Source organism: Hemitrygon akajei, chromosome 22 (genome assembly GCF_048418815.1).
Source record: "Hemitrygon akajei chromosome 22, sHemAka1.3, whole genome shotgun sequence".
Classification (NCBI taxonomy): Eukaryota; Metazoa; Chordata; class Chondrichthyes; order Myliobatiformes; family Dasyatidae; genus Hemitrygon; species Hemitrygon akajei.
This window is the reverse complement of record NC_133145.1, coordinates 8,797,906-8,919,801: the sequence shown is the minus strand read 5'-3', so window position 1 is coordinate 8,919,801 and position 121,896 is coordinate 8,797,906. Positions and strand designations below refer to the sequence as shown.

The 121,896-nt window shown below is 43.6% G+C and overlaps 2 protein-coding genes across 6 annotated transcripts in view; both read left to right on the top strand.

Moving 5' to 3' along the window:
* The first annotated feature begins 260 nt into the window (after positions 1-260).
* LOC140714957 (E3 ubiquitin-protein ligase TRIM65-like) lies at positions 261-59,633 on the top strand. 3 transcript variants are annotated; one of them, XM_073026656.1, is made up of 6 exons: positions 261-706; positions 3,216-3,311; positions 18,110-18,343; positions 33,205-33,385; positions 50,711-50,800; positions 57,637-59,633. In XM_073026656.1, exons 1-6 carry the CDS (start codon positions 293-295, stop codon positions 58,164-58,166), a joined length of 1,545 nt encoding a protein of 514 aa, XP_072882757.1. In that variant the 5' UTR covers positions 261-292; the 3' UTR covers positions 58,167-59,633. The 3 variants fall into 3 exon arrangements, with proteins under 3 accessions (XP_072882757.1, XP_072882759.1, XP_072882758.1); XM_073026658.1 differs by lacking the exon at positions 3,216-3,311; XM_073026657.1 differs by lacking the exon at positions 50,711-50,800.
* A 27,757-nt stretch (positions 59,634-87,390) lies between these two features.
* LOC140714952 (tripartite motif-containing protein 16-like) overlaps positions 87,391-121,896 on the top strand; it is a 49,410-nt gene continuing 14,904 nt past the window's right edge. Inside the window, exons 1-4 of one of the 3 annotated variants that reach the window (XM_073026644.1) lie at positions 87,391-87,496; positions 87,637-88,331; positions 114,014-114,109; positions 116,863-117,096. In XM_073026644.1, the coding sequence (XP_072882745.1) occupies positions 87,747-88,331; positions 114,014-114,109; positions 116,863-117,096 (915 nt within the window). In that variant the 5' untranslated portion in view covers positions 87,391-87,496; positions 87,637-87,746. Of the gene's footprint in view, positions 88,332-114,013; positions 114,110-116,862; positions 117,097-121,896 lie in introns of all 3 variants that reach the window. The other 2 variants (XM_073026645.1, XM_073026643.1) reach the window with 2 other exon arrangements.

The following is a 121,896-nucleotide window of genomic DNA, read 5'->3' as shown; positions in this document are numbered from 1 at the left end:
TGAGATATTATGATTATTCTGTTAAAGAGATAAGCTGAAAAGGATGAATAAATTTAACAAGGCCTCAGACCAACTCCCTGCACTTAGCTCTATCCCGCCAGTGCATATAATTTCTCCGCACCGTCGCTCCAATATCACCGTCCGGCCCCCACTCCAACTATGCCACAGCCTCACTGATCTCGCCTCCGCGATCTCCCCGGCTCCCGCTTTGTCACCACCCATCTCTCTCTAGACTCCGCCTCTAGTTTCGCCCCCTTCGCTGGCTTGTTGCCGGAACTGCCGTCTCCTAGTCATGGCCGGGCTGGACTTAGAGGAGAAGCTGAGTTGCGCCATTTGTCTGGAACTCTTCACCGAGCCGGTGACCATGCCGTGCGGTCACAGTTTTTGCCGAAGCTGCCTGTCTGATTACCTGGACCGGCAAGAGCTGCGCACCTGCCCGGCCTGCCGGACGACATTCGAGCGGCGGCCCGAGCCCCTCTTCAAGAACCTGGTGCTGGACGACATGGTGAAGATGGTGAAGCTACTGAAGCTAAGTAGCGGGCAGCCGCAGCGTGTATCGGCCGAGCCAGCGAGCTGCCTCCATCACTCCAAGCCGCTCGACCTGTACTGCAGGGGGGATGGCCGACTCATTTGCTCCGCCTGCTCCATTGGGGAGCACCGGGGCCACGAGGTGGTGACGGTGGACGACGAGAGGGCCCAGCGGGAGGTCGGTGCACCCGGATATCTCTGTACGATATCTGTTCATTCTTGTCAGTGAGCTGAGTCCTACTTTCCATCGTTTGGTTTCCGACGTAAAACATTTCGAGGTTGCTTTCCACTGGTAGTGAACCTTAATGAACTTTGTTGCCTCTGCCGTCATCTAGACGAGGTACAACAGGTTAGCCATGGCCATATTGAAATGTTGGGTAGAGTTGAGTTCCCTAAAAGTGACTTCCATGGCACTAAACAGTCTGCATGGACTTCTCCATTCACAAGTCCTACTTTTCACCTTAAACCTTCCAACTTCCCTCCCAATTACTGATCTATCCCTTCCCCTCCACATCCGATTCTCCATGGCCAACAATGTACATTGTCTATACTTGGTTAGTGGGAGCTGTGTATTGTTATGACTGTGGATAATAGCCTCCATAGTATCCAAGACATCTTCAAGGAGCAATGCCTCAGAAAGATGGTGTCCATTATTAAGACCCCCATTACCCAGGACATGCCCTCTTCTCATTGTTACCATCAGGAAGGTGGTACAAAAGCTTGAAGGTACACATCGAATGAATCAGGTACAGCTTCTTCCCCCCGCCATCTGATTTCTATTTGGACATTGAACCCATGAACACTACCTCACTTTTTTTTTCTATTTCTATTTCTATTTTTGCACTATTTTTAATTTAACTATTTAATATATATACAATAATTAATTTATTAACTTTTTCTATATTTATGATATATTGCAACTAAGTTAACAAATTTCAGGATATTCAAAAACACAAAGTACACTGCAGATGCTGGGGTCAAAGCAACACGTACAAACAAGCTGGAGGAACTCAGCAAGTCGGGCAGCATCCGTGGAAACGAGCAGTCAACATTTCGGGCCGAGACCCTTCGTCAGGACTGAAGAGGCAGGGGGCAGGGGCCCTATAAAGAAGGTGGGGGGAGGGTGGGAAGGAGAAGGCTGGTAAGTGTCAGGTGAAAAACCAATAAGAGGAAAGATCAAGGGGTGGGGGACGGGATAGGCAGGAAAGGTGAAGAAGGAATATGAGGGGAAAGCACTATGTGTAGTAGAAGAAGGCAGAATCGTGAGAGAGGTGTCAGGCAGCTGGAGGAGGAGGCAGAGTGAAACTGGATGGGGGAAGGGAGAGGGAGGGAATTACCAAAGTTGGAGAATTCAACATTCACGCCAAGGGGCTGGAGACTACCCAGACGGTAATATGAGGTGTTGCACCTCCAACCTGAGTTTGGCCTCATCATGGCAGTAGAGGAGGCCATGTATAGACGTAGAAGTGGGTGGCAACCGGGAGACCCTGTCTGTTGTCGACGAAGTGGTCCCCCAATCTGCGTCGGGTCTTGCCGATGTGGAGGAGGCCGCACCGGGAGCACCGGATGCAATAGATGACCCCAACAGACTCACAAGTGAAGTGTTGCCTCACCTGGAAGGACTGTTTGGGGCCCTGAATGGTGGTGAGAGAGGAGGTGTAGGGACATGTGTAGCACTTACGCTTGCAGGGATAAGTGCTTTACTTTCACCTTTCCTGCCTATCCCCTCCCCCACCCCTTGATCTTTCCTCTTACTGGTTTTTCACCTGACTCCTACCAGCCTTCTCCTTCACACCCTCCCCCCACCTTCTTTATAGGGCCGCTGACCCCTTCCTCTTTAGTTCTGACGAAGGGTCTCAGCCCGAAACGTTGACTGCTCGTTTCCACGGATGCTGCCCAACCTGCTGAGTTCCTCCAGCTTGTTTGTACGTGTTACCGGTGATATTCAACCTGATTCTGATTCAGTGGAGTGGGAGCTGTGCTCACTGAAAATAAACCTGGGACACTTTTATCCATGTGTAAGGGCAGATGGAGACAATATAAGGCCTTATCCACTGAGATTTTGCAACTTTTCTCCCGAAAGCTGAACTAGGGGAGGAACAACTTTTTTCCCCTTCCCTCCGCTTCCCCTCTTCTGCTATTTCCCACTCTGGCCTTTACCTTTTCTCACCAGCCTATTGTTTCCCACTGGGTCCCCTCCTTTCCTTTCTCCTATGATCCACTCTTCTCTCCTATCAGATTCCTTCCTCTTGAGCACTTTCCCTTTCCACCCACCTTCACCTATCACCTTACAGCTAGCTTCCTTCCCCTCCTCCCCCCCAACTTTTTATTCTGGCCCCTTCACCCCTCTCGGTCCAGAAGGAAGGTCTCGGCCCGAAACACCAACTGTTTAGATAGATAGATAGATACTTTATTCATCCCCATGGGGAAATTCAACATTTTTTCCAATGTCCCATACACTTGTTGTAGCAAAACTAATTACATACAATACTTAACTCAGTAAAAATATGATATTCATTTTTCATTTTCATAGATGCCTCCTAACCTCCCAAGTTCCTGCAGCACTTTGTGTGTGTTGCTGAACTGGGCTGTTGGTGTAGAGAATCTGCTTATTCATATGAAGCATTACTTAAGTCCAGACCAAGGGTACAATTACTTACAAGCATCTCTTGATTAAAATGTTTTAGAAAGAACTTATGGCAAAACATGAGGAGATTGAGCGTCAAGAAAAGAAGACAGAAATGCGGATCAACACTCTGAAACAACAAAGCATTTCTATCAAGGTAATAACAGGTCGGCAGCAGTTATTTAAAATGGGAGCTTCGAGAGTGTCCATTGTACGTTGCCTATTAGTGGCATCAACAGAGCTTTACCCAGAGGGATTTCTTGCAGGTTGGCGGCAGTTATTTAAAAAGGGAGCGTCAGGAGCGTTTGTCCATTGTATAAGCTATCAGTGACGACAACAGAGCTCTACGAACTAAATAAAAGTACAGAAGGGATAAGCGGAGCAGCCATTATTGGGAGTAGGCCAGTGTCGAGAGTAGAAGCAACAGGCTTTAGCTCAAAAGAGGCTTCAGCTCTGTGTAAAACGTCTGTTAAGGTTTCCTTTTTGTTTTTTTTCCCTCTCTCACTGTACCATTTAAATGGTTTTGTTGTGCTCTTTGTGCTGGATGTTGGAGAACTGGGAGACCCAGGCTCTCCTGGGGAACTACATCTGTGTGAAGTGCATCTGGCTGCAGCTCCTTGAAGACCGTGTTAGGGATCTGGAGCAGGAGTGGGATGACCTTCACCTTGTACGAGAGAGCAAGAATATAATTGATCAAAGTTACAGGGAAGTAGTCACCCCGAAGTTGCAGAAGGTGAGTAGCTGGGTGACCATCAGGAGTCATGGAAATAGGCAGTTAGAGCAGAGCACCCCTGTGGCCATTCCCCTCAGAAACAGCCAGATGTCTTGATACTTATTGGTACTAATGACATAGGAAGGAAAAGCAATGAGGTCCTGAAAAGAGAATTTAGAGAGCTAGGTAGAAAGCTGAAAAGCAGGATCTCCTGGGTAGTAATTTCTGGATTGCTGCCTGTGCCACGTGCCAGTGAGGGTAAAAACAGGATGATTTGGCAGATAAATATGTGGCTGAGAAGTTGGTGCAGGGGACAGGGCTTCAGGTGCTTGGATTATTGGGATCACTTCTGGGGGAGGTATGACCTGTCAAAGGTGATGGGTTGCACCTGAACCCAAGGAGGACTAATATTCTTGCAGGCAGGTTTGTTAGAGCTGTTGAGGAGGTTTAAACTAACTTGGCAAAGTGGTGGGAACTAGAGTGAAAGGACAGATGGTAAAAAAGTAAAGAAGGCATACAGTCTGTCAGGAAGGACAGGCAGGTGATCAGACTTAGTTGCAGCCAACAGGCTGAGTATCAAATCATTAAGGATGCAAAATCAGAAAGGACAACAAATGTGGTACTCAAGATGTTGTATCTAAATGCGTGTAGTATAAGAAATAAGTTGGATGATCTTGTTGCAATATTACAGATTACCAGGTATGATGTTGTGGCATCACTGAATTGTGGCTGAAGGATGGTTGTAGTTGGGAACTGAATATGCAAGGTTACACGTTGGATTGGAGGGATAGGAAGGTAGGCAGAGGGGGTGGTATGGCTCTACTGGTAAAGAATGGCATCAAATCAGTAGAAAGATGTGACAGGATTGGAAGATGTTGACTCCTTGTGGGGTGAATTAAGAAACTACAAGGGTAAAAGGACATTGATGCAGTTATATACAGGCCTCTCAACAGTGGCTGGGAGGTGGACCACAGGTTACAACAGGAAATACAAAAGGCAAGTCAAAAGGGTAGTCAGGGAGATTTTAACATGCAGATTGATTGGGAAAATCAGGTTGGTAATAGATCACAAAAGAGTGAGTTTGTTGAATGCCTAAGAGATGGCTTTTTAGAGCAGTTTGTCGTTGAGCCTACTAGGGGATCAGCTATACTGGATCGAGTGTTATGTAATGAACCAGAGGCAATTACGGAGTTTGAGGTAAAAGAACCCTTAGGAACCAGTGATCACAATATGAATTGAGTTCGACTTGTAATTTGATAGGGAGAAAGTGAAGCCTGAGGTAGCAGATTTTCAGTGGAGTAAGGGAAATTACAGTGGTATGAGAGAGGAGTTGGCCAAAGTAAATTGGAAGGAGCTGCTGGCAGGGATTTCAGCAGAGTAGCAATGATGTGTGTTTCTGGCAAAAATGAGGAAGGTGCAGGACGTGTATATTCCAAAAATGAAGAAATACTCAAATGGTAAAATGGTATAACCATGGGTGATGAGGGAAGTCAAAGCTATTATAAAAACAAAATAAAGGGCATACAACAAAGCAAATATTAGTAGGAAGATAAAGGATTGGGAAGTTTTTAAAAACTTACAGAGAGCAACTAAAAAAACCATTAGAAGGGAAAAGATGAAATATGAAAGCAAACTAGCAAATAATATCAAACTGGATAGTAAAAGTTTTTTTCAAGTGTTAAAAATAAAAGAGAAATGAGAGTGGATATAGGACTGTTAGAAAATGAGACAGGAGAAATAATAACGGGAGACAAGGAGATCGCAGCTAAACTAAATGAGTATCTTGCATCAGTCTTTCACTGTGGATGACACTGGTAGTATGCCTGATGTATATGAAGGATGAGAAGTGGGTGCAGTTACTGTTACAAGAGAGAAGGTGCTCAAAAAGCTGAAAAACCTAAAGGTACATAGGTCACCTGGACCAGATGAACTGCAACCTAGAGTTTTGAAAGAGCTAGCGTTAAAGATTGAGGTGGCATTAGAAATTATCTTTCAAAAATCATTGGACTCTGGCATGGTGCGAGGGGACTAAAAAATTGCAAACATTACTCCAGTAAGAAGGCAGCAGAAAGGAAATTATAGACCAGTTAGCTTGACCTCAGTGATGTTAGAGTCAATTGATAAGGATGAGATGTTGGAATACAAGAGATTACAGGTAGGATGGATAAAGGAGATGCAGTAGATGTTGTGTATTTAAACTTTCAGAAGGCCTTTGACAAGATGCCACACATAAGGCTGTTTACCAAGTTAAGAGCCCATGGTATTACAGGAAAGTTACCGGCATGGTTAGAGCATTGGTTGATTGGTAGGAGGCAACGAGTAGAAATAAAAGGATCCTTTTCTGGTTGGCTGCCAGTGACTAGTGGTGTTCTGCAGGGGTCGGTGTTCGGACTGCTTCTTTTTATGCTGATTATAAATGATTTAGATGATGGAATGGATGGCTTTGTTGCCAAGTTTGCAGATGATATAAAGATCGGTGGAGGGGCAGGTAGGGTTGAGGAAACAGGTAGAATGTAGAAAGACTTAGATTAGAAGAATGGGCAAGAGAGTGGCAAATGAAAAATACAGATTTGCAAAATGCAGGGTCATGCACTTTGGTAATAGAAATAAATGTGCAAACTATTTTCTAAACTGGGAGAAAATCCAGGAATCTGAGGTGCAGAGGGACTTGGGAGTCCTTGTGCAGAACACCTAGAAGGTTAACTTGCAGGTTGAGTCAGTGGTAAGGCAGGCAAATGGCATGTTAGCATTCATTTCAAGAGGTCGAGAATACAAGAGCAAGGATGTGATGCTGAGGCTTTATAAGCACTGGTGAGGCATTACCTTGAGTGTCGTCAATAGTTTTGTGCCCCTCATCTTAGAAAAGATGTGCAGGCATTGGAGAGAGTCTAGAGGAGGTTCACAAGGATGATTCCAGGAATGAAAGGGTTATCATACGAGGATGGCTCTGAGTCTGTGCTCACTGGAATTCAGAAGGATGAGGCTGGATCTCATTGAAACCTTTCGAATGTTGAAAGGCTTAGACAGAGTAGATGTGGAAAGGATGTTTCCCATGGTGGGAGAATCTAGGACAAGAGAGTACAGTCTCAGGATAGAGGGGCACCCTTTCAAAAAGAGATGTGAATACATTTCTTTAGCCAAAGGGTGGTGAATTTGTGGATTTTGTTGCCACGTACAGCTGTGGAGGCCAGGTCAATGGGTGTCCACTCTGTCTATTCCTCTTAATATCTTGTACACCTCTATCATGTCTCCTCTCATCCTCCTTCTCTCCAAAGAGTAAAGCCCTAGCTCCCTTAATCTCTGATCATAATCCATACTCTCTAAACCAGGCAGCATTCTGGTAAATCTCCTCTGTACCCTTTCCAATGCTTCCACACCCTTCCTATAGTGAGGCGACCAGAACTAGACACAGTACTCCAAGTGTGGCCTAATTATAGTTTTATAGAGCTGCATCATTACATCGTGTCTCTTAAACTCTATCCCTCAACTTATGAAAGCTAACACCCCATAAGCTTTCTTAACTACCCTATCTACCTGAGAGGCAACTTTCAGGGATCTGTGGACATGTACTCCCAGATCCCTCTGCACTACCAAATATCCTGCCATTTACTTTGTACTCTGCCTTGGAATTTGTCCTTCCAAAGTGTACCACCTCACACTTCTCCGGGTTGAACTCCATCTGCCACTTCACAGCCCACTCCTGCATCCTATCAATGTCTCTCTGCAATCTTCGACAATCCTCTACACTATCTACACCACCACCAACCTTTGTGTCGTCTGCAAACTTGCCAACCCACCCTTCTACCCCCACATCCAGGTTGTTAATAAAAATCACGAAAAGTAGAGGTCCCAGAACAGATCCTTGTGGGACACCACTAGTCACAACCCTCCAATCTGAATGTACTCCCTCCACCAAGACCCTCTGCTTTCTGCAAGCAAGCCAATTCTGAATCCAGCTGGCCAAACTTCCCTGGATCTCATGCCTTCTGACTTCCTGAATAAGCCTACCGTGTAGAACCTTGTCAAATACCTTACTAAAATCCATGTAGATCACATCCACTGCACTACCCTCATCTATATGCCTGGTCACCACCTCAAAGAACTCTATCAGGCTTGTTAGACATGATCTGCCCTTCACAAAGCCATGCTCACTGTCCCTGATCAGACCATGATTCTCTAAATGCCCATAGATCCTATCTCTAAGAAACTTTTTCAACAGCTTTCCCACCACAGACGTAAGGCTCACTGGTCTATAATTACCCGGACTATCCCTACTACCTTTTTTGGATAAGGGGACAACATTCGCCTCCCTCCAGTCCTCCGGTACCATTCCCATGGACAATGAGGACATAAAGATCCTAGCCAGAGGCTCAGCAGTCTCTTCCTTCTTCTCGTGGAGCACCTGAGGAATATTCCGTTAGGCCCCGGGGAATATTCCATCAGGCCCCTGGGACTTATCCATCCTAATGTATTTTAACAACTCCCAACACCTCCTCTCCCTTAATATCAACATGCTTCAGAACATCAACCTCACTCATATTGTCCTCACCATCATCAAGTTCCTTCTCATTGATGAATACCGAAGAGAAGTATTCATTGAGGACCTCGCTCACTTCCACAGCCTCCAGGCACATCTTCCCACTTTTATCTCTAATCGGTCCTACCTTCACTCCTGTCATCCTTTTGTTCTTCACATAATTGAAGAATGCCTTGGAGTTTTCCTTTACCTTATTCACCAAGGCCTTCTCATGCCCCTTTCTTGCTCTTCTCAGCCCCTTCTTAAGCTCCTTTCTTGCTACCCTATATTCCTCAGTAGACCCATCTGATCCTTGCTTCCTAAACCTCATGTATGCTGCCTTCTTCCACCTGACTAGATTTTCCACCTCACTTGTCACCCATGGTTCCTTCAACCTGCCATTCTTTATCTTCCTCACCAGGACAAATTTATCCCTAACATCCTGCAAGAGATCCTTAAATATCGACCACATGTCCATAGTACATTTCCCTGTAAAAATTCATACCCTTTGCCCTTCCCCAATTAAAAATTTTCCTGTCCTCTCTGATTCTATCCTTTTCCATGATAATGCTAAAGGCCAGGGAGCGGTGATCACTGTCCCCCAGATGCTCACCCACTGAGAGATCTGTGACCTGACCCGGTTTGTTACCTAATACTAGATCTAGTATGGCATTCCCCCTAGTCGGCCTGTCAACATACTGTGACAGGGATCCATCCTGGACACACTTAACAAACTCTTAACAAAAAGGAGGAGAAACAAAAAAGGATCAGCCATAATTGAATGGCGAAGCAGGCTTGATGGGCCAGATGGCCTAATTCTGTTCCTATGTCTTGTGGTCTTATGGCCTTATAACTATTTAATAATGAAAGGAGCAAACACGAGGAAATCTGCAGATGCTGGAAATTCAAACAACACACACAAAATGCTGGTGGAACACAGCAGGCCAGGCAGCATCTATAGGAAGAAGCGCTGTCGACGTTTCGGGCCGAGACCCTTAGTCCTGATAAAGGGTCTCAATAGACAATAGACAATAGGTGCAGAAGTAGACCATTCGGCCCTTCGAGCCTGCACCGCCATTTTGAGATCATGGCTGATCATCTACTATCAATACCCGGTTCCTGCCTTGTCCCCATATCCTTTGATTCCCCTATCCATAAGATACCTATCTAGCTCCTTCTTGAAAGCATCCAGAGAATTAGCCTCCACTACCTTCCGAGGCAGTGCATTCCAGACCCCCACAACTCTCTCGGAGAAGATGTTTTTCCTTAACTCTGTCCTAAATGACCTACCCCTTATTCTCAAACCATGCCCTCTGGTACTGGACTCTCCCAGCATCTGGAACATATTTCCTGCCTCTATCTTGTCCAATCCCTTAATAATCTTATATGTTTCAATCAGATCCCCTCTCAATCTCCTTAATTCCAGCGTGTACAAGCCCAGTCTCTCTAACCTCTCTGCGTAAGACAGTCCAGACATCCCAGGAATTAACCTCGTGAATCTACGCTGCACTTCCTCTACAGCCAGGATGTCCTTCCTTAACCCTGGAGACCAAATCTGTACACAATACTCCAGGTGTGGTCTCACCAGGGCTCTGTACAAATGCAAGAGGATTTCCTTGCTCTTGTACTCAATTCCCTTTGTAATAAAGGTCAACATTCCATTAGCCTTCTTCACTGCCTGCTGCACTTGCTCATTCGCCTTCAGTGACTGATGAACAAGGACTCCGAGATCTTTGTATTTCTCCCTTACCTAACTCTACACCATTCAGATAATAATCTGCCTTCCTGATCTTACTCGCAAAGTGGATAACCTCACACTTATTCACATTAAACGTCATCTGCCAAGTATCTGCCCACTCACCCAGCCTATCCAAGTCACCCTGAATTCTCCTAACATCCTCATCACATGTCACACTTCCACCCAGCTTAGTATCATCAGCAAATTTGCTGATGTTATTCTCAATGCCTTCATCTAAATCGTTGATGTAAATCGTAAACAGCTGTGGTCCCAATACCGAGCCCTGTGGCACCCCACTAGTCACCACCTGCCATTCCGAGAAACACCCATTCACCGTTACCCTTTGCTTTCTATCTGCCAACCAGTTTTCTATCCATGTCAATGTCTTCTCCCTGATGCCCTGAGCTTTGATTTTACCCACCAATCTCCTATGTGGGACCTTATCAAATGCCTTCTGAAAATCGAGGTACACTACATCCACTGGATCTCCCCCGTCTAACTTCCTGGTTACATCCTCGAAAAACTCCAACAGATTAGTCAAGCATGATTTACCCTTGGTAAATCCATGCTGGCTCAGCCCAATCCTATCACTGCTATCTAGATATGCCCAAAACATCGACAGCACTTCTTCCTATAAATGCTGCCTGGCCTGCTGTGTTCCACCAGCATTTTGTGTGTGTTGTTTGTAATAATGAAAGGAGTTGTATTTGTGGTGTACAGTAAGTCCCCTGGTTAAGAACGTCTGACTTATGGACAACTCGTACTTAACGAACAGACTGCCATAAAGCCTATTAAAGATCTGAGTTAAATACAATGATTCATAATAACAAACACACACACACTATTTTGTGACGCTCATGAAAACATTTCATGGCTTCAGCTTCTCTTATTTACCCCTGTAACCATGCCTCCGAAGCGTAAATCTGATGCAAGTGCTGGTGATGCATTGAAGAAAAGGAAAACGATCACGATTGAAAATAAAGTGGAAATATTATAGCAATCAGAAAAGGCGAAACACCATCAGTCATTGGAAAAGCGTTATGCTACAGTCGGTCAACAATCGGAACAATTTTAAAGGATAAAGTGAGAATAATGAAGCATGAGAAAGGCCCTGCACCGGTGAAAGCTACAATTATTACTAACCAAAGTAGTGGTTTGATTATTGAAATGGAAGGGCTATTGATAATTTGGTTAGACGATCAAAATCAGCGTAATGTGCCTATTAGCCTTACTTTAGTGTAAGAAAAGGCTCAAAGCCTTTTCAATGATTTAAAAACTGCATGTGCAGCAAGTGAAGGTGATTGTGATGAAGAATTTGTTGCGAGTAGGGGTTGGTTCAATTGTTTCAAAGTGTGGGCAAATTTACATAATATTAAAGTGCAAGGTGAAGTAGCGAGTGCCGATGTAAGTGCTGTGAGTGATTTTCCTGAAATCTTGAAAAATTATTGAGGAGGGAGTTGATTTGCCAGACCAAATATTTAATGTAGACGAGACTGTCTTATTTTAGAAAAAAATGAAAGGACCTACATTTCGAAAGGGGAAAAAGATGCACCAGGGCATAAGGCATTAAAGGATAGGGTAATGTTATTGCTTGGGGGTAACGCATCCAGAGATTTCAAGCTTAAGCCTTTGCTTGTGTATTGCTCCTGAAATCCAAGGGCACTTCGCCATGTCATTAAGGTATCTATTCCGGTTATTTGGAAGGCAAATGCAAAGGCTTGGGTTACAATTCCCATCTTTAAAGATTCGTTCTTGAACCATTTTGTCCCTGCTGTTGAATGTTATTGCATGGCCAAGAAAATTCCTTTCAAGATTCTCCTTGTGCTTGACAACACATCCGGACATCCAAGCACTTTAGATGACCTTCACCCCAATGTAAAGGTTGTATTTTTACCCCCAGCACCTTATCACTACTTCAGCCAATGGATCAGGGAGTCATAACCTACTTTAAGGCCTATTATTTACGGTGAACCTTCTCACAAGCTGTCAGGGCTACCCAAGATGATGTGATGAGCTTAATGGAATTCTGGGGGATTTATAACATCTATGATGCCATCAAAAATATTGCTGATTCTTGGGATGAAGTGAAGCAGTCAAATATGAAAGGAGTGTGGAACAAATTGTGCCCCCAATTCACGCATGCTTTTCAGGTGACAATATCGCCGTAGCCAGGCAAGCTGTGGTTGATACTGGTAATCAACTGCAGTTAGACAACAGTGAAAATAATGTCATAGAGTTACTCAACACCCATGCCGAAGAACTGATCAATGAAGACCTTATGGAACTAGAACAGCATATGATAGCATTTGAGGAAGAAGACTGAGACCTAAAAACTCCAGAACCGGAAAAAATTTTTGAGGAAAGAGTTAGCTCAAGCCTTTCGTCTCATTGAAGCAGGGATGGCAAAATTAGAGGAGCAAGATCCTAAGACAGCGAGGTTCACCAAAGTTTACAGTACAGTTACCAAGGGCCTCAGCTGCTACAAGGCTATTTATGATGAGAGAAAGAAAAGCTCTGTACAAACTTCCCTTGATGCCAACTTCAAGAAATTGACTTCAGTAGTTAAACCTCCCACCCCCAGCATCAGAATCAAACCCTGACTCTCCAGCACCAGGTCCATCCTGTCCAACACCAGGCCAATCATCTTCAACAGTAGCCATATCTCCATCATCTTCTGCATTTTAGAAACATAGAAAACTTACAGCACAAAGTTGTGCCAAACAAGTTGTCCCTACCTCAGAAATTACTAGACTTACCTATAGCCCTCTATTTTACTAAGCTCCATGTACCTATCTAAAAGCCTCTTAAAAGACCCTATCGTATCCGCCTCCATCACCGTTGCCGGCGGCCCATTCCACGTACTCATCATTCACTGAGTAAAATAACTTACCCCTGACATCTCCTCTGTACCTACTCCCTAGCACTTTAAACAATGTCCTCTTGTGGCAACCATTTCAGCCCTGGTAAAAAGCCTCTGGCTATCCATATGATCAATGCCTCTCATCATCTTATACACCTCTATCAGGTCACCTCTCATCCTCCTTCGCTCCAAGTAGAAAAGGCCGAGATCACTCAACCTGTTTTCATAAGGTATGCTCCCCAATTCAAGCAACGTCCTTGTAAATCTCCTCTGAACCCTTTCTATGGCTTCCACATCCTTCCTGTAGTGAGGTGACCAGAACTGAGCACAGAACTCCAAGTGGGGTCTGACCAGGGTCCTATATAGCTGCAACATTACCTCTCGACTCCTAAATTCAATTCCACGATTGATGAAGGCCAATACACCATACGCCTTCTTAACCACAGAGTCAACCTGCGCAGCTGCTTTGATCGTCCTATGGACTCAGACCCCAAGATCCCTCTGATGCTCCACACTGCCAAGAGTCTTACCATTTATACTATATTCTGCCATCATATTTGACCTATCAAAATGAACCACTTCACACTTATCTGGGTTGAACTCCATCTGCCACTTCTCAGTCCAGTTTTGCATCCTATTAATGTCCTGCTGTAACTTCTGACAACATCCACACTATCCACAACACCTCCAACCTCTTTGTCATCAGCAAATTTACTAACCCATCCCTCCACTTCCTCATCCAGGTCATTTATAAAAATCACGAAGAGTAAGGGTCCCAGAACAGATCCCCGAGGCACCCCACTGGTGACTGACCTCCATGCTGAATATGACCCGTCTACAACCACTCTTTGCCTCCTGTGGGCAAGCCAGTTCTGGATTCACAAAGCAATGTTTCCTTGGATCCCATGTCTCCTTACTTTCTCAATAAGCTTGCATGGGGTACCTTATCAAATGCCTTGCTGAAATCCATATACACTACATCTACTGCTCTTCCTTCATCAATGTGTTTATTATCATCCAATTATTAATGTTATCATAACGTTACCTCACGAATGCCCCTTCTGGTATGCAAGACATCGATGGAATGAGAGAAAGTGTTAACCTTTAATCATGATCATTTTTCTTTTTTTCTATCTAAACTGTTTTAAGAACTGTTTCTTTTATGTTTTTTTCAGTACTGTATACCTACACACACACAGATTCTCTTTCTTTGTCTTCAGTACCATATGTAGTTACTTTTATTATTACTGTATTTTAAGATGTTTTAGCACATTTGGAAGTGTTTAAGTGTTCTATATGCATAGAAAGGTAAAATATATACTATATACTAAAACAAACATTTGACTAACTGATGCTAAATAAGAACTGTATGTACCTGTTCCGAATTACTTACAAATTCGACTTAAAGACATACTTAGGAATGGATCTCATTCGTAACCTGGGGACTGCCTGTATATTTAACAATTCAATGTGTCTCAAAGCCATGTGTGGTCAGGAAGGTACATTTAGAGTAATAGAGCAGCCATTGTGCACGTAACGGTTCCATTCGTAACAAACTTTTCCAACTCAATGAATCCGTGCTACCTGATTACACCTATGTGATCAATTAACCTCGTCAAGATCCCCATTACGCTTCTGACGTTTAGGGCAGCAAAGAAGGTCCTCCATCTCTGTCTGTCTTTGGCTGTCCTCTCTATTGTGCCCCAGGTGTGGTTTAGGACTCTCAGTCGACACAGATACAGAAGGATTCTTCATTGCTGTTTCCGTAACAATATTTTTTTGACCAGTCAGGGAGATGAACACCCTGAACCTTGAGGACCAGTAGGCCACTCTTGGTCTGGCCTCTACCCTTTGACCTGTTTGGCATGGTGACCTTACATGAACCAAAGCACAAGGTCCTGACTCCAGCCGACATAGCTCCCCAGGTTATTTAGGCTCATAGCCTCCAAGCCCTACAACAAGGTTATTGTCCTCTTGGAGGATTGATTAACTTACTAGCCTGAATGTCTTTGAAGTATAGGAGGAAACAGGGACACTCAGAGGAAGCCCCATGGTCATGGTGAGAATGGACAAACTCCTTACAGGCAGTAGTGGGAATTGAACCCAGGTTGCTGGCACTGTAGTAGAGTTACACTAAATGCTATGCTACTGTGCTGCCCCTATTCTGTTACCCAAAAGTCATTCTCACAGTTCCTTCCATTTGCAGGATGAGTGGTGTTTGTTTTCTTGATAAGTGGTGATAGCAGGTTGTGTTGTGATGTGGGCACTGTGCACAGCAAGGTATAGCAACTAGCAGCATCCCGTTGACATTGGTTGGTCATCAAATGAAAGATCTCTCCTGCTCTTTGAATAATGGCATGGGGTATTTTCCATCAGAGAGAACAGGGGAGGAGCCGCTGCAGTTACAGGACCGGCATCAGCTGAGTTTTTCTCAAATCAGTCAAAGGGGCTTAAGGTCACAAGCCCCTGAATGGGGATGTGAGAGATTCCAGTTAAGCTCAGCAAGTCTCAGCTGAAGAGCAGAGAGGGAAGGGGTTGGAGGGTAACTTGGTAAAGGCAGTTCTGCATTTCAGTTTTGTATTTGCTTCCTATTGTTCATCCGTCTGTTATTTAAATCTGAGTTCCCTGAAGGTTCTGTGGGTTTATCAGATGAACAGCCAAGCTGTTTGGCTCATGGAAGTGTTGGGCCCAAAGTCCATCGAACTTGAGACTGTTGAGGTGGTGAGGGTATATGAGAATTCCCTAGCCCTTTGTGTGGGAAACTTCCTGCCATCACTTTGTCAGCTTTGTTCGAACAATAATATTGATTCAGGGCCTTGGACAGGGAGAGAAGAGCAGGTTAGGAAAGGAAATGTGAACCAGGTGAGATAAAGTGAAGATTTGTAAAAGTGTGACCTTGAGGAGGTTTCACAGAACAGTTTCACGCATGCGCATGTGGATTTCTTATTAGTGGATTCAGTGATAAGGCAGTGTGGAATGGGTAATGTATGGCAACATTTTAAGTTTAATATATGCATACTGATAATTAATCTAGAGAGAACATGTATTTTGTAAACCAATAAGAGTATTGATTTCTGACTTAAAATTATTTTCCACTTTTATACATCATATAATCTTTTATTTGCCAGTTTGTCTGGTTGTCCTGTGATATATATTGCCTCTTGGTCCTCCTGGCCTGAAGTCTTTTGCCTTCAGTCTCTGTCTCTGTCTATCTGTCTGTCTCTATCTCTGTCTTCCCCTCCGACTCTCTCTGCAGCTTCTCGCTCATTCAAGCCGTCTTACCAGATCATGATGCAACCAGTTAAGGATGTTTTCAACAGTACATCTGTAGAAGTTTGTTAGAGTATTTAGCGACAAGCCAAACCTCCTTGACCTCCGAAGAAAATAAAGACTCTATTCCCCATTAATAAAGGCCCCATTCGGGGTCAAACCTAATTGGAGGGGACAGGGTGGTTCTAAACGCAGCCTGAGGTACTCCCCATTCCTTTAATAATCAATGCTCGTTGCCTTCTGAGGAGGATGTTGAAGCTCCTAGCCTTTACTTGAATAGTAGGGAGTGTTATTGCTGCAACAATATAAGCTCTGTCGTTTGCATGAGGTAGAAAGGCCTCAGGTGCTGGTAAGAATTCTCAGATTTGACCTGAGGAAGAGCAGGCAAGCTTCTGTACTGGTCTTGGCCCGAAATGTTTATTTCCCTCCATAGATACTGCTTAACCTGCTGATTTGCTCCAGAATTTTGTGTGTGTTGCTCAAGATCTCCTGCATCTGCAGAATCATATGTTTGAGGAATGTCTCTGTCTTGTTAGTTGTCCATCCCTCTGATTCAGAAGATGGAAGAAGCTTGAGTATGACTTGTTTTACTTGCAGCAGTGTTGCACCAAGGAGTTGCCAGAGTGGCGTCCTGCTCCAATGGGAAGAAGTTTCAAGATGATTGGAGAATAGGCTGTTCTGCACAGATCTAACAGGATGTGTATGTGGACACAGTTTTAAACACACAGGCAAACTAGCACAAAGAAAACCTCTGGCTACAGTCCTTTCCTTGGCCCCTACCCTTCTACTACACTATCAAAATCAATCCCATACAGCTGAGAATGACAGAGACTTACCTGAACAAGTGATGGCAAATAGATCATGACCAATACCAGCCCAGTGTATGTATGGTTTAGGATATTTCATGTTAAGTACAGTCACCCTCATCAATTAATCTCTGTAACAGAGTCATCTGAAAGGAGAACGTTAATCTCCCTGCTGTCTAGAACATTTCTGGGGACTTTGTGGTCCATGATTTGTGTTATCACTCTTAACACAGGGGTTCCTAAACTTTCTTATGCCATGGACCCCTATCATTAACTGAGGGGTCTATGGACCCCAGGTTGGGAACCCCTGCACCAACAAATTGAAAGAATGGAGAGCAGTGATTGGATGAAACAATGTATAGTGAGTTGCACTCTCTCCTGTGCACTCTAGGATTTTAATTACGTTCTAATGCATTATACAGTAAATAAGAAAAATGTTAAAAATAGAGTGTTGTATGGCATTGTGATAAAGGCCCAAATAATTCACCTGGTGGCACATTAATTAAATAAAACTGCCACCCCCCCCGCTCCAACCACTGTTGGACTTGCTAACACGTGGTGTGGTTAAGTATTAACTGCCCTTTGAAGAGGTCACATGTAGCCCAAAATTGGCCAGCTATTAATGCACATGAAGCACTGACACAGAATCTAACCTTTTGGTTAGAGATAAGTATTGGCAGTGGCACAGGGGAGCTTTTAAATAGTGTTACTGAGTGGTGAAGAATGAGTGAGTGGAAACACTAACTGATTCCACTGCAGTCAGAGCAAACACCGGCAGATGCTGAAAATCTGAAATGAAGGAAAAGGTTGGACGTGCCTATTGGGTCTGGCAGAGGCAAAAGAAACATTCCAGGTCCTTGATTTTCCTGAGAACTGAGAAAACCTGAAAACCAGCAAATTTAAGTATACCTGAATTCTAAATTTTCTCAGGTCTGAACAAGGTTCTTTAAGCTGAAATATCACTGCTGTGTCTTTCCTATGATACTGCCAGACCTGCTAGTGTTTCCATTGTTTTCTGTCCCTTAGCTGATTGCAATGTTGGCTTGTTTCCAGGACTCAGTTTCTCGAGTGCAAACGAGTTACGTCAACAAGTTTAGTACATTGGCAAGGGAGCTGGAAGAGATGAAGGCCAAAGTGATTGAGTACATAGTGACCAAGGAAAATAGCTCTCTGGAGCAGGTCAGCAGCACCTTGGAGAAACTGGAAGAGAGGTACACTGAGCTGAGGAATGCCAGGCTGAAGCTAGAGACCACACTGAAGAGCAATGACCCATGGAAGATTTTGCAGGTACGTCTGGTCCGTGGGGAGCTATCAGAGACAATTTTTTTTCTTTTTTAAAAAATTTATTGAACAAACACATATCTACAAACAAGCAACACACACAAAATGCTGCTGGAACACAACAGGCCAGGCAGCACTTGCTGTGTTCCACTAGCGTTTTGTGTATGTTGTTTGAATTTCCAGCATCTGCAGATTTCCTCGTGTTTGCTCTACAAACAAGCATCGGCTATCAGTCCACAGTTCACTGCACAATGGTAAATACCTATATTAACAATACTGGGGTAGAAGAGAGTAGGAGCAAGAGAAAGAAGAAACAAAGAGCACAAACATACAATTACATACAAACACAAACATACGCATGATTTACATACTTTACATCACCCCTCAATGTAGATTTACATCTATTTTAAATAAAATCGCAATCCTCAGTAAATCAACTCAAGTCCTACATTTTACCAGGCCCCTGTATGGGCCTTTCACTGTGTCAGGTACACTATAACAGAGTTCCATCTTTCCAAGTAAAAGAGTCCATTTTCAGTTGTAAACTTGCAGTGATATTTTCCATGCAGTTCACTTCTTTCAGTCTCTATCCATTGTTCCAAAGTGGGTGGGTGAGATTTAAGCCAGTTAACAGTTATCATTTTATGATCAATCAGAATCAAGACTCTTAACATGTATAGTTTATTCTTCTCTAATGCAGAATGCAGGAGGTTGCCTAAAATTAAATGACTAGGTTCAAAGAGTGTACATATCTAAAATCCTTCTTATTTCCTCAGTGACCTTGTACCAAAATTCCCTTAATATGGGACAGTCCCAGGATATATGTGCAAAATCTCCCACTAGGCCACATCCTCTCCAGCAAAGTCTGCTGTTTTCTTCTGTGTATAATGATATTACTATCGGGGTTTTAAAGTACCTCATCCTTATTTTCCAAGCAAATTCTCTCCAATTGGGACTATTTAAGCATTTATGCCATGACTCCCAAGACCTCTCCCACTCTTCCTCTTCTATTATGGTATTTACCTCCAATTCCCACTTATATTTAACATTTAACGTGTTATCCATTGTATCCAAGTGTTTTTTTTTATATATACAAGATACAATTTTCTGGAATATTCCCCAGGGTGCTCCACGAGGCGAGGGAAGAGATTGCTGAGCTTCTGGCTAGGATCTTTATGTCCTCGTTGTCCACGGGTATGGTACCGGAGGATTGGAGGGAGGCGAACGTTGTCCCCTTGTTCAAAAAAGGTAGTAGGGATAGCCCAGGTAATTATAGACCAGTGAGCCTTACATCTCTGGTGGGAAAGCTGTTGGAAAAGATTCTCAGAGGTAGAATCTATGGGCATTTAGAGAATCATGGTCTGATCAGGGACAGTCAGCATGGCTTTGTGAAGGGCAGATCGTGTCCAACAAGCCTGTTAGAGTTCTTTGAGGAGGTGACCAGGCATATAGATGAGGGTAGTGCAGTGGATGTGATCCACATGGATTTTAGTAAGGCATTTGACAAGGTACCACATGGTAGGCTTATTCAGAAAGTCAGAAGGCATGGGATCCAGGGAAGTTTGGCCAGTTGGATTCAGAATTGGCTTGCCTGCAGAAAGCAGAGGGTCCTGGTGGAAGGAGTACATTTGGATTAGAGGGTTGTGACTCGTGATGTCCCACAAGGATCGGTTCTGGGACCTCTACTCAAACTCCAAGGCAGAGTACAAAGTAAATGGCAGGATACTTGGTAGTGTGGAGGAGCAGAGGGATCTGGGGGTACATGTCCACCGATCCCTGAAAATTGCTTCACAGGTAGATAGGGTAGTTAAGAAAGCTTGTGGAGTGATAGCTTTCATAAGTCGAGGGGTAGAGTTTAAGAGATGCGATGTAATGATGCAGTATAGGAAGGATGTGGAAGCATTGGAAAGGGTACAGAGATTTACCAGGATGATGCCTGGTTTAGAGTGTATGCATTATGATCAGAGATTAAGGGAGCTAGGACTTTACTTTCTGGAGAGAAGGAGGATGAGAGGAGACATGATAGAGGTATACAAGATATTAAGAAGAATAGATAGAGCAGACAGTCAGTGCCTCTTCCCCAGGGCACCACTGCTCAATACAAGAGGACATGGCTTTAAGATAAGGGGAGGAAAGTTCAAGGGGGATAATAGAGGAAGGTTTTTTATTCAGAGTGGTTTGTGCGTGTAATGCAGTGCTTGAGTCAGTGGTGGAGGCAGATACACTAGTGAAATTAAAGAGACTACTAGACAGGTATATGGAGGAACTTAAGGTGGAGGGTTATATAGGAGGCAGGGTTTAAGGGTTGGCACAACATTGTGGGCTGAATGGCCTGTACTGTGCTGTATTGTTCTTTGTTTTATCCCATACTTTAAATGTATAGTTAACCCATTCATTCTGAGACTTAACATTCTTCCACACGTTTGGATTTAAAAAGCTAAAGATAACTCACCAATTGAATTTCGCTCTATGTGAACCCGTCTTGAATCCACGTCTTCTCTGATTCATGACACAATTGCTCTTAATTGGGTAGCCCAATAATAGGTCTTTAAATGAGGTAAAGCTAAACCTCCCTGTTTTTTATTTGAGTATAACACTTTTAGTCTCACCCTAGGCCTCTCTTTCTGCCATACACTGTAAACCTACTGATGAGTCTGTCCAACATTTTAAACATAGGTATAGGAACTATTATGGGTAGAGCACTGAAAAGAAAAAGAAACCTGGGCAAATTATTTATCCTGATCATTTCTACTCTACCTATCAGTGATAAAGGAAGCATCTCCCAATGTTCAAGATCTCTCCTCACTTGATTAATAAGTTTAACATAATTGGCTGCAAAGAGCTAGGAGGAACTATGAGGTAGACTAACCCCCAAATATCTGAAGTCCTGTTTTGGCCAATGAAAAGTCACTTCATCATCCAGCTGGCTTTGCCCTGTAATCATCATAGCTTTAGATTTTGCTTTGTTAACTTTCTATCCATAGACCTCAGCATAGCTTCTCAAACATTGTATAAGCATGGGGACTGATGAAAGAGGGTTCTTTATAAAGAGAAGAAAGTCATTTGCAAATAAAGCTATCTTATGGGTTATATCTCCTTTATCTGTTATACTCAATTTGTTCATTTTGCCTTATTAACTCAGCCAGTGGTTCGCTGCTTAAGGCAAATAATATCAGGGATGGGGGGCTCCTGATTGGTTCCCCTTTTGAGCCTGAAGAAATTGGAACAGTATCCATTTACTCTAACCCTGGAAATTGGATCTTTATTCAGTATCTTCATCCAACTTCAAAATGTTGCATTAAAACCCATTTTTCTAAGGTATAGTCTAAGTCAGGGGTCCCCAACCATTTTTGCACCGCGGACTGGTTTAATGTTGACAATATTCTCGCCGACCGGTGGGGCGGGGGTGGCGGGGTGTTAATCACGACCGGAATATAAGTGATAAGTCAACTAAGTCACTTGTAAGTGGATAATACACTCAATTTCGTTTCTAAAAGGGTATATCTAATGAATTTAATATTAAACACACAGCGCATATTTTCTCCAAATGAAAATATACAATCATTGCAACACACCAATACCACTAAATCAGTGGGATCCCTGGGCTTGTTTCCCTGCAACAAGACTGTCCCATTGAGGGGAGATGGGAGACAGCGATACTCGACGGGGGTTCCTTATGTCCAGTCTATTCCACAATTTAGTTTTCATTGCAGAAAAGCCACTTCGCAGAGATATGATGTTGGAAATGGAAGCAACGTTTTCATGGCTATATCAGGATATTCAGCCTTGACTTTGATCCAGAATGCCGGCAGAGATGTTATGTCAAACATACTTTTTAGGCCACCGTCATCTGCAAGCTCAAGAAGTTGATCTTCTTCCCGTGCTGACATGGATGACGCATGAGTAATGACCTCACGTGCGTTCAAGTTCAACAGTGGGTGTGACAGGGAATGCGGAAAGGTGCTGCTGACTCATATTATTTCATATCACCAAATCATATCGTTTCCTCGTGGCCTGGTACTGGTCTGCGGCCCGGTGGTTGGGGACCACTGGTCTAAGTATATCCAATCCACCCTATCAAATGCCTTCTCGGCAGCTAAGCTAAGAAACATTGAAGGGTGGATGGATCTCTGTGCTAAAGACTGGGTATTTAAAGCTCTTCTAACATTGTTTGCTCCCTGGCAGCCTGGAATAAATCCAGTTTGATCTTACATATTTCTGTAGTCTCTCTGCTAAAATAGAACAAAGAATCTTCACATCAGTACCAAGCAGACTGATTGGTCTATATGAACTACATCATCCTTTCCATCCTTGTGGATTACTGATATGATTGTCTCTGACCAACTCTCCGGGGGTTCATGTTCATTCAGAGCATAATTAAAAACTTTACATAAAATTGGAGTAAGTTACGTTGTAAATATCTCATAGAACTCACCCAGAAATCCATACCTGAGGATTTATTATATTTTAATGTTTTAATAATATCTTTAATTTCTAACTCTGAGATTGGTTGTGTCAGTGAAACAATCTCACTTTCTGAAAGTTTGTTTATACAGATGTCTCTGAAAATTTTGTCCAGCTTGCCTTTATTTTGTGGTGGATCCAAAGAATCATACAGATCTTTATAGGAGGCCCTAAATGCCTCTGCTGCATCGTTTGGGTTCGATACCTTGGAGAAAGTTAAAGGATGTCTAATTTTTGGTACAACTCTGTAAGATTGTGCCTTTCTCAACTGAAATGTTAACAGATGGCTGGCCTGGTTATCTCATAATACTTTTGTATTTTGATTTGTGTATACAAGTGCTCCTTCTGCTTTGTATGTGAGCAACTCATTCAAGGCATCCCTACACTTTTGTAGGTTTTTCCAATCATTCTTGTTTGGTATTTTTTCATTTGAACAGCCAAATCAATACATTTTCCCCTAATCACAGCTTTTGCACCTCCCCACACTATCGAGGGAGAAACCTCCCCATTGTCATTTGTCACAAAATATTCGTCAATGCATTGTTTTAGTTGATTATAGGAAGAGGGGTCCATCAACGTGGAAACATTGAGCCTCCAGTATTTGAAGTGCCGTTTCAGAGCCTACTTTCAGTACAAGTCTAACAGGAACATGATCTGACAATGTCACCTGATGTGGATCCTTCTTTGGGATGCAAATAAGGTCAGTTCTTGAACATGAGCCATGGGCTCTTGATATATGACTAAAATCCCTGGCACCTGGATTCAATGCTCTCCAGCCATCAATTAGCCCAAGCTCATCCAACATAATTTTTACTGCTTTAGACTTCTTGCTCAGGGGTTCTCCATTCCCAGGTAATTTATCCAAACTCCTATTAAGAATACAATTAAAGTCTCCCCCAACTATAACAGTACCTCTAGCCTCCCGAGCAAGTAATAAAGCTACTTCTTTGAAAAAGGTGGGGTTATCATCACTCGGTGAGTAGATTAGATTATAACCATATAACCATATAACCATATAACAATCACAGCACGGAAACAGGCCATTCCGGCCCTCCTAGTCCGTGCCGAACTCTTAATCTCACCTAGTCCCACCTACCCGCACTCAGCCCATAACCCTCCACTCCTTTCCTATCCATATACCTATCCAATTTTACCTTAAATGACACAACTGATCTGGCCTCTACTACTTCTACAGGAAGCTCATTCCACACAGCTATCACTCTCTGAGTAAAGAAATACCCCCTCGTGTTTCCCTTAAACTTTTGCCCCCTAACTCTCAAATCATGTCCTCTCGTTTGAATCTCCCCTACTCTCAATGGAAACAGCCTATTCACGTCAACTCTATCTATCCCTCTCAACATTTTAAATACCTCGATCAAATCCCCCCTCAACCTTCTACGCTCCAATGAATAGAGACCTAACTTGTTCAACCTTTCTCTGTAACTTAAGTGCTGAAACCCTGGTAACATCCTAGTAAATCGTCTCTGCACTCTCTCTAATTTATTGATATCTTTCCTATAATTCGGTGACCAGAACTGTACACAATATTCCAAATTTGGCCTTACCAATGCCTTGTACAATTTTAACATTACATCCCAACTTCTGTACTCAATGCTCTGATTTATAAAGGCCAGCGTTCCAAAAGCCTTCTTCACCACCCTATCTACATGAGACTCCACCTTCAGGGAACTATGCACTGTTATTCCTAGATCTCTCTGTTCCACTGCATTCCTCAATGCCCTACCATTTACCCTGTATGTTCTATTTGGATTATTCCTGCCAAAATGTAGAACCTCACACTTCTCAGCATTAAACTCCATCTGCCAACGTTCAGCCCATTCTTCTAACCGGCATAAATCTCCCTGCAAGCTTTGAAAACCCACCTCATTATCCACAACACCTCCTACCTTAGTATCATCAGCATACTTACTAATCCAATTTACCACCCCATCATCCAGATCATTTATGTATATTACAAACAACATTGGGCCCAAAACAGATCCCTGAGGCACCCCGCTAGTCACCGGCCTCCATCCCGATAAACAATTATCCACCACTACTCTCTGGCATCTCCCATCTAGCCACTGTTGAATCCATTTTATTACTCCAGCATTAATACCTAATGACTGAACCTTCTTAACTAACCTTCCATGTGGAACTTTGTCAAAGGCCTTGCTGAAGTCCATATAGACTACATCCACTGCCTTACCCTCGTCAACATTCCTCGTAACTACTTCAAAAAATTCAATAAGGTTTGTCAAACATGACCTTCCACGCACAAATCCATGCTGGCTACTCCTAATCAGATCCTGTCTATCCAGATAATTATAAATACTATCTCTAAGAATACTTTCCATTAATTTACCCACCACTGATGTCAAACTGACAGGTCTATAATTGCCAGGCTTACTTCTAGAACCCTTTTTAAACAATGGAACCACATGAGCAATACGCCAATCCTCCGGCACAATCCCCGTTTCTAATGACATCTGAAAGATCTCCGTCAGAGCTCCTGCTATCTCTACACAAACTTCCCTCAAGGTCCTGGGGAATATCCGGTCAGGACCCGGAGATTTATCCACTTTTAAATTTCTTAAAAGCGCCAGTACTTCCACCTCTTTAATTGTCATAGGTTCCATAACTTCCTTACTTGTTTCCCACACCTTACACCATTCGATATCCTTCTCCTTAGTGAATACCGAAGAGAAGAAATCGTTCAAAATCTCTCCCATCTCCCTCGGCTCCACACATAGCTGACCACCCTGATTCTCTAAGGGACCAATTTTATCCCTCACTATCCTCTTGCTTTTAATATAACTGTAGAAGCCTTTCGGATTTACTTCCACCTTATTTGCCAAACCAAACTCGTAACTTCTTTTAGCTTTTCTAATCTCTTTCTTAAGTTTCCTTTTACATTCTTTATATTCCTCGAGCAATTCCTTTACTCCATGCTGCCTATATCTATTGTAGACATCCCTCTTTTTTCGAACCAAGTTTCTAATATCCCTTGAAAACCATGGCGCTTTCAAACCTTTAACCTTTCCTTTCAACCGAACAGGAACATAAAGATTCTGTACCCTCATAATTTCACCCTTAAATGACCTCCATTTCTCTATTACATCCTTCCCATAAAACAACTTGACCCATTCCACTCTCTCTAAATCCCTGCGCATCTCCTCAAAGTTAGCCTTTCTCCAATCAAAAATCTCAACTCTAGGTCCAGTCCTGTCCTTCTCCATAATTATATTGAAGCTAATGCTATTGTGATCACTGGACCCGAAGTGCTCCCCAACACATACATCTGTCAGCTGACCTATCGCATTCCCTAACAGGAGATCCAACACTGCCCCATCTCTAGTCGGTACTTCTATGTATTGTTGCAAAAAGCTATCCTGCACACATTTCACAAACTCTAAACCATCCAGCCCTTTTACAGAATGAGCTTCCCAATCTATGTGTGGAAAATTAAAATCTCCCACAATCACCACCTTGTGTTTACTACAAATATCTGCTATCTCCTGACACATTTGCTCTTCCAACTCACGCTCCCCATTAGGTGGCCTATAATACACTCCTATCAGTGTTACTACACCTTTCCCATTCCTCAATTCCACCCAAATAGCCTCCCTAGAGGAGCTCTGTAATCTATCCTTCCAAAGCACCGCCATAAGATTTTCTCGGACAAGCAATGCAACACCTCCTCCTCTGGCCCCTCCTACTCTATCACACCTGAAGCAACTAAATCCAGGAATATTTAGTTGCCAATCACACCCTTCCTGCAACCATGTTTCACTAATAGCTACAACATCATAATTCCAGGTATCAATCCACACTTTAAGCTCATCCACCTTTCTTACAATGCTCCTAGCATTAAAATAGATACATTTAAGATACTCTCCACCTCCTCCTCTCTTTTCATCCCTAGCAATGCATTCAAATTTATTATCCTTTTCTTTCTTCTCCCCTACAACTTCGGGCTGAGCGCATCCCTCCTCCATCACCTGCCTGTCCTCCCTCACACACGGTCTACTTACTTGCTCTACTGGTGAACTAACCTCCTCTCCCATAGTTTCCTCAAATTGATTTCCGCCCCCCCATCTTACTAGTTTAAAGTCTGCCCCGTAGCCCTAGCAAACCTCCCCGCTAGGATATTGGTCCCCCCAGGATTCAAGTGTAACCCGTCCTTCTTGAACAGGTCACGCCTGCCCCAGAAGAGGTCCCAATGATCCAGAAACTTGAATCCCTGCCCCCTGCTCCAATCCCTCAACCACGCATTCATCCTCCACCTAATTCCATTCCTACTCTCACTGTCGCGTGGTACAGGCAGTAATCCCGAGATTACTACCTTTGCGGTCCTTCTTCTTAACTGCCTTCCTAACTCCCTATACTCTCGTTTCAGGACCTCTTCCCCTTTCCTACCTATGTCATTGGTACCTACATGTACCACGACCTCTGGCTCCTCACCCTCCCACTTCAGGATATCTTGGACGCGATCAGAAACGTCCCGGACCCTGGCACCAGGGAGGCAAACTACCATCCGGGACTCCCGATCACCTCCACAGAACCGCCTGTCTGAACCCCTGACTATCGAGTCCCCTATTACTATGGTCCTCTTTCTTCTATCCCTACCCTTCTGAGCTACAGGGCCGTCCTCTGTGCTGGAGGCCCGGCCACTGTCACTTCCTCCAGGTAGGCTGTCCCCCCCAACAGTACTCAAACATGAGTACTTATTGTCAAGGGGTACAGCCACTGGGGTACTCTCTAGTACCTGCCCCTTCCCCTTCCTGATCGTGACCCACCTATCTGCCTCCCGTGGCCCCGGAGTGACCACCTGCCTGTAACTCCTCTCTATCACCTCCTCACTCTCCCTGACCAGGCGAAGGTCATCGAGCTGCAGCTCCAGTTCCCTAATTCGGTCCCTCAGGAGCTGCAGTTCGGCGCACCTGGCGCAGATGTGGACGTCCGGGAGGCTCGGAGACTCCAGGATCTCCCACATCCGACACCGAGAACAACAAGCTGCCCTCACACTCATACCTCCCGAATAACTGAAAATAACAAGAACTAAAAGATAAGCCTACTGTGCCCTCTTCCGCCTAAGCCCTCTGAGCCCAAGCCCTACACTCTGCTCCCGACTCACTCCACTGCCCGCAAATGAAGCTGCCTGCTGCTTAAGGCTGCGTTCTTTTTATATCTTCCCTCCTTCCCAGGCCTCCTTCACGCGCCTGCGCAGTCCCGCCTCTCAGAACTCCGATCTGAGAAGCAATTTGAAAATGGCCGCCGCCGCACTTCTTCTCAGCCTCGCTGTCCTCTTCCAAAAGAGAACTGCCTCACTCCTTCTCTCCTTTTTATATCTTCCCTCCTTCCCAGGCCTCCTTCACGCGCCTGCGCAGTCCCGCCTCTCAGAACTCCGATCTGAGAAGCAATTTGAAAATGGCCGCCGCCGCACTTCTTCTCAGCCTCGCTGTCCTCTTCCAAAAGAGAACTGCCTCACTCCTTCTCTCCTTTTTATATCTTCCCTCCTTCCCAGGCCTCCTTCACGCGCCTGCGCAGTCCCGCCTCTCAGAACTCCGATCTGAGAAGCAATTTGAAAATGGCCGCCGCCGCACTTCTTCTCAGCCTCGCTGTCCTCTTCCAAAAGAGATTAGATTCAACTTTATTGTCATAGTGCCGAGTACAGATACAAAGCCAATGAAATGCAATTAGCATCTAACCAGAAGTGCAAAGGAATAGTGTTATTTACAAAATAACTGCTAATAAAAAGTAAGTGCAACAGCACACAAATATAAAAGTACTAAGGCAGTACAATATGGGTGCAGTACTGCTTAGCGCTGTGATGTGAGGTTCAGCAGGGTCACAGCCTCAGGGAAGAAGCTCTTCCTGAGCCTGTGAGAGCGGAAGCTCCTGAAGCGCCTACTGGATGGCAGGAGAGTAAAAAGTCCATGGTTAGGGTGAGATGTATCCTTGATAATGCTTCTCGCCCTGCCCAGGCAGTGTTTATGGTAAATGTTCTCAGTTGTGGGCAATTGGGTGCCAATAATCCACTGGGCAGTTTTCACCACCCGTTGGAGGTCTTTACAGTCTGATACGGGACAATTGCCATTCCACACTGAGATACTCATGATAGTAAACTCTTCACTTCCCATTGAGCCTAAAGCTAACACATATCTACATGTATTGTCAGGTCTTTAATGTCTTTTTCCACCATGAAATAAACTAATCTGTTAATTAATATCACAACTCCTCTCTTTCTACTATTAGGGCAATGTGAATAATAGACTTGATCTACCCACTCTCTTTTTAATTTTTTGTGTTCCGTGTCTCCTAAATATGTTTCTTGTAATAGAGCTATAGAGCAATTAAGCTTTTTCAACTGAGCCAATGTTTTTTTACTTTTAATGGGGTGATTGATTCCATTAATATTATAACTAATTATGTTCAAAATGGCCATGATACAATACCTCTCTTACTACATCACCACCCCCGCCCCCGCCCCACCTTCAACCAAACCCGGCATTTTTATAGTACACATTTGAATAATAACTGGAAAAACTTGTGATGACCTGTCAATGCCTAGAGAGCTATTTACAAAAGAATATAACTCACAAAACACAATAAAACCAAACAAGACTTCCAAAAACCCAGTTGGTCTTTTAATATTCCTGATAAAACAAATTATTATGACTCCTTTTTCTCTTAACAAGTCCAGCCCCTGATAATAATTAGGCAGAGAGTAATGACACCTACTTCTCTCTGGGGAACATGCACACAGTGCTGTCATAGCTACAAACCAGAGAGAAAACATATCCCCCTGGTTGAGTTGTTGCCCTCCCTTGGCAATTCCTTTTCCTTTTCTGCCTGCTTAACAAAATGTAACTCACCCTCCCCCTCCCCATGAAACTGCATTGTATATCAAGATATATCAGTTACGCTGGTAAATAACTGTACATGTTGGCGAAGACAGTTAAATATTGCTCACACCCAGAAATTATTAATCAGTCCAAAGAAGACACTGTTCATAATACATCCTTCCTTGAAAGAAAAAAAATGTAATCATCCTTTTCTTATGTCAGGAAAGCTCTCATGTCTGCCTCTGACAGCGCAGCGCTCCCTCCTCTCCCCCTCCGCTGCACCTGCCATACCTCGATGCTCCAGCTTCTCCCTCCCACTCACCGGCATGGAGACGCCCAGGTTGTTAAGTGTAGGTAAAATTCAATCAAGGAAAGACATGACTCCAGCATCCAAGTTTATTCTCAGCTGTGCTGGGAAGCGACAACTTGCTTGCACAACTTTCTCCTTTAGCTGTTTGATCACAGTGCGGACTTTTGTTCTTCTTTTCTGGACCTCAGGAGAGTAGTCCTGATCAAAATAGATGACTCTGCCTTGAAACGTAACTTGTTTTTGCGCCCATGCTTGACGCAGTACTGCCTCTTTTGTTGTATAATCCAAGAATTGTACAATGACAGAGCAAGGTGGTGCAGAGGGCACTGGCTCTGTGATCAGGAATCGGTGGACTCTCTCAATGTATATATTTAAGTCCTCTGGCAGCTGAAGCGTCATTTTAATTGACTGTTTGACAGACCGCACCATATCTCCTTTTTCACTACCCTCAGGTATCTGATAGATTCTTAAGTTATTCCTTCATAAGCGGTTCTGGAGATCATCGCAAGCTGTGGTAAGAGTGGCTTCTCACTTCAACAGGTATTTAAGTGCTCTCTCATGCCGGAAACGTGCATCCTAGTTAGCACTAATTCTGGACTCAGACTTGGGAGATTTCTGCCCAAGTAGGTCCAGTCGTTCCTTCAGATCTGTCACCGAGGTCTCCAGTCTTGGTAGGGATGCCTCTTTTCTCAACTCCTTCAACTCATGTAGTATCATGGCCATATCTTTCTCCTCCTCATCTTTGCTAGCTTCGGCTTGTTCTGGCGCTAGCTGTATCTTTTTGTCTTTACTTTCTCTGTATTTCTGGTTTTCCAGTGTGTTTTGAAGTCCGAGACGCCATACTCGTGCTCCTCTACTCTTTACTTAGCAAAAACGTCTTTCATAGATGGCCAAAAGTAACTTAACAGCTATTATTCTTCGAGTTTCATGAGAGGGAATGCGAGGCAGGTCAATACTGAATAATGGTGTCACCAGAAGTCCCTTGGAGACAAAATTTAATGTCCCTCCTCATTGGGTAGACCTATCAGCAGCTTTCTTTTATCTTCATCCTCATAATGTAAATAGGACCTATTTCCACATTGTATAACTTTTCGCACAAACTCATCCAGCCTGACCAGTACACACAACTAAGCTACTCCCATTTACCTATGTTTCACCCATTTCTCTCTAAGTCTTTCCTATCCATGTTCCTTTCCAAATGTGGTAGTTGTATGTGGCTTAATGTGCTTGTGGTGAGTAGATGAGGTGTTGGATGGGACTGCTTTGTCCTAGTTTGCACTGAGTTTCTTGAGCATTGGCAATGGAGTTGTCGGGTTAGACATTGTGAACTGAAGAGCCTGCTCCTGTGCTGTACTATTCAATATTTTATGTTGCATTCACCTCTACCACTTCCTCTGGTAGCTCTTTCTACATACCGATCATCTGCGTGCGAAAAGTTTGCCTCTCAAGCTTCTTTATCGTCCATTAATAATTGGCTCTGTAAACAGTGCTGGGCCCAGTTCTTGACCTTCTTGAAATGTTGGTGATTAACAGTACAGATGGGATGGGAGCTTCACAACTTTCACAAGTCTTGGAAGTTCTTGGAAAACATGAAGGTGCTGATATTCTTCTGGACACTTGACCTCCACTTTAAAGAGTGAGGCTAAGGGTTGCAGGGAGTTACAGAAGAGGCTTTTCAAGAGTGACTGTGCCCATAGTGTTCTTGTGGTTTGTTGAGCCTATTGATCTCTGTCTTAAATATAACCACTGACCTGGCCTCCATGGCAATGAATTCCACACATTCTCCACATTCTGGCTGAGGAACTTCCTCCTCGTCTCAGTTTTAAAAGGGTCTCCCTTTAATCTGAGGTTGTGCCTTTGGCTCATAGAATATCCTACTGATGGAAACATCTTGTCCATGTCCACTCTCTCCATGATGAGTCACTTCATAGGATATGTGCCCTGTGACCTGGGGTATTTTCAGTGTCTGCTCAGTTGAGTTACTGACTGGTAGTGACTCAGAATGTGGCAATGTCATTGAATGTCAATGGGAATGCCATGTCAATCTGCAGCTGATATTCAGAGAGTTGTCAAAGGGTCAGCTCTACCTTCCAGATGTGTCATCTGGTCAGATTGTGAGCTAGTAAATGAAGGATGGCACATGAAGCAGGAAGGTGTGAAATGTCTCTGACTCATGTCTTGAGGTTGTGCAGACAGAAATTGACCTGTAAAGCCATCCTTTTTTGCCCATCTACACTAATCCAATTTGCTTGCTTTAGGACTACCCATTCAATGGCCACGGAGCAACAGCACATTTGCATTTACAGCAATGAGAAGGATTAGCATACTCTGCAGCCCAACCAAAAATAGGCACCTGTTGGAGGAGACTCGCTGTACTAAAGTGATTGTTGAGATGGAGGATCCTCAGCTAAATCCTTTGCCATCGACTGCATGGCATGAATATAAATTCTTCAAGACTCTGAGTGGAAAGGTGGCCATTCACAAAATTCCAAGAGAAAATGGTGTGATCCATCTCTCAGGATTGACCAAGAGAAAAAAAATAGAGTGAACTGGAAAAGAGGGTAGAATAACAACAACTAGATGACAGGAGAGAGAGGGAGGAAATGGATAGCAACAGAAGAGGGAGAAGAAACTCATAACGACAGGAGAGGGAGAGGAAATGGATAGCGACAGGAGAGGGAGAGGAAATGGATAGCGACAGGAGAGGGAGAGGAAATGGATAGCGACAGGAGAGGGAGGAAATGGATAGCGACAGGAGAGGGAGTGGAAATGGATAGCAACATTTAAAACTTTAAGTTTGGTTACAACTCTCTCCCTAAAATAATGTTTGCTAAATCCATCATCAACAAGTATTCATGAGTGAGGGGGAGAGTACAAGGCTCTCTCCCCCACCTCTGTTCCACCCTCTTCTATCCCCCTCTCTCCCACCCCAATTTACAACAGGTCTTTGTGGGAACCAAGCATTTTTGACACTCTTCCCTCGGATGCTGCTCGATCGACTGAGATCCCCCAGCTGATGGTTTGTTGCTCCAGATTCTAGTACCTGTAGTCTCTTGTCTCTCCAGTGTATTGTGTTCTTTTTTTTTCCCCTAGCTTGCTGAAGTTCTGTATAACTTTTCATAATCTTGTTTTGAATTGAGTTCCATCACTTTAACAGCTATAGAGAGCCTGGACTGTCCTTACGGTGGCAAAGGCTGTATTTTAATGCAAATTCTTTTATTTGCTCCATATACACTGCCTGTCAGTTCCCTCAAGAGATTGATGCACTGAAAAAAAGTTCCCAGAACCTGGATGAGCCTATTCCAGAGCTGGCAATAGAGAACAAGCTGGACGCAGTGAAGAAGGATTTGGAGGTGATCTCCTTACTTACCTCCAAGTGCCTCCAGGGTCTCTTCAGGCAAGCTCCAGAATCAAGGAAAATTCCAGGTTAGAACTTTGTCTGGATTGTTGCTTCTATTTCTGTTAATTTCCTCCTTGGTATTAGGCAAAGATACAGGTGTCTTTTTTAGCGTGTCGCACAAGACAGTCAGCCATTCTTGTCTGGCGCGTGGTGTCAGGATTGGTCTCCTTTCGGATTAACCGGATCATTATATGAACGTTCCTGACTCTACCTTTTTTTTTTTAATGAGGCCAAGCGGCTAGCTCGATGCTCAACCCAGCACAGGTGGAAAGCGAGCTTGGGGGTGGCCTTACCTCCAGAGTCCAGCGCTGATGCCATTGCGCCACCAGCCAGCCTTATAGGTGGTGCTTTTATGTTAGATTCTGGAGTTTAAATAACAGAGCTTTGCTTCTATATTGGGACATAATCATCATACGGAACAGAACTGACGCGACAAGCCAGAAGTGATCAAACTACAAAATTTGCACTGTTAATGCAGCATTACATCCCTTAGCACTTTCCACGAATGTTAGTACTTGCATCACAGAATAGTGAAGGACTGTTGGTTAGGTTATCAGGAGACTCTTCGCCGAGAGAGCAATAGAGTTGAGGGAAGTAGTTCCAGACTGTGGTGAGGTGGAGGAAATGCCATGTAGGTGGGGTGGGGGGGATGTGGCACAAGCATTAGGAGTTCAAATATCACAATATTAGAATCAGAATCAGGTTTAATATCACTCATATAGACAACACTGAGTCGTGTCATTGGTAGAAATTCTCTGACGACTCAGCAATAGTTGGGTGTATAAAAGGAGGACGGGAGGATGAATACAGGGCGCGGGTGGAGGACTTTGTCAAATGGTGCAAGCTGAATTGTCTGCAGCTCAACATCAGTAAGACAAAGGAGATGGTGATGGACTTTAGGAAGACTAAGCCTGCATTGCTCCTTGTTACTATTGATTGTGAGACATGGATGTGGGAGAACCTATAAGTACCTGGGGGTGCACCTGAATGACAGACTTGAGTGGAGCACCAACAAAGAGGCTGTGTACAGTAAGGGACACAGTCGCCTTTACTTCCTGAGGAGACTGAGGTCTCTTGGAGTATGCCGGCCTGTCCTTCACATGTTCTACCAGTCTGTTGTCACCAGTGTAATCTTCTATGTGGTGGTGTGCAGGGGCAATGGCATCAACATGAGTGATGCCAACAGGCTCAATAAACTGATTAGAAAGGCTGGCTCTGTTATAGGAGTCAAACTGGACACACTGGAGGCTGTGGTAGAACAAAGTACCCTATGGAAAATACTGTCAATTCTGGAACAATGTTTCTCACCCTCTGCATGCCACCTTGGCTGACCAGAGGAGCACTTTTAGTAATAAACTAAGACAACTGCGCTGCTCCAAAGAGAACTATATGAGGTCATTCTTACCCTTGGCCATTTGGCTCTATAGTGAGTTAATCTATAGGCAGGGAAGTGATGGCCCTGTTAGACTGTGGTAACTTTTTTAAAATTCTTTCTTACTTCTCTTATAATATTTGTATATCTATGCCCTTGTAATGCTACTGTGACACTGTAATTTCCTTTGGGCTCAATAAGGTATCTATCTAGATCATAAAATTTGTTGTTTTGTGACAGCAGTACTTTGCTATACTTAATTAAAAACTTCCTGACAATACAATAAGATATTTAGTATATAAAGTTAATTAAATAAGTAGTTCAAAAAGAGAGGCAAAAAGAATTAGTGAGGTAGCGTACGTGTTCATTGTCCATTCAGAAATGCCTTACAAAGACATGAGAGCTGTTGGTAATGAGGGCAAACTGAAGGGATTTACATATAGTTTTACATTCAGCACTCTGCAGAAGTGCCTTGAGTGTGATGGATGGAGACATTTATCTGTACTTTGGAATTTGATAGAAATAGAAGTGATGACATCAGTGAAATAAAAATGTAGAAATATACAGCTGATGAGTCAGTGTTTATAAAGTAGATGAAACAATGTTTGACACTTTGGGTGGAGACCTTTACACAATGATGTGGATTTCCAGAACTTCCCTGTTTCCGGTACCAGCAATGCCCCCTTCAGTTGTATCAGAGAATGGATAGGCAACCAAGTCCACCACAGACTGAAGTAGGCTAGCTTGGACACAAGGAGGAGATAGAATCAGCAATATTTCTTAGTATGTATGGGAAAGGAAGACTTTGGAGAATATTGAACTGAATTATAGATCCTTTGTTAATAAATCAATAGTTTTCATAGCACCCACACTTCCACACCCAAGCTTTTACATTCACTTCTCAATGGCAAACTTGATTGTACTACCTCTACCTAGAGGTATTAGGCTAGCAATTCAACTGCATGAGCCACAATTGAAGTTAGATTCTTTTTCCCAGAATTAATTCCCAGGTCATTTTCCACCATCCTGCAAAAAATTCAGGCAACCTCCAGGTGTTAAGTTTGTCATTTGACCCGATTCAGTTTCCTAGTCAGTGGAGCAGAACAAGCTACCTTCCAATGGTGGTACTTTTGGAACATGGCAGGGATTTGACCTTCTCTGCCTCTGGTGTACAGGGTTCCCTTTCGTTTAATACCTCTCCACTGCAACCCCTAAACTGCTGGATCCTAGAGTACCCTTGTCCATGATCACCTACTGATACAAATTTCAATCTAAGCCCCCTCTCCAGTACTGGATTCAGTGCTTGGATATCCGATTTCTTCTTCGTGTATGCAGAGAATGAAGCAGTTTGCTACACTATCTGATACAAGGAAATGCATCATTAACGTGCACTTTGCAGCTAAATTACCCTGTTGCATTCCTAGTGTGGGATTTGATTCAACCAGAAACCTTGGTGATTACATTCCGCTCTAGAAGACCAAATAATTTTCACAGTGATTACAATGGATTTCTGGACCCAAGTAACTTAACTCAAAGTAGGTGAGGAGCATGTAGAGAGAGCAGAGAGACAGTGTCAGATGAAATATAGTATGCAGAAGTAAATGCTTATCATAGGATATAGTAAGAAAGATGCAGGTGCAGTAAACAATCAGCAAAATAGTATGATAGTCATTTTGCAATAAGTTGTAGAAGTATAAGGAAGTTTGTTTTTTCTGACACACCTTTGGCAAGTCTACACCCGGAATGTTGTGTGCTGGAAGTCTTGCAAATGTTGCAATGTGTAAATTCCTGTGGCAGGGTTTGCTCTACAAGAACAGAACCAATAGTGAAACGCCCTAGTTTCCATGGCTGGGTAAGTCTAGGGAAGATGAGCTCAAGTCCCGCTACAATCATGAGATTGAGACGGCTCGATCCTACTCCAAATCACGGTTTGTGTGGATGCTGAGTAATTTGCTGCCCTGTTACAAATTATGAATCTTAACTAAAGGGTTAGTGAAGAATAACAAAAAGAAAAGGGCCCATTCTAACAAAACTGTCAAATGTGCACAATTTGGAACTCATCTTGAGGAGATGCAAAAGGGAAAGGCTAACCTTGAGGAGATGCAAAAGGATTTAGATGGAGTAGATTGGGACAATTTGTTTTATGGGAAAGATGTAATAGAGAAATGGAGGTCATTTAAAGGTGAAATTCTGAGGGTACAGAATCTTTATATTCCTGTTAGGTTGAAAGGAAAGGTTAAAAGTTTGAGAGAGCCATGGTTTTCAAGGGATATTGGAAACTTGGTTAGGAAAAAGAGAGATATCTACAATAAATATAGGCAGCATGGATTAAATGAGGTGCTCGAGGAATATAACGAATGTAAGAAGAATCTTAAGAAAGAAATTAGAAAAGCTAAGATACGAGGTTGCTTTGGCAAGTAAGGTGAAAATAAATCCAAAGGGTTTCTACAGTTATATTAACAGCAAAAGGATAGTAAGGGATAAAATTGGTCCCTTAGAGAATCAGAGTGGACAACTATGTGTGGAGCCGAAAGAGATGGGGGAAATTTTGAACAATTTCTTTTCTTCGCTATTCACTAAGGAGAAGGATATTGAATTGTGTAAGGTAAGGGAAACAAGTTGGGAAGTTATGGAAACTATGACGATTAAAGAGGAGGAAGTACTGGCACTTTTAAGGAATGTAAAACTGGATAAATCTCCGGGTCCTAACAGGATATTCCCTAAGACCTTGAGGGAAGTTAGTGTAGAAATAGCAAGGGCTCTGACAGAAATATTTCAAATGTCATTAGTAACAGGGATGGTGCCGGAGGATTGGCATATTGCTCATGTAGTTCCATTGTTTAAAAAGGGTTCTAAGAGTAAACCTAGCAATTATAGGCCTGTCAGTTTGATGTCAGTGGTGGGTAAATTAATGGAAAGTATTCTTAACGATTATCTGGATAGACAGGGTCTGATTAGGAACAGTCAACTTGGATTTGTGCGTGGAAGGTCATGTTTGACAAATCTTATTGAATTTTTTGCAGAGGTTATGAGGAAAGTTGACAAGCGTAAAGCAGTGGGTGTTGTCTATATGGACTTCAGTAAGGCCTTTGACAAGGTTCCGCATGGAAGGTTAGTTAGGAAGGTTCAATCATTAGGTATTAATATTGAAGTAGTAAAATGGATTCAACAATGGCTAGATGGGAGATGCCAGAGAGTAGTGGTGGATAACTGTTTGTCAGGTTGGAGGCTGGTGACTAGTGGTGTGCCTCAGGGATCTGTACTGGGTCCAATGTTGTTTGTCATATACATTAATTAATGCCTGTCGGGAAGTGCCTGGTGTGAAAAGTGCTAGTCTTTGGCTCTAGAGTCTTCGGCGAGGAGACTACGCCAGGCACAATTGCAGAGGGTGAAGACATGACTGCTAAGCTGATTCAGTGTGCTACATGCATGATGTGGGAGGTCAGGGACACTGATGGTGCCCCCGGCTGCTACAGCTGTGGAAAGTGTGTCCAGATTCAGCTTCTGAAGGAGCATGTTGCAGCACTGAAGAAGGAACTGGATGACCTCAGGTTTATCCACGAAAACGAGGGTTTTCTGGACAGGACCTACAGTGAGGTTGTTACACCGAGGATACCGGAAGAGAGAAAGGGGGCGACGATGAGGAAGGAAAGGATGCTTGAAGTACAGGAGACCCCAGGGGATGTACCTCTCATAAACAGGTTCACCTTCTTGGAAGCTGTCAGGATAGAAGATACTGCCAGTCTGAGAGGCAGACAGGTCTGCGAGCTGAAAATTGGTGCAGATGCAGAGCCGAGGAGTCAGACATCAGGAAGAGCCGTGGTAGTAGGGGACTCCATAGTGAGAGGTACAGAAAGGGGTTTCTGTGGCAACAGGCGAGATTTAAGGATGGTGTGTTGCCTCCCTGGTGTTAGGATCCAGAACATCACGGACCGATTGCAGGGAATCCTCAAGGGTGAAGGTGAACAGCCGGAAGTGGTAGTGCATGTTGGCACAAATGACATCGGGAAGAAGAGGAAGGACATTCTGCAGCGGGACTTCAGAGAACTCGGAAGAAGGCTGAAAAGCAGGACTTCCAGGGTGGTTATCTCTGGTTTGCTTCCAGTTCCTCGTCCTGGAGCGGGTAGGAACAGGGAGATAATGGATCTGAATGTGTGGCTGAGGAACTGGTGCAGGAAGCAAGGGTTTACATTCTTGGATCACTGGGATCTGTTTTGGGGTAGGGGTGAATTGTACAAAAGGGACGGGTTGCACCTTAATAGGTAGGGGACCAGCATTCTGGCAGACAGGTTTGCCACTGCAACAAGGATGTGTTTAAACTAAGTAGTTGGGGGGAGGGGATGAACTGGAAATATAAAGATGGAGTTAAAGGGAAAGTGAAAATAAGAAAAGTTAAAAAGGACAACAGAATCAATGGAGTAGAAAGCTCAAGAAGAGATCATACAGTATGGCCAAGTGAAATAGGAATTGATATGAAAGGAGAGGGGATTACTGAATTAAAAGTATTATATATGAATGCATGAAGTATAAGGAATAAAGTTAGATGAGCTTGAGGCTCAGTTGGAAATTGGCAAGTACGATGTTGTGGGAATAACTGAGACATGGCTTCAAGTGGACAGGGCCTGGGAAATGAATATTCAAGGATATACATCTTATCGAAAGGACAGACTGACTGGCAGAGGGGGTGGGGTGGCTCTGTTGGTGAGGAATAATATTCAGTCCCTTGCGAGGGGGGACATAGAATCTGGGGATGTAGAGTCAGTATGGATAGAACTGAGAAATTCTAAGGGTAGAAAGACCCTAATGGGAGTTATCTACAGGCCCCCAAGCAGCAGTCTGGATGTAGGGTGTAAGTTGAATGAAGAGTTAAAATTGGCATGTCGCAAAGGTAATGATACAGTTGTCATGGGGGATTTCAACATGCAGGTAGACTGGGAGAATCAGAATGGTACTGGACCCCAAGAAAGGGAGTTTGTGGATTGCCTCCGAGATGGATTCTTAGAACAGCTTGTACTGGAGCCTACCAGGGAGAAGGCAATTCTAGATTTAGTGTTGTGCAATGAACCGGATTTGATCAGGGACCTTCAGGTAAAGGAACCATTAGGAGGTAGTGACCATAATATGATATGTTTTAACCTACAATTTGAGAAGGAGAAGGAAAAATCGGATGTGTCAGTATTACAGTTGAACAAATATGGAGCTATGAGGGAGGAGCTGGCCAAAGTTCAATGGAACAATACCCCAGCAGGGAAGACAGTGGAACAAAAATGGCAGGTATTTCTGGGAATAATGCAGAAGGTGCAGGATCGGTTCATTCCAAAGAGGAAGAAAGATCCTAAGGGGAGTAAGGGGCGGCCGTGGCTGACGAGGGAAGTAAAGGGCAGTATAAAAATAAAAGAGAAGAAGTATAACATAGCAAAGATGAGCAGGAAACCAGAGGACTGGGAAGCTTTTAAAGAGCAACAGAAGATAACAAAAAAGGCAATACGTCAAGAAAAAATGTGGTACGAAGGTAAACTAGCCAAGAATATAAAGGAGGATAGTAAAAGCTTCTTTAGGTATGTAAATAGCAAAAAAAATAGTTAAGACCAAAATTGGGCCATTGAAGACAGAAACGGGTGAATTTATTATGGGGAACAAGGAAATGGCAGATGAGTTGAACAGGTACTTTGGATCTGTCTTCACTAGGGAAGACACAAACAATCTCCCAGATGTAATAGTGGCCAAAGGAACTAGGGTAATGGATGAACTGAAGGAAATTTATATTAGGCAAGAAACGGTGTTGGATAGACTGTTGAGTCTGAAGGCTGATAAGTCCCCGGGATCTGATGGTCTGCATCCCAGGGTACTTAAAGAGGTGGCTCTAGAAATTGTGGATGCATTGGTAATCATTTTCCAATGTTCTATAGATTCAGGAACAGTTCCTGCTGATTGGAGGGTGGCTAATGTTGTTCCACTTTTCAAGAAAGGAGGGAGAGAGAAAACAGGGAATTATAGACCGGTTAGCCTGACGTCAGTGGTGGGAAAGATGCTGGAGTCAATTATAAAAGAGGAAATTACGACACATTTGAATAGCAGTAGAAGGATCAGTCCAAGTCAGCATGGATTTATGAAAGGAAAATCATGCTTGACTAATCTGGAGCTTTTTGAGGATGTAACTGTGAAAATGGACAAGGGAGAGCCAGTGGATGTAATGTGCCTGGACTTCCAGAAAGCTTTTGATAAAGTCCCACATAGGAGATTAGTGGGCAAAATTAGGGCACATGGTATTGGGGGTAGAGTACTGACATGGATTGAAAATTGGCTGGCTGACAGGAAAGTAGTGATTAACCCTTTCGGAATGGCAGGCTGTGACCAGTGGGGTACCGCAAGGTTCGGTGCTGGGACCGCAGCTGTTTACAATATACATTAATGATTTAGATGAAGGGATTAAAAGTAACATTAGCAAATTTGCTGATGACACAAAGCTGGGTGGCAGTGTGAAACGTCAGGAGGATGTTATGAGAGTGCAGGGTGACTTGGACAGGTTGGGTGAGTGGGCAAATGTATGGCAGATGCAGTTTAATGTGGATAAATGTGAGGTTATCCACTTTGGTGGCAAGAATAGGAAGGCAGATTACTATCTAAATGGAGTCAAGTTAGGAAAAGGGGAAGTACAACGAGATCTAGGTGTTCTTGTACATCAGTCAATGAAAGCAAGCATGCAGGTACAGCAGGCAGTGAAGAAAGCTAATGGCATGCTGGCTTTTATAACAAGAGGAATTGTGTATAGGAGTAAAGAGTTCCTTCTGCAGCTGTACAGGGCCCTGGTGAGACCCCACCTGGAGTATTGTGTGCAGTTTTGGTCTCCAAATTTGAGGAAGGACATTCTTGCTATTGAGGGAGTGCAGCGTAGGTTCACAAGGTTAATTCCCGGAATGGTGGGACTGTCATATGCTGAAAGATTTGAGCGACTGGGCTTGTATACACTGGAATTTATTGTCTATTAATGATCTGGATGATGGGGTGGTAAATTGGATTAGTAAGTATGCAGATGATACTAAGGTAGGTGGCGTTGTGGATAATGAAGTAGGTTTTCAAAGCTTGCAGAGAGATTTAGGCCAGTTAGAAGAGTGGGCTGAAAGATGGCAGATGGAGTTTAATGCTGATAAGTGTGAAGTGCTACATTTTGGTAGGAATAATCCAAATAGGACATACATGGTAAATGGTAGGGCATTGAAGAATGCAGTAGAACAGAGTGATCTAGGAATATTGGTGTATAGTTCCCTGAAGGTGGAATCTCATGTTGGATAGGATGGTGAAGAAAGCTTTTGGTATGCTGGCCTTTATAAATCAGTACATTGAGTATAGGAGTTGGGATATAATGTTAAAATAGTACAAGGCATTGCTAAGGCCGAATTTGGAGTATTGTGTACAGTTCTGGTCACCGAATTATAGAGAAGATGTCAACAAAATAGAGAGAGTACAGAGAAGATATACTAAAATGTTACCTGGGTTTCAGCACCTAAGTTACAGGGAAAGGTTGAACAAGTTAGGTCTTTATTCTTTGGAGCGTAGAAAGTTGAGGGGGGACTTGATAGAGGTACTTAAAATTATGAGGGGGATAGATAGAGTTGATGTGGATAGGCTTTTTCCATTGAGAGTAGGGGAGATTCATACAAGAGGACATGAGTTGAGAGTTAGGAGGCAAAAGTGTAAGGGTAACACGAGGGGGAATTTCTTTACTCAGAGAGTGGTAGCTGTGTGGACGAGCTTCCAGTAGAAGTGGTAGAGGCAGGTTCGGTATTGTCATTTAAAGTAAAATTGGATAGGTATATGGACAGGATAGGAATGGAGGGTTATGGGCTGAGTGCGGGTCAGTGGGAGTAAGCGTTCGGCACAGACTAGAAGGGCTGAGATGGCCTGTTTCTGTGCTGTAATTGTCATATGGTTATAAATCTTGAACTTTTCTGTCACTTGTGCACTGGGCCCTCGGTCAACGTGAATGCACACACCACCTTCCGAACGTCCCTCGCAATCCATCTCGAACAAACGGGTCTCCCACCGGATCGTATGCTACAACCGGGACTCCCCAGCATCTTCCCACTTCATCTCCTCTCGTTCAAAAGCCCAAGACCAACCTCGGTGTCCTTCACCAGAGAAACCTCCCCTTAATTCAACCATCCTAATTGGATGGCAGACATTTCTCCTCATCTCTTTTCTTCAACAATAACCCAAACAAGCTGAAAACAGAACAGACTACTCTTACAGAACTGCCAAAATGAAGTACATACAGCATTGCAGTAAAAATATGAACCAGGGAATTACAATAGGAATGACCAACACACACTGAATTTAGAAAAAAAAAGGTGTGACTATTTTGAAACCCAAGTCTGCATTTTATTATCAAGGAAGATGTCTGAAAGGACTGCTTCCCTTGTCTGGAGAGTAGAGAACTCGGTGGCAGAGTCTCAAAAGGGATCAGTGATGTTTGGACCGAGAAGGGGATATTTCTCCAGAAATAGCAACCTTCGAAATTCTCTCCTTCTGGAGATCTGTGAATGGTCATATTCAGGAATGAGACATTTTATGGGAGTTAAGGGAATATAATTCTTCCTGAATACGATTATTGCACAATTCCTTCTGTTGTGAGGCCCTGAGCTCCGAATTCCCTCCCTGTCTTTACGACCACCACCCCCCCCCCCCACCAAGCTCTCAAACAGGATGTTACATTGTTTATGGGAATGTGCACAAATTGTCTGCCACAGTTGAATGAAGAACAAACAGTTTTCTTTCAGAACTCAGTGGGTCAAGCAGCATCTGTGGGGGGGTGGGGATAGTTGGAGGGAAGAATTGTCGATGATTAGGGTTTCACCAACCCCCCCAGCTCTATCTAGTCCACCAGCAACCTGTGGCCCCTAAATCTCCTCTCACCCTTTCTTTATTGTATCCTACCCAAGATCTACAAACCTGACAGCCTGCTCTTCCCACTGAACTCATTTCCATGTACTTACTTAAGCCTATCACCCCTGCTGGAGTATAGACCACTGACAGAGTCCTCTGTCCTGGTCCAGTCTTACAAGTTGTCCCCAGGTGTTGCCCATCTTTGAAGATCCTTCCTTTCCCAGGGATGGGTCTTTGGAGCTTCAACTGGTGTTTCTGTGCCTCTGTTTTTTTTAAGCGGGTTGGAGTTGCTAGCCCCTCACCCAACCCTCCTCCTTTTGCAGCTAGGCCTGGGTGCCTCGCATGCCTTGATAACATTTTGTCCTCCTTGGTTCAGTCCCTTCCCCCCAGCTCTGTGACACTTCACATGTTCTCGAGATCGAGATCTTCCCTCCAACCATACCCACCCCCCATAGATGCTGCTTGACCCACTGAGTTCTAAAAGAAAATTGTTTGTTCTTCATTAAACTGTGGCAGACAATTTGTGCACATTCCCATAAACAATGTAACATCCTGTTTGAGAGCTTGGTGGTTGTAAAGACAGGGAGGGAATTCGGAGCTCAGGGCCTCAGCAACAGAAGGGATCGTGCAGTAATCGTATTCGGGAAGAACCAATCACTGACCCTGATTGCCCCATTTTCAGGATGTCTAATTCCTGTATACTTTTGTCTCCCATCTGGAAGGCAAAGCACTCTGCTGTTTTCAGTCAGCATCTCTAACCAGTTACCCTCCACTGACGAAACTGGTCCTCACACTCAACAATTTCTCTTTTGGCTCCTAATTGCTCCAAACCCAAGATGTAGCCATGGGCACCCTCACATACCCCAGCTACATGTGCCTTTTTGTTAGCTACGTGGAACAGTCAATGTTCCAAGCCCACATTGGTAACTCTCTCCAAATTTTTCTACGCTACGTTGACAATTGCATTGGTGCTGCTTCCTGCAGCCATGCTGAGCTCATCTTTTTCATCAACTTTGCTTCCAAATTCCACCCTGCCCTTAAATTAATTTGGTCCATCTCGGTCTCTCCCTCTCCCCTTTCTTGATGTCTCTGTCCCCACCTCTGGAATATTCCAGAACATCTCAGATGAACTCCTCCGTCAAAAAACGGTTTCCTTTTTACCACCATCGATTCTGCCCTCATCTATATATCCCTTTACTTAAAATTGTTCAGAGAGACACTGTGGAACAGGCCCTTCTGGCTGAACAAGTAGCACTACCTAGCAACCCACCTAAACACAGAACAATTTTACAATGACCAATTAACCCGTACATCTTTGGACTGTGGGAGGAAACTGGAGCACCTGGAAGAAACCCGGGTGGTCATGGGAGAGCGAACAGTCAGTGTTGGAGTTGAACTCCAAACTCTGACAGGAGACGACTGAAGGCCATGGAAGAAAGAAAAGTGGGGGGAGCACCAGAGGGAGGAGGTGGACAGGGAAGGAGATAATGTGAGAGAAGGAAAAGAGAATGGAGAATGGTAAAGGGGGAAGGAGGGTCATTACCAGAAGTTCAAGAAATCAATATTCATGCCATCAGGTTAGAGGCTACCCAGATGGAATATAAGGTGTTATTCCTCCAGCCTGAGTGTGGCCTCATCAGAACAGTATCATATCAGAATGGGAAGTGGAATTAAAATGGATGGCTACTGGGAGATCCTGCTTTTTCTGACGGATAGAGCGTAGGTGCTCAGCAAAGCCGTCTCCCAGTCTACACTGGTCTCACCTATGTACAGCTGAGACCTGTATGTAGGTGAGAGCACTGAACACAGTAAATGACCCCAACAGACTCACAGGTAAAGTGTCGCCTCATCTGGAAGGACCATTTGGGACGTGAATGGTAGTGAGGGAGGAGGTGTAGGGACAGGTGTAGTACTTGTTCCACTTGCAAAGTTAAGTGCCAGGAGGGAGATCATTAGGGAGGGACAAATAGACAAGGGAGTCGCTTAGGGAGTGATCATTGCAAAAGTGGTGGGTAGGGAAAGGTGTGCTTGGTGGTGGGATCCTGTTGGAGATGGTGGAAGTTGTGCAGAATTATGTGCTGGACATGGAGGCTGGTGGAGTGGTAGGTGAGAAGAAGAGAAACCCTATCCTTGTGGGGTGGCAGGAGGATCCGGTAAGAGCAGATATGCGTGACATGGAAGAGATGTGGTTGAGGACAGCATTGATGGGAGAGGAAGGGAAGCCCCTTTCTTTGAAGAAGAAGAAGAACGTCTCCTTTCTGGAATGAAAAGCCTCATCCTGAGAGTAGATGTGGCGGAGACAAAGGAATTGAGAGCAGGGTTGACGATTTTACAATTAACAGGGTGGGAGGAGGTATAGTCCAGGTAGCTGTAAGAATCATTGGATTTGTAATAGACATCAGTAGGTAAGCTGTCTCCAAAGATAGGGACAGAGAAATTGAGAAAGGGGAGGGAGGTTTCCATCATCCAATTCATTAAAATATAACATGAAAAGAAGTGGCCCCAACATCGAACTCTGTAAAACATCACTATTCACTAGTAGCCAACCAGAAAAGGCCCCATTTATTCCCACTTTTGGCTGTCTGCCAGTCAGCCAATCTTCTATCCATGCTAGTAGTATCACATCTTGTTTAGCAGCCTTTAGCTGCACCTTGTCAAAGGCCTTCTAAAAATCCAAGTAATAAAGGCACCATCAACGGCAACCCAGGGCATATTGAAAACCCGGACTCCAGCACCATCAACGCGTGTTCCAACGACCATGGACAGCTTCAAAGCGATTGCGCAACCACCGACTGCGACTCCAGCCTTGAACTCCAGGCCGGGTCTTCACATGCTGCGATTGTGACTCCCGTCTCCCCTTCCCCCACCACCACTCTGCAATCCCCTCTCCCTCAGATCCCATCGTCAGCTCCTGGGTCCTCAGAGGCTCCATCTTCCTCTCACTCCAACCCTTCCCTCTCCACTGACACTACCAGCCTCCCTCCCCACTCTGATCCCATCTTTCATCTGTGCCGGGTCTTTACCATTCCCTCTGACCTTCAACTCTCTGAGGCAGAGCGCTCTGTCCTCAGTAGGGGCCTCAGCTTTGTCCCCCTTCGCCCACACCTCAGCGAGTTCCGCGTACGCCATGACGCTGAACTCTTCTTCTGCCGGCTCCGTCTCCGAGCTTACTTCTTTGACGAGGACTCTCCTACCCCCACCGATGACACCTTCTTCCATCTTCAACTCTCCTCCTCTTCATGGACACCCCGCTCTGGTCTTCTGCCTGCTCTGGATCTCTTTATTGCTAATTGCCGACGGTACATCAACTGTCTTGACTTCACTGCACCCTGTTCCAATTCCAATCTAACTCCTTCCGAACGCTCTGCTCTCCGCTCCCTCCGCACCAATCCCAACCTCACTATAAAACCTGCTGATAAGGGGGGAGCTGTTGTTGTCTGACGTACTGACCTCTACCTGGCCGAGGCACAGCGACAACTCTCTGATACCTCCTCTTATTTACCCCTTGATCATGACCCCACTAAGGATCACCAGGCCATTGTCTCCTATACCATCACCAACCTTATCAGCTCTGGGGATCTCCCATCCACTGCCACCAACCTCATAGTTCCCACACCCCGCACTTCCCATTTCTACCTCCTACCCAAGATCCACAAACCTGCCTGTCCAGGTAGATCTATTGTCTCAGCTTGCTCCTGCCCCACTGAACTCATTTCTGCATACCTTGACACTGTCTTATCCCCCCCTTGTTCAATCTCTTCCCACCTCTGTTCGTGACACTTCTCATGCTTTGAATTTTTTCAATGATTTTAAGTTCCCTGGCCCCCACCGCCTTATTTTCACCATGGACGTCCAGTCCCTATATACCTCCATCCCCCACCGAGATGGTCTCGAAGTTCTTCCCTTCTTTTTGGATTCCAGACCTAACCAATTCCCCTCTACCGCCACTCTCCTCCGTCTAGCGGAATTAGTTCTTACTCTCAATAATTTCTCCTTTGGCTCCTCCCACTTCCTCCAAACCAAGGGTGTAGCCATGGGCACCCGTATGGGTCCCAGTTATGCCTGCCTTTTTGTTGGCTTTGTGGAACAGTCCATGTTCCAACTCTATACGGGTATCCGTTCCCCTCTTTTCCTTTGCTACATCGACGACTGCATTGGCGCTGCCTCCTGCATGCATGCTGAGCTCGTTGACTTCATTAACTTTACCTCCAGCTTCCACCCTGCCCTCAAATTTACCTGGTCCATTTCCGACACCTCTCTTCCCTTTCTTGATCTTTCTGCCTCCATCTCTGGAGACAGCTTATCTACTGATATCTACTTTAAGCCTACAGACTCTCACAGCTACCTGGACTATTCCTCTTCCCACCGTCTCTTGCAAAAATGCTATCCCCTTCTCACAATTCCTCTGTCTCTGCCGCATCTGCTCTCAGGATGAGGCTTTTCATTCCAGGATGAAGGAGATGTCTTCCTTTTTTAAACAAAGGGGCTTCCCTTCTTCCACCATCAACTCTGCTCTCAAACACATCTCTCCCATTTCCCGCACATCTGCCCTCACCCCATCCACCCGCCACCCCACTTGGGATAGGGTTCCCCTTGTCCTCATTTACCACTCCACCAGCCTCCAGTCCAACGTATAATTCTCCGTAACTTCCACCACCTCCAATGGGGTCCCACTACCAAGCACATCTTTCCCTTCCCCCCTCTTTCTGCTTTCCGCAGGGATCGCTCCCTATGCGACTCTCTTGTCCACTCGTCCCCCCATCCCTTCCCACCGATCTCCCTCCTGGCACTTATCCTTGTAAGTGGAACAAGTGCTACACCTGTCCTTACACTTCCTCCCTCACCACCATTCAGGGCCCCAGACAGTCCTTCCAGGTGAGGCGACACTTCACCTATGAGTCGGCTGGTGTGGTATACTGCGTCCGGTGCTCCCGGTGTGGCCTTTTATATATTGGTGAGACCCGACGCAGACTGGGAGACCGTTTCGCTGAACACCTACGCTCGGTCCAGCAGAGAAAGCAGGATCTCCCAGTGGCCACACATTTTAATTCCACGTTCCATTCCCATTCTGATGTGTCTATCCATGGCCTCCTCTACTGTCAAAATGAATCCAAACTCAGGTTGGAGGAACAACACCTTATATACTGGCTGGGTAGCCTCCAACCTGATGGCATGAACATTGACTTCTCTAACTTCCGTTAATGCCCCTCCTCCCCTTCTTACCCCATCCCTGACATATTTAGTTGTTTGCTTGTTCTCCATCTCCCTCTGGTACTTCCCCCCCCCCCACCTTTCTTTCTCCCGAGGCCTCCCGTCCCATGATCCTTTCCCTTCTCCAGCTCTGTATCACTTTTGCAAATCACCTTTCCAGCTCTTAGCTTCATCCCACCCCCTCCGGTCTTCTCCTATCATTTCACATTTCCCCCTCCCCCCACTACTTTCAAATCTCTTACTATCTTTCTTTTCAGTTAGTCCTGACGAAGGGTCTCAGCCCGAAACGTCGACAGTGCTTCTCCCTATAGATGCTGCCTGGCCTGCTGCGTTCCACCAGCATTTTGTGTGTGTTGTTTGAATTTCCAGCATCTGCAGATTTCCTCGTGTTTGCTTAATAAAGGCTCTGATCCTGCCGTTGTGCTGCCCAGAGTTTGCACATTCTCTGTTTTCTTCGGGTATCTGTTTCCCCATATCTCAAACGTGTGCTGGTAAATTCATGTCACAGTAAATTGTCCCATAGAGTAGGTAAATACTGGAAGAACCAAGAGGGAATTAATAGAGAATAATTCACAGTGGTGTGGGGAATAAGGAGAGGGGGAAGGGACTGATGGATACTGGGATGGGATTGATGGGCTGAATGGCTTGCCACTATCCTAGTAAATTCTGTTACAACAGAGACCTACTATAGAGAGCAAGGTTATCAACTTGCCCTGCATCAGAAAACATACAGTATACTTTTCTTTCTGAGGGATGGGTTCCCACCAATATCTGCTCCAGTAGGGCATACTGCACAGTATATTACCACTGTCATGTTAAGGGAATACTAATTATAAAAACCTTTTCTGTACATTCAGTACAGCTGGCCAAATGAAAGATGAGACATTGCTGGGTAACACCACAGCTACATTGTGTTGGGTTCTCATGCACAGTAAAGGGAAGTAAGGCAAGGAACACTAGATCTTGACCCTCTTGCATCAAAATTCAGTTGTGACCTTGGTTAGCACTAGATCCCTCTGTAAAGGAAAGTTGGAAGGTGGAGTGGGAGCTGGCTGGGTTTATGCAGAGATGTTCTGATAGTTGGGGTTAGGGTGGGAGTGAGGGCAGAGGGTTCTTTGGAGAGAGAATGGGAGTTGAGGGTGTGAGTGGGTGGGCGTTGGCTGTGTTGGGACCATGCGTGTTTGAGATTGGATACATTGGGAGTGCTGGGGTTTATGGTCACAGTGTTTTGTCTAGCCAGGGATAGTTCCTACCAGAAATCTTCACTTTGAGGCAAGCTTGAATATGTTGTGGAGTTCACAGCAAAATCCTGGCCCAGGGGTTGATCTTCACAGGTCGGGTTGGTGAGATTATATGGGATAAAGGGGGATCATATATTGAATTTATTGGTAACTGCTTCTATGCTCTTGTGCTCTATTAGAATTTTGTATCTTTCAATTGCAGTTAAACTTGAGAGTGCATTGTCCCAATTTGCTGTATCTCCCTTCTAGGACAAATACCCAATCCCAGGAAATCAATCCACTGAACTTTTATTGCTTTCTCTTTATTACAAGAATATGCCTCCTGAAGTCGGGGGGCCAGACCAGTACACAAAACACCAGTCTCAACAGAGCTCTGTATAATTGTAAGGAAAGTGTCCTTTTGAACTGTAGGCAGCCAGAGTATGATGCAACAGAGGCTTGTAACCACCTCCAGGGAGTTTGCACCTCTCTGTGTAGAAGGGAAATTGTAGATGAGTCCTGAACTTCAGTCAGATGATGACTGGCTCCATAATTGTGCAGACAAGAAGCATGTACGCTCGTTTATTAGATGTCTTTATCTCACTCTGTGGCCTTGTATACTGGTGCAGCAGGTATAACTTCACTATAACTACTCTCTGGTGCAGAATCCACGGGGAACAGCCATTGTGTGTCAGTGAAACCTGAACCTCGAGTACTACCATCAACTTCACACATAAGGGAGCCATTCCTCAAGAGTAAGTGTGTGACTCTGTTCTATGTTCATGGGATACTCTGTGGTGGTGACATTAATTTTAAACTTACCAACATACTAATCTGTGTTGTCATGCACAGGTCTGTTGAGAGAAATAGAATTGAGTCTACTACACCAGTTGGCTAGACCATGGCCAACCTCAGCACCATTTTCCTGCACTACCCTTATCTGTAATTTCACAAATAGCCAAGTATGGTCCCTGCACTGTACTATACTTTGCACTCTGAGCTCAAAGTAAATTTATTATCAAAGTACTGTACATATTAAAATGGATCTTGTGTTTTCCAGGTATATATGACGAATAAACTCTTCTTGGGCCTCCAGCCAGGTACATGTATTGATTATAACTGACATTTGTATGATAAACTCTGCATGATGCCTAGATGTGTCAAGTCCGGTGGTATACGGTGCAGAGCAGTGTATATTGGCATAATGGAAACCCTCATCAAGGAGCACAAGGGGTGTATCCGTTTGGGTTTCCCAGAGAAATCAGTGGTAACAGAACACTGCATTTGCAATGGCCATGGGATTGACTTCAGCACAGAACTACTGTGCCATGCCAATGGCTTTTGGGACCACCTGGTGAAAGAAGCAAATGAAATAAAACTAGAGGGGAATAATTTTAACAAAGACATAGGTCTCGCTCTAAGTAAGAACTTGAATTCGATTGTAAATAAGGTGGGACAGCGGAAATCTGATTGGATGAAGACTAACTAATCAGGAGAATGGACAACGGTGGTATACAGTCGGCCCTCCTTATCCGTGGATTCCACATGCGCAAATTCAACCAACCGCAAATCGCGAAAACCCGGAATTGCTCTTCCAACACTTGTTGTTCGAGCATGTACAGACTTTTTTTTCTTGTCATTATTCCCTAAACAATGCAGTATAACAACCATTTTACATAACATTTACATTGTATTAGGTATTATAAGTAATCTAGAGATGACTTAAATTATACAGGAGGATGTGCGTGGGTTGTCGTGCATTGGAATCGAAAAAATCGGAAGTTTCACTAAGTAAGTCAGAACAGGTACCGCCTTTATTATTTAGCGTCAGTTAGTCAAACGTTTGTCTTAGTATATAGTATATATTTTACCATTCTATACATAAAGAATGTATGTTTCAGCGCTGGGCACAGGAACGGAAGTTCTCGGGTCTCGGGACAGACCGCTCCCTAGTGCGCTCTCCACTGTGCCGGGTTGATGTGGAGGATCAAAAACTCAAAACCCAATAATTAAACCACTGCGTTGCTTAGTAATAATTGTAGCTTTTATCGGGGCAGAGCCTTTCTCACTTTATCCTTTAAAATTGTTCCGATCGTTGACCGACCTAGCCTAACGCTTTTCCAATGACTGATGGCGTTTCACCTCATTTCAATCACTTTATTATTTCCACTTTATTTTCAATCGTGATTGTGATTATTTTTGTGAACAAAAACACTGTGCATTCAGAGCTCTGGCACCGGGTCCTAATGTCCTCCACTCTGAGACAGGTTGAATAAGATCTGGGGTTCCGCTGGGTCCTAAGGTCAACCGGATTGAGACAGGTTGAATAAGGGACGAGCATCCGCGAATTTTGGTATCCACAAGGGGTCCCGGAACCAATCTCCCGCGGATAAGGAGGGCCGACTGTATATACTACCAGACTTGCCATGCCCAAGCATTACCCCTGATGAAGATTGCAGAGTTGGTCATCAAAATGTCAGTTATAATTGACACCTGTATCTAGCTGGAAGCCCGAGAAAAGTTTAAAGTACATATATGTCACCCTATACAACCCTGAGATTTGTTTTCTTGTGGACATACTAATCCAAGAAGCATAATAGAATATATATAACCATATATATATATATAACCATATATATAACAATCACAGCACGGAAACAGGCCATTCCGGCCCTCCTAGTCCGTGCCGAACTCTTAATCTCACCTAGTCCCACCTACCCGCACTCAGCCCATAACCCTCCACTCCTTTCCTATCCATATACCTATCCAATTTTACCTTAAATGACACAACTGATCTGGCCTCTACTACTTCTACAGGAAGCTCATTCCACACAGCTATCACTCTCTGAGTAAAGAAATACCCCCTCGTGTTTCCCTTAAACTTTTGCCCCCTAACTCTCAAATCATGTCCTCTCGTTTGAATCTCCCCTACTCTCAATGGAAACAGCCTATTCACGTCAACTCTATCTATCCCTCTCAACATTTTAAATACCTCGATCAAATCCCCCCTCAACCTTCTACGCTCCAATGAATAGAGACCTAACTTGTTCAACCTTTCTCTGTAACTTAAGTGCTGAAACCCTGGTAACATCCTAGTAAATCGTCTCTGCACTCTCTCTAATTTATTGATATCTTTCCTATAATTCGGTGACCAGAACTGTACACAATATTCCAAATTTGGCCTTACCAATGCCTTGTACAATTTTAACATTACATCCCAACTTCTGTACTCAATGCTCTGATTTATAAAGGCCAGCGTTCCAAAAGCCTTCTTCACCACCCTATCTACATGAGACTCCACCTTCAGGGAACTATGCACTGTTATTCCTAGATCTCTCTGTTCCACTGCATTCCTCAATGCCCTACCATTTACCCTGTATGTTCTATTTGGATTATTCCTGCCAAAATGTAGAACCTCACACTTCTCAGCATTAAACTCCATCTGCCAACGTTCAGCCCATTCTTCTAACCGGCATAAATCTCCCTGCAAGCTTTGAAAACCCACCTCATTATCCACAACACCTCCTACCTTAGTATCATCAGCATACTTACTAATCCAATTTACCACCCCATCATCCAGATCATTAAAAGACCACACCCAACAGGACAGACAAACAGCCAGTGTGCAAAAGGTAGCAAACTGTGAAAGTACAAAAGTGAAAAAAAATAATAGTAATAAATTAATAAGCAATAAATATCAGGAACATGAGAGGAAGAGTCCTTGAAAGTGAGTTCATGGGTTGTGGGAACAGTTTAGTGATGGGACAAATGAAGTTATCCCCACATTGGTATGAAAGAGAAGTTGGCCAAAGTAAATCAGAAGGTGATGCTGGTAGGGCTGACAGCAGAGCAACAACAGTGTGAGTTTCTGGGGAAAATGAGGAAGGTGCAGGATAGATGTAATCTACAAACAAAGAAATACTCAAATGGCAAAATAGTACACCCATGGCTGACAAGGGAAGTCAAAGCTAATGTAAAAGCAAAAGAGAGGGCAAGCAACAAAGCAAAATTAGTGGGAAGACAGAGGATTGGAAAACTTTTAAAAACCTACAGAGAGCAACTAAAAGAATCATTAGAAGGAGAAAATAAAATATGAAATCAAGCTAGCAAATAATATCAAAGTGGATAGTAAAAGCTTTTTCAAATACATAAAAAAACATAAAAGAGATGAGAGTGGATAGAGGATCGCTTGAAAATGAGACCAGAGAAGTAATAACGGGGGACAAGGAGATGCCAGATGAACTAAGTGAGTATTTTGCATCAGTCTTCACTATGGAAGACACTAGCAGTGTGCCAGGTATTGAAGGGTGTGGGGGAAGTGAGTGCAGTTACTATTACAAGGGAGAAGATACTCAAAGAGCTGAAAGACCTAAGGGTACTTAAGTCACCTGGACCAGATAAACTGCACCCTAGGGTTCTAAAAGTGGTAGTGGTAGAGATTGTGGAAGCATTAGTAATGATCTTTCAAGATGGGCCAGTGAAGGAGTGGAGATTTGAGGCCTTGACTCGAGAGGCTTCGACGGGAAGAGGTGGAGGACGAGTTTGTTCCCAGTTAGTCTTTGCAATGCCTCCTGAGATGGTGATGTGCCTCTTCTGTGAGATGTGGCAGTCTTGGGGGAACTCCCCTCTCCCGCAGAGTCACATCTGCCAGAAGTGCTTGCGGATGGGCAATCTGGAATACCGTGTGAGGAATCTGGAGCAGCGGCTGGATGACCTTCAACTCATAAGGGAGAATGAGGCCGTCATAGATGAGAGCTACAGGGAGGTAGTCACACCTAGGCTGCAGGAGGCAGGTCGTTGGGTGACAGTCCGAGGGGGGAAAGCGAAGGAGAGTAGACAGGTAGTGCAGAGCACCCCTGTAGCCATTCCCCTGAATAATATGTTCACCGTCCTGGATACTGTTGGTGAGGACGACCGACCAGGTGTGAGCCACGGTTGCAGGGCCTCTGGCACTGAGTCTGACCCTGTGGTGCAGAAGGATGGGATGGACAAGAGGAGAGCTGTCGTCATTGGAGACTCTATAATCAGGAGAGCAGACAGGAGATTTTGTGGACGTGAGAAGGAAACAAAATACATTAGGACGGATAAGTCCCCGGGGCCTGACTGAATATTCCCCAGGCTGCTCCACGAGGCGAGGGAAGAGATTGCTGAGCCTCTGGCTAGGATCTTTATGTCCTCGTTGTCCACAAGAATGATACCGGAGGATTGGAAGGAGGCGAATGTTGTCCCCTTGCTCAAAAAAGGTAGTAGGGATAGTCCGGGTAATTATAGACCAGAGAGCCTTACGTCTGTGGTGGGAAAGCTGTTGGAAAAGATTCTTAGAGATAGGATCTATGGGCATTTAGAGAATCATGGTCCGATTAGGGACAGTCAGCATGGCTTTGTGAAGGGCAGATCGTGCCTAACAAGCCTGTTAGAGTTCTTTGAGGAGGTGACCAGGCATATAGATGAGGGTAGTGCAGTGGATGTGATCTACATGGATTTTAGTAAGGCATTTGACAAGGTTCCACATGGTAGGCTTATTCAGAAAGTCAGAAGGCATAGGATCCAGGGAAGTTTGGCCAGGTGGATTCAGAATTGGCTTGCCTGCAGAAGGCAGAGGGTTGTGGTGGAGGGAGTACATTCAGATTGGAGGGTTGTGACTAGTGGTGTCCCACAAGGATCTGTTCTGGGACCTCTACTTTTCGTGATTTTTATTAACAACCTGGATGTGGGGGTAGAAGGGTGGTTTGGCAAGTTTGCAGACGACACAAAGGTTGGTGGTGGTGTAGATAGTGTAGAGGATTGTCAAAGATTGCAGAGAGACATTGATAGGATGCAGAAGTGGGCTGAGCAGTGGCAGATGGAGTTCAACCCAGAGAAGTGTGAGGTGCTACACTTTGGAAGGACAAACTCCAAGGCAGAGTACAAAGTAAATGGCAGGATACTTGGTAGTGTGGAGGAGCAGAGGGATCTGGGGGTACATGTCCACGGATCCCTGAAAGTTGCCTCACAGGTAGATAGGGTAGTTAAGAAAGCTTATGGAGTTAGCTTTCATAAGTGGAGGGATAGAATTTAAGAGACGCGATGTCATGATGCAGCTCTATAAAACTCTAGTTAGGCCACACTTGGAGTACTGTGTCCAGTTCTGGTCGCCTCAGTATAGGAAGGATGTGGAAGCATTGGAAAGGGTACAGAGGAGATTTACCAGGATGCTGCCTGGTTTAGAGAGTTTGGATTATGATCAGCGATTAAGGGAGCTAGGGCTTTACTCTTTGGAGAGAAGGAGGATGAGAGGAGACATGATAGAGGTGTACAAGATGTTAAGAGGAATAGACAGAGTGGACAGCCAGCGCCTCTTCCCCAGGGCACCAGTGCTCAATACAAGAGGACATGGCTTTAAGTTAAGGGGAGGGAAGTTCAAGGGGGATATTAGAGGAACGTTTTTCACTCAGAGAGTGGTTGGTGTGTGGAATGCACTGCCTGAGTCAGTGGTGGAGGCAGACACACTAGTGAAGTTTAAGAGACTACTAGACAAGTATATGGAGGAATTTAAGGTGGGGGGTTATATGTGAGGCAGGGTTTGAGGGTCAGCACAGCATTGTGGGCCAAAGGGCCTGTAATGTGCTGTACTATTCTATGTTCTAAAAATCATTGCCACTTTTTAAGAAAGGAGGAAGACAGCAGAAAGGAAATTTTAGACCAGTTAGCCCGAGGTCATTTTCTATAAAATTCTACAGATTTGCAGTGAGCCATTAGGGTTAGGATTGTTCTCTGTGTGCAGAGTTGCTCTTTGTCTAATTATTATTCTTTGTGTAGAGCAGATATTCCCAACCTGGGGTCGACAGGCCCCTTGCTTAATGGTATTGGTCTATAGCATAAAAAAAGGTTGGGAACCCGTGGTGCGTGGTAAGTGTTACTCTGTAATTGTGTCAAAATGTTCACTGTAACGTTAGAGAGCAGTGTATAAACTTTATCATTTGCAATAGTACAGAATCATTCTATCTGAGGTTAAATCTTGTTCTTTGTATTGGAATTGGTTTATTATTGTCACATAAGCCCAGATATAGTGGAAGGTTTATCTTTCATACAGATCAGATGATTATGCCGAGCATCGAGGTAGAACAAGGTAAAACAATAAAGTGAGAATAAAGTGAATAAAGTGCAACAAATACAGAGAAAGTGCAGCACAGGTAAACAATAAGGTGTTTAGAATGAGGTATATTGTGAGGTCATAAATCCATCTTATTGAACTAGGGAACCTGCCTTATTACAGCAGGGTAGAATCTGTCCTTGATTCTGGCGGTATGCGATTTCAGACGTTCATATCTTCTGCCCGATGGGAGAGAGTGAAGAGAGATTGTCCGGGCTGGGTGGGGTCTTTGATTATGTTGGCTGCTTTACTGAGGCAGCAAGGAGCGTAGACTTGTTCTTTGTGTAAGGCCAGTGTTACTGTAAAAGTGTAGAGCTGGTCACTGCGAGGTTATTTGGTATGACTAGGATTAGTGTAACTGTGGAGAGTTAATGTTTGTTTAGGGTAACGGTTATGGAGGGCAAATTCCCTGTCATGTCTATCGCACAGTTGTGTTACCTGAGTCCTTTTCCCTTGCAGATTACCGCCGGCTGCGATTCAATCCCAACTCTGCACACCGATATCTCACTCTGTCCAAGGGCGGCTGCAGGGTGTCTCACAGAGGGGCTCAGCAGTACCCAGTGCATGTGGAGCGCTTTGAGAAAGAGTGGCAGGTGCTGTGCTGTGAGAGCTTCGATAAAGGCCAGCACTACTGGGAGGTGGAGATCAGCAGCCAGTGGGTCTACCTCGGTGTCGCGTATGGTACCATCGACAGGAAGGGCCCTGCCACACTCATCGGCCGCAACAGCCTCTCCTGGTCCCTGCAGCTCTTCAGCAAGAGCTACTCTGCTTGGCACGCCAACCAGGAGGTGAAGCTGCCATCTGCCAAGTACCAACGAGTCGGAGTGTACCTAGACTACACGGCAGGGACTCTTTCCTTCTATGGCATCACTGACACCATCACTTTGATCCACACTTTCCACACCATTTTCATCCACCCCCTCTACCCCTCAGTCTGGGTGGGTGAGAACGTTGTTGCCACACTTCGCCAGGATGGTGCAGGGAGCTGACTTCATAAGGAAATAGGAGTGAGGCTATTTGGCTACCCCACCATCTGTTATGACGATGGCTGATCTGCCCCAAGCCTATTAGATTCCTTCTTCAGCCTTTACCTCTTTCCCTATCCCTTCCCAGCTTCTTACTTCATCCCCCCCCCACCTGATTTCACCTATCACTTGCCAGCTTGTGCTCCTCCCTCTCCACATACCCCCACACCTTTTTTATTCTGGTTTCTACCTCCTTCCTTTCCAGTCCTGAAGGATCTCAACCCAAAATGTTACATGTTTATTTCCATCCATAGATGCTGCCTGACATGCAGATTTCCTCCAGCATTCTGCGAGTGTTGCTCAAGTTTTTCAGAATCTCTTGTGTTTATGATTTTTAGTTTCTCTTTTGTGCCACTCTCCCCAGAGCCTTAGTTTTCTGATCTTTCACGTATTTATCTACCTCTTTGAAGAGAAGAACACAGAACAGAACTGTGTAATACAGGCCCTTTGGCCCGTGATGCTGTGTTGACCTTTATAAATCTACTCCACGATCAGTCTACCACTTCCTTCCTATACAGCTCATAACTGTCCATTTTTCCTTCATCCATGTGCCTCTCTAAAGAGTTACTGTACTTAAATGTCCCTGTTGTATCAGCCTCTGATACCAACCCTGGCATCTTGTACTCTGTGTGTGAAAAGCCTACCTCTGACGTCTCCCCAATCACCTTAAACAGATGCTCTCTGGTTTTACACTGCCACCCTGGGAGAAAGGTGCAGGCTGTCCACTTTACCTGTGCCTTTCATAATCTTATACACCTGTATTAAGTCACCTCACATTTTCCGTTGCTCCAAATACTGCAGTACTTCCATCTTCAAAAACCTCAGAGGCACTACAGAGTTTGCTCCTTTCTGGACTTATTAAAATGCACCTCTGTTTTAAATAATTGCCCCTTTGTTCATGACTGTCCCTCTAGAGCAGGGGTCCCCAACATTTTTTCTATGCCATGGACCAATACCATTAAGCAAAAAGTCCATGGATCCCAGGTTGGGAACCCCTGCTCTAGAGGAACACTACAAAACATACCCTTTGCTGCTCTTCAAGACCTCATCATACTTAATTATATCACCCCTCATTCATCAAAACTTCAAAAAACATTTCCAATTTTTTAATTACTCATTGTAAGACAACCCACCCATTCCAGGAGTTAACCTAGTTAGTCTCTTCTAGACTGCCTCTAATTCCATATCCTCCCTTAAACGACCAGAACTGTGCAAAAAATGTGAGTTGTGGGCACCTTTAGAAGCTGGGATTTGTCTGATGTATGTTTTCTACTTGATTGATGAGGGGGAGGGAATCAGGAGAATCTTACAGTAAGTGCAGGACCCAGCAATTAACTTCATAGATAAGTGGAGGTCTTCAGATTTGTATGGAATTATTTTTTAAGGTATTGAAATGTTTGTTGGTTTTAAAATACATTTTTATGGATAGAATTTGTGTTTTGGAAAATGTTATTTTGTACAAGTTTTTAAAAAACTGGACCGAGAGGGTTTAACCAATGTACTGGAGAGGGGTGCTGTTGTGGATCAGGTTGGAGGAGTTCTTGTTTGACTCAGCTATTCTGTACTTTGGAGCTCAACACTAAAGTGATGTTTTAATTTCTGATAAGGCTTTGCTGTTCCCTGTTCTATAAGCATCTAGAGGGAAGAGGCAAGGGGAACTTAGTTACATATTAAGATCAACTCTGTGAGAGTGCAGACCTTAGCTTCTGAGCGGAGATGAATCGGCTCTGTTTTTAAAAGTTGTATGTATTCAAGGAAAGGAAGAAAGTTACAAGAGTTTATTATTTTGTCTTTGCTTTGAGGACACTGGTGGGATGAAGCAGTGATCAAAGATCCACTTTATTCGCAATATACATTTTTATATGTAATAGAAATTTGCTGTGGTGTGTTGGTGAGTGCAACAAAAAGCAACAACATTCAACAACTGTGAAGAATAAAAAATAAAGTGAGATTAAAGTGCAGATACAGAATTGGTGCACACTAGGTCATGTGTGTCGCAACTATGCCATGAGTGAGTCCTCTTATGAGAAATCAGTGGGAAGAGCATTAAACAGCTCCACACCTGTGCTGATTGAGAGGATTATCAAATATTTGCAGGATGAACATAGAATATACAACAGTAAAGCACAAGAACAGGCTATTCAGCCCACAGTAACTCTGCTGAACAATGTCCGATTAAGCTAATCCCTTCTGTCTGTATATGATCCAAATCCCTCCATCCATCTTTCTCTTAAAATCCATCTTAAAAACTTCTTAAATACCACTATAATATCTGCTTGTGTAGTACCCCTGATAGCCTGTTCAAAGCATCTACCACTCTCTGCATTTAAAAATAAAACCTGCTCACAACATCTGCCTTAATAACTTCCCCCTTCTCACTTTAAATGCTTGTCCTCTAGTATCTGACACTTCTACCCTGAGAGAAAGACTCTGACTGCCTCCCTACCTGTGCCTCTTATAATTTTACCAACTTCTGTCAGATCTCTCGGCCTCCAAGGAACTGGTGAAAACAACCTAAGTTTGTCCAACCTCTCCTTAAGGTTCACGGCCTCTAATCCAGTCAGAATCCAGATAAATCTCTTCAGTAGTCTACCCAAAGCCTCCACATCCTTCCTGTAATGGGGCAACCAGAACCGAATGCCAAATGCAGCCTAACCAATATTTTACAGAGCTGTAACAGAGCTTTCTGACACTTGTACCCAATACGCCAACCAATGAAGGCAGGCATGCTGTACATCTTTAACACCTTGTCGGCTTGTGTTGCTACTGCCAGGGAGCTCAGGACTTGCACCCCAATCTCTCTCTGTGTATCAGTGCTGTTAAGGATCCAGCCATTAACTGTGTACTTTCACCTTACATTTCATTGATACAAATTGAGTTAGGAAAGATCTTATTAGAGTGTGCTAGTCTTTACATTGCTACTCAACAATTAAGACTTTTTTAGATTTCCTCTAAGGAGCTGTTTAGCAGAGTTTCTAGCAGAGAGAAGAGCAGGGTGAAAGGTGATGAAGAAATGAAAGTCAGCTTCAGTGAGGAAATAGGGCTTTTGGACCTGTATACCCTCGATTTCTGGGGGTGATGCTCCCACCTTCATATTGTCTCAGCAACGGTGCATCACAGATTCCAGTGTTTGGAAGGTGTGATCACTCAAGTCAGCCATCAGCAGCAGTTCAGGCTCTGATGCTGCCTAAACTTTGGATCCACATCACTTTCAGTCCCTGAAGGTGTTAACTTCTGGATATTTGCTGGTTGAGAATTTGTGTTCACAGCATCTTGAGGAGAGGGGCACCTGCATCATACTCCCTGAGAGGTGAACGTTAGGCAGTACCGGTGCTGAGGTTGCCCCAGTCTGCAGGATCTTTCAGGTGATGCTCTGTGCTCTTTGTGTGGAACCTGGATGAGTGTGACCACAGAAGACTGTTCCCTCGTGTAGCTGTGACCACTGTCACAAGATCTTATTGTCAATAAGTCACATAACATTTATTCCAAAACAACCTATCAAGGTTCACTTCACCCACAGGTGGAAAATTCAAAGTAAATTTATTATCAAAGTACATAAATGTCACCATATACAACAATATATAAATAAGATTTATTTTCTTGTGGGCATACTCAATTATATATAATAATTTCTTCAGTGGTTTGATCAGGGCACGACTGCACAAGCGGGTGGATGTCACCCAGTGAGAACAGCGAGAAGAGTTTAAAAGGAAACAGCCTTACAGAGTGGGTGACAGAGTAGGAAGGCTTTGGCTCAATGGGTCGAAGCAAAGTAGGTTATCTGTGTAGAATACAGACAGGAAGAATGTGTGTGAGGCCGGTGTTCTGTACTTGGTGTCAGATGTGGGAAGTCCGGGTGACTCCCAGCCTCCCGGACGGCCACATCTACACCAGGTGCCAGCTGCAGCCCCTCAGGGAATGTGTTAGGGAACTGGAGATGCAGTTTGATGACTTTCGTCTGCCCAGCGAGAGCGAGGAGGTGATAGGAGGTAGTCACACCAGGGCTTGGCGAGACAGATAAGTGGATAACAGTCAGGAGAGGGAAGGGCAGGAGTCAGAGGCTAGAGAGCACCCCTGTGACTGTACCCCCTGACAATAAGTAGATGGCCTACCTGGGGGAAGCAACAGTGGCTGCGCCTCTGGCACAGAGTCTGGCCCTGTGGCTCAGAAGGGTAGGGAAAGGAAGAGGGTGGCAGCAGTGATAAGGGACTCGATAGTTAGGGGGTCAGACAGGTGATTCTGAAGAGGCAGGGAAGAAGCATGGATGGTAGTTTGCCTCCCAGGCGCCAGGGTCCGGGATGTTTCTGATCGCGTCCACAATATCCTGAAGTGGGAAGGAGAATGGCCAGAGGTCGTGGTACATATTGGTACCAACGACATAGACAGGAAAAGGAAACAGATCCTGAAAACAAACTACAGGGAGTTAGGAAGGAAGTTGAGAAGCAGGACCACAAAGGTAGTCATCTCGGGATTACTGCCAGTGCCACGTGACAGTGAGAATAGGATGAGGTGGAGGATAAATGTGTGGCTGAGGGATTGGAACAGGGAGCAGGGATTCAGATTTCTGGAACACTGGGACCTCTTTTTGAGCAGGAGTGACCTGTATTAAAAAGGACAGGTTGCACGTGTATCCCAGGGGGATCAATATCCTGGCAGGGAGGTTTGCTAAGTCTGTTGGGGAGAGTTTAAACTTAAATTGCTGGGGGGTGGGAACCGAACTGAAGAGACGGAGGAAGAGGCAGTTGGCTCACAAATAGAGAAAGTTTGGAGATAGTGCGAGATGGAGGATAAGCAGGTGATAGAGAAGGGACGAGCTCAGGCTGATGGTTTGAGATGTGTCTATTTTAATGCAAAGAGTATTACGAACAATGCAGATGAGCTTAGAGCGTGGATCAGTACTTGGAGCTATGATGTTGTGGCCATTTCACAGGGATGGCTCAGGGACAGGAATGATTACTTAGAGTGCCAGACTTTAGATATTTTGGAAAGGACAGGGAGGGAAGCAAAAGAGGTGGGGGCATGGCACTGCTGATCAGAGATAGTGTCACGGCTGCAGAAAAGGAGGAAGACATGGAGGGATTGTCTAGGGAGTCTCTGTAGGTGGAAGTTAGGAACAGGTTGAGGTCAATAACTCCACTGGGTGATTTTTATAGACCACTCAATAGTAACAGGGACATCGAGGAGCAGATGGGAGACAGATTCTGGAAAGGTGTAATAATAACAAAGTTGTCGTGGTGGGAGATTTTGATTTCCCAAATATCAATTGGCATGTTCTTAGAGCGAGGGATTTACATGGGGTGGAGTTTGTTAGGTGTGTTCAGGAAGGTTTCTTGATACAATATGTAGATAAGCCTCCAAGAGGAGAGGCTGTACTTGATCTGGTATTGAGAAGTGAACCTGGTCAGGTGTCAGATCTCTCAGTGGGAGAGCATTTTGGAGATAGTGATCACAATTCTATCTCCTTTACCATTGCATTGGAGAGGGATAGGAATAGACAAGTTAGGAAAGCATTTAATTGGAGTAAGGGGAAATATAAGTCTATCAGGCAGGAACTTGGAAGCATAAATTGGGAACATATGTTCTCAAGGAAATGTACGGAAGAAATGTGGCAAATGTTCAAGGGTTATTTGCATGGTTTTCTGCATAGGTACATTCCAATGAGATGGAAAGGATGGTAGGGTACAGGAACCATGGTGTACAAAACCTCTTGTAAATGTAGTCAAGAACTTACAAAAGGTTCAAAAAACTAGGTCATGATAGAGATCTAGAAGATTATACTGCTAGCAGGAAGGAGCTTAAGAAAGAAATTGGGAGAGCCTGAAGGAACCATGAGAAGGCCTTGCAGACAGGATTAAGGAAAACCCCAAGGCATTCTACAAGATATAATTCTCCCAGATGTAATAGTGGCCAGAGGACCTAGGGTGATTGGAGGAACTGAAGGAAATTCACATTAGGCAGAAAATGGTGTTGGGTAGATAGATGGGACTGAAGGCTGATAAATCCCTAGGGCCTGATGGTCTGCATCCCAGGGTACTTAAGGAGGTGGCTTTAGAAATAGTGGACGCATTGGTAATCATTTTCCAATGTTTTATAGATTCAGGATCAGTTCCTGAGGATTGGAGGGTAACTAATGTTATCCCACTTTTTAAGAAAGGAGGGAGAGAGAGAACAGGGAATTACAGACCAATTAGTCTGACATCAGTGGTGGGGAAGATGCTGGAGTCAATTATAAAATATGAAATAACGGCACATTTGGATAGCAGTAACAGGATTGGACCAAGTCAGCATGGAATTACGAAGGGGAAATCATGCTTGACTAATCTAATGGATTTTTTGAGGATGTAACTATGAAAATGGATAAGGGAGAGCTAGTGGATGTAATGTACCTGGACTTTCAGAAGGCCTTTGATAAGGTCCCACATAGGAGATTAGTAGGCAAAATTAAAGCATGTGGTATTGTGGATAGGGTACTGACATGGTTAGAAAATTGGTTGGCAGACAGGAAACAAAGAGTAGGGATTAATGGGTCCCTTTCAGAATGGCAGGCAGTGACTAGTGGGGTACCGCAAGGCTCGGAGCTGGGACCACAGCTATTTACAATATACATTAATGATTTAGATGAAGGGATTAAAAATTACATGAGCAAATTTGCAGATGACACAAAGCTGGGTGGCAGTGTGAAATGTGAGGAGGATGTTATGAGAATGCAGGATGACTTGGACAGGTTGGGTGAGTGGGCAGATGCATGGCAGATGTAGTTTAATGCGGTTAAATGTGAGGTTATCCACTTTGGTGGCAAGGACAGGAAGGCAGATTACTATCTGAATGATGTCAAGTTAGGAAAAGGGGAAGTACAACGAGATCTAGGTGTCCTTGTTCATCAGTCACTGAAAGTAAGCATGCAGGGACAACAGGCAGTGAAGAAAGCTAATGGCATGTTGGCCTTCATAACAAGGGGAGTTGAGTATAGGAGCAAAGAGGTCCTTCTGCAGCTGTACAGGGCCCTAGTGAGACCACACCTGGAGTATTGTGTTCAGTTTTGGTCTTCAAATTTGAGGAAGGACATTCTTGCTATTGAGGGAGTGCAGCATAGGTTCACGAGGTTAATTCCCAGGATGGCGGGACTGTCATATGTTGAAAGATTGGAGCGACTGGGCTTGTATACACTGGAATTTAGAAGGATGACAGGGGATCTGATTGAAACATATAAGATTATTAAGGGATTGGACATGCTAGAGGCAGGAAACATGTTCCGGATGTTGGGGGAGTCCAGAACCAGAGACCACAGTTTAAGAATAAGAGGTAGGCCATTTAGAATGGAGTTGAGGAAAAACTTTTTTACCCAGAGAGTTGTGGATCTGTGGAATGTTCTGCTTCAGAAGGCAGTGGAGGCCAATTCTCTGGTTGCTTTCAAGAAAGAAATAGGGCTCTTAAAGATAGCGGAATCAAGGGATATGGGGAGAAGGCAGGAACGATGTACTGATTGTGGATGATCAGCCATGATCACAGTGAATGGCATTCGAAGAGCCGAATGGCCTACTCCTGCACCTATTGTCTATTGAGCAAGAGGATAAGACATGAGAGAATAGGACCAATGAGGTGTGACAGTGGAAAAGTGTGCATAAAACCAGAGGAGATAGCAGAGGTACTTAATGAAAACTTTGCTTCAGTATTCACTACGGAAAAGGATCTTGGCGATTGTAGGGATGACTTACAGGGGACTGAAAAGCTTGAGCTTGTAGATATTAAGAAAGATGTGCTGGAGGTTTTGGAAAGCATCAAGTTGGATAAGTCACCAGGACCAAATGAGATGTACCCCAGACTACTGTGGGAGGTGAGGGAGATGATCTTTGTATCATCTATGTGGATGGGAGAGGTATTGGAGGGTTGTGGATGTTGTTCAGTTATTCAAGAAAAGGAGCGGAGATAGCCCAGGAAATTATAGACCAGTGAGTCTTCAGTGATTGGTAAATTAATGGAGAAGATCCTGAGAGGCAGGATTTATGAACATTTGGAGAGGCATAATATGATTAGGAATAGTCAGCATGGCTGACTATTGAAGCCTGATTGAACTTTTTGAGGATGTGAAGGAAGAACAATAGATGTAGTGTATATGGATGTCAGCAAGGCATTTGACAAGGTACCCCATGCAAGGCTTATTGAGAAAGCAAGGAGGCATGGGATCCAAGGGGACATTGCTTTGTGGAGCCAGAACTGGCTTGCCCACAGAAGGCAAAGTGTGGTTGTAGATGGGTCATATTCTGCGTGGAGGTTGGTCACCGGTGCAGTGCCTCGGAGATCTGTTATGGGACCCATACTCTTCATGATTTTTATAAATAACCTAGATGAAGAAGTGGAGGGATGGGTTAGTAAATTTGCTGATGACATAAAGGTTGGAGGTGTTATGGATAGTGTGGAGGGCTGTCAGAGGTTACAGCGGGACATTGATAGAATGCAAAACTGGGCTGAGAAGTGGCAGATGGAGTTCAACCCAGATAAGTGTTAGGTGGTTCATTTTGGTGGGTCAAATATGATGACAGAATGGTAAGATTCTTGGCAGTGTGGAGGATCAGAGGGATCTTGAGGTCGGAGTCCACAGGTCACTCAAAGCTTGCTGCGCAGGTTGACTCTGTGGTTAAGAAAGTATACAGTGCATTGGCATTCATCAATTGTGGGATTGAGTTTAGGAGCTGAGAGGTAATGTTGCAGCTATATAGGACCCTGGTCAGATACCACTTGCCTTATGAGAATAGGCTGAGTGAACTCGGCCTTTTTTCCTTGGAGCGACGGAGGATGAGAGGTGACCTGATAGAGATGTATAAGATGATGAAAGGTTTTGAATGTGTGGATAGTCAGGCTTTTCCCCAGGGCTGAAATGGCTATCACGAGAGGGCACAGTTTTAAGGTGCTTGGAAGTAAGTACAGAGGAGATGTCAGGGGTAAGTTTTTTACACAGAGAGTGGTGAGTGCGTAGAATAGGCTGCCGGCGACAGTGTGGAGGTGGTGTCTTTTTAGAGACTCCTGGACAGGTACATGGAGCTCAGAAAAATAGAGGGCTATTGGTAACCCTAAATTACTTTAGGTAATTTCTAAAGTAAGGACATGTTTGGCACAGCTCTGTGGGCTGAGGGGCCTGTATTGTGCTGTAGGTTTTCTATGATTTTTCTGTATATTTTTCTAATTATCTATAATAGAATAATAACCATAACATTATAGTATATAGGAGCAGAATTGGGCTATTTAGCCCATTGATTCTGCTCCACCATTGCATTATGACTGGTACGTTTTTCCTGTCAGCCCCAATCTCCTGCCTTCTCCCCGTATCCTTTCATGCCCTGACCAACCAAGAATCTATCAGCCACTGCCTTAACTATACCCAATGACTTGGCCTCTACAGCCACTTGTGGCAACCAATTCCACAGATTCACCAGTCTGGTGGAAGAAATTCCCCTCATCTCTGTTCTTAAAAGGACATCCATTCTGTCAAGTCCTTTCAACTTTTGATAGGTTTCAATGATAAGTCTCATTCTTCTGAATTCCAGTGAGTAGAGGCCCAGAGCCATCGAAAGATCCTCTGATGACAATTTCAATCCCAAAATCATTTTTGTGAGCCTCATTTAAGCCCTTTCCAATGCCAGCACATCCTTTCTTAGATGAGGGATCCAAAACTGCTCACAATACTCCAAGTGAGGCCTCACCAGTGCCTTATAAAGCCTCAATATTACATCCTTGGTTTTGTATTCTACTCCTCGTGAAATGATTGCTAACATTGCAGTTGCCTTCTTCACCACTGACGCAACCTGCAAATTAAACTTTAAGGAATATTGCACAAGGACTCAAACGTCCATTTGTGCTTCAGATTTTTGAATTTTCTCTCCATTTAGAAAATAGTCTACCCTTTTGTTTCTTCTACCAAGGTGCATGACCATACACTTCCCAAAGTTATTCCCTTTTGCCACTTTTTTACCTATTCTCCTAATCTGTCTAAGTCCTTCTGTAGCCTCTCTGCTTCAAAGCTACCTGTCCTTCCATCTATAGTCACCATCTGCACAAAGCCATCAATTGCATCATCCAAATCATTGACATGTGACGTAAAAAGAAGCAATTCCAACATGGGTCCCTGTGGAACTCCACTAGTCACTGGCAGCTGGCCAGAAAATGCTCCCTTTATTTCCACTCTTTGCCTCCTGCCAATGCTGTATTCATGCTAGTATTTTTCCTGCAATACCATGGTCTCTTAACTTGTTAAGCAGCGTCATATGAAAACCTTTCTGAAAATCCAGGTATACCACACCCACAAATTTTCCTTTGTCTTTCCAGCTTGTTATTTCTTCAAGGAATTCCAACAGATTTGTCAGGCAGGATTTCCCCTTAAGGAAACCATGCTGACTATGGCCTATTTTATAATGTGCCTTCAAGTACCCGGAAGCCACATCCTCGACAATTGACTCCAACATATTCCCAACCACTGAGGTCAGACTAACTAGCCTATAATTTTTTTTCTTCTGCCTCACCCTTCTTGAGGAGTGGAATAACATTTTCAATTTTACTGTCCTCTGGAATCATGGGAGAATCAATTGATTCTTGGAAGATCATTATCAATATCTCCATAATCTCTTCAGCCACCTGTTTGAGAACCCTGGGGTGTACAACATCTGGTCCAAGTAACTTATCCACCTTTAGACCTTTTAGTTTCCCAAGAATCTTCTCCCTAATAATGGCAACTTCACACACTTCTGCCCCTGACACTCTCGAACCTCTGGCATACTGCTAGTTCCATCCACAGTGAGGATTGCTGCGAAATAGTTCAACCACCATTTTCTTGTCCCCCCATTACTACTTCTCCAGCATCATTTTCCAGTGGTCCAATGTCTACACTTGCCTCTCTTTTGAAGAAACTTTTTGTATCCTCTTTAATATTATTGGCTAGATTACCTTTGTATTCCATCTTCTGCTTCTTTGTTAAAAGCTTCCCAATCCTCTAACAACATTATTTTTTGCTCTATTATATCTCTTTGGCTTTTATGTTGGCTTTGAGTTCTCTTTGTTAGCCACAGTTGTGTCATCCTATCTTTGGAATATTTCTTCTTCTTTGGGATATATATATCCTGTGCCTTCTGAATTGCTCCCAGATATGCCAGCCTGCTCTGTTGTCATCCCAATGTACTGTTCCAGTCAATTTTGGCCAGCTCCACTGTCCTCCTTCTCATTCTCAAAGTGCAGGGTGAATTCTATCATATTATGATCACTGGTTACAGGAAGGATATTAATAAGGTTGAAAGAGTGCAGAGGAGGTTTACAAGGATGTTGCTGGGACTTGAGAAACTGAGTTACCAAGAAAGGTTGAATAGGTTAGGACTTTATGCCCTGGAGCGTAGAAGAATGAGGGGATATTTGATAGAGGTATGATGATGGGTATAGGTAGAGTGAATGCGAGCAGGCTCTTTCCACTGAGGCTAGGGGAGAAAAAAACAAGACATGGGTTAAGGGTGAAGGGGGAAAAGTTTAAAGGGGAGATTGGGGGGGGTGCTTCTTCACACAGTGTGGTGAGAGTGTGGAATGAGCTGCCAGATGAAGTGGTAAATGTGGGCTCACTTTTAACATTTAAGAAAAACTTGGACAGGTACATGGATGAGAGGTGTATGGAGGGATATGGTCCAGGTGCAGGTCAGTGGGACTAGGCAGAAAAATGGTTCAGCACAGCCAAGAAGGGCCAAAAGGCCTGTTTCTGTGCTGTAATGTTCTATGGTTCTTTAAAGGTTCCTTTATCTTAAGCTCTCTAATCAATTCTGATTCACTGCACAACACACAATCAAGAATAGCCTATTCCCCTAGCAAGCTCAACCATGAGCTGCTCTAAAAAGCCATCTCAGAGGCATTCTATGAACTCTCTCTCTTGCGATCCAGCACCAACCTGATTTTCCCAATTTACCATAATAGAATCAAATAAAGACCACACCAACTTGGATGTTTAACCAATGTGCAAAAGATCACAAACTGTGCAAATACAAAAATAAATAAATAAGCAATAAATATGAAAAGTCCTTGAGATGAGTCCATAGGTTGTGAGAACATTTCAATGATGGGGCAAGTGAAGTTATCCCTTTTGATTCAAGAACCTGATGGTTGAGAGGTAATAACTTCCTGAACCTGGTGGTGTAAGTCCTGATGGCAGCAGCAAGAAGACAGCATGACCTGGGTGGTTGGGGTCCTTGAAGATGGATGCTGCTTTCCTGCGACAATGGCTTGTGTAGATGCAGTCAATGGTGGGAGGGCTTTACCCGGATTTTCCGTTCATGGGCATCGGTGTTTATGTACAATGCAGCGAATTAGTATACTCTCCACCACACATCTATAAAAGTTTGTCAAAGTTTTAGATGTAATGCAGAATCTTTGCAGATTCCTCAGAAAGTAGAGGCACTGCTGTGAAAGATGGAAAGAATAATTAGCTTTATTTGTCACATGTAAATCAAAACAGTGATTTGTGTCAAATCAGCAGGGATTCTGCTGGTCATCCACAAGTGTCACCACACGTGGTCATGGGAAGAAGATGTAAACTTACAGACTGTAGTGGGAATTGAACCCAGTCTTACAGCTGGCAGTGTAAAGTTTGCACTGTCTGCTGTGCTACTGTGCCATCATCTTGTCAGCTAAGAGATAATGATAAGGGTTTAAGATGGTTCCTCACTTCTGCAGATTGCTGGAGAATGACAGGAAGATTCACCATTTACTGAAGACTGATTACAATTGTCCAGTCCTTCACTAGTAACATTCTGGAGACCAGTTAGTGCACTAAAACACATTAGAGGCTGTACATCCTGTGGTTAGTGACTTACCTCTGACCTTCAGCTACAAAGCACTAATCCAGGAGTTCTCTGCAATTCCAAGGACGTCAGAGTCTTCCCTAAGAGAAGGGAAAGTGATTTGCCTCAGGAACATGGAAGTGGTTTATTATTGTCACATGTACTGTAGCACAGAGTCGACTGTACTTCCTTAGAAGGTTGGCGTCATTCAATGTCTGCAGTGAGATGCTGAAGATGTTCTATAGGTCAGTTGTTGAGAGCGCCCTCTTCTTTGTGGTGGCGTGTTGGGGAGGAAGCATTAAGAAGAGGGACGCCTCACGTCTTAATAAGCTGGTAAGGAAGGCGGGCTCTGTCGTGGGCAAAGTACTGGAGAGTTTAACATCGGTAGCTGAGCGAAGGGCGCTGAGTAGGCTACGGTCAATTATGGAAAACCCTGAACATCCTCTACATAGCACCATCCAGAGACAGAGAAGCAGTTTCAGCGACAGGTTACTATCGATGCAATGCTCCTCAGACAGGATGAAGAGGTCAATACTCCCCAATGCCATTAGGCTTTACAATTCAACTGCCAGGACTTAAGAACTTTTTTTTTTAAAGCTATTATTAATGCTTTTTGAGTTAGTGATTTAGATGCATTTCATATTATTACTGAGTTAAGTATTGTATGTAATTAGCTTTTGCTACAACAAGTGTATGGGACATTGGAAAAAATGTTGAATTTCCCCATGGGGATGAATAAAGTATCTATCTATTGTTACGTATTCGGGCAACAATAATATAGATGAGTTAGGCAAGGGGTTTTATAACGAATAACACGTTTATTAAACACTGATAACAAACCCCCTTCAAATGTAAACAAACCCAAACAATGGTCCGAGCTCAGCTGCTGGCAGCTGGGCAGACAGTTCTTAATAGCTTTGCAGTCTCAAACAGTCTTTAAAGTAGTATTGAAAAAAACAGTTCTCCAAAGCGAATTGCCGAATGAAAACAGTTCAAAGAACGATATGCCGACAGTTCAAAAGCTCACGGTACTTTCAAAAGGAGAGACTTTTTAAAGCGATGTAAATTCTCTTCCACGTCGATGTCCTTCGATTCCCAGCGTCGAACTCCCACGTCGAATTTTATTAAATATAACAACTTAAAGTGACTGACCTCTCTTCCACACTATTCTCAAACCCTTTCTGGTCATCCCAGGGGTCAACAGCGAGAATAGTCAACGAAATCCTTCCGAATGAGGATCACACAAGGTCGAAGTCAATCCATCGAAAATCGATTTTTCTTGATGTCCATCTCCCAAACTTCACTCTCCATCAGCAAAGAAACCGTTGGCTCTGACCTTTTAAACTTTAGGCATTATATAAAACTTCATTTTAACTAAACTGCGTCATCACATTAAATCACACAGTGACATGAAGTCATCTTGGCAAATCCAGCCACGAACTGCCCCACCTGACAGGGTGGGTCTCCCTTTTATACTCTGTAGAAAAAACCTGTCACATGACCTCTACTGGCGGGAAAATGACATCACTCCACCATTACCTCATGTCCAGTATAACTTCAACCCCAGTCACGTGACAAGGGTACCACTGTCATGTGTCACGGGTACGTAACACCTCCCTCCAAAAAAAACATTTTTGGTCTGACAAGAACAAAAATTTTAACAATTACTTACAAGAAAAAAAACAAATGTATAAATCATATAACATACACAATATACAATACAGTAGGAGTGTTACAATAAAAAAAACCACTCCAAAAAAAAACATTGTACATTCAACATCGAGATAGACAATCAGCAACCACATTATCTTTACCTTTAATATGAGTTATCACAATATTGTACTCTTGTAACACCAAACTCCAATTTAACAATCTTCTGTTTTTGTTTTTCATCTTACTCAGAAAAACTAACGGATTATGATCAGTGTAAACAATAAGTGGTTTTTGAGTTGTACCAACATATACCTCAAAATATTCCAAAGCTAAAACAAGAGATAACAATTCTTTCTCTATTGTTGAATAGTTTCTTTGATGCTTATTAAATTTCTTAGAAAAGTAAGCTACTGGATGATCAACCTCATCACCCTCATTCCTCTGCATCAATACTGCTCCCGCAGCTTCATCACTAGCATCTACAGCTAATGAAAAAGGTTTTTCAAAGTCAGGTGCCTTAAGCACAGGTTGTTGACATATCATTGTTTTCAATTTTTCAAATGCTTCCTGACAAAACACTGTCCACACAAACTTCACATTCTTCTGCAGAAGATTAGTTAATGGAAGGGCAACATTAGCAAAATTCTTACAAAATTTTCGATAATATCCTACCATTCCCAAAAACCTTCTGAGAGTTTTTTTCCCCGTCGGAGTGGGAATTTCCAAAATTGCCTGAACTTTTGCCTGAACAGGAGCTACCTTACCTTGACCTACAACATAACCAAGGTAAGTCACAGTAGCATGTCCAAATTCACTCTTGGCTAAATTAATAGTCAAGTTAGCTTTTGAAAGCTTTTCAAACAATTTCTCCACCGCAATAATGTGTGCTTCCCAAGTATCATTTCCTGTCACTAAATCATCAATATAAGCATCAGTATCTTTCAAACCCTGAATCACAGAATTAATCATCCTCTGAAAAGTACCTGGGGCATTCTTCATCCCAAATGGAAGAACATTATACTCATATAACCCAGATGGAGTTACAAATGCAGAAATCTCTCTACCTCTGTCCGTTAATGGAACACACCAATACCCTTTCAATAAATCAATCTTTGTAAGGAACTTTGCTTTTCCAACCTTATCTACACAATCATCTACTCTAGGAATTGGATATGCATCTGTTTTCGTTACAGCATTCACCTTCCTATAGTCCGTACAAAACCTAATACTACCATCAGGTTTTGGCACCATAACACATGGCGAACTCCAATTCGAGTTAGAATGTCTAATAATATCATTCTCTAACATGTATTCAATTTCTTTCTCAGCAAGTTCACATTTTTCCATGTTCATCCTATATGGATGTTGTTTAATAGGTTTGGCATCTCCAACATCTACATCATGTGAAGCTATAGTAGTCCTTCTCGGAACATCTGGAAACAAATCCTTATACTTAAAAATCAATTCCTTCATCTGTTGTTTCTGCTCTAGCTGTAAATGTGCTAATTTCTCATCCATATTTTCCAAAATAGTCGAATTAGGTAACCTAACAGAAACAATGTTAGATTTAGAATGAAAGTCAGATGAATCATCTATCATGTTCCCAGTTAAATCCAACTCATTCTCACTAACCACAACAGTCACAGTATCAGATTGTTTCTCAAAATATGGTTTAATCATATTTATGTGGCAAAGTTGTGTTGACCTTCTACGATCTGGAGTTTTTATTACATAATCCACATCATTAACTCTAGACACAATTTCATAAGGTCCATGAAATCTAGCTTGTAAAGGATTTGTCTGCACTGGGAAAAAAACCAACACCTTATCTCTAGGCTTAAACATCCTCATCCTAGCTTCCTTATCATACCAAGTCTTCATTTTCTCCTGAGCCAACTTCAAATTTTCCTTGGCTAAGCTACAAGCTCTATGTAACCTGTCCTTAAATTTCAAAACATAGTCCAACAAATTAGTATGCACTTCCTTACTAATCCATTGTTCCTTCAATAAAGCTAAAGGTCCTCTAACTCTATGTCCAAACACAAGTTCAAATGGACTAAACCCTAAAGATTCCTGTACCGATTCCCTTACTGCAAATAAAAGTAAGTTTATACTCTCATCCCAGTCACTTTCATTCTCCACACAATATGTCCTAATCATATTCTTGAGAGTAGAATGAAACCTCTCCAAAGCACCTTGCGATTCTGGATGGTATGCAGACGAAGTAATTTGCTTAGCTCCCAATTTATAAACTATCTGTTGAAACAATCCAGACATAAAATTACTACCTTGATCAGTTTGTATTTCCTTAGGCAATCCAAAATAAGTAAAGAATTTTATAAGAGCCTTCGTCACAGTTTTAGCTTTTATATTCCTAAGTGGTACTGCCTCTGGAAACCTAGACAAAGTACACATGATAGTCAACAAATACTGATAACCAGTTTTTGTCTTTGGTAATGGACCAACACAATCTACAATAACTTTAGAAAACGGTTCACCAAATGCTGGAATAGGTTGTAATGGAGCTACTGGTGTAACCTGATTTGGTTTACCCACAATTTGACAAGTATGGCACGTCTTACAAAATATCGCCACATCTTTTCTTAAACCAGGCCAGTAAAAATGTTTTAAAATCTTGTCCACAGTTTTCCTTACCCCTTGATGTCCACCTAAAGGCACACTATGAGCTAAAGTCAAAATCTCATTCCGATAAACTTTAGGAACAACCACCTGGTAAACAACATTCCATTCCTCACTTGCAGGAATTGTAGGCGACCTCCACTTCCTCATCAACACTCCTTTTTCCAAGTAATATCCTACTGACACCTTCTCAATTTCACTACCTAGTAAAGCTTGTTCCCTTAATTTTACAATCTCAGGATCTCTATTCTGCTCTGCTATCATCTCCTTCCGAGACAGAGATAAATCTTCATAGTCAGACTTACTCCCAGAACCTTGTTCAAACAACGAAGGTAAGAAAGTTTCTGACACATCCTCAAAACTCAAATCCTGAGTTGAACAGTCATGAGTAACAACCTCATTCTGCACATCAATTTTTTTAGCCATAGCTCTAGTCACAACACAAGAAAAATCTGTGTTAGAATTCACCTTAGGTACCTCTAATTCCATTGTCAAATGCACTTCAGGAAAAACTTGTCCACCTGCCAAGTCATTACCTAACAATAAAGAAATACCCTTCACAGGTAAGCTATGCTGTAATCCTACCTTAACAAATCCTGTAACTAACCCTGACTTTAAATTTACTTCATGTAAACGTACAGGCATAAAATCACTTCCAACACCTCTTATGTAATTTACCTCACCAGTATCACTCTCTTCATTAAACTTCAACACACTATCTAACATCAGTGATTGAGAAGCTCCAGTATCCCTAAGAATTTTTATTGGCACCAGAGTAGATCCTTCTTTCAAGGATACAAACCCTTCAGTTATAAAGTGATCATATCCCTTTCTAACTTTGTCAGACTCTAACAAATCCTCATTTGTGTTTACCAAACCCTGTAACTTTACAGGTGCTTTAGTATGTTGCACACAAGCATCCGGAACTGCTTCCTTCTCTTTCTTTTTCAATTTGAAACAGTTAGCTATTACATGGCCAGGCTTCTTACAATAGTTACAAATAAGACCAAACTGTCTTTCCTTCACAGGTTTTCCTTCCTCCTTACTTCTCTCATTAACCTCTGATTTAATTTCTGATTTACCTTGAGTCTCCATATTATTTTTCCTCTTAAAAATTCTACCCTGAGGAAATTTATTCTTATGGATTAAAACATACTCATCAGCTAATCTAGCACAGTCCTGCAATTTATCAGTATCCCTCTCATTTAAGTAGGTCCTTACTTCAACAGGAATGCTTCTTTTAAATTCCTCCATTAAAATCAGCTCTCTCAATGTATCATAGTCCTCATTTACATTTTTAGAAGAAACCCATCTCTCAAAACACATAGCTTTATCATAGGCAAATTCCACATAAGTCTTTTCCACAGACTTTTTCAAACTCCTGAATCTTTCCCTGTACGCTTCTGGGACCAATTCATACGATTTGAGAATATTTTCTTTCACAATATCATAATCTAATGCTTGCGCAGCAGTTAAAGCTGTGTAAACGTGTCTTGCCTTGCCTTTAATCACACTCTGTAACAACACTGACCATTTATCTTTCGGCCACTCTGACATCCGAGCAATAGTTTCAAAATGTTGAAAATATCTCTCCACTTCTGTTTCACTAAATGGAGGGACCAATTTAATTTCTTGGCTAGCAACAAACGGTTTTTTAGAATCAGCAGACTGTTCTACAGACCTTAATTTAGCCATTGCATATTCAAAATCCCTTTGCTTTTGTTCAGCTTCCAATTTACACCTTTCTAACATCATTTGTTCGATTTGCAACTGCATCTCCAGATTACTTATTGGAAACGATTCTAAAATCGATTCTTCAAAATGACCCGAAGCCACAAAATGTGATGCGATCTTTCTCTGTATTACAGCTTTTGATGTAGTTGGCAAGATCCCTTTAAGATGCAACCGATTAGCAAGTTCAGAGACTTCAGTTTTTTTCGCCTTCGCTAACAAATCCGCGACTGGCGAATCCAGAAACTCATCAATATTCATCGTTGCCGAATACCACTCACAAGCCAATCAAACAAAAAAAAATCGAGCAATCCCCGTTACCAAAACACCGACTCAAAATTCAAAAAGCTGATTAAACTCAAACAAATTCAATCCCGGACGAGCCCCCATAATTATGTTACGTATTCGGGCAACAATAATATAGATGAGTTAGGCAAGGGGTTTTATAACGAATAACACGTTTATTAAACACTGATAACAAACCCCCTTCAAATGTAAACAAACCCAAACAATGGTCCGAGCTCAGCTGCTGGCAGCTGGGCAGACAGTTCTTAATAGCTTTGCAGTCTCAAACAGTCTTTAAAGTAGTATTGAAAAAAACAGTTCTCCAAAGCGAATTGCCGAATGAAAACAGTTCAAAGAACGATATGCCGACAGTTCAAAAGCTCACGGTACTTTCAAAAGGAGAGACTTTTTAAAGCGATGTAAATTCTCTTCCACGTCGATGTCCTTCGATTCCCAGCGTCGAACTCCCACGTCGAATTTTATTAAATATAACAACTTAAAGTGACTGACCTCTCTTCCACACTATTCTCAAACCCTTTCTGGTCATCCCAGGGGTCAACAGCGAGAATAGTCAACGAAATCCTTCCGAATGAGGATCACACAAGGTCGAAGTCAATCCATCGAAAATCGATTTTTCTCGATGTCCATCTCCCAAACTTCACTCTCCATCAGCAAAGAAACCGTTGGCTCTGACCTTTTAAACTTTAGGCATTATATAAAACTTCATTTTAACTAAACTGCGTCATCACATTAAATCACACAGTGACATGAAGTCATCTTGGCAAATCCAGCCACGAACTGCCCCACCTGACAGGGTGGGTCTCCCTTTTATACTCTGTAGAAAAAACCTGTCACATGACCTCTACTGGCGGGAAAATGACATCACTCCACCATTACCTCATGTCCAGTATAACTTCAACCCCAGTCACGTGACAAGGGTACCACTGTCATGTGTCACGGGTACGTAACACTATCTATCAAAAAGAAGTGAAAAGCTTGTCTTATACACTGTTCATACAGATCAGATCATTACTCAGTGCATTGAGCTAGAATCAGGTAAAATAATAACAATGCAGAATAAACTACAACAGTTACAGAGCAAGTGTAAAGTGGGTAAATAATAACAGAAAAAAACATTAAAAACCTACATCACAATACAGGCCCTTCGGCCCACAAAGTTGTGCCAAACATGTCCATACCTTAGAAATTACTAGGCTTACCCATTGCCCTCTATTTTTCTAAGTTCCACGTACCTATCTAAAAGTCCCTTAAAATACCCTATCATATCCGCCTCCCCCACCATTGCCGCAGCCCATTCCACACACTCACCACTCACTGAGTAACAAAAATTACCCCTGAGTACCTACTCCCCAGCACCTTAAACCTGTCACAAGGAAATCTGCAGATGCTGGAAATTCAAGCAACACACACAGAATGCTGGTGGAATGCAACAGGCGGGGCAGCATCTATAGGGAGAAGCACTGCTGTCGTTTTGGGCCGAGACCCTTCATCAGGACTAACTGAAAGGAAAGATAGTAAGAGATTTGAAAGTAGGAGGGGAAGGGGGAAATGCGAAATGATAGAAGACTGGAGGGGGTGGGGTGAAGCTGAGAGCTGGAAAGGTGATTGGCAAAAGAAATACAGAGCTGGAGAAGGGAAAGGATCATGGGATGGGAGGCCTAGGGAGAAAGAAAGGGGGAGGGGAGCACCAGAGGGAGATGGAGAACAGGCAGCGTGATGGGCAGAAAGAGAGAAAAAAAGAGAGGGTGGGGGAAACTAAATATATCAGGGATGGGGTAAGAAGCGGAGGAGGGGCATTAACGGAAGTTAGAGAAGTCAATGTTCACGCCATCAGGTTGGAGGCTACCCAGACGGTGTATAAGGTGTTGTTCCTCCAACCTGAGTGTGGCTTCATCTTGACAGTAGAGAGGCCATGGTTAGACATATCAGAATGGGAATGGGACATGGAATTAAAATGTGTGGCCATTGGAAGGCCTTAAACCTGTGTGCTCTTGTGGCAACCATTCCAGCCCTGGGAAAAAGCTTCTGACTATCCACACAATCAATGCCTCTCATCATCTTATACACCTCTATCAAGTTACTTTTCATCCTCTGTCGCTCCAAGTTCACTCAACCTAATCTCAAAAGGCATGCTCCCCAATCCAGGCAACATCCTTGTAAATCTCTGCACCCTTTCTATGGCTTCCACATCCTTCCTGTAGTGAGGTGACCAGAACTGGAAGATCTGATCGTGCAAGATCATAACAAGATTGTGAGGTCAAAAGTCCAATTTATACTGGAGAACTATAAGTGTGGTACTGGATAAACTACCTTCAGACAGTGGAAAGACTCATTCAGCTGGACCTCCCTTTCACTCTCTTCAATGGTAAAGCTGTTTGCCGTGTGCACCCCAAGATCAAATCGATGACTGTATCATGGCTTCCTTCCCGTAACTGGAGAAGTCTTGCCTTGTGTGGCCTAAAAATACAAGGACACTGACTCTTCTGTGCTCTAGTCCTGCACAAAGGGCACTGTCTTACAGAGCAGCCTGGCAATATCTTTTATTGTTCCTTTGTACCTGCTCTTTGGCAGTGCTGAAGATCCCCAAAGATCTGCCTTCAAACTCCCTTACCACGAGAACTGCAGTGAGCTGGATAAGGAGTGCCTTATAACCTTTAATGTCAAAAAAGGGATGAGCAATAGATACCGGACCCCAGGAATCTCCCTGAGGCAGTTCCTGTGTCACTGTCACTGACTATTTGAGTGAAAATCACAAAGCACATATCCAATCAGCTACATAATTTCACTCCTCCTTGTGTTTGCCTTCCATGTGTTATTATCTGGAGCACCAGACCAGCAGTTATGGGACCTGTCTTTGCTTTTAGTTTGAAAGTGGCAGATCAGCAGAGTATCTGCACTGGCCATTAGGAGGCAGAAAGTCCTGTTCTTTATGTCAGCAGGCTGCCTCTGCTATTGAGACCTGTTAAATGGACAACCAAGCTGCATCTCAGTCCGGAGTGTACAAAACTGGTGAACTAAATTAACATTGCTCCAAATGTTTGTCATTCAGCCAGACGTACCGCAGAAAAGCATTGAAGTGAATTCTGATTAGCCAGTATGTGGCAAGCCAAGCTGGGAATGAAACAGGACAGACTGTGGGAGAGTATTTTTGTGCAGCGACTGTGATTGGGTTAGAGTTCAATAGTGATGAAAAGCAACCAGGAATTAGTAGAAGGTCAAGTTCTAAATTTGGGTTGGTCAATTTTATTACACTGAGCAAAATGGGACTGCAGACATCTACTTGAAAATAAATCCCTTTATGTTTTGGAACAAAGGGAGGTATTGAATGAGGTTTAGGGTAAACATGTTGCCACAATGAGAGAGGTCAGATCTAGAGGCCTCTGAATGATGGGGTGCATGGAGGTTCAGACAAGGCAAAACAAAAGAAGTTTCTATGAGATACAATGAGCAGAATTCTACAGGAAACTAGAAATGTGGGAAAAAACTGCAGAAGTGAAACTTATCAAAAATCCAAGTATGTTTTATAATGAAGGAGGAAAAGAATAACAGGGAAATTAGGGAACAGGGTAACTCAGGATTAGAGGCAAGGATGTGGGTGAATAGCTTCCAGTGGTATAAAATAAGAGGGGGGGGGGCGGTGATAGTGATGTATCAAAAAAGATAAAAGCCCAGGAAGAGCAGCAAACTGATTCGTCACTGGTTCAGTGACAGACAAAATAAATTGGCACTGATTGACAACTGTAACCAGTTGTGTTCCACAAGGCTTGGTATCTTGTCCCTTGCTCTCTATAGTCTATGTTAATGATTTATAGGGGATTTAAGAATGCTATGGAGATACTAAACAACCCGCGATGTGGTTGATATTGAGGGATAGGCATTAGGTTGTGGGAAGATTGGTCAGCTGAGTATAAAAATTTCAGAATGTGATCCACTGGAGTACTGTGCTCAGTTCTGGTTGCCTCACTATAGGAAGGATGTGGAAACCATAGAAAGGGTGCAGAGGAGATTTACAAGGATGTTGCCTGGATTGGGGAGCATACCTTATGAGAATAGGTTGAGTGAACTCGGCCTTTTTTCCTTGGAGCGGTGGAGGATGAGAGATGACCTGATAGAGGTGTATAAGATAATGAGAGGCATTGATCGTGTGGATAGTCAGAGGCCTTTTCCCAGGGCTGAAATGGCTAGCATAAGAGGACACAGTTTTAAGGTGCTTGGAAGTAAGTACAGAGGAGATGTCAGGGGTAAGTTTTTTACACAGAGAGTGGTGAGTGTGTAGAATGGGCTGCCAGCAATGGTGGTGGAGGTGGATACGATAGAAAACGTTGTGATAGGGGCCAGCTGGATCAAAAGGAGACAGAGAGGGCCCAGTTACTGGAAGTTAGAGAAATCCATGTTCATGCCACCATGTTGAAGAATATGAGGTAGAATATGAGGTACTCTTTTTTCAGTCTGTGTTTACTCTCATCTTGGCAGTGGGAAAGGTTGAAGACAGACATAGCAGTGTGGGAATGGGGTTTGGAATTAAGCCGTCAAGATACCCAAATAGAGTCTGCAAATGGAGCGAAGGTTCTTGGAGAAGCATGCCATCGGTCTGCAGCAGCTCTCACCGATACAGTGGAGACCACAATGGGATCGCTAAATAATGCCGGGGATCCACATGTGAAGGCTGCTCACATGGAGAGAGGCTATCTACAGCAATGGATGGTGCTGAGGGAGGAGGTTTAGGAAGGTGCTTCAGTATTCACAAGTGAAAAGGATCTTGATCAGGATGGGGTCGAAGTAGAGTGGGCTTGTGTGCTGGACAATGTGGAGATTAAGGAAGAGGAAGTGCTGGATCTTCTTAACAACATTAAGATTGATAAACCCCCAGGGCTGGATATGATACACCCCAGGTTGTTGTGGGAATTGAGAGAAGAGATCGCAGGAGCATTAGCTATGATCTTTGAATCCTCTTTGGTTGCAGGGTAAGTGCTGGAGGACTGGAGAATGGCAAATGGAGTTCCCTTGTTTAAAAAAGGTAATAGGGAGAAACCTGGGAACTATAGACCAGTGAGTCTTACATCAGTAGTCTGCAAACTACTGGAAAGAATTCTTAAGGATAGGATCTACGAGCATTTGGAGAAGTACAGTCTATTCATGGATAGTCAACATGGCTTTGTGAAGGGAAGATCGTGCCTCACGAGCCTGATTGAGTTTATTGAAGAGGTAATAAAAGAAATTGATGAGGATAGGGCAGTGGATGTGGTCTACATGGACTTTAGCAAAGCATTTGACAAGGTCCCTCATGAGAGACTCATCCAGAAAGTCATGAGGCATGGGATAAGTGGAACCTTGGCTGGATAAAAAATTGGCTTAAAGGAAGAAAGCAGAGGGTAGTTGTGGAAGGAAAGTATTCTGCCTAGAAGTTGGTGACTAGTGGAGTGCCACAGGAATCTGGCCTGGGACCCCTGCTATTTGTGATTTTTATAAATGACCTGGATGTAGAAGCGGAAGGATGGGTGAGTAAGTTTGCGGATGACACGAAGATTGGAGGAGTGGTGGATGGAGCTGTAGGTTGTCAAAGGTTACAAGAGGATATAGACAGGCAGCAGAGTTGGGCAGAAAAATGGCAGATGGAGTTCAATCCGGACAAGTGTGAGGTGATGCATTTTGGAAGGACAAACCAGAAGACTGAGTACAGGATTAATGGTCAGTTACTTAAGAGTGTGGATGAACAAAGGGACCTTGGGGTTCAAATCCATACATCCCTCAAGGTCACTGCACAGGTTGAAAGTGTAGTTAAGAAGGCCTATGGGATACTAGGCTTCATTAACAGGGGGATTGAGTTCAAGAGTAGAGAGGTCATGTTGCACCTCTACAAATCTCTGGTGAGACCTCACTTAGAGTATTGTGTTCAGTTCTGGTCACCTCATTATAGGAAGGATGTGGAAGCTATGGAGAGGGTGCAGAGGAGATTTACCAGGATATTGCCTGGTTTGGAGAACAAGTCATATGAAGCAAGGTTAGCAGAGCTGGGACTTTTCTCTTTGGAGCGTAGAAGAATGAGAGGGGACTTGATAGAGGTCTACAAGATTATGAGAGGCATAGATAGGGTGGATATTCAGTACCTGTTTCCCAGGGCACCAATAGCAAACACCAGAGGGCATATGTACAAAATTAAGGGAGGGAAGTTTAGGGGAGACAGCAGGGGTAAGTTTTTTACACAGAGGGTTATGAGTGCCTGGAATGACTTGCCAGGGATGGTGGTGGAGGCTAAACCATTAGGGGTATTTAAGAGCCTCTTAGACAGGCACATGGTTGAAAGAAAAATGGAGGGTTATGGGGTAGTGTGGGTTTAGTACTTTTTTTAAGGGTTATATGGGTCAGCACAACATATAATGGAGGGCTGAAGGGCCTGTACTGTGCTGTAGTGTTCTATGGTTCTATGGAAGGTGGTTCCAGGGATGGGGGATGAGCAGACCACAGTCAGAGTGATCCCTGCAGAGTGCAACCCAGTCCACCAGGAAGTAGGCATCTGATCTTCCCTTTGCTTCCACACCCCCCAATACCCATGTACACCCACCCCTCCTGGTTGTCATCCACTCTTCCCCATGAAGTCCAGGTCCCTATGTGTGGGGATGTCAGCAGGGGAATGTGATTGTTGGGCCTCTGACGACCAGTGTGGCATTATAGACATGAATTAGAAACAGAACTCTTGCACCAGTTCCACTGTTTAAAACCATTTGGTTGTGGTCTCATTCCCAAGATATTTCAGTAGTCAGCATCCTCCTGCTTATCAAGAAACAATCTATTTCCTCCCCAAAATTCAAAGACTCTGCCTCCATCACCCTTTGAAGTCTCACAACCAATGAGTGAGGGCAAAATAGTTCTATACAGAACATATAAGTGTATAGTATGAAAACTGGCCCTTCAGCCCACATGTCGTGCCAAACTAATTAAATTAGAAATCCAATACCAACTAAATAAATCCCTTCTGTCTACACTATGTATGTATCCTCCTAGTCCCTGTGCATCCATGAGCCTATTGAAGAGCTTCTTGAACATCCCTATTGCATTTGCCTTTTCCAACCCACCACCTTAGGCAGAACATTCCAGACATCCACCACTCTTGTCTTAAAAAATACTTGAGTTGCACACCTTTGAATTCTCCTCCATCACTTTAAGTTTTCAAAGCTGCCCTGTCTTCTCTATGCCTCCCATAATGTTATACATATCTATCACACTTCCCTCCAGTCTGCACCACCCTAAGCAAAACAAGGCAAGATGGTGGTGTGGCATCAGCATCGAACTTTAAGACAAATGGTCATGAGTTAGTTCAGATCTGGCTGGCTCCTTGCACGCTTTCCACCCGTGCTATGTTAAGCATCAAGCTGGCAACTCAGCCTCGTAAAATACAGTCAAATGCTACGGAAACGGCAAAAGCGCCGCCCAATGCGCCACAAGGCATGAAATGGAACAAGAACTGTATGCAATACTCAAGATGTGGCCTGACTAGAGTTTTATAAAGCTGCAACATAACTTGGTGACTTGAACTCAGTTCCTCTGCTAACAAAGGCAAGCACATAATACATCTTCTATCTTAAGTGGAACTCCCTTATTTTACACAGCAACCCTGTAGATTCTAGATGTTTCCACAAGAGGAAGCATCTTTTTCACATCCACCCCGTCACGAAGCCTCAGGACAGTCTATTCTCCACTCACTTTTATGAACTCTGATGGATACATGCACAACCTGTTTGACTTTTCTTCATAAAACAAACTTGCCTATGTGGCTTGTCGAACATAAAAATATTCACAGTGTATTCACAGCGTCCTACCTATCTACATCTTGCCTTAAAGATGGAGACCAATCCTATTCACGGTAATCCAGCCATAGTCTCACCAATGCCCAATATAATATCTGTATTTTCATATTCAGATTCTATTTCAATAAATATCTTTCTGTTAACTTTTATAGAACATAGAACAGTACAGCACATTACAGGCCCTTCAGCCCACAGTTGTGCCGACCCTCAAACCCTGCCTCCCATATAACCCCCACCTTAAATTCCTCCGTATACCTGTCTAGTAGTCTCTTAAACTTCACTAGTGTATCTGCCTCCATCACTGACTCAGGCAGTGCATTCCACATACCAACCACTCTCTGCCTTGGAGTTTGTCCTTTCAAAGTGTACCACCTCACACTTCTCTGGGTTGAACTCCATCTGCCACTTCTCAGCCCACTTCTGCATCCTATCAATGTCTCTCTGCAATCTTCGACAATCCTCTACACTATCTACAACACCACCAACCTCTGTGTCATCTGCAAACTTGCCAACCCACCCTTCTACCCCCACATCCAGGTCGTTAATAAAAATCACAAAAAGTAGAGGTCCCAGAACAGATCCTTGTGGGACACCACTAGTCACAACCCTCCAATCTGAATGTACTCCCTCCACCACGACCCTCTGCCTTCTGCAGGCAAGCCAATTCTGAATCCACCTGGCCAAACTTCCCTGGATCCCATGTCTTCTGACTTTCTGAATAAGCCTACCGTGTGGAACCTTGTCAAGTGCCTTACTAAAATCCATGTAGATCACATTCACTGCACTACCCTCATCTATATGCCTGGTGTCCTCCTCAAAGAACTCTATCAGGCTTATTAGGCTCGATCTGCCCTTCACAAAGCCATGCTGACTGTCCCTGATCAGACCATGATTCTCTAAATACCCATAGATCCTATCTCTAAGAATCTTTTCCAACAGCTTTCCCACCACAGACGTTTCCTTTTTACTTGGCCTATAGTGAATCACACGTCAGTGTACCCAGATCACTCAACGTTATCGAATTTTGAAGTCTCTCACCATTTAGCTAACATATTTTTACCCCTATCAAAATGGACAATTCCACATTTATCCACAGTTTCCCAGATCTTTGCCTACTCACTTAATCTATCTCTATCCCTTCAAAGCCTCCCAATATCCTCTTTCCAACGCACTTCTCCACCTATCCTAGTGTTGTCAGTAAATTAGCAATATTACCTTCAGTGCCTTTGCAACAGTTGAGCCCCCACCGTGCACAATCCTTGTGCTACATCCACTCAACATGTCTTGCCAACCAGAGAAAGGATTGAGCACACCTCCCATTCCCTGTTAGCCAGCCAATTTTTTATCCACACCATTGTTGCTTCCTGACTAAGAACATTTATTTTCTGAAATGACATTCGATGTGGTAGCTTGTTAATCTATGCAAGATCTATGCAAACTCTGCCCTCTTGCTCTCTCTTATCCACGGCAAGTGTTACTTCTTCAAAGAATTCAAATAAATTGTTCATTGTTTTACCTTTCACCAAACTAATTTAACCTTACCCAAGTAATTTAAACTCGCGGTAACATTAGCAGCAGCTTCTAACATTCTTTCCCCTCTGACAGGCTAACAGTCTCGGCCTTTCCACCCCTGGCCTCACTCTCCTTTGTGAATACACGAGTCACATTCCCCATTTTCCAATTCCTAAATCTGGTAAATTTGGAAAGTTAAAACCAATACATCCACTGTCCTCACCAGCCACTTCTGGAATGAAGTATGTCAATATGCAAAGACCGACACAGACCACAGGTTTTGGCAGTTTGCTCTGTGCTGACTTCCCTGGTGATGGTAATTTTCCAAAATGTTTTCCTCCCCCTCCACTCACCAATTTAAAACTCATTCTTTGATGCTCCCCGTAGACAGATGTAGGAATAAGTGTTTGGTTCTCTGTCCATTGGCAGTTGGACCCCTGTCACTGATTTATCGATGGTCTCCTTTTAAAGAATGAGTTTACAGTAAAATCAAATCAAATCTCTAGGGGTTCAATTAATTTAACTATTAGTTTCTCCTTTTCAATTCTAAATGCCTTTATTTCCAGCATGTTTGAAGTTCCTCATCAACTGTTGCTTTCTGGACTAGGAGAGGGTTAACAGTTCCACCCCCAGCAGCATTTGATGGCATTGACCCCTCCCCTGGTCGGCAGCTGAGACCATTTATATTGTGGCATTCTGTGCGTGTGTAAAGAGACTGGGGGAAGAATTCATGCAGTGGTGGAGTCAATTCCCCTTTAAGCTATTGCTGCTGGGATAACAGGCAAGCACAGATGTCATTCCGATAAAACCTAAAGGAATGTTGGTAGCTGGCTTGTGTAACTGAGTAAGTTAAGGGTGGGGCTCCTTGATTATGCTGTAACAAGACTTTTTGTGTAAGATTTAAATATGAAAAGTTAAAACTGAAACTTCTGCTGTTGCAAAAGTTTTGAGTCAATGACATCAGTCTGTGCTATTGGCTTCTAGGTAGATCATTAATGAAAAATTCCCGGAACCGCTGCCAGCTTTTCCTGTCAGTCTTTTGCTTGTCTGGACTGGTGAGGCTTGTTTTGGATTTTCTCTCTTTCCCCTGAGGAATGGCGGTGTCTAAAGTCTCTATTTCCGAAGCCAAACTCTGCTGCGCCATTTGCTTGGACCTCCTCAAGTCTCCTGCCACCATCCCGTGCGGCCACAACTTCTGTATGGAATGTATCGGGAGGTGCTGGCACCAGGATGGGAGATCGGAGACCTTCCGGTGCCCCCAGTGCCGGGAGACGTTCAGCTCCAGACCTTCCCTGTCCAAGAACACCATTCTCTGTGAGATCGTGGAGGATTTCACCACCTCGGATTCCTCCTCTGCCTCAAATGATGCCACTGGCCCTCAGGATGTCCTGTGTGACTTCTGCACTGAGCAGAAGCTGAAGGCAGTCAAGTCATGCGTGGTTTGCATGGCCTCTTTCTGCCAGCTTCACCTCTTGCCCCACGCCAGCAACCCGGTCTTCAAGGACCACCGCATCATCAGCCCCATCAGCGATATTGAGGCCAGGAAGTGCCCAAGCCATCGGAAACCGCTGGAGGTCTTCTGCCGGACCGACCAGATGAGCGTCTGCTGTTTGTGCGCCATCAACGAGCACAGACAACACGAGACGGTGTCCTTGGAGGAGCAAGTCAGCGAACTAAAGGTATCAGTTTTAAAGCCTGCTGCATGCGCAGTAGGACAAGTTTGTACATTGGTTTTAAGGAAAGAAAGTAAGTTAACCCTTTGTGACTTAGGAGTTCGAATGTTCCTGTGTGGTGACAGCATTGAAAATATTGCACTAAAGGCATACAGAAAAACAGTTCTAGTTAACCGCAGAGACCAAGAAACTCAGGGAGCAGCATCTCAGCCAAAAACATTGACCGTTTATTTTCTTCCATGGATCTGTTTAATCTGCATTTTGTTTCTCCAGAATTTTGTTTGTGTTGCTATTGATATAAATCTCTGTTGTAGTTCTATATCGGGCATACCCGAACTCGTCCATGCCTACTGTTTCCTAGTGAGCCGGTCCATCTGCCTGCGTTTGACTCATAGCCTCTAAACCCCACCCTTTTCATGTACTCTAAATGCCTTTTAACTGTTGCTAACGTGACTGCCTCAAGCACTATTTCTGGCAGCTGGTTCTAAATACGCACCACTCTTTGTGTGAAAAAGCTACACCAGAATCCTTTTTAAATCTCACACCTTTGATCTTAAACCGACCCTAGATACCCCATTGTTTTAGCAGCCACTCCAGAGGCAAAAAGACACGTGCTTTCACCCTGTCTATGCCCCTAATGATCTTGTGGACCTACAGTATATCAGGTCACCTTTCAATCTCCTACATTCCAGGGAATAAAGTCCTTATCTCTGCAACCTCTCCTTGTAACACATAAGTCCTGGCAACAACCTGGTAAATCTTTTCTGCAATCTTTCCTGCAACAGATTGACCAATACTATACGTAATACCTCACATGAGGTGAAGAATTACCTGAACTTTGTCACATACTGGTTAACCCATAATCAATTACACTTCCTTATTTCAGATTTTCAGACAACGTAATAGCTTTCCCCCTTTTAAAGGCTCATTGTTGATAATTTTTAAAGTGATTGGCACCTCTATGATCCCCAAGTTTTTAATTGCTAATTAGACTGTCAATGGGAACCAGATTTGTCAGATCTAGAATCTCTGGTCTAAGTGTGGTCAGACTTTCTTGGAACTGATTTGTTTTCACAGATGTCCAGAGTCACCCTATTATCTGGAGAACTGTGGAAAAATATTGGACTATGGAAGTATAGTATCTGGATCAGCATCACACTGTATGCTCAGGAAAATGGATACAATTCAAAGTCAAGCATTAAGATTAGGATGGCTGCCATTGGGAGCTGAACGTCCAAGGATATACAGTGTATCAGAAAGATAGGTTAGTAGGCAGAGGGGGTGGTGTGGCCCTGTGTATAAGAAACAATATAAAATCATTAGAAAGGGATGACATAGGATCAGTAGGTGTAGAGTCTCTGTGGGTTGAGTTAAGAAATGGCAAGGGTAAAAGGACCCTGATGGCAGTTGTTTACAGGTCTCCAAACAGCAGCCGGGATGTGGATGACTCCATGGCTGCGTGAAGCACCAGAGGTGGATTTTCAATTATTCGAAAGGAGACAGAAAAATAGAGATTCCTGCACATGTTGGTATTAAAGAGGAAGAGCAAGTGGATAAATTCACAAAGGAGGCAAATAGACAAGCAGGTGTGGGCATTCAAATAATTTACATTAAAGGAGGAATGAAAAACATAATTGACAGCAAAATTTAAAATAAAAGTGGAGAAAACAATGTGATGAAGAGAGAACAGAAAGATCTTTATAATATCTAGAAAGAAGTGGGATGGTCGAAACACAGGAAAGATCAGGAAGAACAAAGGTCTTTGTAATAGAAATAGATTCAAATTTAAATATACAGTATAGGATTTAGATATCGTGACCCACATTGCAGTTCAGAAGGTGGTGGTAATGCACCTTAAAGCTGTTTGCCAACCGCCATAAAACCTCCGAAGAGGAAGATGAACTGTGGAAATTTTGCATAGAGTTAAGCTGGAATCTAACTGAGGGTTAGAGTGGTTTCATGTAGAATAGCAGCAACCTGTGACTGTGCAGGAACTAATTAAAGGGTTCGTGTGGTTTGTGTAAAGAAGAACAAAATAGTCAGGTTGCAATGACCTTATCTGTGAGCATTTCCAAGAAACCGTGAATGAATGGGCATTTGTTTTAAATGGCAATGAATTGAACAGTAAATGGAGAGTTAACAGAGCTATCCAGAAGGTCCAGAACTTCAGTTGTGTATACAGTAAGTAGGATAAGCTGTTGCTGGGCTAGTTTCAAGCATTGGTCCAGTTTTCAACAGTGGCCTTGTTGGTAACTAGCAAACAGATGTTGGTTTCTACTAGTAAAAGCAGAGGATGCTGGAAACACACAGCCAGCTGGTCAGTGTCTGGAGAGAGAATAGAAGAACCAGCTAGCCAGTTTATGTCTGTGGAGAGAGAATGGTATACCCAGCTAGCTAGTCAGCATCTATGGAAAGAGAATGGAACACTCAGCTAGCCAGTCAGTGTAAGTAGAGGGAGAATTGAACACCCAGCTATCCAGTCAGCATATGTAGAGAGAGAATAGCAGAGTTAATGTGTCAGGGCTGATGATCTTTAATCAAAACTGGCCAGATATGACATAAACTGGAACAGCCTCAGGGTGAAGCAATGGTTCCCAATCTGGGGTCTATGGACGCCTTGCTTAATGCTGTTGGTTCATAGCATAAAAAATGTTGGCAACCCTTGGAGTAAAGGGACATCCCAAATAACTGCAATGAGGAAAAATTTCTTCAGACAGAGGGTGGTGAACTTCTGGAATTCATTGCCACAGACAGCTGTGGAGGCCAAGTTATTGAGTGTATTTAAGGAAGAGATTAATACATTCTTGATTGGTTCCAGGTTTAAGAGTAACAGGGACAAGGCAGGAGAATGGAGTTGAAACCACTATTGAAGGATGAACAGACTCAATGGGCTGGATGGATAATTCTTCTCCTGTATCTAATGGACCTCTCATTATCTGAAATTGTTGGATCCAATGTTGATTGCTGTAGACTGCAGAAGACAGTTGTGGGTTTGGGGAGGAGTGGGCAGAGCGATTTGGTGGGAGTGGATGGGGTTGATGATTACGTGACGACTATTCTAATTACCAAGAGAGTTCTCCTCTGTGATCCTTACCTCAGTTTACATACCATCGAAGTATGTACAGAGGAGATGTCAGGGGTAAGTTTTTATACAAAGAGTGGTGAGTGTGCGGAATGAGCTGCCGGCGGCAGTGGTGGAGGCGGATATGATAGGTCTTTTAGGAGACTCCTGGATAGGTACATGGAGCTTAGAAAAATAGAGGGCTATGGGTAACCCTAGGTAATTTCTAAAGTATTTACATGTTCGGCACAGCTTTGTGGGCTGAAGGGCCTGTATTGTGCTGTAGGCTTTCTATCTTCTAAAGGCAGATGTTAAGCAAGCAATTGATGCACTGATTGCCATAATCATCAAGCACTAAGCAGTCCACCCTGATGCCTTTCAAATAATTGTCGCAGACTGCAGCCAGGCTTGTTTGAAGAATTCTCGGCTTAACAACTTCTCACTTGCAGCACCAGGGTCCCAGCACACTCCACTACTGTTACACTGTGACTAGGAATGCCTACCATTCCATGCCTAGACTGCTTAATTGTCCTCCTCCTACCTGTATTCAGGCAAAGGCTTCAGAAATAAGGACAGCAAAATGATGTTTGCAGGGGGCAAAGGAGAGGCTATGGGATTGCTTTGACTGCTTACAGATACACCACGGTTGTCACTGACTTTATAAGAACAGTCATAGATGAGTGTGTCCCACAAAATCATTCAGAGTTTTCCCCAACCAGAAGCCCTCCGCAATCTATTAAGGGCCAGATCAGTGGCATTCAGATCTGGTGACCAAGTTAAATACAAGAGGTCCAGGTATGATCTCCAGAAAGCCATCTCACATGCGAAGTGACAATTCCAGACCAAACGTGAAGGATGCTCAACAGCTGTGGTAGGACTTGAGTGTTGTTGTCTCCTGCAAAGTGAAGCCAAGTGACATAGGTGACAGCAAGACTTCACTTGCAGATGAGCTGCCACAAAACTCCAGATAAGGCCTCACCAACATTTCATACAGTTGCAACCTACAATCCTAACTCCAGTACTCAATACATTAATTTATGAAGGCCAATGTGTCAAAAACTTTCTTTATGACCTTATCTACCTGTAATGGCACTTTCAAGGAATTATGGATCTGTATTCCCAGATCCTTCTGTTCTACCACACTCCTCTGTGCCCTACTGTTCATCATGTAAAACCTACCCTAACTGATCCTCAGAAAATGCAACACCTCAAACTAGTCTGCATTAAATTCCATCTGTCATTTTTCAACCCATTTTTCCATCTGGTCCAGATCCCACTGCAAGCTTTGATAGTCCTTCTCACTGTCCACTTTCATCCTAAATCTTGGTGTCATCCGCAAATTTGCTGATCCATTTAACCACATTATCATCCAGATCATTGATAAAAACCAACCAACAAAGGACCCAGCAGCAATCCCTGCTGCACTCCACTAGTCACAGACCTTGTGTCAGAAAGGCAACCATCTACTACCACTCTCCAGCTTCTCCCACAAAGCCATTGTCTAATCCAATTTACTACTTCATATTCAATGCCAAGTGGCTGAACCTTCTTGACCAATTTCCCATGTAGGACCTTGTCAAAGGCCTCGTAGAAAACATCCACTGCCTTACCTTCATCAACTTTCATGGTGACTTCCTCAAACACTCTATAAGATTGGCTAGACACAACTTAAAATGCACAAAGCCATGTTGACTATCCTTAATTAGTCCATGTCTATCCAATACTTATATACCCAGTTCCTTAGAATACCTTCCAATAACTTGCCAACTACTGATGTCAGGCTCACCAGCCTATAATTTCCTGGTTTATTGTTAGTGCCTTTTTTAAACCACAGAACAACATTAGTTATCCTCCAATCCTCGGCACCTCACCCATGGTTAAGAATGTTTTCAATATCTGTTAGGGCCTCTGTAATTTTTGCACTAGCTTCCTACAGGGTCCAAGGGAACACCTTTTCAGCCCCTGGAGATTTCCTCTGTAATCTGTATAGGGTCCATGATTTCACTGTTATATTGCCTCACATCTACTGACTCTGTGTCTGCCTCACGAGTAAATATAGATGTAAAAGAAACATTTAAGATCTCCCCCATCTCAGCTCCATGCATAGATTACCCCTCTGATCTTCCAGAGGACCAATTTTCTCCCTTGCTATCCTTTTGTTCTTAACACATCTATAGAGGCCCTTAGGATTCTCCTTCTCCTTGTCTGTTAGAGAAACTTCATGTCTTCTTTTAGTATTCTTCATTTCCTTCTGAAGTTTTCTCTTGCATTTCTTATACTCCTCAAGCACCTCATTTGTTCCTACCTGCCTATACCTGCTATGTACCTCCTTATTTTCTTAACCAGGACCTCAATATCTCTCAAAAACCAAGGATCCATAAACCTGTTATCCTTGCCTTTTATTCTGAGAGGCACAAACTCTGTACTTTCATAATTTCACTCTTGAAAGCTTCTCACCAAATACACTTTTGCCAGAAAACACCCTGTCCCACACCAAACTTGCCAAATCCTCTCTGATATCATCAAAATTAGCCTTTCTCCAATTTAGAATCTCAACTCGGACCAGACCTTCCCTTTCAGTGGCGCTATGATCATTAAACACAGTGTTGCCCTACATAAACTTGTGTTACCTGCCCTTTTTCCTGAACACACCTGACAAACTCTATCCCATCCAGCCCTTTTACAGTACAGTCGGTCCTCCTTATCCGCGAATTCAACCAACTGCGAATCGCGAAAACCCGGAAGTGCTCTTCCAGCACTTGTTTGAGCATGTACAGACTTTTTTTCTTATCATTATTCCCTAAACAATGCAGTATAACAACCATTTTACATAGCATTTACATTGTATTGGGTATTATTAGTAATCTAGAGATGATTTAAAGTATACGGGAGGATGTGCGTGGGTTATCGTGGATCAGGATCGAAAAAAATTGGAAGTTCTCTTACTAAGTAAGTCGGAACAGGAACATCCGGTATTATTTAGCGTCAGTTAGTCAAACGTTTGCATTCGTATATAGTATATATTTTACCTTTCTATGCATATAAATCACTTAAGAACGTATGTTTCAGTGCTGGGCTCGGGAAGTTCCCGAGTTCAATCTAGTGACAGATCGCTATGGAGTGCGCTCTCCACTGTGCCGGGGTTGGTGTGGAGGATCAAAAACCCAAAAACCCAAAACCCAATAATTAAACCTCTGCGTTGCTTAGTAATAATTGTAGCTTTCATCGGGGCAGCACCTTTCTCACTTTATCCTTTAAAATTGTTCCGATCGTTGACTGACGTAGCCTAATGCTTTCCCAATGACCGATGGCGTTTCACCTCTTTCGGATCGCTTTATTATTTCCACTTTATTTTCAATCGTTATCGTGATTATTTTTGTGAACAGAAACAGTGTGGATTCAGATCTCTGCCGCTGGATCCTAATGCACTGAGACAGGTTAAATAAGGTCTTGGGTTCTGCTGTGTCCTAAGGTCCACCGGATTGATACAGGTTGAATAAGGGGCTTGAGCATCCATGAATTTGGTATCTGCGAGGGTTCCCGTAACCAGCCCCTCACGGATAAGGAGGGCAGACTGTATGGGATTCCCAGTCAATATGTGGACACCTATTACAACCATATGTTTCTTGCAACAGTCTGCAATCTCTCTGCAAATTTGCTCCTCTAAATCCTACGAACTGTTGGGTGGTCTGTAATATAATCCTTAACATGGACATAAGACATAGGAGCAGAATTAGGCCATTGGCCCATTGAGTCTGCTCCGCCATTCAATCATGGATGGTCCTTTTTTTTTAAATCTCCTCCTCAACCCCAGTTGCTAGCTTTCTCCTGTAACCTTTGATGCCATATCCAATAAAGAACCTATCAATCTCTGCCTTAAATACACCCAATGATCTGGTCTCCATAGCTGCACGTGACAACAAATTCCACAAATTCACCACCCTTTGGCAAAATAACGTTCTTATTCCGAGGAGCTCTCCAGTCTGTCCTGACTAAACACTGCTGTGACATTTTCCCTGAATTGTAATACACCCCTCTCCCTTTAATCCCTCCTGCTCTGTCACGTTTAAAACAACAGAACCCCAGAATATTGAGCTGCCAGTCCTTCCCCTCCTGCAACCAAGTCTTACTAATGGCTATAATGTCATAATTCCACGTGCTGATCCATGCCCCTAAGCTCATCTGCTTTTCCTACAATACTCCTTGCATTGAAATATATGCAGTTCAGAACATTTGACCCACTATGCTTAATTTTTGATTCCTGACTTTGTATGTAGGCTTAACAATCTTCCTCCACAACCACACCACTATGTGTTCTGGAACTCAGTTTCTAAAACCCCTGCAGCTCTAGTATAACCCACCACCATGTAGCACTAGCAAACCTTCCTGCTGGGATATTAGTCCCCCTCCGATTGTTCAGGTGCAAACAGTCCCTTTGTACAGGGGACCACTTTCCCTGAAAGAGAACTCAATGATTCAAAAGTTTGAAGCCCTCTGTCCTGCACTATCTCCTTTGTCACAAGTTAATCTGTATAATTTTCCTATTTCTGACCTCACTTGCACATGGTACAGGTATCAATGCTATCAATTGTGATGAGGCATCCCACTACCACACGCTCTTTTAGGAAGTGGACTCCTGAAGCTGAACAGGCCCTGAGAGACTGCTTCGGTACTACTAACTGGGATGTACTGCAAGGGGGGCTCTGTGGGGGCGTTGAGGAGGTCACTGAATGCACAACGGACTATATTAACTTTTGTGTGGATGCCGTTGTCCCTGTTAGAACTGTTCGCTGCTATCCCAATAATAAGCCCTGGATCACTAGTCACATCAAAGGCCTCCTAAACCAGAAGAAGAGGGCCTTTAAAGATGGTGATCGGTTGGAGCTTAAAAGAGTTCAGAAGGAACTCAGAGTACAGATAAGGGGGGCAAAGGAGCAGTATAGGAGGAAGCTAGAACAAAAGCTGCAGAAAAAAAGCACGAAGGAGGTGTGGGATGGGATGAAGATCATCACCGGATGCGGTGCAAAGCGGGGGGCGAACATAAGTGGAGATGTGGAGAAAGCGAACCAGCTGAACAACTTCTTCAACAGGTTCGACAGCTCAATCTCATCCTCACCGCAGAAATCCACACCAGGCTTACTTCCCTCACAGGAAAATAGCCACTCACAGGAGACCTTGCCCATGCCCAGGATTACGGCTGCACAGGTGGAAGGTCAACTGAGGAAGATCTGTACCAGCAAGGCGGCTGGACCGGATGGAGTTTCCCCACGATTACTGAGGGCCTGTGTGACTGAGCTGGGAGAACCACTACAGCGCATCTTCAACATGATCCTGGAGCAGAGAAGAGTACCCAGACAGTGGAAAACATCCTGTATTGTCCCGGTACCGAAGAAACCACAACCAAAGGAGTTGAATGACTTCAGACCTGTTGCCTTGACGTCGCACGTGATGAAGACCATGGAGCGGCTGATAATACAGAATCTGAGGCCACAAACCAGGCACGCCCAGGATCCTCTTCAGTTTGCGTATAAGGAGAAGGTGGGAGTGGAGGATGCTATCACGTATTTGCTGCACAAATCACTCTCTCACCTAGATGGGGCCAGTTGTGCTGTGAGGATTACATTCCTTGACTTCTCTAGTGCCTCTAACACCATCCAGCCCAAGATCTTAAGGCACAAACTAACGGAGATGGGAGTAGACTCTCACATGGTGGATTGGATAGTGGACTACTTGACAGATAGACCTCAGTATGTGCGGTTGGGAGACTGTAGGTCTGACACGGTGGTCAGCAGCACAGGAGCGCCGCAGGGAACCGTACTCTCTCCGGTCCTGTTCACCCTGTACACATCAGACTTCCAATATAACTCGGAGTCCTGCCATGTGCAGAAGTTCGCTGATGACACGGCCATAGTGGGGTGTGTCAGGAATGGACAGGAGGAGGAGTATAGGAAACTGATACAGGACTTTGTGATATGGTGCAACTCAAACTACCTGCGTCTCAATATCACCAAGACCAAGGAGATGGTGGTGGACTTTAGGAGATCTAGGCCTCATATGGAGCCAGTGATCATTAATGGAGAATGTGTGGAGCAGGTTAAGACCTACAAGTATCTGGGAGTACAGTTAGACGAGAAGCTAGACTGGACTGCCAACACAAATGCCTTGTGCAGGAAGGCACAGAGTCGACTGTACTTCCTTAGATGGTTGGCGTCATTCAATGTCTGTAGTGAGATGCTGAAGATGTTCTATAGATCAGTTGTGGAGAGCGCCCTCTTCTTTGTGGTGGCGTGTTGGGGAGGAAGCATTAAGAAGAGGGACGCCTCACGTCTTAATAAGCTGGTAAGGAAGGCGGGCTCTGTCGTGGGCAAAGTACTGGAGAGTTTAACATCGGTAGCTGAGCGAAGGGCGCTGAGTAGGCTACGGTCAATTATGGAAAACTCTGAACATCCTCTACATAGCACCATCCAGAGACAGAGAAGCAGTTTCAGCGACAGGTTACTATCGATGCAATGCTCCTCAGACAGGATGAAGAGGTCAATACTCCCCAATGCCATTAGGCTTTACAATTCAACCGCCAGGACTTAAGAACTTTTTAAAAGCTATTATTAATGCTTTTTGAGATAGTGATTTAGATGCATATCATATTTTTTACTGAGTTAAGTATTGTATGTTATTAGTTTTGCTACAACAAGTGTATGGGACATTGGAAAAAAAGTTGAATTTCCCCATGGGGATGAATAAAGTATCTATCTATCTATCATAAACTTGGAGGTCTTGTTCTTTAACTTGGCACCTAACTTGTTCGCAGGACCTCATCACCCATTCTACTCATGTCATTGGTACCAACATGGACCATGACCTCTGGCTGCTCACTTTTCCTCTTAGGAATACTGTGCACTCGATCTGAGATGTCCCTGACCCTGGCATCCGGGAGGCAACAAATCATCCAAGAGTCTCATTCTTGTCCACAGAAGCTTCTTTCTATTCTCTTGACCAACAAATCCTCTATCACCACAGTTTACCTCTTCTCCCCCTCTCCCCTTCCCTTCTGAGCCACCTACCTACAGGAAAGATGTAAATAAGATTAAAAGAGTTTAAAGAAAATTTACAGGGATGTTGCTGGGATTTGAGAACCCAAGTTATAGGGAAAGGTTGAACAGATTAGGACTTTATTCCATAGAAGATAGAGGATTGAGGGGAAATTGTTAGAGGTACACAAAGTTTTGAAGCTATAGGTGAATTGAATTCACTTTATTTCTTACATCCTTCACATACATGAGTAACAATCTTTACGTTGTGTCTTCCTTTAAATGTGCAATGTGCAAACATAGTAATTTATTATAAATAGAACAGTCAATGTAATATAGAGTACACGCAAGTTAGCGTGAGATTATCAGTCTGATGGCCTGGTGGAAGAATGAAAGCAGGCTTTTTCCACTAAAGTCTTGGGTTAAAGGTAGAAGGTGAAATCTTTAAAGGCATATTGAGGGGGGAACTTCTTCACTTGAAGGGTGGTGAGTGTGTGGAATGAGCTGCTAGTACAACTGCTGGATGCAGAGTTGATTTCAACAGTTAAGAGAAATTTGGACAGGTACATGGATGAGAGGGACAAGGAGGCTATGATTCAGGTGCAGATCAGTGGGACAAGGTGAATTAATGATTCAGCACAGATTAGATGGGCTGAAGGGCTTGTTTCTGTTCTATAACACTATGACTCTATGACCCTGTGATTTCAGTCTTTGAGGCTGACGTGAGTGCATCCTTTGGGAGGGTGAACCCATGAAAGCATCCAGTCTTGACGGGGTATCTGGCTGAGTACTAAAGGCCAGTGCTGATCAACTGGTTGGTGTGTTCACAGACATCTTTAGCCTCTTGCTTCGGCAATCTGTAATAACCACCTGCTTCAGTCAGGCTTCAGTGCCAAAGATAAACATGATAACAGGCATCATTGGCTATTGCCCACTAGCTCTTACATCCACTGTGATGAAGTACTTGGAGAGGTTTATGATGGAACGCATCAACTCCTGCCTGAGAAGCGACCTGGATCCACTCTAATTTGCCTACAATTACAAGGTGTCAACAACAGATGCCATTTCATTAGCTCCTCACTCAATCCTGGAACATCTGGACAGTGAAGATTCTCAAAACTAGTCAATAAGTTTCAAGTCTTGGGCCTCAATACCTCTTTCAGCAACTGGATCCTTGATTTCCTCACTTACAGACCCCAGGCAGTTCTGATTGGCAACAATATCTCTTCTGTGATCTCCATCAGCACAGATGCACACAAGTCTGTGTGCTTAGACCCCCTGTTCTGCTAGCTTTACACTTATGACTCTGTGGCTAAGCACAGCTCCAAAGCCATATTCACGTTTCCTGATGACACCACTACCAATTGGCCGAATCAAAGGTGATGACAGATCAGCATATAGGAGGGACATTGAAAACCTGTCTGAGTGGTGCTACAACAAACCCTCATTCAAAATCAGCAAGATCAAGGAGCTGATTATTGTCTTCAAGAGGAGGAATCAGAGATCTATGAGCCACTCGCTTTCGAGGTCCTTATCAGGGTGGAGAGGGTCAGCAATTTTAAATTCCTCAGTGTTATCATTTCAGAGGATCTGTCCTGGATCCAGCATGAAAGTACCTTTATGAAGAAAGCATGGCAGCACATCTACTTTTTAGAAGTTTGTGAAGATACGGCAGGACTTTTTAAACTTTGGCAAACTTCTATAGCTTCATGGTGGAGAATATACTGACTGGTTCCATCACAGCCTGGTAAGGAAGCACCAAAGCCCTTGCACAGAAAGCCCTACAAAAGTAGTGGATACTGCCTAGTCCATCATGGGTAAAGTCCTCCCCTCCATTTAGCATATCTACACAGAGTGTAGCATCCATCATCAAGGACCTTCACCCCCACCCAACTATCCAAGCCATGCTTTCTTCTCACTGCTATATTGCTATATTTCTATATTCTGTATTATATAGCTATATTCTTATTGCTATATTTCTACACTATTCTTCGTTGGTGCGGCTGTAACGAAACTCAGTTTCCCTCGGGATCAATAAAGTATGCCTGTCTGTCTGTCTGCTGCCATCAGGAAGAAGGTACAGGATCCACAGGACTTACACCACCAGATTCAGGAACAGTTATTACCCCTCAACCATCAGGCTCTTGAACCAGAAGAGATAATGCCACTCATCTTAATTTATCCCAACACTGAACTGTTCCCACAACCTATGGACTCACTTTTCAGGACTCCTCATCTCGTGTTCTTGATTTTTTTGCTTATTTATTCATTATCATTACTTTTATTTCTTTTTTTTTCTCTCTTTTTGTACTTGCTCAGTTTGTTGTATTTGCACACTGGTTGAACACCCAAGTTGGTTTTTGCACATTGGTTGTTTGTCCGTCCTGTTGGGTGCAGTCTTTCATTGAATCCATTGTGTTCCTTAATTAACTATGATTAATAAATCTCAGGGTTGTATATGGTGACATAGATGTACTTTGATAATAAATTTACTTTGAACATCCAACTTTTGAACTTTGTGGTTGAAGTTGGAGGTGGAGAGTTGTAGGATAGAGGAGTAGGTGGGGCCTAAGGTTGGTTGGGATTGGGCAACATGTTAAGGTTGTGAAGATTGTTCTCTGAGTAGGAATATGGAGATGCAGGATAATTCCCTTGAGAGATACTGGGGTATTAACTGTGCTAAATTTCACAATCAGAGTTAGAATTAGGTTGAATATCATTGACATATGTCGTGAAATTTTTTGTTTTGAGGCAGCAGTACATTTCAATACATAATAAAGATAACAATAAATTAAAATAAATATATGTATTTATAGCATTGGAGAGGGATAGGAACAGACAAATTAGGAAAGCTTTTAATTGGAGTAAGGGGAAATGTGAAGCTGTCAGGTAGGAACTTCACGTACAAAAGCTGGATGAACTCAGCAGGTTGGGCAGCATCCGGGAAGCATAAATTGGGAAATGTACGGCAGAAATGTGGCAAATGTTCGGGGGATATTTGCATGGTGTTCTGCATAGGTACATTCCAATGAGACAGGGAAAGGATGGTAGGGTACAGGAACTGTTGTGTACAAAGGCTGTTGAAAATCTAGTCAAGAAGAAAAGAAAAACTTACAAAAGGTAAATGATAGATAAAAATAGGTAATGATAGAGATCTAGAAGATTATAAGGCTAGCAGGAAGGAGCTTATGAATTAAATTAGGAGAGCCAGAAGGGCCATGAGAAGGCCTTGGCGAGCAGGATTAAGGAAAACCCCAAGGCATTCTACAAGTATGTGAAGACCAAGAGGATAAGACATGAAAGAATAGGACCAATGAAATGTGACAGTTGAAAAGTGTGTATAGAATCAGAGGAGGTAGCAGAGATACTTAATGAAAAGTTTGCTTCAGTATTCACTACAGAAAATGATCCAGGCGATTGTAGTGATGACTTGCAGCAGACTGAAAATCTTGAGCATGCAGATATTAAGAAAGAGGATATGCTGGAGCTTTTGGAAAGCATCAAGTTGGATAAGTCTCCAGGACTGGATGAGATGTACCTCAGGCTACTGTGGGAGGTGTGGGAGGAGATTGCTGATCCCCTGGCAATGATCTTTGCATCATCATTTGGGATGGGAGAGGTTCCAGAGGATTAGAGGGTTGCAGATGTTGTTCTCTTATTCAAGAAAGGGAGTAGAAATAACCCAGGAAATTATAGACCAGCGAGTCTTACTTCAATGGTTGGCAAGTGGATGGAGAAGATCCTGAGAGGCAGGATTTATGAACATTTGGAGAGGCATAATATGATGAGGAATAGTCAGCATGGCTTTGTCAAAGGCAGGTCTTGCCTTATGAGCCTTATTGAATTTTTTGAGGATGTGACTAAACACATGGATGAAGGAAGAGCAGTAGATATAGTGTATATGGATTTCAGCAAGGCATTTGATAAGGTACCCCATGCGAGGCCTATTGAGAAAGTAAGGAGGCATGGGATCCAAGGGGACATTGCTTTGTGGATCCAGAACTTGCTTGCTCACAGAAGGCAAAGTGTGGTTTTAGACGGGTCATATTCTGCATGGAGGTCGGTGACCAGTGGGGTGCCTCAGGGATCTGTTCTGGGACCCATTCTCTTCGTAATTTTTATAAATGACCTGGATGAGGAAGTGGAGGGATGGGTTAGTAAGTTTGCTGATGACACAAAGGTTGGAGGTGTTGTGGATAGCGTGGAGGGCTGTCAAAGGTTACAGCAGGACATTGATAGGATGCAAAAATGGGCTGAGAAGTGGCAGAGAGAGATCAGCCCACATTAGTGTGAGGTGCTTCATTTTGGTAGGTCAAGTATGGCAGAATATAGTATTAATGGTAAGACTCTTGGCAGTGTGGAGGATCAGAGGGATCTTGGGGTCAGAGTCCATAGGACACTCAAAGCTGCTACGCAGGTTGACTCTGTGGTTAAGAAGGCATACAGTGCATTGGCCTTCATCAATCGTGGGATTGAGTTTAAGAGCTGAGAGGTAATGTTACAGCTTTATAGGACCCTGGTCAGACCCCACTTGGAGTACTGTGCTCAGTTCTGGTCACCTCACTACAGGAAGGATGTGGAAACTACAGAAAGGGTGAAGAGGAGATTTACAAGGATGTTGCCTGGATTGGGGAGCATGCCTTATGAGAACAGGTTGAATGAACCCGGCCTTTTGTCCTTGGAGCAGCGGAGGATGAGAGGTGACCTGATAGAGGTGTACAAGATGATGAGAGGCATTGGTCGTGTGGATAGTCAGAGGCTTTTTCCCAGTGCTAAAGTGGCTAACACAAGAGGGCACAGTTTTAAGGTACTTGGAATTAGGTACAGAGGAGATGTCAGAGGTAAGTTTTTTACGCAGAGAGGTGAGTGCGTGGAATAGGCTGCCGGCAACAGTGGTGGAGATAGATACAATAGCATCTTTTAAGAGACTTTTGAATAGGTACATGAAGCTTAGAAAAATAGAGGTCTATGGGTAACCCTAGGTAATTTCTAAAGTAAGTACATGTTCAGCATAGCTTTGTGGTCCAAAGGGCCTGTATTGTGCTGCAAGTTTTCTATGTTTCTATGTATACAGTGCCTATAAAAAGTATTCACCCCACCCCCCCCCACCCCTGGAAGTTTTCGTGTTTTATGGTTTTACAACATTGAATCACAATGGATTTAATTTGGCTTTTTTTTTGACACTGATCAACAGAAAAAGACTTTCATGTCTATGTGAAACAGATCTCTATGAAGTGATCTAAATTAATTACAAATATAAAACACAAAATAATTGGTTGCATAAGTATTCAGCCATTCAAGTCAGTATTTAGTAGATCCACCTTTGGCAGCAATTACAGCCTTGAGTCTGTGTGAATAGGTCTCTATCAGCTTTGCACATCTGGCCACTGCAATTTTTCTCCATTCTACTTTACAAAACTGCTTAATCTCTGTCAGGTTGCATGGAGATCATGAATGAATAGCCCTTTTCAAGTCCAGCCACAAATTCTCAATTGGACTGAGGTCTGGACTTTGATTTGGCCACTCCAGGACATGAACTTGGTTGTTTTTAAGTCATTTCTGTGTAGCTTCGGTTTTATGCTTAGGGTTATTGTCTTGCTGGAAAACAGAACTTCTCCCAAGTCGCTGTTCTCTTGCAGACTGGAAGTCCAACTGCTGGTGAGTCAGTATCCTGGCAAAGCTACACCCTGTAATTTACTGCATTCATTTTACCCTCTACCTTCATAAGGCTGGGCCTGCTGCAGTGCAGCATCCCCACAGCATGATGCAGCCACCACTGTGCTTCATGGTAGGGATGGTAGGGATGATGTGCGGAGCTTGGCCTATGTCAAGCATAACGTTTAGTCTGATGGTCATAAAGCTTAACTTTGGTTTCATCAGACCATAGAAGTTTCTTCCAGCTGACTTTAGAGTCTCCCACATGTCTTCTGCCAAACTCTAGCTGAAATTTCATTTGAGTTTTTTTTCAACAATGGCTTTCTCTTTGCCACTCTCCCATAAAGCTGTGACTGGTGAAGCACCCGGGCAACAGTTGTTGTATGCGCAGTGTCTCCCATCTTAGCCACTGAAGCTTGTAACTCCACCAGAGTTGTCATAGTTCTCTTGGTGGCCTCCCTCATTAGTCCCCTTCTGAGGACGGCCTGCTCTAGGCAGATTTACAGCTGTGCCACATTCTTTCCATTTCTTGATGATTGAGTTAACTGTACTCTTAAGAGATATTCAGTGACTTGGAAATTTTCTTATATCCATCTCCTGGCTTGTTCTTTTCAATAACCTTTTCACGGAGTTCCTTGGTGTGTTCTTTTGTCTTCAGGGTGTAGTTTTTGCCAGGATACTGACTCACCAGCAGATGGACTTTCCAGATACAGGTGTACTTTCACTATAATCAGTTGTAACACCTTGACTGCACACAGGTCTCCAAAAACAGATCCCCATTCAACTTATTATAGAAACATAAAACCAATTGGCTGCACCAATGATGATTTGTTGTGTCATATTAAAGGGGGGGGGGGAGGTGAATATTTATGCAATCAATTATTTTGCATTTTATATTTGTTATTAATTTAGATCCCCTTGTAGAGATCTGTTTTCACTTTGACACAAAATAATCTTTTTCTGTTGATCAGAGTCAAAAAAGCCAAATTAAATCCACTGTAATTCAATGTTAGAAAACAAAAAAACACAAAATTTTCCAAGGGTGGGGGGGGGAATACTTTTTATAGGCAGTCTATATGCGTGTGTGAGTGTGTGTGTATGTGTGTGTGTGTGTATATATATATATATATATATATATGTGTGTGTGTGTGTGTGTATATATATATATATATATATATGTATATATATGTGTGTGTGTGTGTGTGTGTGTGTGTGTGTATATATATATATATATATATATATATAAAATCTGTAATGCTAACAGAGCAAAAAAAGGGAAAAATATCATGAGGTTGTGAGGTAGTTTATATGGATTAATTGTCCATTCAAAAATATGATGGTGGGTGGGAAGAAGCTGTTTCTGAAACAATGTGTGTCTTCATGCTTTTGTACTTCCTTGATGAAGTCCTGGGCTATAATGATGGATGCCTCCTTGTGAAGGTATTCTGAATGCTGGGGAGGCTAGTGCCACGATAGAGCTGGCTGAGTTTACAACTTTCTGCAGCTCTTTCTGATCCTGTGTAGTGGCCCCTCCGTACCATATGGTGATGCAACCATTTGGAATATTTTCTACAGTTTATCTGTAGAAAGCTGCGAGAAGCTTTGAAGACATATCAAATCTCCTGAAATATAACTGCTGTCAATTTGTAATTGCATCAATATGTTGGGCCCAGGCTAGATCTTCAAAGATATTGACGCTCATAAACTTGAAATTGCTTGCACTTTCCTCCACTGATCCCTCAATGAGATCTGGTGTGTGTTCCCTCATCTTACCTTTTCTGAAGTACACAATTGGTTCTTTGGTTTTACTGACATTAAGTGCAAGGTTGTTGCTGTGACACCACTCAACCAGTTGATCTATCTTACACCCTCCTCATTACCATCTGAAATTTTGTCGACAATAGCTGTGTCATCAGCAAATTTATAGATGACATTTGAGCTGTGCCTAGCCACACATTTGTAGGTGTAGAGAGAGTAGAGCAGTGGGCTAAGCACGCATCCTTGAGGTGCACCAGTGTTGATTGTCAGCGAGGAGGAGTTGTGATTTCTGATCCACGTTGGTGGTCTCCTGGTGAGGAAGTCAAAGATCCAGTTGCAGAAGGAGGTATAGAGGCCCAGGTTTTGGAGCTTGTTGATTAGAACTGAGGGTATGATTGTGTTGAACTCTGAGCTGTAGTCAATAAACAGCAGCCTGATGTAAGGATTACTGTTGTCCAGGTGACCCAAGGCTGAGTAGGCAGCAGCGGGATTGCATCAACTGTTGACCTATTGCGGCAATAGGCAAATAGCAGCGGGTCCAGGTCCTTGCCTAGGCAGGAGTTGATTCTAGTCATGACCAACCTCTCAAAGCACTTAATCACAGTAGATGTGAGTGCAAATGGGTGACAATGACTGAGGCAGCTCTTACTGCTCTTCTTGGGCACAGGTATGATTGTTTCCCTTTTGAAGCAGGTGGGAAACTCTGACTGCAGCAATAAGAGACTAAAGATATCCTTGAACATTCTCTGCAAACCTGCTAACAGCAAGCCTTCAGATTTATTATCACTGAGCAAATAGCATGAAGTTTGTTGTTTTGCAGCAGTGGTACAGAGTACATAACACACATTTTATAGTAGATAAAATTACAAAAATAAATAATGGAAAAGAAAGGAATAATATGGTAGTGTTCATGGTTCATTCAGAAAGGATGAAGCGGAATGTGGGTCTTCAGGCTCCTGTAGCTCCTCTAACCAGAAGAGGGCATGTCTGGATGGCGAGAGTCTTTGGTGCTGGATGCCACCTTAAGTCACTGTCTGTATTATGGGGAGGGTTGTGTCTGTGATGGAGCTGACTGAGTCTACAACTCTCTGCAATCCTGGGCATTGGAGCCTCCATACCAAGCAGTGGGAGTCAAGTCTAATCTCTGCATCTTATCAGACTGACTCTACCTCTGATCCACACCACCCCAGGGAACCAAGCAAGCATCGTGTAGAATCCTGCTGGTTTCATAGTTGTTGTTGTTGTACTTGCATATAAGAGAACAGAACCCTGTCTGAGGGCAGTTCATTGACATGTGGGGCATTTTGGGTTATGGGAGAGGTGTTATGAAACCTCCCAATTCACTTCAAGAAGCTTGGGTTATAAGAAAAGAAGGAATATTGAGACTGGGAAAATAACTATTCAGTACTTTAGTGTATTAGGGAGAACCCAAGTCTAATAAATAATTTAACAAAATCTGTCACTCAGATCAAAAGTTATAACGTGAATCTAAGTATTTAGCTCTCATTAGCTTTGACTGTATAAGACAAGTTAGTTAAAGACACTCATCAAATTCGAACATGACGGGGTGTCGTATGCCACATGCTTTCTTCACCAGAAAGAATGGCAACAGCTGCAAAGGTTGGTCAAGGGTGGTTCTTTGCAAGTGAAAGGACATGGGCTGATGGGATTATTTTAAAAGTGAGATTAGGAGAGTTCAGGGCAGGCAGGCAGGATTGGGGAACCGAATGTTGAGGGATATTGAGGCTTTGGTCAGGAAAAAAGTGGATATAGGTTAGGTATAGGCAGCTGTGACTGAGTGAGTCCCTTGAGGAGAGTGAGAGAATTAGGAGTGTACATAAGGAGGAAGTTGGGAGAGCATAAAGGAGATATGAGATATCCTTAGACACAAGGCAAAGGGGAGTCATACTGTAAGAGATTAAGAGCAAAAGGACAAATGGGGAGAGAGTAGGTTCTTTTTGAAAATCAGTGTGATAATCTATCTGTAGAGCCATGAGACATGGGTGAGGCCTTAATTGAATAGTTCTGCCCTGTACTTATGATGGAGAAGGGTGTGGTTGCCGCTGAGTTCAGGGAAGAGAGTAGTGATATAGTGAAGCACATTGACATTACAAAAGAGGAGGTGCTGGCTCTTGAAGTGCATAAAGGTGGATATATCCTTGGTCCTGCACAGGTATATCATGTTGTTGCCCATGTATATCATGTTGTTGGAACAATTGGAGGAGATTGTGGGGACCTGGCAGAGATTTTGTATCACCATTAGTCACAGGGAAGGTACAGGAAGACTGTAAAATGGCTAATATTGTGTCTTAATTTAAGAAAGATTGCAAGGCCAAGCCAAGGGACTCTAGGCCAGTGAGATTTACCTCAGTGGTGGGAAAATTACTGGGATCTGAGGAATGGGATTTATTTATATTTGGAAAGGCAATGGCTGATTAGGGAGAGTCCATATGGCCGTGTTCCTGGGAAATCATGTCTCACAAATTTGAGTTTTTTGAGAAGGTGTTTTAGGATTAATGGGGGCAGGGCAATAGGCATTGTTGGCATGGACTTTATCAAGGCCTTTGACGAGGTCCCACATGGAAGGCTATTCCATGTGATCCAGGGTAAGATACAAAATTGGATATGTTATTGACTTGGTGGCAAGAAGCAAAGGGTGGATAGGGAGGATTACTTTACAGTTTGGAGGCCTGATGTGCTAAAGAGTTTAATGCTGTGTCTTTTATTGTTCATCATGTATGTTAATAATTTGGAAGAGATTGTATGTGGCATGATTAGTAAGTGTACAGAGTACTCCAAAATTGGTGGTATAATGTACAGTGAAGAAGGTTGTCTAAGGTTACAAAAAGATTTAGATCAACTGGTAAAGTAGAATAAGGAATGACGGATGGAATTTTACTCGGGGAAAGTGTGAAGTGAGCAGGGTGTACAGTGAATTTTAGGGCCCTGGGGAGTGTTGAACAGAGAGATCTTGGGGTACAAGTACACAGTTCTCTGAAAGTAATGACACAGTGAGTCAGCTGATGGAGAAAGCATGTGGCATACTTAACTTCATCAGCCGAGGCAATGAGTATAAGGGTTGGAATGTGGTGTGACAATTATAGAAAACATTTGTTGGGCCACACTTCAGAGTATTGTGTGAAGTTCTGACTGCCCTGTTAGAGGAAGGATGTATTTAGACTAGGAAGGTGCAGAAAAGATGCACAGGATTGTTGCCTGGACTGGAGGGCTTGTTTTACAAAGAAAAATTTGTTTGGCTAGGACTGATTTCCCAGGAGTGAAGGAGTCTGAAGTATGTCAAATCATGATGGGTGTAGATAAGGTGGATAGTTGCAATCTTTTTACTCAGGGTGGGGGAGTCTATAGGTTTAATGTGAAAGGGGAAGGATTTAAAGGGAACCTAAGGATCAAGTTTTTCACACAGAAGATGGTGGGTGTATGAAATGAGCAGCCAGAGGAGGTGGTTGGAAGTGAGTCAATTTCAAAGGAATTATTGCAGGTACACGGATAGGAAAAGTTTAGAAGGATATGGATCAAATAGAAGCCATCAAGATTAGCATAGACAGACATCTTGGTCAACATGGATAAATTAGGCCATATGTCTACACTGTATAACTCTATGAATCTAATCTACAGTTAAAATTAAGAGGGCCGATGAAAACTTGAGGAACTTGGCAATCCTTTAAAGTGTGGAAGGTGTCAAAGAGGGAAGAGTTGTGGGGTGATGGGAGGGCTGGTGGTATTCAGAGTGAAGAACTTCATTTAGTTTCAGATGGTCATGAGGGAGAGTGAGGTCAGGAGGAGGAATCCCTCAAGTGATCAAGGTCTCGGAGAGAGGATGGTGAAGGTTGAGTGTGTGAGGAGGTCAGTGTGACATTGAGAATGTGAAGCTGGATGTGTTGGTGAACTGTGAACTGTTGCAGGGCAGGGCCCAGAGATGGTGTGTGTGTCTGGGAGTTGGAATACAGTGACTAGTTTTAGTGAAGTTGTACAGTGGTCACATCAAATTGGAGGAGCCCACAGTAAATAGCCAGGGCAGGGAGGCAGGGCCATGGAGGAGGGGCTTGGCAGATGGTGACTGAGATTGAGTACCACAACCTGGAACAGCCACCTTGGCCCAGATACACTGAAAGGCTTGTCTTGCACACTGTTCATACAGATCAATTCATTACACAGTGCATTGAAGTGGTACAGGGTAAAACAAATAACAGTGCAAAATAAAGTGTAACAGCTGCAGAGAAAGTGCAGTGCAAGGCAGACGGTAATGCACAAGGTCATACTGAGGTAGATTGGAAGGTCAATTAGATCGTATCATCATAAGGAAACAATCCAAAGACTTATAACAGTGGGTTAGTAGTTGTCCTTGAGCCTGGTGGTACAAAGTTCAAAGTAAACTTGGTATCAAAGTACATGTATATCATCTGAGATTCATTGTCTTGTGGGCATTCACATTAAATACAAGAAACACAATAGAATCAATGAAAGACTGCATCCAATAGGTTGTTGATTATGCTGGCTGATTTGTGGAGGCAGTGAGAAATGTAGACAAAGTCCAAAGAGGGGAGACCAGTTGCCATGATGTGCTGGGCAGTGTCCACAATTCTGTGTGCCCATTCCCATCAGCACCATGCATATTCTACCACTCACAATACATTAGGTGCTATCTGCAGTAGCTAATTAACTCACTGAGAGGAAACTGGAGTATCCTGAGGAAACCTATAGAGAGAACGTGCAAACTCCACATGGACAACAGCAGAGGCTTGGGCTTGAACCAAGTCTTGTTGATGGAAAGCAATGTATGGCTGCTCCACAAGAATTCCAAATGCAACCCTCTGTAAATTACAGTGGTTTGTGTTGTTAGCCATAAACTTTCTTAACTCTCTTAGACCTTAAGACCACAGGAGCCGAATTAGGCCATCTGGCCCATCGAGTCTGCTCCACCATTCAATCATGACTGATACTTTTTTTTCACTCCTCCTCAACCCCAGTTCCCAGCCTTCTCCCTGTAACCTTTGATGCCATATCCAATCAAGAGCCTATCAATCTCTGCCTTAAATACACCCATTGACCTGTTCTCCACAGCTGCATGTGGCAACAGATTCCACAAATTCACCACCCTTTGGCTAAAGAAATTTATTTATCTCTGTTTGAAAGGGCACCCCTCTATCCTGAGGCTCTGCCCTCTTGTTCTAGACTCTCCCACAATGGGAAAACATCCTTTCCACATCTATTCTGTCTAGCCTTTCAAGATTTGAAAGGTTTCAATGAGATCCCCCCTCATCCTTCTGAATTCCAATGAGTACAGACCCAGAGCCATTAAATGTTCCTCGTATGATAACCCTTTCATTCCTGGAATCATCCTTGTGAACCCCCTTTGGACCCTCTCCAATGCCAGCATATATGTTCTAAGACGAGGGGCCCAAAACTGTTCACTATACTCAAGGCGAGGCCTCACCTGTGCCTTATAAAGCCTCAGCATCACATCCTTGCTCTTGTATTCTAGATCTCTTCAAATAAATGCTAACATGGCAATTGCCTTCCTCACCACCGACTCGACCTGCATGTTAACCTTTAGGGTGTTCTGCACAAGGACTTCCAAGTCCCTTTGCATCTCAGATTTTAGAAAATAGTCCACACATTTATTTCTACTACCAAAGTGCATGACCATGCATTTTCACCTATGCTCTGTCCACCAGAGAAAGCAGGATCTCCCAGTGGCCACACATTTTAATTCCACGTCCCATTCCCATTCTGATATGTCTATCTGTGGCCTCCTCTAACTGTCAAGATGAAGCCACACTCAGGTTGGAGGAACAACACCCTATATTCCATCTGGATAGCCTCCAACCTGATGGCATAAACATTGATTTTTCTAACTTCCGTTAATGCCCTTCCTCCCCTTCTTACCCCATACCTTATTTATTTATTCCCCCTCCTTTTTTTTCTCTCTCTCTGCCCATCACTCTTTGCCTGTTCTCCATCTCCCTCTGGTGCTCCCCTCCCCCTTTCTTTCTCCCTAGGCCTCCCATCCCATGATCCTTTCCCTTCTCCAGCTCTGTATTTCTTTTGCCAATCACCTTTCCAGCTCTTAGCTTCACCCGACCCCCTATCATTTTGGATTTCCTCCTCCCCCTCCTACTTTCAAATCTCTACTATCAGCATCAGCGGCTCCACAGTGGAGAGAGTGGAAAACATCAAGTTCCTTGGGGTGCAGATCTTGGACAATCTCACCTGGTCCAGGAACACCACTGGGATTGTGAAATGAGCCCAGCAGAGATTGCACTTTTTGAGGAAGCTTAAACAAGCATCACTCCCCACTAACATCTTATCTACATTCTGTAGATGAGTGGTTGAGAGTGTGCTGACCTTTTTGTATCACAACCTGAAACTCCAGCTGTAGTCCTGCCAACAAAAAAGCCTTGCAGAGGGTGGTTAGGGGAGCAGAGAAGGTTATTGGGGTCTCCCTACCTTCTGTCCAAGACCTCTTTCAGAGTTGATGCCTCCAGAAGACACAGTACATCATTAAAGACCCCTCACACCCTCTCCATGAACTGTTTGTTCTTCTGCCATCAGTTAAACGTTACAGGAGCATCAAAACTAAAACCACAAGGCTACTAAACAGCTTCCTCCCACAGGTAGTCAGAGTGCTAAAAAGCTGCTCTACCTGACTCTGCTTTGGACACTTTTTAAACTTGCACTGGACACTTATAACTTGTTTTTAACTGACATGTGGCTGTTGTGTTTTACTATTTATTGTTATGTTTATTATTTAGTGTTGCGTTTGTTATGTTATGATTGCACTGCTCCTGGGAAACACTGTCTCATTCTGCCCTGCAGAGCTGATGTATGGTTAGAATGACAATAAAGTTTTTGAATCTTGAATCTTGAATCTTTTCTTTCAGTTAGTCCTGACAAAGGGTCTCGGCCCGAAACGTCGACTGTACTTCTTCCTATAGATGCTGCCTGGCCTGCTGCATTCCACCTGCATTTTGTGTGTGTTGTTTGAATTTCATTTGCCACTTTCTTGCCCGTTCTCCTAATCTGCCTGTCCTTCTGCATCCTATCTGTTTCCTCAACTCTACCTGCCCCTCCACCAATCTTTGTATCATCTGCAAATTTGGCAACAAAGCCATCTATTCATCATCTAAATCATTTATATATAGCATAAAAAGAAGTGGCCCAACACTGACCCTTGCGGAACACCACTAGTCACTGGCAAGCCAACCAGAAAAGGACCTTCTTATTCCCACTCGCTGCTTCCTACCAATCAGCAAATGCTCTAACCATGTAGTAACTTTCCCGTAATTCTATGGGCTCTTAACTTGGTAAGCAGCCTTATGTGTGGCACCTTGTCAAAGGCCTTCTGAAAGTCCAAATATATAACATCCACAGCATCCCCTTTATCTATCCTACTTGTAATCTCAAAGAATTCCAACAGGTTTGACAGGCAGGATTTTCCCTGCAGGAAGCCATACTGACTTTGTGCTATCTTGTCCTGTGTCACCAGGTATTCCAACACCTCATCCTTAACAATTGTCTCTAACATCTTCTCAACCACTGAGATCTGGCTAACTGGTCTATAATTTCCTTTCTGCTACCTTCCTCCTTTCTTAAAGAGGAAGGTAGCAGAAGTTACTTCTTAAAGTAACGTTTGCAATTTTCCAGACCTCTGGCACCATGCCAGAGTTGAATGATTTTTGAAAGATTATTTCTAATGCCACTACAATGTCTAACGCTAGCTCTTTCAGAACCCTAGGGTGCAGTTCATCTGGTTCAGGTGACTTATGTACCTTTAGGTATTTCAGCTTTTTGAGCACCTTCTCTCTTGTAATAGTAACTGCACCCACTTCTCTTCCTTCACACACTACAACATCAGGCATACTGTTAGTGTCTTCCACAGTGAAGTTGTGAGTAGTAGCTGTGAGTTATACTGGTGCTGACATCTTCCTAACCTTATCATTTCTGCAGAAGCATCCACTGGGATAGAGCCTACCCAGGGTTGTACGACTGATCTCAACATGTGAGTCAATGGACCTGATAGTTCATCAGAGGATGAAATGTGAGCCCAGCATGTGGTTGTGCTCCCTCACAGGAAGAGTCTAAGTTCCACCGCACTGCAGGCAGGGTCATTAGCATGGAGGCAATGCAATGATTTTTGATGATATTGAATGCTCATTTCATTTCAGAAAGAACTTAATGAGCGACAGGGAGAGGTGGATACACTGATAGAGGAAACCTCAGGCGAGATTGGAAAGTTGAAACAGAAGATAGACTCCATTAAAGTAAGTGACTCTGCCAGATTTACACTCTGAAGCCTTCTCCTCTTCCTCTATGCTGAAGATAATGTTCTCGCTCCTGCCCTATATGTTTTGAGGTGTTTGTTGAGACCAGTGAGTGAGCTGTTGGTGGGAGGTATCTGATGAGGTATTTGGGTGAGCAGATGGACATTGTGAGAGATGGTGCAATCATTCCCTCCTTGGGCTTCTGTGTTCTATTTGTTGTCTTGAACATTTCTTCTCCATTGTGGGTGGGTCAGAAGTTAATTAAAGATATTACACCTTCTCAACGATGCTCTGAGAACAACATCCATCCACCTGGTAATCTCAGAGATCAGAATACATTTTGTCTTGGGAGTCCAGCATCTGGTATGTGAAGGATACGGCCTAATCAATGGGTCTAACTGGACATCATTAAGGCCTCAGTGTTGACCTGGGATTAACGATAGCTTGTGACTACGCTCTGGTGTTTGAGGTGGCTGCTTATGAAGGTCTCTGTCTCTGAATTGTACAGGAACACAGGGCTCACAACTGTGAACTTGTCTCAGTTTCATGTCTGCTTCTTTAGACACACTATTCTGCAGAAAGCCTGAAGGCTGTGCTCATCTGCTGAAGCCGATGCTGCTTTAGGTGTCTGCTTTTGTTAAGGGGTTGCTTCCGAGATACGAGAAATGGCCAAAATTTTCTGTGTCTCACCTGATGGTTAGCGGTAGCAATATGCTGCGGGATCTGGTTGGTGTCATAGGGAGATTTACTGCAGAATTGGGATCTCTATCCCATCAAGTCTGCACTGACCATTTACACCATGCCTTTGTGCTTAGGAGATCATGTGTCACAAATTTGAGTGAGTTTTTTGAAGAAGTAACCAAGAAGATCAGTGAGGGCAGGGTGGTTGATGTGGTCTATATGCACTTCATTAAGGCCTTTGATAAGGTTCCTTATGGTAGATTGCTCTGGAAAGTTAGATGGCATGGGATCCAGGAAGAGTGCTGATTGGAAGCAGAATTGGTTTTATGTTAGGAAGCACAGGGTGTTCGGGAGGGGAAAGGTTGATCATTGGAATGGGTGCCCGAGACAAGAAGTGTTCCCCAAGGGTTGTTTCTGGGCCCATTGCTATTTGTCAACAACTTGGATGAGAATGTACAAGGCAACGTGCAGGTTTGAAGATGACACTAAAATAGTTGGTGTCATTCTCAACGAAGTTGGTTATCAGGATTTACAGATGGATCTTGATCAGCTGGGTTGGGGGATGTACAAATGGCAAGTGGAGTTTATTTCAGATACAGTAAGCGCAAGGTGTTGAAATTTATAAAGACAAATGGGGAAAGGACTTTCACGGTGAACACGCCACACAGACAGCATCCAAATTCAGGACTGAACCTGCATCCCTAGTGCTGAGAGGTTTGCACCTGTTGAATTTAAGGCTTATCTTCTTGCACACTTTAGTTAACAGGTCTGTCATGACTTGAAGCCCATCTCCTCAATGCACACCAATACAAGCTTCATCAGCATACAGTGACTCAATGAGCTTGATTCTGGGGAGGAGGTGACATGGACTGATCACCTTCCTGCTGGTCCATTCCAGAGGGAAGTTTGTGGGAAGTGAGGTGTAGGAGTATGATCAGAAAGATGGAGTGAGGTGACCCAGCCTTGTCTTGACAGCAGCCTGGACTGAAATTGGCTCTTTTTGGGGCCTGAAGGTTGGTCCTCCAGCAGAAATTTGGCTCCATCATGAAGCTGATGTATGATAGAAACATAGAAAACCTACAGCACAATACAGGCCCTTCGGCCTACAAAGTTGTGCTGAACATGTCCCTAGTAACAAGAAATTACTAGGCTTACCCATAGCCCTCTATTTTTCTAAGTTCCATATAAGTCTCTTAAAAGACCCTATCGTATCCGCCTCCACCACCATTGCCAGCAGTCCATTCCACTCACTCACCACTCTCTGAGTAAAAAACTTGCCCCTGACATCTCTTCTGTACCTATGCCCCAGCACCTTAAACCTGTGTCCTCTTGTGGCAGCCATTTCCGCCCTGGGAAAAAGCCTCTGACTATCCACACGATCAATGCCTCTCATCATCTTATACACCTCTATCAGGTCACCTCTCATCCTCCGTCGCTCCAAGGAGAAAAGGCCGAGTTCACTCAACCTATTCTCATAAGGCATGCTTCCCAATCTAGGCAACATCCTTGTAAATCTCCTCTGCACCCTTTCTATGGCTTCCACATCCTTCCTGTAGTGAGGCGACCAGAACTGAGCACAATACTGCAAGTGGGGTCTGACCAGGGTCCTATATAGCGGCAACATTACCTCTCAGCTCCTAAATTCAATTCCACGATTGATGAAGGCCAGTTCACTGTATGCCTTCTTAACTACAGAGTCAACCTGAGCAGCAGCTTTGAGTGTTCTATGGACTCGGACCCCAAGATCTCTCTGATCCCACACACTGCCAAGAGTCTTACCATTAATACTATATTCTGCCATCATATTTGACCTACCAAAATGAACCACTTCACACTTATCTGGGTTGAACTCCATCTGCCACTTCTCAGCCCAGTTTTGCATCCTATCAATGTCCCGCTGTAACCCCTGACAGCCCTCCACACTACCCACAACACCTCCATGAGATGGAGTTGAATTTCTGTGCCTGGCTGAACTTGTGAAGGATACCTTATGGTTGGTCCCAGCTGACTCACCCAGAAGTTTCTGTGTGCTCTAATTAAGGTGCTGACATGTGTACTTTTGTGAATTTTAGGGCACGGTGCTACAGGTAAAACAGCAGGCCAAGCAGAAGTGTGCCGAGCTGCAGAGAGTAGTTGAGAAAGCACAGAGGGATGTGTTTCATTTTCTCGAGGAAGAGGAGGAAGCTGTGGTGAGTCAAGTGGAGAAATCTATGGCTCAACTGCAGAATAGCCTTGTTGTGCTGCAACAGAGCAGGCTGCAGCTGGAGGCTGCCCTGAACAGTGATGACAACTTCCTTGTACTGCAGGTAAGGGGCTCAACATTGTTATATGAGACTCAATTTAATTCTTGTGTGATTGACTCATCAGCTAGCTAAGAGCTGGTGTAGAATTTAGAACAGTACAGGCCCTTGGCCCATGATGTTGTACTGATTTTTTTTTAACCTACTTCCCTCCCACATGGAGCTCCATTTTTCTTTCATCCACATGCCTGTAAATGTTCCTCATGTATCTGCTTCTACCGCTACCCCTAGCTGCCCGGTCGACACAACCATCATTCTGTGTGTAAAGAAAACATACCTCTGACATTCTGCCTATACTTTCCTCCAATCATCTTATAATCATGCCTCCTGAATTAGCTATTTCTGCTCTTGGAAAAGTGCACTGGTCTATGCCTCTTTTCATCTTATACACCTCTATTAAGTCATCTCTCAGCCTCCTCCTCTGCCGCCCTAGGCAAAAGGTGCTGCCTGTGTCTACTAACTGCTGTAATAGATCTAGATGATCACAGCCAGCGAGGTGGCAGCCTAATCATCCCATGTCAAATGGGAGGATGCTTGCTCAGACAACTGAAACTGTCCCTACCCAGCCCCTGGTCTCTCTCCACTTCAAACCTTCCCCCAACATTTCTCCAACTTCCCCTGTTTAGGAAACCCCACGCTGATGTACTAAATTTAGCATAAAATATACCATATCAGAATCAGGTTTATTATCACTGACATGTGTCATGAAATGTGTTGTTTTGTGGCAGACGTACAGTGCAAGACATCAAAAATTACTCTAATTTACAATAAATAGTGTAAAATCAGAATAGTGACGTATTTTCATGGATTCATGGACTGTTCAGAAATCTGATGGCAAAGAGGAAGAAGCTGTTCCTAAAATTTGGAATGCCATCATTGGGCTCCCGTACCTCATTCCTGATGATAGCAATGAGAAGAGGGCATGTCCTGGATGGTGAGGGACTACCTTTTGAGGATGTTTGTAATGGTGGGGAGGGTTGTGCCTATGCTGGAGCTGGCTGAGTCGATAATCTTCTGCAGCCTCTTTCAATCCTGTGCATTGGAACCTCCATACCATGTGGTGATGCAACCACTTAGAATGCTCTCCATGGTACATCTGTCAAAATTCACTTGTCTTTGGTGACAAACAAAATCTCAAATGCCTAATGAAGCATAGACCCTGCCATGCCTTCTTGATGACTGTATCAATATGTTGGGCCCGGGATAGGTCCTCTGAGATGTTGATGTCCAAGAAATTAAAGCTGCTCACCCTTTTCACTCTGATTGCTTCTGATGTCCACAATTAATTCTTTGGTTTTGCTGACACCGAGTGATGTTCTAGCTAGCTGTTATAGTTGCATTTAAAGATAAGTTCTGAGCCCACAGGAGTTTACAATGGTATTGTAAAGGGGACTTTGTGGTTTATCACAGAATGATAGAGATAAGAATTTTTTCAAAGTCACTTTCGCCAAATACACAACATGTTAATGTTTGTATATGTACAGTATTTCTTATCTGACTATATCACCATTGAATGCATTGTGTAGTAATGCCAGTGTTCACAAATGAATTTTAACTTGAGGGAATCATACTATTCATAAGGCCTATCATTACTGTGTTGGCTCTTTGAAAAAATAATGCAATTTACTCTCTCTGAAACTGTGAAAATAAAAGTTTGAGCCAGGTTTAAGAAAAGTGACATTCCAAAATATATCCAGACCGTTCTCATTCTTTCTCACATGAACATAGAATTTCGAACAGTACGGCTCAGCCCATGGTGTCTGTACGAACTGTGATGGCAACACAAATTAATCTCATCCACTTGTACCTGATCCTGCCTAAACACCGCTATCATAGCCACTTCCACCACCAGGCATCTACCACAGTGTGTGAGAAGATTGCCTTTACACATTTCCCCCTCACCATAAATCTATGCCTTAAATCTGACACTTCCACCCTGACTATCTACCTACCTGTACTTCTCATATATCATAAACCTCTATCAAAAGTCCATTCATTCCTAGCTTCCAAAGCTCCAGGGAAAATAATCAAAGTTTGTTTAATGTCTCTTTATAGCTGATTCTGTCCAATCCAGGTAAAATCTTGGTGAACCTCTTCTGTACCCTTTCAGAAGCCTCCACGTCCGTCCTGTAAAGCAGCAACCAGAATTGCACACAATTCACCTAATGTGGCTTAGCCAAAGCTTTATCCAGCTACAACATAATTTGTAGGTTATTATATTCAAAACAGCTGTGCAGGTTGACTCTGTGGTTAAGGCGGCATTTGGTGTTTTGGCCTTCATTAGTCGTGGAATTGAATTTAGGAGGTAATGTTGCAGCTTTATAGGACCCTGGTCAGACTCACTTGGAGTACTGTGCTCAGTTCTGGTCACCTCACTACAGGAAGGTTGTGGAATTCATAGGGTTAGGTGAAGAGGAGATTTACAAGGACGCCTGGATTGGGGAGCATGCCTTATGAGAATAGGTTGAATGAACTCGGCCTTTTCTCCTTGGAGCGACGGAGGATGAGAGGTGACCTGATAGAGGTGTATAAGATGATGAGATGAATTGATCACGTGGATACTCAGAGGCTTTTTACCGGGGCTGAAATGGTTGCCACAAGAGGACACAGGTTTAAGGTGCTGGGGAGTAGGTACAGAGGAGATGTCAAGGGTAAGTTTTTTTTACTCAGAGTGGTGAGTGCGTGGGATGGGCTGCTGGCAACGGTGGTGGAGGCAGATACGGTAGGGTCTTTTAAGAGACTTTTGGATAGGTACATGGAGCTTAGAAAAATAGAGGGCCATGGGTAAGCTTAGTCATTTCTAAGGTAGGGACGTGTTCGGCACAGCTCCGTGGCCAAACGGCCTGTATTGTGCTGTAGGGTTTCTATGTTTCTATATTCAACATCCCAACCAATTAAGCTGTACACTTACCTTATCACTCAATCAAATTGTGTTTCTCACTTTCAGGGAGCAATAGGCTTGCACCCCAACATGTCTCTGTACATTGATGTTCCCAAGGTTCCTGCCATTTCTTGTGTACTTTCCTGTTGCATCGGTTAAAGTCCTATTCCTGAACAAAGTGGACTGAGAAATTGTGGTGGGACCTTCGCTGTCTTCCCATTGTCTTCCTACAACAACTAATATTGTTGTGGTTGTTTTGTGTTATATCACTTTAAATTCTGCTACTGGTTTCTGAAGCAACTTCATTCATTGGATACCATGGCAATAGACATCTTAAGTTTCACTGAGTCCAAGGAGAGTGAAACAGTACAAGTACAAGAAGGGTGAAACAGTACCCAATTTCCCTCAGGACAATAAAGTATGTCTGTATGCTCCTAACATATCTCCTCTATACATTCTATTTTGCTAAAAGGCTAGATGTTTAGGAGTTCCAGGACTAGGAGACAGAATCTTAGAATTTGAGCCAGAATTTGGGAGTAAAGCTTGAGAGTGTACCTTACACATAAGGGGTGGTGCAGGTTTAGAACTTTTTCCCACAAACAGCAATTGAATATGTTCAATTGTTGATGGACAAAGATATTTGAACTGAGATGTAAGCAAATGTTTGGGATGAGGTTAAAGACCAACCACAATTCTATTGATAGAGAATAAAACAGGAGAGGTAATTAACCTGCTCCCCCAACCCTACTCTCCTAGACATGATCCAGTGGAGTATCTGCAGGAGTTGCTGCCTTAAGATCCATCATCAAAGATCCCTGCCATCCAGGTCCATGCCAACTTCTGACAGACACCATTGGGCAGGAGATTGCTGCAAAAACTAAATTGTTGAAGGGAAGTAGCTGTGTTGGAACCTGGTTCTGTAGTACATCAGGTTTCCTAAGTCCCACAACCATTACCCTCCTTCTGTTACACAAGCGAGGTGGCAGACGAACCCAGATGCAGAACATGGGCATGGAGACAGAGTCGGTAGGCGTTCTTGACGTAGCGAGCGTGGAATCAGTATCCAGGAGCAATGCTAGACTTAGAACTGGCAGTCCTAAAAACAAGGTTACTCACACCGGAATCAACTAACAAACTGACAGTTTCTTGTTGTGATCACAGGGTTTTTATCCTGCATTTGCTGATGGAAAGCAGGTGTGTGTAGTTAGTGGCACCTGGGAATGATTGGAAACTAAATGAGGGGATTGAGGCCCAAATCCTAAGGTAAATAGCCAGGTGGGGGATTGCCAAAAGGGACCATGACACCTTCAACAATTTGGTTCTTGCACCAATCAGATCACTATAGTTCAGTAACACCATGACCATTTTGATTACCTTGCACTAAAATAAAACCATAGAACATTACAGCACAGAAACAGGCCTTTTGGCCCTTCTTGGCAGTGCCAAACCATTTTTCTGCTTAGTTCCACTGACCTGCACCTAGGCCATATCCCTCCAAACCCCTCTCATCTGTATACCTGTCCAAGTTTTTCTTAAACGTCAAAAGTGAGCCTGGATGCACCATTTCCATCTGGCAGCTCATTCCACACTCCCACCACTCTCTGCGTGAAGAAGTCCCCCCTAATGTTCCCTTTAAACTTCAGCCTTAACCCATGTCCTCTGGTTTTTTTTGTCCCCTGACCTCAGTGGAAAAAGCCTGTTTGCATTCACTCTATCTATATCCATCATAATTTTATACACCTCTATCAAATCACCCCTCATTCTTCTACGCTCCGGGGAATAAAGTTCTAACCTATTCAACCTTTCTCTGTAACTCAGTTTCTCAAGTCCCGGCAACATCCTTGTAAACCTTCTCTGCACTCTTTTAACCTTATTAATATCCTTCCTGTAATTAGGTGACCAAAACTGCACACAATACTCCAAAT

Coding starts and splice junctions, on each gene's coding strand:
- LOC140714957 (XM_073026656.1), top strand. CDS start 293: ATGGCCGGGCTGGACTTAGAGGAGAAGCTGAGTTGCGCCATTTGTCTG. Junction 3,312..18,109: donor AACAAAGCATTTCTATCAAG/GTAATAACAGGT, acceptor GCTTGTTTCCAG/GACTCAGTTTCTCGAGTGCA. Junction 33,386..50,710: donor AGAATCAAGGAAAATTCCAG/GTTAGAACTTTG, acceptor TCTCTGGTGCAG/AATCCACGGGGAACAGCCAT.